This window comes from Saimiri boliviensis, chromosome X (assembly GCF_048565385.1).
Source record: "Saimiri boliviensis isolate mSaiBol1 chromosome X, mSaiBol1.pri, whole genome shotgun sequence".
Lineage (NCBI taxonomy): Eukaryota > Metazoa > Chordata > Mammalia > Primates > Cebidae > Saimiri > Saimiri boliviensis.
The window spans coordinates 107,385,375-107,529,553 of record NC_133470.1 but is presented as its reverse complement, the minus strand read 5'-3'; the positions used below and the strand labels follow the sequence as shown (position 1 = coordinate 107,529,553).

Sequence of the window (144,179 nt, the reverse complement as noted above, 5' to 3'; positions counted from 1 at the left end):
TTCAGGAATTGAACAAGACCAGTAAAAGCTAGAGATAGACAAGGCTTTCTGGGGAAAGTCAAGTCTGAGCTGGACTCTCAAAACAGTGTGAGTCTAGAATGACAAGAATAAGTGTGTAAGATTAGTTTATGACAACCTATTCCAAGTTGAAAATTCTCTGCAAGCCCTGAAAAACAATGACATTCTTTCAGTAGCTCTATGAATTACCACCACTAAACCATCCTAGTGAAGTTTCTTTGTGGATCATTATATATAAAATTGGCATTTGACATAGTGACTACAGCGTGGAGTGTGGGCACTCTGGCCCTAGGAAGTCATCCTCTAGTTCAACCTTCTTGTGAGCCAAGGTATCTTCCTTACTCATCATGGCACCATTCATCATGTTTAACTCCCTCCAATGCCAGAAAAATGTCTCCACCTCTCCAGATGAACTTTAGAAAGGACGCATGAACAACCTCCACTAGGGTTTGAATTTGCATCCTAGTAATATTTGCAGGACTTTCTTCTTTGTGAAATTGCTGGATAATTAACCAGCTTTGAGCTCTGTATTACACAGAGGATATCCAGAGCACTGAGAATTTTTCTTCTGAAAACAAAAGGGAAATCAATTTCAGCTAATTCAGTTGTTGCCATTTTATGAAGTTAAGGTGCTCAATGTAAATTAGTGCTTTGAATGTATGTCTTTGATCAATAGGTGTAATTATTGATTGGAATCACACAAAGCCAAAAGCAAACCAATCTTTCTTGACATACAGGCTTTATACCATGCAGATAAATCCCCAACACAACTGCAGTGAGCTCGAGGTTTACGTGACCCTCCAATGTTACAAGTCAACTCATGAAAAGGATGCAATCATGTTCACACTTTGCCTCCCTTACTTTCATATTTATATAAAACTACTCTGGATTTTTTCATTAAAAGGATCCATAGCCAGAGTAGGAATAGGTATTCCTAATTGGTTACTTGTTCAGAAGGTGACTAAAACAGTTCCTTATGCTTAGTAATCATAATGCTACTAGGAGGTATAGATTAAGCAGAATATACTGATGCAGAGCCTGCAGGCAAAGCTAGACTGATTTGATTATTGAATGGCCAGTGCAATTACAGCTCCCCCAACCCTCTGCCATTAGAACGATTTCCCCATGAGCTTGTCACAGTGTCCAAAATTGTTATTATTTGTCAAATTCAGGGTCCCCAAATGCCTTTCCTTTCTTAAGCCCCAGGATCCATTCTGAGTCCCAGGCCATTTTCCTGTGCTGTCATGAACACTAGCTAATGCTCATTGAGCACTTATTTATGTGCCAGGCACTCAGCTGAGCACTTCACATATGCTACCTCACTAAATATTTTTTTTGTCGATCTGGTAGGTTTTTAATTATTATTATTAATTTTTCAGATAGAATATTCTTCCCCCCCCCCTTTATTTCTTCTAAAAGAAAAAACTGGGATACATGTACAGAATGTGCAGGTTTGTTACATAGGTATATGTGTGCCATGGTGGTTTACTGAACCTATTGGCCCATCCTCTAAGTTCCCTCCCCTCAGCCCCCACCCCCAACAGGCCCTGGTGTGTGATGTTCTCCTCCCTGTGTCCATGTGTCCTCAATGTTCAACCCCCACTTATGAGTGAGAACATGCAGTGTTTGGTTTTCTGTTCCTATATTAGTTTGCTGAGGATGATGGCTTCCAGCTTCATCCATGTCCCTGCAAAGGACATAATTTCATTCCTTTTGATGGCTGCATAGTATTCCATTGTGTATATGTACCACATTTGCTTTATCTCTTCTATCATTGATGAGCATTTGGGTTGGTTTCATGCCTTTGCTATTGTAAGTAGTGCTGCAATAAATATACATGTGCATGTGTCTTTATAGTAAAATAATTTATGTTCCTTTGGGTACATACTCAGTAATGGGGTTGCTGGGTCAAATGGTATTTCTGGTTCCAGATCCTTGAGGAATCGCCATACTGTCTTTCACAATAGTTGAACTAATTTACATTCCCACCAACTTTGTAAAAGTGTTCCTATTTCTCCACAGCCTCCCCAGCATCTCCTGTTTCCTGACTTTTTAATAACCGCTATTCTGACTGGCGTGAGATGTTATCTCATTGTGATTTTGATTTGCATTTCTCTGATGATCAGTGAGGTTTTTTTTTTTTTTCATATGTTTGTTGGCTGCATAAATGTTAGAAAAAAACTATTTTAAATTTCATATGGAATCAAACAAGACCCCATGTAGCCAAGACAATCCTAAGCAAAAAGAATAAAGCTGGAGGCATCACACTACCTGACTTCAAAATAAACTAGAAGGCTACAGTAACCTAAACAGCATGGTTCTGCTACCAAAATAGACATATAGACCAACGGAGCAGAACAGAGGCCTCAGAAATAATGCCACACATCTGCAACCATCTGATCTTCAACAAACACAACAAAAACAAGCAATGGGGAAATGATCTCCTATTTGGTAAATGGTGCTGGGAAAACGAGCTAGCCATAAGAAGAAAACTGAAACTGGACCCCTTCCTTTCACTATATACATAAATTAACTGAAGATGGATTAAAGACTTAAATGTAAAACCCGAAACCATAAAATCTCTAGAAGAAAATCTAGGCAATTCTATTCAAGACATAGGACTGGGCAAAGGCTTCGTGACAAAAACACCAAAAGCAATTGAAACAAAAGCCAAAATTGACAAATGGGATTTAATTAAACTAAAGAGCTTCTGCATAGCGAAAGAAACTATCACCAAAGTGAACAGGCAACTATGGGAGAAAATTTTTGCAACCTACCCATATGACACAGGTCTAATATCCAGAATTTACAAGGAACTTAAAAACATATTTACAAGAAAAACGAAACAACTCCATCCAAAAGGGGCAGAGTATATGGACAGACACACCTCACAGAATCATTACAAAGCTCTGTGAAATAAGTAATAGTACCCTACTTCTGATTCCAAGATGCCATTGATTTTAATATTCACTATCAATTTAACAAATTGTATATGAATTGTACATGCTGATTATGATACGTATCAAATACAGAAGTGTTAAAAGATTCAAGTCGGAAAGTAGGTATTAGGCCCACTTTACAGATGAGAAAACTGAAGCCCCAAAGGAGTTAAATAACCAGTCACAAATAACCAAGGTCATAAAGCTAGTAAATGGTAGTGAAAATTCAAACCCAGACCTCTGATTCTAGTGCCCATACCAACATATAGACACATGATTGCTTTACTTCCTTTGTCACAGGGGTCTCAGCTGCCTTTTTTCCTCCCTTCCCTAGATGCCACTTTCCATTCCATTTCGTGGAGTTCTGCTTACCTCAAGAGGCTGCCTGCAAGCGTAATACAAACTACTCAGTTTTCTTTTTCCATGAGACTTCAAACAACCAGAAACTAACGATCATGCCAGGAAATAGAAATAGTAAAGCCTGGTAGATGATTGTGCAGGATCACTGATCTCAAGAAGAAAGACAGTATATGCTGCAGTCTTTCCATCCAGCACAAAATCCACTGAATATAGAGGAATTCTTGAAAGATATGAAGTAAGTGGAATAGTATTGAAGAGAGAATGATAGCCCAAGTCATAGGCAGTAAAACTGTAGCAGTAGATGAGAGCAGTATAAAACGTGCTTCGTATCCTCAGTTGGTAGAAATGGGAAGAGCTCAGGGATAAGTGTGGGACAGTTATGCAAGATCAGATAGGGTTATGCAGATGAGATACAGAGAACTGAGGAATACAGAGCAGTTCTGCAAGATCAGATAGGGTAATTGGCCTAAGATATGCCCTCCCACCTTCTCCAGCTGTAGGTCAGGTAGTAGCCACAATAGCAACAGCATTGCCCATGTCTGGATGGGAACAGTACGGCAATGCTTTAGGTGTAGGATTGTCAAACAAAATATAGAATACCCAGTTAATTTTGTATTTTAAATAAGCAATGAAAAGGCCGGGCACGGTGGCTCAAGCCTGTAATCCCAGCACTTTGGGAGGCCGAGGCGGGTGGATCACGAGGTCGGGAGATCAAGACCATCCTGGTCAACATGGTGAAACCCCGTCTCTACTAAAAATACAAAACATTAGCTGGGCACGGTGGTGCGTGCCTGTGATCCCAGCTACTCAGGAGGCTGAGGCAGGAGAATTGCTTGAGCCCAGGAGGCGGAGGTTGCGGTGAGCCGAGATCGCGCCATTGCACTCCAGCCTGGGTAACAAGAGCGAAACTCCGTCTCAAAAAAAAAAAGCAATGAATATTTTTCATATAAATATGTCCCAAATATTGCATACTTAAACTAAATAAAGTATGTCATTTGTCTGAAATTGAAATTTAATCAGAGCTCCTTTATTTATCAAATCTAGCAACCCCTGAGAGAAAGAGGGGGTATCAATATCCAGAAGAATGGCCACTTGGTATCCCACCCAGCAATATGCCCTATTCTCCCTGAATATAGTTATAACACACAGTAGCAACTTTCATATATTCCCTGAAGTAGACTGTGCAAAAAGAGACAAGACTGTCAAACATTTAAGAAAACTTCAAACTATCAAATAGATATTAACTAACTATTAAAAAAAAAAAAAAAAGGATAGTCCTTGGAAGGCCAAGGAGGGCAGATCACAAGGTCAGGAATTCGAGATCATCCTGGCCAACATGGTGAAACACTGTCTCTACTAAAATTAGCTGGGCATGGTGGTGGGAACCTGTAATCCCAGCTACTCGGGAGGTTGAGGCAGGAGAATCTCTTCAAACTGGGAAGCGGAGGTTGCAGTGAGCTGAGATTGTGCCGCTGCACTCCATCCTGGGCAACAAGAGTGAAACTCTGTCTCAAAAAAAAAAGATAGTCCACGTGTTCAATAAAAAAAATATAAATAGATTGTATTAAACTCCCCTCAAATTAAGAATTAGACTACCACATTTCAGAAAGACTAAATTTAACACATGCATGCACACACACACATGCACACACACATATACATTTTGGAGGGCATATCATGAAGCCACTAATATATGATGATTGTGAGAAAAGAGTATATGAAATAGTGCTAAATTATAAAAAATCAGAATAAGAATTTTACTTATGACAGTTATATTTTTTCTTCATTTTCTAATTGCTCTATAACATGGTAATATAACCTTATATCTTTTGGTGAAGTTTAAAATAAAAATGCTTTTAAACCTAAAAAAAAGGAAAATCTTAAACTATTGAAGAGAAACAACAAACTCAATAATGAAAGAATTTAACTGAAAGGAAACAAAATTAATAGGTAAATCGGAATAAGACCTTTACATAGTCTGATTCATTCCCTCAGAGAGATATGAAAGGTATCACATCCATAAAACAAGAATAAATGGTTTTGAATAAGAACTGAAAGTGATTTTTTTAAGCTAATTCGAGCTCTTGAGAGTTAAAATATAATTACTGAAGTAAATAGCTCAACAGATGGGCTAAAGAGCAGATTAGATTCAGGTGACAAGCAAATAAGTAAACTGCAATAGTGAACTGAGAAATTATCCAGTAGAATCCAAAGAGTTAATAAGATAGAAAGTGCTGTCAAAGTGCTGGGAGCAGGCATCAGCCACCGCACCCAGCTCTTTGATTCAAATTCTTACTTTGGGAGGAGACCAAGATGGCTGAAAGGGGGCTTCTCCAGAATGCAGCTCCCACCAAGTGAGACACAGAACCAGAGTGATATCCACGTTTCCAAGCGAGGTACCGGGTTTGTTCCCAAGGGACTGGTTGAACAGTGGCATTAACCCAAAGAAAAGGCGGCAAAAGCAGCCCAAAGGGGGTGAGCTAAGGCAAGGTGGGGCACTACCCCACCTGGAAAGTATATCTGGCAAGGAGGATTGGGGGGATGTCACCTCCTTGGTACTCCGAATCAGATACAGCGATTCACTCCGAGACTTCTGCAGCACACAGACCAGGAAAACGCTGCCTGGCTGAGAATTGCCCCAAGTTGCAGACCTGGGCAACAGCCCAGGCAGGCAGCCCCAGTCAGACCCATGCTTTGTCAGCACAGATCAGTGCAGAGACTTGGTCTAACATGGAGAAAGTTTGCGAGAAGGAGCCACCCATCCCACAGAAGGGAGAGTTGAAAGCAGGGAGGGGAATACGACCAGACAGGCCCCACCCCTACAAGATCAAGCAACCAGAATCCCTCTCCCAGGAGAGTTTTGCAGTTAACACATCAGACAGAGCTCCATATGGGAGCAGCATGCGTGACAGAGGGGAAAAAAGCCCGCCATTGGGAAGGCGGGTCTAGTGCCACCGGCATAAGCTGAAACCAGACAAAGAATAAACAGTAGAATGGCTGAGACTGAGGCAGCCTGGCAGCACCTACGCAGGCAGACAACAGATAGACTGCCCTAGGTAGCACACTGACACTTGCCTTTAAACAAAAAAAAAGCCTCATGCTGGAGAAATAACCCCAAATTGTCCACTCAGAGATCCCACCTGAAATCACCAACTTCAAAGATCAAAGACAGATAAAGAAGATGGGAAGAAACCAGCTCAAAAAGGACGAACACATCAAAGTCCAGAACACTTCTCCTCCCCAGAGAGATCACAGGGACTCACCAGCAAGGCAAAAAAACAGGTCAGAAAAGGATTTTGACAAGGTGACAGAAGCAGGTTTCAGAAGATGGGCAATAACAAACTTCTCTGAACTAACAGAACATGTTCTAACCCAATGCAAAGAAACTAAGAACCTTGAAAAAAGATTAGATGAAATGCTAACTAGAATAACCAGCCTAGAAAAGAATATAAACGACTTGATGGAGCTGAAAAACACAGCAGGAGAACTTCATGAAGCATACATCAGTTTCAATAGCCGAATGGATCAACCAGAAGAAAGGATATCAGAAATTGAAGATCAACTTAACGAAATAAAAAGAGAAGGCAAGAAAAGAGAAAAAACAGCAAAAAGAAATGAACAAAGCCTCTAAAAAACCTGGGATTATGTGAAAAGACCTAATCTATGCTTGATCAGTGTTCCTGAAGAGGATGGGGGAAATGAATCCAAGCTGGAAAACACTCTTCAGGATATTATCCAGGAGAACTTCCCCAACCAGGGGAACATTCAAATACAGGAAATACAAAGAACCCCACAGAGATACTCCTCAAGAAGAGCAACCCCAAGGCACATAATCGTCAGACTCACCAGGGTTGAAATGAAGAAAAAGATGCTAAGGGCAGCCAGAGATAAAGGTCAGGTCACCCACAAAGGAAAGCCCATCAGACTCACAGTGGATCTCTCAGCAGAAACCCTATAAGCCAGAAGAGAGTGGGGGGCCAATATTCAACATCCTTAAAGAAAAGAACTTTCAACCCAGAATTTCATATCCAGCCAAACTAAGCTTCATAAGTGATGGAGAAATAAAATACTTTATAGACAAGCAATTACTGAGAGATTTCATTGCCACCAGACCTGTCTTATAAGAGCTCCTGAAGGAAGCACTAAACACAGAAAAAAAAAGGCAGTCCCACCCACTGCAAAAACGAACCAATGACGCAAAGAGGAAACTGCGTTGAACAACAGGCAAAACCTACAACCAGTAACCAAATAGCAGGATCAAATTCACACATAACAATATTAGCGTTAAATGTAAATGGCCTAAATGCCCCAGTCAAAAGACACAGACTGGCAAACTGGGTAAAAAGTCAAGACCCATCAGTGTGCTATATTCAGGAGACCCGTCTCACACGCAAAGACACACATAGACTGAAAATAAAGGGATGGAAGAAGATCTACCAAGCAAATAGCAAAAAAAAGCAGGAGTTGCAATTCTAGTCTCTGATAAAATGGACTTTAAACCAACAAAGATCAAAAGATACAAAGAAGGGCATTACATAATGGTGAAAGGATCAATACAGCAAGAAGAGCTAACGATCCTAAATATATATGCACCCAATAAAGGAGCACCCAGATACATAAAGCAAGTTCTTAATGACCTACAAAGAGACTTAGACTCCTGCACAATGATAGTGGGAGACTTTAACATTCCACTGTCCATATTAGACAGATCAATGAGACAGGAAATCAACAAGGACATCCAGGACTTGAATGCAAAACTGGAACAAGCAGACCTAATAGACATCTACAGAACTCTCCACCCCAAAGCCACAGAATATATATTCTTCTCAGCACCACAGCACACTTACTCTAACATTGACCACATAATTGTAAGTAAATCACTCCTCAGCAAATGCAAAAGAAAGGAAATCATAACCGTCTCTCAGACTACAATGCAATCAAATTAGATCTCAGGATTAAGAAACTAACTCAAAACCGCACAACTTCATGGAAGCTGAACAAGTGGCTCCTGAATGTCAACTGGATAAACAATGAAATGAAGGCAGAAATAAAGATGCGCTTTGAAATCAATGAGAATGAGGACACAATGTACCAGAATGTCTGGGACACATTCAATGCAGTGTCTAGAAGGAAATGAATAGCAATAAATGCCATATGAGAAGTGAGGAAATATCTAAAATTGACACCCTATCATCAAAATTGAAAGAGCTAGAGGAGCAAGATCAAAAAGGCTCAAAAGCTAGCAGAAGACAAGAAATAACTAAGATCAGAGCAGAACTGAAGGAGACAGACACACACACACACACACACACACACACACACACACCTTCAAAAAAAAATCAATAAATCCAGGAGCTGGTTTTTTGAAAAGCTCAACAAAATAGACCACTAGCCAGATTAATAAAACAGAAAAGACAGAGAAAACAAATAGATGCAATAAAAAATGATAAAGGGGATATCATCACCAATCCCAAAGAATTATAAACTATCATCAGAGATTGCTGCAAACAACTCTATGCACATAAACCAGTAAACCTGGAAGAAATTGATAAATTCCTAAACACTTGCACCCTCCTAAGACTAAACCAGGAAGAAATTGAAACCCTGAATAGACCAACAACAAGGACTGAAGTTGAGGGAGCAATTAATAGCCTACCAACCAAAAAAACCCAGGTCCAGATGGGTTCACAGCTAAATGCTACCAGATGCCAGATGTACAAAGAGGAGCTGGTACCATTCCTTCTAAAACTATTCCAAACAACACAAAAAGAGGGAATTCCCCTGCAACTCATTTCATGAGAACAACATCGTCCTGATACCAAAACCCGGCAGAGACTCAACAAAAAAAGAAAACTTCAGGCCAATATCCATGATGAACATAGATGCAAAAATCTTCAATAAAATACTGGCAAACCGATTGCAACAGCACATGAAAAAGCTTATCCATCATGATCAAGTGGGCTTCATCCCAGGGATGCAAGGCTGGTTCAACATACGCAAGTCCATAAACATAATCCACCACATAAGCAGAACCAAAGACAAAAACCACATGATTATCTCAACAGATGCAGAGGAGGCCTTCGAAAAAAATTCAACAGCCCTTTATGCTAAAAACTATCAATAAACTAGGTATCAATGGAACATATCACAAAATAACAAAAGCTATTTATGACAAACCCACTGCCAATATCATATTGAATGGGCAAAAACTGGAAGCATTCCCTTTGAAATCTGGCACTAGACAAGGATGCCCTCTCTCACCACTCTTATTCAACATAGTATCAGCAGTCTTAGAGCAATCAGGCAAGAAAAAGAAATAAAGCATATTCATTTAGGACAGGAGGAAGTCAAATTGTCTCTATTTGCAGATAACATGATTCTATATTTAGAAGACCCCATCATCTCAGTCCAGACTCTCCATAGGCTGATAAGCAACTTCATCAAAGTCTCAGGATACAAAATCAATGTACAGAAATCACAAGCATTCCTATACACCAATAACAGACAAACAGAGCCAAATCAAGAGTGAACTCCTATTCACAATTGCTACAAGGAGAATAAAATACACAGGAATACAAATAACAAAGGAGGCAAAGGACCTCTTCAAGGAGAACTATGAACTACTGCTCAAGGAAATAAGAGAAGACAAAAATAGATGGAAAAACATTCCATGCTCATGGTTAGGAAGAATCAATATCATGAAAATGGCCATACTACCCAAAGTAATTTATAGATTTAATGCTACCCCCATCAAACTACCAATGACCTTCTTCACAGAACTGGAAAAAAACACCTTAAACTTCATATGGAACCAAAAAATAGCCTGAATAGCCAAGACAATCCTAAGCAAAAAGAACAAAGCTGGAGGCATCCTGCTGCTGGACTTCAAGCTATACTACAAGGCTACAGTAATCAAAACAACATGGTACTGGTACAAAAACAGACACATAGACCAATGGAACAGAATAAAGAATCCAGAAAAAAAGCCACATGACTACAACCAACCAAACGTCTTTAAAGTCGACAAAACAAGCAATGAGGAAAGGACCTATTCAATAAATGGTGTTGGGATAACTGTCTATACATATGCAGAAGAATGAAACTGGACCTATCACCATACACAAAAATTAACTTAAGATGGATTAAAGACTAAATGTAAGACCTCAAACTATAAAAATCCTAGAAGAAAACACATAGAAAATACCCTTCTCAATATCAGTCTGGGAAATAATTTATGGATAAGTTCTCAAAAGCAATTGTAACAAAAACTAAAATGAGAAGTAAGATCTACTAAATTAAAAAGCTTCTACACAGCAAGAACAATTGTAAAAGGAGTAAACAGATAACCTACAGAATGGGAGCATTCTCCCTGAAAACCAGCACGAGATAAGGATTCCCTCTCTCATCACTCCTATTCAACATAGTATTGGAAATTCTGACCAGGACAATTAGACAAGAGAAAGAAATAAAGGTATTTAAGTAGGAAGAGAACAAATCAGACTATCTTTGTTTGCAGATGACATGATCCTATATCTAGAAAACCCTATCAGCTCAGCCTAAAAGCTTCTTAAGCTAATAAGCAACCTCAGCAAAGTCTCAGGCTACAAAATCAATGTGCCAACATCACAACAATTCCTATACACCAACAACAGGCAAGCAGAAAGCCAAATCACGAATGAACTCCCATTCACAATTCCCACAATAAGAATGAACTACTTAGAAATATAGCTAACAAGGGAAGAGATGGATCTCTACAAAGAGAACTACAAACCATTATCCAAAGAAATCAGAGAGGTGACAAACAAATGGAAAAATATTCCATGCTCATGTATAGGAAGAATAAATATCATAAAAATGGCCATATTGCCCAAAGCAATTTATAGATGCAATGCTATTCTCATTAAACTACTATTGACATTCTTCACAGAACTAAAAAAATGATTCTGAAATTCAAATGGAACCAAAAAAGAGCCTGAATAGCCAAGGCAATCCTAAGCAAAAAGAACAAAGCTGGAGGTATCACACTACCCAACTTCAAACTATACTACAGGGCTACAGTAACAAAAACAGCATGGTACTGTTACAGCCACAGACACATAGACCTATGGAACAGAATAGAGAACCCAGAAATAAGGCCACATACCTACAACCATGTGATCTTCAACAAACCTGACCAAAACAAGCAATGGGGAAAGGATTCCCTATTTAATAAATGGTGCTAGGAGAACTGGCTAGCCATATGCAGAAAATTGAAACTGGATGCCTTCCTTACAGCATATAAAAAATCAACTCAAGATGGATTAAAGCCTTAAATGTAAAAACCAAAACTGGGCCAGGCACAGTGGCTCACACCTGTAATCCCAGAACTTTGGGAGGCCAAGGCAGATGGGTCACCTGAGGTCAGGAGTTCAAGACCAGCATGGCCAATGTGGTAAAACCCCAGCTCTACTGAAAATACAAAAATTAGTTAGGTGTGGTGGTAGGCACCTGTAATCCCAGCTACTGAGGAGGCTGAGGCAAGAGAATTGCTGGAACCCAGAAGGCAGAGGTTGCGGTGAGCTGAAATTTCACCATTGCACTCCAGTGTGGGCAACAGAGTGAGACTCTGTCTCAAATGAACAAACAAAAGAAAATATTTTTGTATAGCTGTACAATATATTTGTGTTTTAAGACAAGTGTTATTATAAAAGTCAAAAAGCTAAAAAAAATTTTAAAGTTTATAAAGTAAAAACAAACACACAATAACAACAACAACAAAAAATCAAAACTGTAAAAACCCTAGAATGAAATCTAGGCAATACCATTCGGGACATAGGCACAGACAAAGATTTCATGACAAAGACTCCAAAAACAATTGCAACAAAAGCAAAAATTGACAAATATGATCTATTTAAACTAAAGAGTTTCTGCATAGCATAAGAAACTATCAACGGAGTAAACAGACAACATGCAGAATCGGAGAAAATGTTTGCAAACTGTGCATCTGACAAAGGTCTAAAATCCAGCATCTATAACAGGGGTCCCCAAACTACGGCCCGCAGGCCGCAAGCGGGCCCCTGAGGCCATTTATCCGGCCCCCGCCGCACTTCAGGAAGGGGCACCTCTTTCATTGGTGGTCAGTGACAGGAGCACAGGATGCCTCCTGTGCTCCTGGAATACTGTATGTGGTGGCACCGCAAAGCACGGTGTCACTCACGTACAGTACTACTTCCAGTGATGCGGGACGCATGCGTCACGGCTCTGGAAGCGCATCATATGACACACATCCGGTCTGCGGCTGTGGTGCCCCACATCACCAGAGCAGTGTGAAATAACAGCAGAAGTAGGAAGAAAGGCAAAGCACTATAACCATTACTACACAGTACGATGGCCCCCATACTCCCGCAAATGTACAACAACATAATGGCCCCTATAACCTCCCTTTGCCCAAAAGTCTCCCCCCACATTACTACACACCGTGTTTCCCCTATTATAAGACCCTGTCTTATATTAGTTTTACCCCCAAAAGACAGGGGCTGTCTTATTTTTAGGAGGCGTCTTACAATAGGGGAAACATGCAGCAGTGGGCTTCCCACAGAAGAGGCGCACCGCTGCTGCAGATGTCCAGGACACTCTATACACAGTGTCACAGGCTGATCACCGCCATCCCTGTATACAGCAATGGAGGCGGTGCTGGGCCTGTGACACTGTATAATGCTGTCTGGGATAGTGGAGGCAGCAGCGCTGGCTGTGAAGAGTGCCACACCTTGCATAGTCCGGCCCTCCAACAGTCTGAGGGACAGTGAACTGGCCCCCTGTGTAAAAAGTTTGGGGACCCCTGGTCTATAAAAAAGAAACTTATAAGAAAAAAAAAACTACCCCATTAAGAAGCAGGCAAAGAATATGAAAAGACACTTCCCAAAAGAAGACATAAATACGGCCAACAGTCATATGAAAAAAGCTCAACATCACTAGTCATTAGAGAAATGCAAATCAAAACCACATTGAGATACCATCTCTCATCAGGCAGAATGTTGATGACTGAAACATCAAAAAGAAACAGACACTGGCAGGGTTATGGAGAAAAAGGAACACTACCACACCATTGGTGGGAGTGTAAATTAGTTCAATTAATGTGGAAGACAGTGTGGCAATTCCTCAAAGACCTGGAGATTAAATACCATTTAACTGAACAATCTCATTACTAGGTGCATACCCAAAGGAATAGAAATCATTCTATTATAAAGATACATGCACACATATATTTATTGCAGCACTATTCACAATAGCAAAGACATGGAATCAACCCAAACGCCCATTGATGACAGACTGGATAAAGAAAATGTGGTACAGATATACCACGGAATACAATGCAACCATAAAAATGAACAAGATCAAGTTCTTTGCAGGGACATGGATGGAGCTGGAGACCATCATCCTTAGCAACCTAACACAGGAACGGAATACCAAATACCTCATGTTCTCACTTGCAATCAGGACTTAAATGATGAGAACACATGGACACATGGAGGAGACCAACACACACTGGGGCCTCCCAGAGAGCAGAGGGTGGAAAGAGGGAGAGGATCAGGAAAAACAACTAATGGATACTTGGCTTAATACTTGGCTGATGAAGTAATCTGTACAACAAGCCCCCTTGACACATGTTTACCTATGTAACAAACCTGCACGTTATGCACATGTACTCCTGAACTTCAAAGTTAAAAAAGGGAAAACTAGCGTTGGGCGCGGTGGCTCAAGCCTGTAATCCCAGCACTTTGGGAGGCCAAGGCAGGTGGATCACGAGGTCGAGAGATCGAGACCATCCTGGTCAACATGGTGAAACCCCGTCTCTACTAAAAATACAAAAAATTAGCTGGGCGTGGTGGTGCGTGCCTGTAATCCCAGCTACTCAGGAGGCTGGGGCAGGAGAATTGCCTGAACCCAGGAGGCGGAGGTTGCGGTGAGCCGAGATCGCGCCATTGCACTCCAGCCTGGGTAACAAGAGCGAAACTCCGTCTCAAAAAAAAAAAAAAAAAAAAAAGGAAAACTAAATTCCATTTATAAGTGGGAACTAAACATTGAATGCACATGAATATAAAAATGGGAACAGTAGACACTAGGGACTGCTAGAGATGGGAGAGAGGGAGGAGAACAAAGGCTGAAAAACTACTTCTTGGGTACTATGCTCACTACCTGGGCAACAGGTTCAATCGTGCCCCAAACCTCAACATCACACAATATACATTTGTAACAAACCTGAACATGTACTCTTTATTCTAAAATAAAAGTTGAAAGAAAAAAATAACTCTTGGCTAAAGTATAAGTAAAATGGGAATTATAAACTAGCATAAAACTAGAACAAAAGCACTAATCCCAAAACTTTAGGAATGGGTGTTCAACTTCATTAGTCATCAGAGAAAAACAAATCTAACAGCAATGTAATACTATGACATATCCACTAGAATGGCTAAAATGAAACCAACTATTGGTTAGGAGGCAGGGCAAATGAAAACCTCACACACTGCTGGAGGAAGTACAAATGCATAAACTGGAAAGAGTTTCTATAGTTAAACACATACATACTCTATGATCCAGCAATTTCAATCGTACACATACACCCAAGAGAAGTGTATCTATATCTAAATAAAGATATGTGCAATACAGTAGCTTTGTTATAGCTAAAGACTGTAAACAACCCAAATGTCCATCAATAATAGAATGAATACATAAATGAATTGTAGTATATTTATACAATGAAATCTTATGTAGCAAGGACAATGAAAAATTCCCTACAATAATATAGATGATTCTTACAGATATAATGTTAAGTGAAAAACATTCAGACTCAAATGAGTATATACTGTATCATTCCATTCATATAAAGTTCAAGATCAGGCAATACTAACCTATATGGTGTTACAAATCAAGATAGTGGTTATTCTTAGCAGCAGGGTCTGTGATGGTTGGAAAGGGACACAATTGGGTACTTCTGTGATGTTAGCCACGTTGTTTCTTGATTAGGGTGCTGGTTACATAGTGTTCAGTTTGTGAGAATTCATTGAGACGTTCACTTTTGATTTGTACATATATATATATATATATATATATATATATATGTTATGCTTCCATTTTTTTTAAAACGTAGAGACATGGCAAAATAGTACTCAAAAAAATGTAGGTTTAAGTGCATATATTAGAAATAAAAATTGAAAATAAATTTTTTTTTTAATTTTATTTTTTTTTTTTTTTGAGACAGAGTGTCCCTCTTGTTACCCAGGCTGGAGTGCAATGGCACGATCTCGGCTCACCGCAACCTCCGCCTCCTGGGTTCAGGCAATTCTCCTGCCTCAGCCTCCTGAGTAGCTGGGACTACAGGCACGCGCCACCATGCCCAGCTAATTTTTTGTATTTTTAGTAGAGACGGGGTTTCACCACGTTGACCAGGATGGTCTCGATCTCTCGACCTCGTGATCCACCCTCCTCGGCCTCCCAAAGTGCTGGGATTACAGGCTTGAGCCACCGCGCCCGGCCAAAAATTGAAAATAAATTAACTAAGCTTTAACTCAAGAATGTAGAAAGAAAATAAAATTGGCCGGGCGCGGTGGCTCAAGCCTGTAATCCCAGCACTTTGGGAGGCCGAGGCGGGTGGATCACGAGGTCGAGAGATCGAGACCAACCTGGTCAACATGGTGAAACACCGTCTCTACGAAAAATACAAAAAATTAGCTGGGCATGGTGGTGCGTGCCTATAATCCCAGCTACTCAGGAGGCTGAGGTAGAATTGCCTGAACCCAGGAGGCCGAGGTTGCGGTGAGCCGAGATCGCGCCATTGCACTCCAGCCTGGGTAACAAGAGCGAAACTCCATCTCAAAAAAAAAAATAAATAAAAATAAATAAATAAATAAATAAATAAATAAATAAAATTAATTCAATGAAGATAACAAAAATGTATCAACAAAAGCCTACATTTATAAAATATTAAATAAAACTCAAAAAGTAGATAATACAAAGTGAGTAATCTGAAATAATATGGATAAAATTGCCGGGCGCGGTGGCTCAAGCCTGTAATCCCAGCACTTTGGGAGGCCGAGGCGGGTGGATCACGAGGTCGAGAGATCGAGACCATCCTGGTCAACATGGTGAAACCCCATCTCTACTAAAAGTGCAAAAAATTAGCTGGGCATGGTGGCACGTGCCTGTAATCCCAGCTACTCAGGAAGCTGAGGCAGGAGAATTGCCTGAACCCAGGAGGAGGAGGTTGCGGTGAGCCGAGATTGCGCCATTGCACTCCAGCCTGGGTAACAAGAGCGACACTCTGTCTCAAAAAAAAAAAAAAAAAAAAAAAAAAAAAATATGGATAAAATTTTGGCAAACATGATCATTTAAAAAAGAGAAAAGGCAAAACAAGCAATATTAGTAAGACAAATGGAACATAACAAGAGATAAAGTGGAGACTTAAAATTACAAGAGAACACTATGTACAACTTAATATCAATTTGAAAACTTAGAAAAAATGAACACATTTAAGGAAAATACAAATTACCAAAATTGGCCCAAAAATAAACGAAATACCTTGAATGGACCAAAAATCGTAGACGAAGTTTTAATAGTATTCAAAATGCTCTAATATTCTCCCTCTGAAAAAAGTCCCAGTGGTTTCACTGACACATTCTACCAAAGCTTCAATAAATCAGTACTTAAATGTAAATGAATAAAAAGAGTTCTGAAAGTGTGCAACCAAACTGATAATAGTAGTTCGTTCTGGAGAAAAAAAGGTGAAAATTATGGGTAACAAAGATAATATTTTCATTTTTATAAGAAGAATGTATTCATGTATTACTTGTATAATTTGTCATTTCCTAAGAAATTTTCCTACAAATTAAACACAAAAAGTCTTAATTCATATGTAAATTAAATACCTAAGTGAAATGGGTAATTTCCTACATAAATTAACAATGTCAACTCACAATCTACCACTTACCAGCTGTGTGACCTTCGACAAATTATTTAACCTCTCTGAGCCTCAATTTCTTCTGTAAATGATGGATAATAGTACATTCCTTATAGGATTATTATATAAATTAAAATTAAATTAGTTAGACAATGGAAAGTGCTTAGCACATAACATACGCTCAACAACTGTTCATTATCACCATTACTAGTTACTAATAAAATAAGAATATTTAGGAATTACAGATGCCATATGACCTTATAGGGAGTGCACAGTCACCATCTCTTGTCTGTAATTCCTGACTCCCTCCTGAGTCAGTGTTGACTGGAAGCCCCCTTGAGATTCTCTTCTTTGCTTTCATTCCTGATCATAGATCTCACTGTCTCTCCCAATCCACAATCATTATCCACTTCAGGGAAAGTCACATGGAGTCTCCTTTTTTTGTTGTTTGGTTGCTTGTTTGTTTCTCTGGGTTTTTTTTTTTTTTTTATCATGGAAAAAATATACATAACATAAAACTTACTATTTGAACCATTTTTAAAGTATACAGTTCGGTGGCATTAAGTGTATTTACATTGCTGTGCAACCATCATCACTATCTAGCTCCAGAACTTTTTATTGTCTCAAACTGAAACACTGTATCCATTAAGTCACAACTCTCCATTGTGGAACCTCTTTTTCGTGAAGGTCCCTCTTCCTTGCCTAAAGATATTAAGCCTTTGTCTTCTGAAGCTCTCAAGACTGGGTGGCCTTGAAGTCTCCAGGCCTCTAGAATGATGGTCTCTAGGCTTTTCCTCTCATTCAGTACCTTCAGTGAAAGTATGGAAGGTTACTTTAGAAACAAAAACATATTTACAGGGATACTGAGCCATTATAAGTCGTTATCCCTATCTTACTGGGCTAGATAGAACCTGTTATGGGTTGAATTGTATCCCTCCAAAATTTACATATTAAAGTCCTAACCCCTAGTACCTCAGAATGTGACCTTACTTGGAAATTACTTTATGGCATATGTAATTATTAATAGTTAAGATGAAGTTATGTTGGAGTAGGATGGGCCCTCTATTCCAATATGACTGCCATCTTTATAAAAAGAATACCATATTGAAGAGACAGACACAGACAGGATGAATGCCATGCAAAGATTAGAGTTATGCTGCCACGGGCCAAGGAACAACCAGAAGGTAGAAGAGAGGCCTGGAAGAGATCCTCCCTTCCTTAGCATCTTCAGAGGGAGCGTGACCCTGCCAACACCTTGATTTGGGGCTTGTGGCACCCAGAACTGAGAAAATAAATTTCTGCGATTTCAAGTATTTTAGTGGTACTTTGTTATAGCAGCCCTAAAAAACTAATACAGGCACCTACTCAACACAATAGGATTGAGAAGTTTTAAAGGGCAATGGAAGATTGGTAGAGTGTATTCATTTTCTATTGCTCTAGGTATAGGGAACTTCTGGGGAAGGTCAGCTTATGTAGAGGACGTAAGTTGGAGGCCATCAAAAGTTGGGGGCATGATAAGGGTCTCGGCTTCGTGGAGGACTCCGAATGTCCATAAATGCCAGGCCAGCTTACTGACATTTTCCTAGTGGATACATTTTCCAGATATATCCAGTAGTTCTCTTGTTTCCACAAGATGCACAATTTCTCACTTTTGGAAATAATTTTTGTTAATCCAAAGAGAGGACCTCTTGGAACAAGATAGGCACTTGAATGGAACCATTAGAAGGAGGCAGGTTTCTACACTGCTCAGGCTGGCATCATAAAAAAAAAATCACTGCTTAGGGCCGAACTCACATGCTGTTCAACTAGAGGTTGATTGTTGTCTTTTAAAAGGCAGGAGGCTTCCCTGGGCTATTGGGTGGGACCTTTGAAGATATGGCACCCGGCATGAGTTGAGGCATTCAATCCATTTTCCCAGAAGAGCTAAAGGCAGGGCCACTTCCCTGTTAGCGTTGGTGTGATTTCCTCACTATACACCACAGGTTCAGGAATCTAAGATCTTCTTTCAGCTACAAGTTGTTGTCTAAGAGTTGGGACTAAGGCCACAGAGGGCTGACCAGAAAGCTTCCTGCAACCCTGCTGATCTGCCTGACAGTTGGAAAGGCAAGATTCTTTCTCCAGGACTTGAAATTGCCTCCACCTTTTCATTAAAAATGAAATCTCATGACACTTAGAAGTTCATAAAATTGGAATATTTATTTGCTGGATTGGCCCTTAATGGTCTCTCACTTCTCATCTGTGCTTTCCTGTGTTCCAGCCTCATGTCAGTGTGCCCATCACACAAAGACAATATCCTCTTCTCAGCAAAATACTTTGAGGCTTATAAATGACAAATTGCGCCGGGCGCGGTGGCTCAAGCCTGTAATCCCAGCACTTTGGGAGGCCTGGACCGGTGGATCACAAGGTCAAGAGATTGAGACCATCCTGGTCAACATGGTGAAACCCCGTCTCTACTAAAAATACAAAAAATTAGCTGGGCATGGTGGTGCGTGCCTGTAATCCCAGCTACTCAGGAGGCTGAGGCAGGAGAATTGCCTGAACCCGGGAGGCGGAGGTTGCGGTGAGCCGAGATCGCGCCATTGCACTCCAGCCTGGGTAACAAGAGCGAAACTCCATCTCAAAAAAATAAAAATAAAAATAAATAAATAAATGACAAATTGTTGAGAAGGGAGAGAAGCCGTGCCTTGGACACATAAATTTATTTAAAGTGTGGCAATGCTTACTTTCAAAATTATCTTTTGTTTTTTAATTTCCCCAGTGAATCATTGCATAAGTTAGGTAACCCTAATTACAGATCAAAAGTAAGGCCCTCCCCCACAGAATAACTGACAAGATTTTCAGCAATAATCACCTTGACCAAATAATCATCATATGTAAGCATGCCCTTGGTATTTGCACATTTTCCAAGATCTAAAAGTGTATCACTTTATGAAGCCTTATTAAATGGGGGATGATGGCAAATTTAGCATTGTCACTATATCCTGTTAAGCTTTTTGGAAGGTAGTATAAGTTTCAATGCATGAGGCAACTCATTCATTTTTTTATTCATTCAGTAGATATCTTTAAGAACCTACTGGGGTGATACCAGCAAGAGGGCAGAATAGACTAGGAGATCCCAGGCTTCGCTCCCTGAAAGAGAAAGTCCAACTAGCAAGTATCCCCAGCAAAGAACACCTTTTTGAAAACCCCAAAACATGAAAATGAGACAGATACCCCTGTGTGAACCATAAAACCAAATAAAAACCACATTAGAAGGGTAAGAGAAATAGTCTTACTCTGCATTACCTCGCCTTTCCAAGTTGGCACCATGCCACATACAGGATTCCCCTTCCCACAGTTTCTACAGTGGGAAAAGAGAACAATGAATGGATAGTCAGTTTCCCTATAATTCCAAGGCACTTTCCAGGAAGTCCCTTCCTGGCCCAGTTTATGGAGAACCCTGAGGTAAGGATATGGCTAGACCGCCTGGTGTCAAGTAGAAACAAAGAAAGAAGACGGAGTTTACAGTGACTAGCACATGGATATTGGCAGTAATTCTGTGTTCCAACCAGCCAATGGCACAGCCCACCCACAAAGCCTAGCTGGTCACTCCTAGAAACATGGTAGAAAGTTCAATCTGACTTGAGTACCTAGATGGGTAGCCTTTATGCCCAGCCTCAGAGTCTACCCTAAGGCCCCACCAAGGCACAGAGATATTCACCTCCGCATATTTTGGCAGAGCACAAGACTAGATTTGCCAGACCCAGGAGTTCATACAGTGGCTCTGCTCAGCCTCAGAGCTGATACAAAGGGCCCACCCACAGAGAAATGCTCACCACTGAGCATTTCAGCAGAGCACAGAGACAAAGCCTAGACCTGCCCAATCCAGGAGTCCAAATAGTGATTCTGCCCAGCCTCAGAGTCCACCCCCAACTTCCTTTCCAGGCAGAGAGACACCTGCCACTGCACATTTCTAATTACTTTGTTTGTTTTTAAAAATGTTTATTTTATGTACAAAGAACTATCGTGGTTTTTCATGGTAGATATCTTGGATAATACTTTAAAGGAAGATCATTCAGTCCAACTTAATGAAACCGATATCCTTTGAGTACTGACGGAAACACTGGCAGCATATATTGAGGCCATATTTCTGGAACAGACCGTGCCAGTTTAAACAGACTCGACAAGAGCGAGAACCCTAGCCGATTTTTCGCAGGTGGCTCCAGTACAGCTCTTGGTGACTCATCTTGCTCTCAGGAGTGCAACAAGGTAAAAGCCATTTCTAATTATTATAGCGTCTGGACCCATCCATCTCAAGCAGTGACTCCATCTCGCACAGGCCAGCCTGTAGCCTTGCCCAATGGCAAAACCCTAATAAAGGAAACACTCCGCCAGGAAATATACAAAGCAACACTGCTCAATTAGAGGTGACGGCAGTGCCGCCAGCAGCTCCACCTAGTTACAAGAGCCCAGCCAGTGATCTTAGCAGACAATGAACCCCAGCCAGCAACTCAACCTGACTTCGGAGCTAAAACAACAGCCCAGCTAACTAGAGAATCCAACAGCAAGTTCTGCCCTCCCAGGATCATTAGTAACTGGCAAATCCAGAATCACAGACTATACTACATAATGAAAATTGATCTCTGTCATAGGACACTTGTAAAGGCTGAAAAAGGTGGCTGTCTCCTCAAATGTGTGGAAACAGCAATGTAAGGACAAAAGATTATGACGAATCAGGGAAATGTGACACCACAAAAATAAATAAACAAAGCCCCAACTATGGATCCTAAAGAAACAAAGATCTATCATAACTGGTGAAGAATTCAGAATAATTCCCGTAGGTAAATTCAGTGAACTACAAAAATATAGGATAGAAAATTAAATAAAATTTGGAAAATAATACATGAACAAAATGAGAAGTTTGACAAAGAAATAGAAATAATTTTAAAAAAATTTAAATCCCAGAGATGAAAAATAGGACTGAAATAAATTCCCCATAGAAAGCTTCTGTAGCAGATTCAATTAAAAAAAAAAAACAAAGAATCAGTGAGCTAGAATAGAGAACATTTGAAATTATTGAATCAGAACAATAAAAAATAAAAGGAATGAAAAAAGCCTACAGGAGTTATAAGCTACATCAAGAGAACAAACATTTTCATAATAAGAATTTCCGAAGGAGAAGAGAGAATGAAAGCCAGAAAACATATTTAAAGAAATAATGGCTGAAACTATTCCAAAAATGGGAAAAGATGCTAATATTTAGGTATAGGAAAGATAGGGATTTCCAATTAAATACAACCCCACAATAAAGGTCACCATGACACACAAACTATCAAACTATCAAAAATCAAAAACAAAGAAAAAATTCTGACAGCAGCAAGAAATAAAAAAAAAAAATCCCATATGAAAGACTTCTAATATAGCTATCAGTGGGCTTCTCAGCAGAAATCTTGCAAAGCAAGAAGGAGTGACATGAAATAGTCAAAGTGCTGAAGGACAAAACCTGCCAACCAAAAATACTGTACCTGGCAAAGCTGTCCTTCAGAAATAAGGGAGAAATAAAAGCTTTCCCAGACAAACAAAAGCTAACAGACTTCATCACCAATAGGCATGCTTTACAGAAATTACTAAGGGTTGGTTCCAAGTCTTTGCTACTGTGAACAGTGCCACAATAAACATATGTGTGCATGCATCTTTATAATAGAATGATTTATAATCCGTTGGGCATATATCCATACCCAGTAATGGAATTGCTGGGTCAAATGGTATTTCTATTTCTAGATCCTTGAGGAATCACCACACTGTCTTCCACAAGGGTTGAACTAATTTACACTCCTACCAACAGTGTAAAAGTGTTCGTATTTCTCCACATCCTCTCCAGCATCTATTGTCTCCTTATTTTTTAATGATCGCCATTCTAACTGCATGAGATGGTATCTCAATGTGGTTTTGATTTGCATTTCTCTAACAACCAGTAATGATGAACCTTTTTTCATATGTTTGTTGGCTGCATTTGTGTCTTCTTTTGAAAAGTGTCTGTTCATATCCTTTGCCCACTTTTTTTTTTTTTTTTTTGAGACAGAGTCTCGCTCTTGTTACCCAGGCTGGAGTGCAATGGCACGATCTCAGCTCACCGCAACCTCCGCCTCCTGGGTTCAGGCAATTCTCTTGCCTCAGCCTCCTGAGTAGCTGGGATTAAAGGCACACGCCACCACGCCCAGCTAGTTTTTTTGTATTTTTAGTAGAGACGGGGTTTCACCATGTTGACCAGGATGGTCTCGATCTCTCAACCTCGTGATCCACCCGCCTCGGCCTCCCAAAGTGCTGGGATTACAGGCTTGAGCCACCGCGCCCGGCCCCTTTGCCCACTTTTTAATGGGGTTTTTTTTTCCTTGTAAATTTGTTTAAGTTCTCCATAGATTCTGGATATTAGCTATTTGTCTGATGAGTAGATTGGAAAAATTTTTTCCCATTCTGTTGGTTGCTGGTTCACTCTACTGATAGTTTCTTTTGCTGTGAAGAAGCTCTTGAGTTTACTTAGATCCCATTTGTCTATTTTGGCTTTTGTTGCAACCCGAATGCCCATCAATGATAGACTGGATAAAGAAAACGTGACACATATATACCATAGAATACTATGCAGCCCTAAGAAAAGATGAGTTCATGTCCTTTGCAGGGACATGGATGAAACTGAAAACCATCATTCTCAGCAAACTGACACAAGAACAGAAAACCAACACATGTTCTCACTCATAAATGGGTGTTAACAATGAGAACACACAGACACAGGGAGGAGAACATCACACACCAGGACCTAGGGGGTCAGGGGCTAGGAGAAGAATAACAGGGCGTCGAGGGATTGGGGAGGGATAGCATTAGGAGAAATACCTAATGTAGATGAGGGGGCAATGGATGCAGCAAACCACTACCATGGCATGTGTATACCTACGTAACAAACCTGCACAATCTGCACATGTACCCCAGAATCTAAAGTATAATAAATAAATTTTTAAAAAAGAAATTGCTAAGGGAAGTTCATTAAGCTGAAATAAAGTCCACTAATTAACAACATAAAAAATATGAAAATGCAAAGCTCAATAATATAAGTATTATGGAGTCATATTCAGAATACTGTAGAACTGTAATGGTGGTACATAGGAAATTTCATCTCTAATATAAGATTTAAAAAGCAAAACTATTAAAAACAACTACAGCTAAAATAAATCATCAATGGATACGAGTTACAAAAGGATGTAAATTTTGACATCAAAAACATAAAATGAGGGGGGCTAAAGGTGTAGACTTGTTATATGAGATAAAGTTCTGATCAGCTTGAAATAGCCTATTGTAACTACAAGATAGTTTTTGTAAGCCTCAGGGTAACCACAAAGCAAAAATCTATAGTAGATCCACAAAGTGTATATAAAAACGATTCAAAGAATACCACTACAGCCTGGGTGAAGTGGCTCATGCCTGTCATCCCAGCATTTTGGGAGGCCAAGGTAGGTGGATCACTTGAGGTCAGGCATTCAAAACCAGCCTGGTCAACATGGTGAAACCCCATCTCTACTAAAATGCAAAAAATTAGACAGCCATGGTGTTGTGTACCTGTAGTCCCAGCTACTCAGGCAGCTGAGGCAGGAAATCACTTGAACCCAGGAGGTGGAGGTCAAAATTGTAGTGAGCTGAGATCATGCAACTGCACTCTAGTGTGGATGACAGAGCAAGACTATGTCTCAAAAATAAATAAATAAGCAAAGAATACCCACTATAGAAACCATCAAACAACAACAAAAAAACAACAGTAGAAAAGGAAAAAACAATCTACAAATCAATCAGAAAACAAATTACAAAATGGCAGTTATGTAAGTCTTTACTTATCAATAATTACTTTGAATGCAAATGGATTAAATTCTCCAATAAAAAGATATGGCTGAATCGATTTAAAAACAAATCTCAACTATATACTGTCTTCAGGAGACTCATCTCTCTTTTAAGGATAAACATAGACTGAAAGTGAAGGAATGGAAAAAGATATTCCATGCAAATAGATCCAAAAGAGAGCTGTAGTAGCTATACCTATGTTGGACAAAATATAGACTTTAACTCAAAAGATATAATAGGGCCGGGCGCGGTGGCTCAAGCCTGTAATCCCAGCACTTTGGGAGGCCGAGGCGGGTGGATCACGAGGTCGAGAGATCGAGACCATCCTGGTCAACATGGTGAAACCCCGTCTCTACTAAAAATACAAAAAATTAGCTGGGCATGGTGGCGTGTGCCTGTAATCCCAGCTACTCAGGAGGCTGAGGCAGGAGAATTGCCTGAACCCAGGAGGCGGAGGTTGCGGTGAGCCGAGATCGCGCCGTTGCACTCCAGCCTGGGCAACAAGAGCGAAACTTGGTCTTAAAAAAAAAAAAAAAAAGATATAATAAGAGACAAAGTACATTATATAATGATAAATATGTCAATTTATGAAGAGGATATAACATTTTAATAAATATGCATCCAACATTGAAGCAACTAAATATGTAAAGCAAATATTAAAAGATCTGCAGGATGAGATAAATCATAATACAATAATAGTATGGGACTTCCAATAATACTCTTTCAGCAAAAAACAGATCATCCAGGCAGAAAGTTAAAAAGGAAACATTGGACTTAAACTACACTTTAGACCAAATGGACTTAACAAACATATATAGAACATTCGATCCAAAAGCAACAGAAGACACATTCTTCTCAAATGCACATGAAACATCCTCCAGGACAGAACATAAGTTATGTCACAAAGCAAGTCTTAGCAAATTTGAGAAGACTGAAATTATATCAGTAACTTTCTCCAGCCATGATAGTGTGAAACTAGAAATAAATAATAGGAAAAATCCTGAAAAATCCACAAATATGTGAAAATTAAACAATATGCTTAAACAATTAATGGGCCATAGGATAAATCAAAGGGGAAATTTTAAAATGTATTTTTTAAAAGAACACTGTTCTTTGCAACAACATGGATGCAGCTGGAAGACATTATCCTAAGCAAATTAACACAGGAACAGGAAATGAAATACATGTCCTGACTTATAAGTGGTAGCTAAACATTGGGTACTCATCTATATAAAAATCGCAACAGGCTGGGCGCGGTGGCTCAAGCCTGTAATCCCAGCACTTTGGGAGGCCGAGGCGGGTGGATCACAAGGTCAAGAGATCAAGACCATCCTGGTCAACATGGTGAAACCCCGTCTCTACTAAAAATACAAAAAAAAAATTAGCTGGGCATGGTAGCACATGCCTGTAATCCCAGCTACTCAGGAAGCTGAGGCAGGAGAATTGCCTGAACCCAGGAGGCGGAGGTTGCGGTGAGCCGAGATCGCACCATTGCACTCCAGCCTGGGTAACAAGAGCGAAACTCCGCCTCAAAAAAAAAAAAAATCGCAACAATAGAATCTGAGAGGGTGGAGGAGAACAAGGGCTGAAAAACTACTTATTGGGTACTATGCTCATTACATGGGTGATAGGATTATTTGTACTCCAAATCTCAGCATCATGAAATACACTCAGGTAACAAACCTGCACATGTACCTCCTGAATCTAAAATAAAAGGTGAAAAAAAGAAAGAAAAATATTTCCAAGCCACAAATAGGATATTTCTCAAAAGTCCGGTAGGAGTGATGAATCAAAAACTAACTGGTAGATTTTTCTGTACATTTTTTTTTCAGTCAAATATAAAAACAATGACCCATGTGGCTGTTAGAATACCTTCATTTTACCAGTGTTTTAAAACTGACACCTTGACTTATCACTAACAAAATTATGATTTACAGAAAAACCCACTTTTCAGTAGTAAGAGTAAACAAATACTTTGAAATAAAATAGTCAAAGACTTCACCAAAAACTATTGTAACTAATGAAAGTAAAGCTGCAGAATATAAAATCGACACAAAATCAGTAGTATTTCTATACACTAATAATGAACTATCTAAAAAGAAATCAAGAAACATTCCCATTTGCAATAGCTACAAAAAATAAATAAAACACTTAGGAATAAATTTAACCAAGGAATTGAAAAATATGTACTCTGGGAGAGAGATCCAAGATGGCTGATCACTAGCAGCTCGGGATTGTAGCTCCCAGTGAAAGCGCAAAGAACGACAGGACGCCACACCTTCACATGAATTCTTGTTGCTCACTCACCAGGAGATTCCCAGCGGAGGAGCCCCACAGGTCACCAGCGCGACTCTTGTGACGAGCGAGGCGGTTTTGCCGGCGCCTCAGAGCGTCGGTTCTTGGTGCAGAGTCAGAAAAGCACCATCAATCTTAACGCCGCTGATTTAGTCCGTGCAGTGGGTGGCTCAGATTTCGGCGCTGAGAATTAATAAGTTGGACGTCCACTCAGAAACCCAGTTACAAAGACGGTAATTATAAAGACCACAGATGGATAAATCTACAAGGAAGGAAAGAAAACAGCCAAAAAAGGCTGAGAATACCCAAGATCAGAACGCCTCTCCCTCAGCGGGGGATCACAGTTCCTCATCAGCAACGAATCAAGGCTTGATGGAGAACGAGTGTGTTCCAATTACAGAAGCAGGCTTCAAAATGTGGATAATAAGAAACTTCTGTGAATTAAAAGAACTTGTTCTAACGCAATCCAAAGAAACTAAGAACTTTGAAAAAAGGTTTGATGAAACGTTAACAAGAATACACAATTTAGAGAGGAAAATAAGTGAATTGATGGAGCTGAAAAACACAATACGAGAACTACGTGAAGTATGCACAAGTTTTAACAGCCGAATTGATCAAGCAGAAGAAAGGATATCAGTGGTCGAAGACCAACTCAATGAAACAAAACAAGAAGACAAGTTTAGAGAAAAAAAGATAAAAAGGAACGAGCAAAGTCTCCAAGAAATATGGGACTATGTGAAAAGACCTAATCTACGCTTGATAGGTGTACCTGAATGTGACGAAGAGAATGAATCCAAGCTGGAAAATACGCTTCAGGATATTATTCAGGAAAATTTTCCCAACCTAGTAAGGCAGGATAATATTCAACTCCAGGTAATACAGAGAATACCACAAAGATATTCCTCAAGAAGAGCAACTCCAAGGCACGTAATTGTCAGATTCACCAGGGTTGAAATCAAGGAGAAAATACTAAGGGCAGCCAGAGAGAAAGGTCAGGTTACCCACACAGGGAAGCCTATCAGACTTACAGCAGATCTCTCAGCAGAAACCCTACAGGCCAGAAGAGATTGGGGACCAATATTCAACATCCTTAAAGAAAAGAACTTTCAACCAAGAATTTCACATCCAGCCAAACTAAACTTCGTAAGTGAAGGAAAAATATAGTTTTTTGTGAACAAGCAAGCACTCAGAGATTTCATCACCACCAGGCCTGCTTTACAAAAGCTTCTGAAAGAACCACTACACATAGAAAGGAACAAACAGTATCAGCCTTTCTAAAAAATACCAAAAAGTAAAGAACATCAATATAATGAAGAATTTACATCAACTAATGGGCAAAATAGCCAGCTAATATTAAATGGCAGTATTAAACTCACATATATCATTATTAATTCTAAATTTAAATTGACTAAATCCCCCAATCCAAAGACAGACAGGCAATTTGGTTAAAAAACTAAAACCCAGGCCGGGCACGGTGGCTCAAGCCTGTAATCCCAGCACTTTGGGAGGCCGAGGCGGGTGGATCACAAGGTCAAGAGATCGAGACCATCCTGGTCAACATGGTGAAACCCCGTCTCTACTAAAAATACAAAAAATTAGCTGGGCATGGTGGCGTGTGCCTGTAATCCCAGCTACTCAGGAGGCTGAGGCAGGAGAATTGCCTGAACCCAGGAGGCGGAGGTTGCGGTGAGCCGAGATCGCGCCATTGCACTCCAGCCTGGGTAGCAAGAGCGAAACTCCGTCTCAAAAAAAAAAAAAAAAAAAAAAAAAAAAAACTAAAACCCATCAGTATGCTGCATCCAGACCCATCTCACATTCAAGGATACACAAAGACTCAAAACAAGGGATGGAGAAAGATTTACCAACCAAACAGAGAGCTAAAATAAATAAATAAAAAGCAGAAGTTACAATTTTTGCCTTTGATAAAATAGTCGTTAAAGCAACAAAGATCAAAAGAAGCAAAGAAGGACATTATATAATGATAAAAGGATCAATGCAACAACAAGAAGAGCTAAAGATCCTAAATATATACGCACCCAATACAGGAATACCCAGACATACAAGACTAATAAAGAGACTTAGACTCCCACACAATAATAGTGGGAGACTTTAATATTCATATTAGACAGATCAATGAGACAGAAAATTAACAACGATATCCAGGACTTGAACTCAGATCTGGAACAAGTAAACATAATTAACATTTATAGAACTCTCCACTTTAAATACACAAAATATACACTCTTATCAGTACCACATCATATCAACTTAGAAGTTTAAACGAAATGTTGGTTGGCTCCTTGTTTGTTATTCTCTTCCCTCATTTTCTTTTATGTCTCCATTATTAAGGACAATTATAGGCATACCCGTATTTAGACTGCATTCTAGCCTGGGCAATAAAGCAATACCCCCATTCTCTCTCTCTCTTCCTCTTTCTCTTTCTTCCTCTTCTTTATTCTTTTCCTTATTATTCTTAAAAAAATGACAGAGGGTATTATAATATTTCTATTCAACTGTCCTAGATTTAAAATTAGGATAAAATAAAGGTAGACATTTTTGGAAAAAAATCTTTTGGATAACCTTAATATTCACTAAAAGGGTGCTTGTGTGTATATATATGTGCATGTTTGTATGATATATGTGTATGTGGGTGTATGTGTGTGCAGTTTATGTATGTGTATGTAAGTGTACGTGTGAGAAATATATACTTAATAATATCTGATTGTTTTGATCACTTAAATATGATGGCGAGCATTGAACTTCACTTTAGACAAAGAAAACAAAAGAATTATAGAATAATATTGTCTACTGCTTTAATAGCTCTCTTATTTAAGTAATGTAGCTTTATTTTTAATATAAAATGGACATTGTTGCTGGGCGCGGTGGCTCAAGCCTGTAATCCCAGCACTTTGGGAGGCCGAGGCAGGTGGATCATGAGGTCGAGAGATCGAGACCATCCTGGTCAACATGGTGAAACCCCGTCTCTACTAAAAATATAAAAAATTAGCTGGGCATGGTGGTGTGTGCCTGTAATCCCAGCTACTCAGGAGGCTGAGGCAGGAGAATTGCCTGAACACAGGAGGCAGAGGTTGCGGTGAGCCGAGATCACGCCATTGCACTCCAGCCTGGGTAACAAGAGTGAAACTCCGTCTCAAAAAAAAAAAAAAAAGGACATTGCCATTTATTTGTAGTTGTGTAGTTGTTGATATTATCCTCCAATAGATAGCCATTGCCACTATACAATTTCATTGCCAAAGAAATTAAGTTTATCTGGTGAAATAAAAATGTTTGACATTCTATATCTAGTAATGAGCAAAAGCAAATTTCACAAAATGCACTAGAATTTTCATATAGGCGAATAAAACTTTAGTACATCAGGTATTCTTTTAAAGGTCTTTATTTTACATCACAAATGTTTTGTCTTATTTAATTGAATGGCTTATTAAAATATAATACAGTTCTGTCATTCATAAAAAAAAGAAAAAGAAAAAAGAAAAATATGTACTCTGAAACCTATAAAACATTGATAAAAGAAATGGAAAAAGATACAAATAAATGAAAATATATTCCATGTTCATGGATTGGAAGAATCAATATTGTTAAAATATTCCTACTACCTAAAGTAGTCTACAGATTCAATGCAATCTGTATCAAAATACCAGTGTTATCTTCACAGAAATAGAATAAACAATCCCAAAATTCATATAGGCACACACACACATAGACACAAATCCCAAATAGCTAAGGCAGTCTTGACTAAGAAGAACTAACATGGAAGAATCACACTACCTGACATCAAACTACATTACAAAGCTCTGGTAATTAAAACAGCATGGGACTGGCATAAAGAAAATAGACACATTGACCAATGGAACAGAATAGAGAGCCTAAAAATGAACCCACATGTTTACAACCAATTGACTTTTGACATGGGTGCCAATAACTAACACAATGGGAAAAGAATAGTCTCTTCAAAAATGGTATTGAGAAAACTAAATATCCACATGCATAAGAATGAAATTGGACCCTTATCTCATGTCATATACAAATAAACTCAAAAGGTATTAAAGACTTAAATGTATGACCTAAGACTGTAAAACCATTGAAAGAAAACATGGGGGGAAAGCTCCATGACATTGGTCTGAACAATTTTTTTTTATCCCAAAACTCAGGAAACAAAAGCAAAAACAGACAAATTGGATTACATCAAACTGAAAAGCTTCTACACAAAAAAGAAACAAGAGTGAAGAGACAACCTATGGATTGGGAGAAAATATTTGCAAGTCACACACCTGACAAGGGGTTAATATCTAAAATATATATTAAAAACTCCTACAACTCAACAGCAAGAAAACAAATAACCTGATGTTAAAATGAATGAAAAACCCGAATAGACATTTCTCAAAAAGAAAACATACCAGTGACCAACAAATTTATGAAAAATGCTCAACCTCACTAATCATAGGGAAACGCAAATTTAAAACCACTCTGAGATATTCTCTCACACCTGTCAGAATGGCTATTACCAAAAAGATGAAAGGTAGTGTTGTTGAGGATGTGCCAAAAGAGAAACCACCGTACACTATTTCTGGGAATATAAATTAGTACAGCACAGCCATTATATATGGACGTTCCTCAAAAATCTAAAAATAGAACTACCATGTAATCCAGCAATCTCACTTCTGGATATATACCTAAAGAATTTGAAATCAGTATGTCGAAGAGACACTTGCACTCCCATGTTTATTGCAGTGTTATTCACAATAGTCAAGATATGGAAGCAACCAAAGTGTCCACTAATGGAGGAATGGATAAAGAAAATGGAGTATAGACACACAATGGAATACTATTCAATTTTTTTAATAATAAAATTCTGTCATTTGTGACAACATGGATGAACCTGGAATAAATTACACTAGGAGAAATGATCCAGGCACAGAAAGACAAAAACCACATGATCTCACTTGTATGTGGAGTCTAAATCAATCGAACTCATAGAAGAAGCAGAGAGTAGAAAGGTCATTATCAGAGGCTAGGAGGTGAGAGGAATGAGGAGATGTTAGTCAAAGGACACAAAGTTTCAGTTAAATAGGAGGAATAAGTTTTTTGAGATCTATTGCACAGCATGGTGACTATCGTTAATAAAGATGTATTGTATATTTCAAAACTGCTAGGAGAGTAAATTTCAAATGTTCTCACCACAAAAACTAATAAGTATTTAAGGTGACGGATATGTCGATTAACTTGACTTAAGCATTTTACATTGTAGTACATATATCATAACAACACTTTGTACCCCATAAATATATACAATTTTAAAAATTAACAAAACAAATGTTTTGGTTATAAAAGATACTTTTGTTATGTAAAAAATTTTAAAAATAAAAGAATCTATTACATTTTAGGCACATTGCTACACACTTAGGATACAATAATAGCTAAGATGAAGCCTTCCCTCACCAAGCTAAAGGGCTAAAATTTGGGAGACATACAATTAAAACAATTGCAATAATGTGTGATACATTTTGTAAGAGATTAGCCTTTCAAATGGCTGTGAGAGTATGGTGGAGAGACATTTATTCTGAATTTAGGAATGCGTGTGAAGTTGAGAAGAATTCCCAGAGGTGATAAAATTACAGCTGAGACCAGAAGGATGAGTTAGCCAGTATTGTGCAGGCTATGGGCATGGCACATATTGGGAACCAAATCCATTTCATTACAGTTAGAGTGTTAACTTAAAAGAGCGAGATCTGGTTTAAAAAAATAAGGGTGGGCCGGGCGCGGTGGCTCATGCCTGTAACCCCAGCACTTTGGGAGGCTGAGGCGGGTGGATCACGAGGTCAAGAGATCGAGACCATCCTGGTCAACATGGTGAAACCCCTGTCTCTACTAAAAATACAAAAAATTAGCTGGGCATGGTGGCACGCGCCTGTAATCCCAGCTGCTCAGGAGGCTGAGGCAAGAGAATTGCCTGAACCCAGGAGGTGGAGGTTGCGGTGAGCCGAGATCACGCCATTGCACTCCAGCCTGGGTAACAAGAGTGAAACTCCATCTCAAAAAAAATAAATAAATAAAAATAAATAAATAAATAAAATAAAATAATGAAAAAATAAGGGTGGATAAGTGGACAGACACCAGGTCATGAAAGGTTTTCTATGACGTGTTAAGAAATTGAGACATTTCTCTTAGTAGTGGGAAGCCACTAAAGGCTTTTGAGGAGGAAAGTTACATGATCAGATTCATAGTTTAAAAAGCACACTATAGGCCAGGCGCAGTGGTTCAAGCCTGTAATCCCAGCACTTTGGGAGGCTGAGGCGGGTGGATCACGAGGTCAAGAGATCGAGACCGTCCTGGTCAACATGGTGAAACCCCGTCTCTACTAAAAATACAAAAAATTAGCTGGGCATGGTGGCGCGTGCCTGTAATCCCAGCTACTCAGGAGGCTGAGGCAGGAGAATTGCCTGAACCCAGGAGGCGGAGGTTGTAGTGAGCTGGTGAGCTGAGATCGCGCCATTGCACTCCAGCCTGGGTAACAAGAGCGAAACTCCCTCTCAAAAAAAAAAAAAAAAAAAAGCACACTATAGCTGCAACAAAGAAAACTGGTTGGAGGAGAGGGCAAGAGTGGAAGCGGGAAGACCAATTTGGAGGTCATTGCAGTTCCCCAGCAGATAAACGATGGCAGCCTGGAGGAGAGTGTAGTCCACAGTGCAGCGATGGAAATGTAGAAGAGTAGAGAGATTCAAATGCTGTGTAGGATCTAAGATGGACAGCACCTGGCAATTGATTGAATGTGGAAGAGGAGAATAAAGAAGGTGTCAAGGATGAGTCCTTGATTTAGGGCATAAGCAACTGGGTGGTTGGGGATGACATTCACTGAGATAAAGAGCACTGGAGAAGGTGCAAACAAACAAGGGGAGCTGGAGGAAGGGGAATATGAGTTTAGTTTTGGAAATTTTTTTAAAAATTCATTTTACTTCAACTTCCAAGATACAAGTGCAGAATGTGCAGGTTTGTAACATATGTATAAGTGTGCCATGGTGGTTTGCTGCACCTATCAATCTGTCACCTAAGTTTTAAGCCCCGCATGCATTAGCTGTTTGTCCTGATGCTCTCCCTCTCCTCGCTGCCCCACCCACCGACAGTCCTCACTGTGTGATGTTCCCCTCCCTGTGTCCATGTGTTCTCAATGTTTGACTCTCACTTAGGAATGAGAACAGGCAGTGTTTAGTTTCCCATTCCTGTGTTAGCTTGCTGAGGATAATAGCTTCCAGCTTCATCCATGTCCCTGCAAAGGACATGATCTCATTCCTTTTTATGGCTGAATAGTATTCCATGATGTATACGTACCACATTTTCTTTATAGTTTTAGAAATTTTGAGTATGCAGCACATGTGATACATCCAGATGGAAACGTCTAGTCAATAATAGAGTAAGTAACAGGGCTGAAAATATAACTTGAAATTATCATGATATAGAAATTATACTGTACTTTAAGCCATCAGATGAGATTGCATAGGCAGAAAACATATGATAACAAGTAAAAAGGTCTGAGGCTCAAGTCCTGAGAAATCCAGCACTTAGAGTTTAGGTGTATGAGAATGAATAACCAAATGAGACTGAGAGGAAGAGGCCAGAGAAGTAAAATGAAAACCTGGAGAGCTGTATCACTAAAAAAAAAAAAAAAAAAAAAAAATGGAAAGGGAGTGTGCTGGGCAAGAGGAAGTAGTCAACCATGCAGTACGCTGCTGAGAGCCAAGCAAGATGGGGACTAACTGCTTCCTGGATTTAATGACATTGAGATAATTTTCCAACCTGGGTCTCAGTCTTCTCACTTATAAAATGCAGTGATTGGTCTCATCTTGATCTCGCTCAAATGCAATCAAACTACTTTCACAAGGCTGCGTGCGGTAATCATACCTGTAATCCCAGCATTCTGGGAGGCCGAGGCACACAGATCACTTGAGGTCAGGAGTTCAAGATCAGCCTTGGCCAACATGGTGAAACTCCCATCTCTATTAAAAATACAAAAATTAGCCAGGCATGGTGGTGCACACCTGTAATCCCAGCTACTTTGGAGGCTAAGAGAAGAGAATCACTTGAACCTAGGAGGCAAGGGTCACAGCGAGCTGAGACTGCACTACTGCAGTGCCTGGGTGATAGAGTGGGACTCCGTCTCAAAAAAATATACAAAATAATTTTTTTAAAAAAACTACTTTCACTTTCACTTTACATATTGAGCTGCTTTATCTATTATTCCACCTGAAGAATGAATTCCATAATTTTTTTTTTAATCTAAGGAAAACTACAGGAATTACATACTGGACGAGATATTCCAGTTCCAGCTGGAATATTAGCAATGCCCTTCCAGCTCTAATATTCTGGATTCTAACCATTCAAGATATAACCCAATCTAAACTTATCTTACTTTAATAATGTCTCCAAATGGCTCCTGGTATGGATCTTCAACCCTATCAGTCCAGCCTCCTTATAATTGCCAACCTCATGTCAATTTCCGTGCCTCTTTTTTACCTCTATGTCCATCAAAATTCTTTCAAGTAAGTCGTGAGACCTCTTCCTCTCTCAAAGGCCTTTCTTGATGCCAATTCACACTGACTGTATGTTCTCTGCCCTTCTTTTCGCAATTATTCTGCACTACCTCTAACTTAATAGTGCTCTGTTTGAGGTACATTAGTCTTATCACCCCAATGAGATTGTAAACTCCCCTAGAGCACTGATCATGTATTTGCTTGCCTATCCCTCATGCTTGACACAGGCTACGTGCTCAGCAAGTACCTAATAAATATCATTTGGCATGCAGCCTGTCCTTTTAGCTGTTCAGGCAGCAAGACCAAGCTCTCTACTCTGTCATTTGTGGTATGCTTATTGCAAAGAATTTTTATTCCATGGTATTTGGCATGGTTAGTGGGGTAAGACAAGGAAATATCAATATTTTAATTGCAGTAAAGCGAAAAAAAAAAAAAAAAAAAAAAAAAAAAAAAAAAAAACAAGAAAATGCCACAGGAAAGAAAGCAACATTAGGCGCTATGCTCAGGAATCTGAGACCTCTGCTACAAAGCATCAAACCCCAGCATGAGCCTGGCCTTGAAAATGAGCATGTCACAGAGAAAGGCACTCATTTTTAAAGAAGGTCAGGTTTGAGGTCATAGCTAGTGGACTGTATAGGGACTACATAAAAATCATACATTTTCTAAACAAGGGCTGTGGGAATGACTTTGCCTTGACTTGTGGTACATTTACCCTGGAAGGAAAGTAGGTAAACATGGTTGAGGTTTTCATTAAGCTATAAAAATTGATGGGGCCAATTATCTCCCTTCTGAAACTCAGCCAATATAAGGAAAAGAAAAGAAATGGTTTGGGAATGGAGATAAGGCATTGATAGAGGAATGAGTGGCATCCAGGCAATTTCTGACTTGCACAGCAGCTCACAAAGAGGAGGCCTTCCTGGGAGAACAAAATTCAACTGATGTCAGTCAGCTTTTATGAAGCATTTTCTGTTTAGATAAGCCTTTGTGCTGAGACTTGTGGGGGATAAAATTAAAACACAGGTTTCCTGGTTCTTGCTCTGGAGAAGCACAGTATAGTTGGTGAAACCAAGACAAAGATATATAAAAGAATAAAAGGACATTTACAAAGTGACGTGAACTGAAACAAAATATAAATTAGCTTCAAGTATTCAGGAAATGGGGAGTCAAAAAAAAACCACATGATATTGTATATGTGTGTTCACATGTGTAGTGTGACCATTTATGTCTGTTGGGGAGACAGTGGTGTAATCATCTGGGAAACAGTTTTATCCTGAGGAAGCATATGAGCTAGACTGTTTAAGGAAATGGGGCATTCTCTTTAATTACGAGCAATAGGTGCAGAGGAAAAAACTCAAGGTATGTGATGAAAAGGAAACAAATCAGACTATTAGGCTAGTGGGTCATTGTGAGCCAGGATATGGTTTGAGATTTGGGCAACAAGCATGCAAAGACTGTCCATGGGAAAGTAGTTGGATAGATCAGTTGAGACTAGTTGAGGGAGAGCTTCAGAGCCCCCAGCTAACATCATAGTTATGGTGAAAGAAAGAAAACTTTCTCTCCTAGGTCAGGAACAGACAAGCATGTCCACTTTCACGTTGTACTCTGAGTTCTAACTGAAGCAATTAGGCAAGAAAAAAGAAATAAAAGGCAACCAGACTGGAGAGAAAGAAGTAAAGCTGTTTCTATTTGCATAAGAAATAATTGTATATATAGAAAATAGTAAGGAATTCACTAAAAACCTATTAGCAATATTAAATCAAGGTTGTAGGATACAAGTTAAATTTACCAAAATCAATTGTATTTCTATATACTTGGAATGAACAATCCAAAATGAAATTAAGAAAAAAATTTCATTTATAATAGCATCAAAAAGAATACTTAGGAACACAGTTTAAAAGAAGTGCAAAACTTTACTCTAAAAACTACAAAGAAAGCATTGTTGAAAGAAATTAAAAATCCAAATAAATGCAAAAACATTCTGTGTTCATGCAGTGGAAGACTTAACTACTGTTAAGATGGCATACTGCCTAAATTGATCTAGAGTCAACATAATCTCTATCAAAATCCCAGATGAATTCTTTGTATAAATTGACAAGCTAATTCTAAAATTTACATGAAATTGCAAGGCTCCCAGAATAACCAAAACAATCTTGACAAAGAAGAGCAAAGTAGGAAGACTTATGTTTCTGATTTCAAAGCTTACTAAAAAGCAATGATAATCAGGACAATATCAGAACTGGCGTAGGACAGACACATATATCAATGGAATAAAATCATGATTCCAGAAGTAAAACCATACATCTAGGATTAGCTGATTTTCCACAAGAGTACCAAAACCATTTAATGGAGAAAAATGTTCTTTTCAATAAATGGTGCAGAAACAACTGGATAACCAAATGCAAAAGAATAAAGTTAGACCCAGGTCTCACTCCTGCACAAAACTTAACTCAAAATGGATCAAAAAACTAAATGTAAGAGCTGAACTATAAAACTCTTAGGAGGAAACATAGAGATAAATCTTCATGAACTTGGATTTAGCAAAGGATTCTTAGATATGACATGAAAAGCATGAGTTAAAAAAAGAAAAAAATAGATAAGTTGTACTTCATCAAATTTTAAAACTTATGCTTCAAAGGACATGATGAAAAAAAGGGAAAAGAGAGCCGGGCGCGGTGGCTCAAGCCTGTAATCCCAGCACTTTGGGAGGCCGAGGCGGGTGGATCACGAGGTCAAGAGATCGAGACCATCCTGGTCAACATGGTGAAACCCCGTCTCTACTAAAAATACAAAAAATTAGCTGGGCATCGTGGTGCATGCCTGTAATCCCAGCTACTCAGGAGGCTGAGGCAGGAGAATTGCCTGAACCCAGGAGGCAGAGGTTGCAGTGAGCCGAGATCGTGCCATTGCACTCCAGCCTGGGTAACAAGAGCGAAACTCTGTCTCAAAAAAAAAAAAAAAGGGAGAAGAGAACCAACAGAATGGAAGAAAATATTTGCAAATCATATATCTGATAATGGACTTGTATCTGGACTCTACAAAGAATTCTTACAACTCAACAATAAAAAGCAAATAACTCAATTAAAAATATGGTCAAAGATCTCAATAGACATTTCTCTGAAGGAGATAGACAAATAGCCAATAAGCACATAAAAAGGTGCTTGATATCATTTGTCATTAGGGGTATGCAAATCAAAACCACAATGAGATACTGCTTTACACCCAGTAGGATGGCTGTAACTTTTTTAAAAAGGTGAACAATAACAAAGTTTTGGGATGATGTGAGAAACTGGAACACTCATACGTTTCTGTGGGAATGTAAAATGGAACAGCCACTACAAAAAACTATCTGGCAGTTCTTCAGTGAAATACAAAGTTTCTATGTGACCTGGCAATTCAATTCCTGGCAATATACCCAGGAGAACTGAAAACATATGTCCATACAAAAGTTGCAGATGAATGTTCATAGTAGCATTATCCATAATTACCCCAAAGTGGAAACAACTCAAATGTCTGTCAACTGGATAGACAAAATACAGTAGATCTATACAATGGAATATTATTCAACCATAAAAATAGAATAAAAAGAAAGTGCTAAAACAAGTTAACATGGATCAAACCTGAAAACATTTTAATAAGTGAAAGAACAGTCAAAATGAACCACATATCACCTGATTCCATTTATATGTAATATCCAGAGTGGGTATATAGAGAGAGACATAAAGTAGATTAGTGGTTGCTTAGGGATAGAGCTGGGAGGAGGGAAATATAGAATAACTACTGATGGGTATGGGGTTTCTTTTAAGAGGAATGAAAATTTTAAAATTAGCTTGTGGTGATGGTTGTACAAATCTGTGCATATATTAAAACCATAAATGGTACACTTTAATGGGCAAACTGATACGGCATGTGGTACAGTATATTTCAATAAAGCCATTCTTACGAGTTGAATTGTGTCTCCCAAAAAGATATGTTAAAATCCTAATCCTCGGTACCTATGAATGTGACCTTATTTGGAAACAGGGTCTTTGCAGATGTAACTAAGTTAAGATGAAGTCATTAGGTTGATCCCTAGTCCAATGACTGGTGTTCTTATAGAAAGAGGGAGATTTGAACAAAGACACACGAGAAGAATGTCATGTGATAACAGAAGCAGAGACTGGAGTGATGCAGCTACAAGCCATGGAACACCAAGGACTGGTCACCACCAGAAGCTAAGGAGAGGCAGAGAAGCGTTCTACCTAGAGTCTCAGAGGTAGCATGGCCCTACTAACACCTTGACTTCAGAAATCTAGTCTCCAGAACCATGAGACAATTAATTTCCACTGTTTTAAGCTACGCACTTTGTGGTATTTTGCTATGGCAGCCCAAGGAAACTGATACCGCTTTTTAAAAAATATAACAACCCATTAAGTTTTAACTTGTATGAGATATTAGAAATAACACTAGACTAGATGTTAAAGGACCTACGTTTTTGTTCCAGCTCTTTTCTAACTCACTGATATTGACATTGGACAATTCACTAACTTCCTCTGTTTTTTCCCTTTTATAAAATGCAGGGATTGGATTGCACGTTCACTAAGGTCCCCTTGAGGACAACATTCCCCATTAATAGAACTCTTTATTTTACAATTCTGAAAATGTTAGCATAGGGCCCCAAATTCAAATGACACCAATAAAAAGTGAAATATTTTCCAAATAAATTAACTTCTGTTTTGAAACTCTTTTGCTCATCTTGACATCTCACTGGAACAAAATCACTCCAGTTCTTCTCAGCTCCTACAGGAATATGAAGTCACTCCCTAAGCCTCATGGGAACTAGCAACTGGAACATAACATAGATGCTGAGACAAAATAGCTGTAAAGTAAACTCCATTTGTCCTTTCTCGTATGCCTTATAAATGTAGAACTCCCTTTCAAGCACTGTGCTTTTATAAAACCTGTGTGATGCCAACAACAAAGCCTCATTTCACCAAAGAAAGAAAAGTAGCATTGTCCTAGTTTTTGCTTTGCCTTGTATTTAAAGATGACTTATATAATCTGTAAACCATTGGTTTTTATATAAATTAAAGAAATCTCATGTCAATCTCTCCTTTGTTATTAAAAGTGTGCAGCAAGCATATTGCTGCACAACACAGCAAGTGCTCAAAATGGCTTCCCCCTTCCACGTTTTTAAAATGTGAAACGTAATATTCTTTCCTTTATGTCTGCTTTCTTTTTTGACCTTCCTTTTACCTCTCCTGTGGTGCATTCTCTTTGCAACAAAATTCTCTTGACACACTTGACACTGTATTGAAGCTCAAGAAATGAGTATACATCAGTCGCTGAATTTTGTACATATCATAATGATGTCTTTTCTTTAATACCCAGCCCCACATAAAGTTTAAATTAACTTCCCAGATCACCACCAACCAGAAGAATTTTTTTTTTCACCAGCTGAATATTCAGGAAGCAGTTTGGTATTTAGCTTCAAAGTAATGAACTCTTCTGTCTTAAGTGCCAATCATTGGCTTTCTGGTAACTCATTATGTAGAATACCAAAGATAAAACAAAACAAAACAAAACAATTTACAAGGCAATGACTATTAGATTGACAATGGAGGCTCAAATAAAATGGAACGATAGCTTGAAATTGATGAGGAAAAATATCTTCTACCCTGAAGCCTATGCTTAGCTAAACTATTATTAGGAAGTGAGAGTGAACGAAAGGCATTTTCAGACAAACAAGACTAAATGCAGTTTCCTCTCAAAGACCCTTGCTGAAAGACAACAAAAATATCTACTTCAGAAAGGAAAAAATAATAATTTCAGAATTAAAGTATAAGACAAAACAAACAATGGTGAGCATAGAAACTGAAAAACACGTTTACAAATTTAAAAAGCACTGAGTATAAAAATAAACAATAGTGACAGTTGAGGATGATTTAACAATAAAGTTAATATACTAGACAACAAAATGGAAGAAGGGGTGATAATGAATATTTGTTTTCTTGTATTGTTTAGAAAAATACATAGAGATTGATGTTAGACTTCATTGTTACATTTATCTAGAAACATTTAAGGGGTCATATATTGATTCAAATTTTTTTTAACTTACTAAAAGATCAGAAATAAAATATATGACTTCCAAACGAGTAAAGGGTGAAAACAAAAATAAAGAAAACTTGATTCATAATAAGAAGCATCGTTGGCAGTTCCTAAAAAAGTAAAACACAGTTACAACATGACCCAGGAACTCCATTCCTATGTATACACCCAAGAGAACTGAAAATACAAAACCTTGTATTTGAATGTTCATAACAGTGTTATTCACAATAACCAAAGAGTAAAAACAACCCAAATATCTATCAACAGATAAATGGATTAACAGATGACACTATGTCTACAACAACAGAATATCATTAGCCATAAAAAGGAATGAAGTTGTCTATAAGTTGGCTGAGAGAAAAAATAGGAATGAAGTGCTGATCCATGCTACAACATGAATGAACCTTGAAAACATTATTCTAAGTGAAAGAATCCAGACACAAAAGCCCACATATTTTATGATTCTATTTCTGTGAAGGGTCCAGAATGGGCAAATTCATAGAGACAAAAAGCAGATAAGTGACTGCCTCAGGTTGGGATGGGAGGAGTTGGAAGTGACTGTTAATGTATGTGAAGTTTCTTTATGGAATGATGAAAGCATTTTAAAATTAGATTGTAGTGACGTTTGCACAACTCTTTGTATATAACAAAAGCTACTGAATTTTACATGTTAAAAGAAGAAATTGTATAGTATGCAAATGATGCCTCAATCCATTATTTAAAAATAAAATAATGTCCAACTATATATATCAGTAATCACAAAAGAAAATTGATTAAACATAGCTGTCAAAGACTCATATGGTTTTAGAAGCAAGTTTAAGCAAATGTTCAAAAATATATGATCTAAATTTTATATAAAATGCTCCAGAAGAAAAAGAAGTTAGTCTCTCCAAATTATTTTGTGAGTCTAGTATGCCTTGATACCAAAACTCAAAAAGAACAGTGTAGCCGGGCACAGTGGCTCAAGCCTGTAATCCCAGCACTTTGGGAGGCCGAGGTGGGTGGATCACGAGGTCAAGAGATCGAGACCATCCTGGTCAACATGGTGAAACCCCGTCTCTACTAAAAATACAAAACATTAGCTGGGCATGGTGGCGTGTGCCTGTAATCCCAGCTACTCGGGAGACTGAGGCAGGAGAATTGCCTGAACCCGGGAGGCGGAGGTTGCGGTGAGCGGAGATCGCGCCATTGCACTCCAGCCTGGGTAACAAGAGTGAAACTCCATCTCAAAAAAAAAAAAAAAAAAAAAGAACAGCGTAAAAAGAGGACAAAAACCAGAGAATCCAACATATGATCATTAATGTAAAATTCTAAATCAAATATTAGCAAACAAAACCTAGCAATGTATTATAATTTTTAAAAACATTATGACCAGGTAGTATTTATCCCAGAAACATAAGGTTTTAGTTTGACATTAGAAAATCCATGTAATTCACAAAATTAACTGTCCAAGGGAGAAAATATACCAAATTTCACTAGATGTAGACAAAGTATTTGATAAAATTCAGCACTCGTTCATATGATTTTTTAAATTATACTTTTAAGTTCTGGGGCACATGTGTAAAACATGCAGGATTATGACATAGGTATACAGGTGCCTTGATGGTTTGCTGCACCCACCAACCCGTCATCTACATTAGATATTTCTCCTAATACTATCTCTCCCCTAGTCCCTCACCCCCTGACAGGCCTGGTTGTGTGATGTTCCCCTACCTGTGTCCATGTGTTCTCATTGTTCAACTCCCACTTATGAGTGAGAACATGCGGTGTTTGGTTTTCTGTTCCTGTGTCAGTTTGCTGAGAATGATGGTTTCCAGCTTCATGCATGTCCCTGCAAAGGACATGAACTCATCCTTTTTGTGGCTGCATAGTATTCCACGGTGTATATACGCCACATTTTCTTTATCCAGTCTATTATTGATGAGTATTTGGGTTGGTTCCAAGTCTTTGGTATTGTGAACAGTGCCACAATAAACATATATGTGTGTGTGTCTTTTTAGTAGAATGATTTATAATCCTTTGGGCATATACTCAGTAACGGGATTGCTGGTTCAAATGGTATTTCTAGTTCTAGTTCTAGATCCCTGAGGGATCGCCACAATTGTCTTCCACAAGTGTTAAACTAATTTACACTACCACCAACAGCGTTAGTTTTCCTATTTCTCCACATCCTTTCCAGCATCTATTGTTTCCTGACTTTTTAATGATTGACATTCTAAATGGTGTGAGATGACATCTCAATGTGGTTTTGATTTGCATTTCTCTAATGACCAATGATGATGAGCTTTTTTTCATATATTTGTCACTTGCATAAATGTCTTCTTTTGAGAAGTGTCTGTTCATATCCTTTGCCCACTTTTTGATGGTTTTTTTTTTCTTGTAAATTTGTTTAAGTTCTTTGTAGATTCTGGTTATTAGCCCTTTATTGGATAGAGAGGTTGCAAAAAACTTCTACCATTCTGTAGGTTGCCTTTTCACTCTAATGATAGTTTATTTTGCTGTGCAGAAGCTCTTTAGTTTAATTAGATTCCATTTGTCTATTTTGGCTTTTGTTGCCATTGCTTTTGGTGTTTTAGTCATGAAGTCCTTGCCTATACCTATGTCCTGAATGGTATTCCTTAGGTTTTCTTCCAGGGTTTTTATGGTTTTAGGTCTTATGTTTAAGTCTTTAATCCATCTTGAGTTAATTTCTGTATAAGACGTAAGGAAGGGATCCAGTTTCAGCTTTCGGCATATGGCAGGCCAGTTTCCCCAACACCATTTATTAAATAGGAAATCCTTTCCCCATTGCTTGTTTTTGTCAGTTTTGTCAAAGATCAGATGGCTGGAGATGTGTGCTGTTATTTCTGAGGCCTCTATTCTGTTCCACCGGTCTATATATCTGTTTTGGTACCAGCAACTGTTTTGATTACTGCAGCCTTGTAATATTGTTTGAAGTCAGGTGGTGTGATGCCTCCAGCTTTGTTCTTTTTTCTTAGGATTGTCTTGGCTATCTGGGCTCTTTTTTGGTTCCATATGAAATTTAAAGGTTTTTATTATTCTGTGAAGAAAGACAATGGAAGCTTGATGAGGATAGCATTGAATCTATAAACTACTTTGGACAGTATGGCCATTTTCACCATGTTGATTCTTCCTATCCATGAGCATGGAATATTTTATCCATTTGTTTGTGTTCTCTCTTATTTTCTTGAGCAGTGGTTTGTGGATCTCCTTGAAAAGGTCCTTCACATCCCCTGTAGGTTGTATTCCTAGGTGTTTTATTGTCTTTATGGCAATTGTGAATGGGAGTTCACTCATGATTTGGTTCTCCGTTTGTCTATTATTGGTGTATAGGAATGCTTGTGATTTTTGCACATTGATTTTGTATCCTGAGACTTTGCTGAAGTTGCTTATCAGCTTAAGGAGCATTTAGGCTGAGATGATGGGGTTTTCTAAATATACAATCATGTCATCTGCAAATAGAGACAATCTGACTTTCCCTTTACCTATTTGAATATGCTTTATTTCTTTCTCTTGCCTGATTGCCCTGGCCAGAACTTCCAATGCTATGTTGAATAGGAGTGGTGTGAGAGGGCATCCTTGTCTTGTGCCAGTTTTCAAAGGGAATGCTTCGAGCTTTTGCCCATTCAGTATGATACTGGCTGTGGGTTTTAAATAGCTCTTATTATTTTGAGATAGGTTCCATCAGTTAGGTAGTTTATTGACAGTTTTTAGTATGAAGGGGTGTTGAATCAACTTAGGTTGATTCCTTATCTTGTGAATGGTGCTGCAATAAACATGGCAGTACAAGTATATTTTTAATATATGGATTTCTTTTCCTTTGAATAAATACCCAGTAGTGGGATTGCTGGAACATAAGGCAGTTCTGTTACTAGCTTTCTGAGAACTCTCCATACTATTTTCCATAGTGGCTGTACTAATTTGCATTCCCACCAACAGTATCTACAACTTCCCTTTTTTCTACATCCTCGCCAGCATCTGCTATTTACTGTATTTTTAGTAATAGTCATTCTAACTGAGGATGATATCCCACTGTGGCTTTGATTTCCATTTTCCTGATAATTTGTGATGTTGAGCATTGTTAATATGCCCATCGACCATTTAAATGTCTTCTTTTGAGAAATTTCTATTCATGTCAAATGCCCACTGCTTAATGAGACTATTAGGTTTTCTTACTGTTGAGTTCCTTGTATATTCTAAATCTTAGTTCCTTGTCACGTGAAATAGTTTTTCTTTCAGTCAACAGGTGGTCTCTTCACTCTGTTGATTGTTTCCTTTTCTGTTCAAAACCATTTTTGTTTATTACAGTCTAGTTTGTCTACTTTTGTTTTTGTTGCTGCCTGTGCTTTTGAACTCTTGGCCATAAAATCTTTCCCTAGACCAATGTCCTAAGATGTTTTCCCTATTTTTTCTTCTAGTAGTTTTATACTTTGGAGTCTTAGGTTTAAATTTTTAATCCATCTTGAGTTGATATTTGTATATGGTGAAAGATAAAGGTCAGGTTAATTCTTCTGCATGTGAATATCCAATTTTCTCAGCACCATTTATTGAAAAGTATTCTTTTCCCAATATATGTTCTTGGTACCTTTGTAAAAATCAGTTGGCTACAAATAAGTCAATTTATTTCTGAGTTCTCCATTCTGTTCCATTGGTCTATGTGTCTATTTTTATACCAATACTATACTGTCTTGGTAACCATAGTTTTGTAATATATTTTGAAATCAGTTAGTGTGATGCCTCCAGGTTTGTTATTTTTGTTCAGAATTGCTATGACTATTTGGGTTCTATTTGGGTTGTTTTGTTTTTTGTTTTTTTGTTTTTTGCTTCCATATGAATTTTAGGACTGTTTTTTCTATTTCTGTGAAAACTGAAATTGGTATTTTGATAGGGATTGCATTAAATCTGTAGATTTCTTTGGGTACTATGTCATTTTAATAATGGTAATTCTTCTAATCCATGAGTATGTGATGCTTTTGTATTTGTCTGTGTCTTCTTTAATTTCTTTCATCAGAGTTTTATAGATTTCCTTGCAGAGGTCTTTCATCTCCTTTATTAAACCTATTCCTAGGTATTTTATTTTTTGTACCTATTATAAATAGGATTGCCTTCTTGATTTTTTCCTAAGCTAGTTCATTACTGATGTAAAGAAACACTACTGATTTCTGTGTGTTGATTTTGTATCCTATAACTTTACTGAATTTATTTATCTGATCTCAAAAAATTTTTTGGTGGAGTTTTAAGTTTTCTATCTATAAGATCATGTCATCTGCAAAGAGAGACAACTTTTCCTCCTCTTTTTCAGTTTGGATGCCTTTCTTTTTTCTCTTGCCTGATTGCTCGGGCTAGAATTTCCAGTACTATGTTAAATAGGAGTGGCGAAAGTGGACATCCTTGTCTTATTCCAGTCCTCAGAGGAAAGACTTTCAGTTTTTTCCCATTCAGTATAATGTTAGCTGTGGATTTAAGATATATGGCCTTTATTATGTTGAGGTATGTTTCTTCTATGCTTAGAATGTTGGGAGTTTTTATCATGAAGGAATGTTGAATTTTGTGAAGTGCTTTTTCTGCAATATATTGATCACATGGTTTTTGTTCTTTCTGTTGATCTGATGTATCACACATATTGATTTGCATAGGTTGAACCATCCTTGCATCTCTTGCATAAATCCCACTTGATCATGGTGTGCTATATTTTTGTTGTTCTATTAGATCAGTTTACTAGTATTTTATTTAGGATGTTTACATCTATGTTCACCAAGAATATTAGCCTGTAGTTTTCTTTTTTGTTGTTGTTGTGTCCTTATTTGGTTTTGGTATCAGGGTAATGTTGACCTCATATAATGAACTAGAGAGAATTCCCTCCTCTTTAAGTTTTTTGAAATATTTTGAGAAAAACTGGTGTTAGTTCTTCTTTGCGAGTTTTGTAGAATTAAGCAGTGAAGCCATTCAGTCCTGGGTTTTTATTTGTTAGGAGACATTTTATTACTGCTTCAATTTCACTACTCATTAATGGTCTATTCAGGTTTTCTACTTCTTCTTGGTTCAATCTTGGTAAGTTGTATGTGTCTAGGAATTTATCCATTTCCTCTAAGTTTTCCAGTTTTAGGATATATAGTTGTTCATAATAGTGTCTGATGTTCTTCTATGTTTCTGTGTTATTAGTTATAATGTCTCCTTTTTCATTTCCTTTTTTTTTTTTTTGAGACGGAGTTTCATTCTTATCACCCAGACTGGAGTGCAATTGCACAATCTTGGCTCACTGCAACATTTGCCTCCCGGGTTCAAGTGATTCTCCCATCTCAGCGCCCTGAGTAGCTGGGATTACAGACGTCCACCACCATGTCCAGCTAATTTTTGTATTTTTGGTAAAGATGGGGTTTCACCATGTTGGTCAGATTGGTCTCAAACTCGTGACCTCAGGTGATCCATCCACCTCCGCCTCTCAAAGTGCTGGGATTACAGGTGTGAGCCACCGCGCCCAGCCCCCCTTCCTAATTTCTGATTTTGTTTATTTGCGCTGTCTCTGTTTTTTTCTCAGTTAGTCTAGCTAGTAGTTTATCAATTTTGTTTCTCTTTTCAAAAAACCAATTTTTTATTTGTTGATCCTTTTAATTTTTTTAGCCTATTTTATTTAGTTCTGCTCAGATCTTTATTTCCTTCCACTAATTTTAGGTTTGAGTTCTTGTTGCTTTTTTAATTCCTTAAGATGCATTGTTACTTTGTTCATTTGAAATGTTTCTACTTTTTTGATATAGGTATTCATTGCTATAAATGTCCCTGTTAGCACTGCTTTTGCTGTATCTCATACATTTTGGTATGTTGTGTTCCAATTCCTGTTTCAAGATTTTTTTTTTTTTTTTTTTTTTTTTTTTTTGAGACGGAGTTTCGCTCTTGTTACCCAGGCTGGAGTGCAATGGCGCGATCTCGGCTCACTGCAACCTCCGCCTCCTGGGTTCAGGCAATTCTCCTGCCTCCGCCTCCTGAGTAGCTGGGATTACAGGCACACGCCACCATGCCCAGCTAATTTTTTGTATTTTTAGTAGAGACGGGGTTTCACCATGTTGACCAGGATGGTCTCCATCTCTTGACCTCGTGATCCACCCACCTCGGCCTCCCAAAGTGCTGGGATTACAGGCTTGAGCCACCGCGCCCGGCCAATCAAGATATTTTTTTATTTCCTCCTTAATTTCTTCCTTGACCCAATGGTCATTCAGGCTCATATTGTTTAATATCTATGCGTTTTTAAAGTTCCTAAAGTTATTATTAATTTCTAGTTTTATTCCATTGGGTTCTGAGAAGATACTTGATATAATTTCGATTTTTAAAGCTGTGTTGACACTTGTTTTCTGTCCTAGCATATAGTCTATCCAGTAGAATGTTTCATGTGCTGATGATAAGAATGTATATTTTATAGCAGTTGGATAAAATGTTCTGTAAATATCTGTTAGGTCCATTTGGTTTAAAGTACAGTTCATATCCAATATTTATTTGTTGATTTTCTTTGCAGATAATCAGTCTAATGCTGAGAGTGGGGTTGTCACTTCTTCCAATTTTTCAAATTTGCTTTTATAGGGGAGGACTTATTCCTAAAGATGTATTTGTGGTGTTGGTTGGTAGGGCACTTTGACTTTGATTCTGGGCATGTGCAGTAGTGTAGTCTCTGCATAGTATCTTCAGATGTAAAGAGTGTCAGTAGTGTCTGTGGTTTCCTCAGTGGCTTAGGGTGTGATTTTTTTTTTTTTTTTTTTGAGACGGAGTTTCGCTCTTGTTACCCAGGCTGGAGTGCAATGGCACGATCTCGGCTCACCGCAACCTCCGCTTCCTGGGTTCAGGCAATTCTCCTGCCTCAGCCTCCTGAGTAGCTAGGATTATAGGCACGCGCCACCATGCCCAGCTAATTTTTTTTTGTATTTTTTGTATTTTTAGTAGAGACGGGGTTTCACCATGTTGACCAGGTTGGTCTCGATCTCTCGACCTTGTGATCCACCCGCCTCGGCCTCCCAAAGTGCTGGGATTACAGGCTTGAGCCACCACGCCCGGCCAGGGTGTGATTTTTAGTGGTGGCTTTGGTGAAGTTTCATTGGGAACAGACTTGTCAGGTGGGCCAGTCTTTGGACCCCTGTGGTGGCAGTGGTAGACTTTGCATGCCTGTCCATGGGCCCCAGTGTGGCATATGCTGCCACTAGTATTAGGAGGTTGATGCAGGCCGATTATTTGGCCTCTAGGCAGCTCGCTTGAGTGTCAGCAGTGGCAGTGATACATCACGTAGGAGGGTGGGTCCTTGGGCCCTTGGGCAGTGGATGTGTTGTGACCGACAGCAGTAGCAATGGTATGACAATCGACTGGCTCCCAAGTGTCTGCACTGGTGTTGGTGGTGGCTACAACAGGTTGAGTGGGCTAGTTCCCAGGCCCACAGGTGATGCATGCTGATGGGTTCCAGCTGTGGTGGTAGCATCATGTTGGGTGGGCCTGTCCTCAGGCCCAAGGGAGGACTGCTCAGATGCCAATGATGGTGGATGGGGTAGGGCGATCCTCAGGCCTATGGAAGGCATGCTTGTGCACCAGGAGAAGTGAAGCCAGGCTGAGTGGGAATGTCCTCAGGCCCCGGACTTGTGCATAGAGGTGCTGGCTGTGATAGGCAGGAGCAGGGTGATTCCCAGGCTCCCAGTAGAATGCTCAGGTTGGGGTGGCAGCTGCTGGAGAGGGTGGTGTTGCTTTCAGTGGCAGCAGCCATGAAAAAGTGGCTGAGGAGTACACACTTCAGCCCCAGGTGGTGGCTGCAAGCAGGATAGCCTTTCCTCAGGGCACATGTAAATACACAGTGGCCCTGCTACTGGGGGCAGCAGAAGGGTTGCTGCCAATGGCTTGCACTTTAGCCCTAAAAGTGGCATCTGGCTGTGGGTGGGGATGTCGTCAGTGCATCTCTAGGGATGTGAAGAAGCAGGGGCTGTTGGGCCTGAGGGTAGGATGCACTTTGGTGGGAGCTGGGCTCTCAAAATGACACTATGCTGCAACTTCTTGGGACTGGAGGTGGGTGGGGCACAGCAAGGTTGAACTCAGTGTGAGCTTCCTCTCTGGAACAATGTTACTGCACAATTTCCAGGCAGTTCCCTGGGTTAGTCTCAGGGCCCACATGGATCCAGGGCTCTCCTGTAGCCAGGACTGTGGGAATCTGCAGTAGAAATGTGAACCATTGGAATCACTCACTTACCCTTTCCCCATATCGGGGAGCCTCTCTAGGCTCCCTGCCAATCCTGATGAGCTGAGCGGGCTGCCTCTTTCCCTCTTTTCCCTTGCCTTAGGTGTTTCCTGCCACTTCTTTGTTGAATTCCATCATTCTCTCTTAGATGATCTATTTGAAGTATGATTATCTACTCACTATATTGGTTCTTCTTTGTGGAGGAGGCAAGTACCCAATCCCTAGTCAGCCATCTTGAAGTTCCCCTCCAGATTGCCTTTTCAGTAAGGTTCCAAATTTATCAAATCATAGATAATCCCCTTGGTGCTTCAGCTCCATAAATGACCTGGGAGCGTTGGCTGACTCAATGACCAGGTAGCAGGAAATAGATGATTGAGGCTCTGGCAGCAATGGATTTATTTTTTTTTAAGGTATAAGCTCCCAAATGAGGACAACAGTAAAGAGACCATCAGTATACCAGAGAAACAGGTGAATTTCTGAACATAGAAAGCAGATGCAGGCATGATAACTGATGAAGCAATAACCTAAAGATTGCATAGAGAAATACAGCCAAGAAAAGAATCAGTGTGCCCTTTAGGATTCCAGAAAAGCTCAGAGTTCAGAAGCACCAGCTACAGCAAAAAGTAGAAGTGAAGTGTGGAACCGACAACACTGAGATTAATTAAAAGTCTGTATACGGAACAGTTGTCTTTCCTCAACCTCCAATTCCTCACGTAAAAATATATATATATATATAATCATCAGGCTTCTATCCCAGGTGATAGAAAGGATTCTTCTCTGGAGGAATTAAGTAGTCCTAGAGCAAAGGCCTGTGCCTTATGTTCCTTGAGGGATCCCTACCAGATCACCCTAAAGTGAAACCCACTAGTTGACAAGTTTTAACCAAGCACAGAGCTCTCAAACAGTTTATATTTTATTGCATTATTGTTATCTATGAAAACACCCAGGGATCACCAGACATTTGAAAAAATTTTGTAATGAAAAAGAGATCAAGAATAAACAGAAAAATGTCCCCAAGAGCAACTGCAATGGTTCCGGGAATAAACAGAACTTAAACAGCAAGAAAAACAAAACAATTTTAAATCGTTTTCTCAGAGAGATTCAAGATATTGCATCCCCAAAACATGGACAAAATGCTATGATAAAGAATCAATCAGAAAACAAGAAAGAGGTTGTGTAAATTTAAAATGTGATTTTCAAAATAAAACTTAGTGATAAGCATAAGGGTAGAGAAATTTCCCATAAAAATAGAAGGAAAAGACAAAGAGATGGGAAACCTGAGCAAAAAGATAAAAGACACAGAGGGTCAATCCAAAAATTGCAAATATGATTAACAGCAGTTTCAGAAAAGAGACAGAGAAAGCAGAGAGGGGAGAAATTATTGGAACAAATTATACAAGATAATTTTACAGAGTTGCATGAAGAATAGTTTCTATATCATAGGGATTTCCCTCAGTGCTCAATGCCACAAATCAAAAACACCCAACAAGCCACATCACTATGATTTCCAGGACACCAAAAATAAAGCAGTGTTAAAAGCTTCAAAAAGAAAAAAAAAAATGGTGATCTGTAAAAGTACAAGAATTGGGCTAGCATCATATTTCTCATCTGCAACATTGGATGCTTGACGACAGTTGAGCCACACCTTCAAGTTCTGACAGAAAAGTATTTTCAAATAAGAATTCTGTACCCACAAACTTATCAATCAAATGTGAGAATAGAATCAAAACATTTTCAGAAACTTAAAACTCAAAGTTTATCTCACACATTTTTTTATGATGAAATTACTCGAGGATCTATTCCAGCAAGAAAAAGTAGTAAAGCAAAAAAGAAGACAATGAGATCCAAGAAACAGTGGTTCCATCCAAGGACTGCAGTAAAGAGAAGTCCTAGGATGACTGGTATCCATTAGGGCTGGAGTGCACATCAGGTCGGTTTGCAGTGAGATGATGGAGGGTTCCGGGAGTAAGGTACACATAGGATACAAAAGGAATCAAGAGTGTTTATGCTATCTTTTAAAAAGTAGAACAACCTAAGGAGATGATGAAGGCAGACAATGTCTGTGAGTTAGGAAAGCAACCAAACAAGCAATAATTTAGGTAATATAGTTCCCATGGAATCCTCTGGAAAGAACTGCTTAAGAATGAAATCCATCCAGGCAGGAGACAAGTAAAATAAACATTTATAAATAAAGATTCTTTGCTAAAACAGACTGTTGTTCTAGGCATTAAATCTACGCAAATATAAAATGAAAACTAAGCAACTATGGAATTTGAGGTCACAGGAGCTGCCCACCTCGGCCAATGTGCTCAGTGAAAAAAAACTCTATTATTCAATCTCCCCTACAGATGAGAGATGTAATGAAATACAAATAGCAGTTGGGGCTGCTGGAAGTCTTTCTGACCTTCTTCCCGTTCCTTCTGTTTCTTGCCTAGAATGTAGACATAATGAGTAGAACTCTAGCAGCTACCTTATAACGTTTAAATTGAAAGTCACGCGCTTAGCACAGCAAATAAGGAAACCAGAGGAAACTGGCTCCTTAATGAGTTTATGGAAACTTCAGCATGACTGACTCCCACCTCTAGTCTTCCTTCAGGTGAGATACTAGATCCTTGTGTTTAAGTCACTATCGTCAGGTCTCTATTAACTGGCAATTAAACACAATTTCTGATTCCTGGAACAGAAAGTATGTGTTATTGACCTTGACAATATAAGATACGGAAAACATGTATTATTTCCTCATCTTTCATAGCAAAGTCAATCAATATTACTTCAAATTTTAAAAAGAAGAACAAATACAACAACACCACCTCAATGTTTTTTCATCATTTTTTCCCCCTCAACCTTAGACGGAGCTGTTAGAAACTGATATTTTTATTAGGAATCAATATTTTTCCAAAGTTTACCATTCCTTCCACTTTACCTCATTTTCTCTCTGGTAAAGTCTAGTAAACATAAATGGAATAATTTTGATTAAAAACATATATACTATTACCGAGAGTGGTGGCTCCTGCCTTAATCCCAGCACTTTGGGAGGCTGAGGTGGGTGGATCACTTTAGGTCAGGAGTTCGAGACCAGCCTGGCCAATATGGTAAACCTCATCTCCACGAAAAATACAAAAATTAGGCAGGTGTGGTGGCAGGTGCCTGTAATCCCAGCTACTCAGGAGAATCACTTGAACCTGGGAAGCAGAGGTTGCAGTGAGCTGAGATCATGCCATTGCAGTCCAGCCTGGGTGTCATAGCAAGACTCCATCTCAAAATAAATATATATAGAGAGAATATAATATATATATATATATAAAATAAGGTCCAAGTTTTATCAAAAGTTGGTTCTATTCATCACATATATATGTGTGCAATGAGATACCTGGAACACTACAAATCTCATGGTAATGAACATTTATCAAGGTGGTAAGATTTGGGATGGTTTTAGCTCGCGACTTTTTACTTTGAATTACTAGAATTTTTTGTAATAAGCTTGCATCATTTTTAGAAGAACAATGAAGTCCTTTTAAAATAAGATGATTAGAGTCCAAGGTCTCCAAAGATCTTCAAGCTCTAATACTTTATGATTTAATATTCTATGAAGCAAATGCATATCCATAATTCAGTAACAAAAGGCTCCACATTCTTTTGTAAAAAACAATATCTCAATAAGTCATCTTAGTCTCCTTTGATCACTGATCTTTATTGCAGCTCAAAGCCTATTGGAAAAGCACTAGATGACTTCAAATAACCTTAGAGGACAATGTGTTCTCATTAAACAAAAGCAGTATTTTTAATGCAAATGAAAACTTGAAAATGGGAAGCATGCTATCCAATCTAAGAAAAATGAAAAAAATTAACTTACACATAAAGTAAATATTTAGGTGTAATTATGGTAACTGTATACTTAAAGAACCTGTAAATATAACTTAAATTGTCATCACTTTCTTCAATACCAAGAGTCCAAATACATTGTCTGGTAGGAGAATCCACTATTCCTCTAATCTCTCCCAGTTCTTTCATACCTCTCTGTCTTTGCACACATGCTAAGGCTTTCTCCTTCATCTCTATTTGACCAAATGCCATTTATCCTTCAAAACTCAGTACCTCCTACCACTATAGGCCTATAGCACCTGGGGTATACATCAGTTATAACGATCTCAGGGCCTCGTGTAACGTGTAGGTTGTGCACTGCACAGGGCACACAGATGAGGGAGGAAGGGGGAGTTAAAATCCAGCCTGAGCTCAGCTGCTAAGTGAGCTGTACCTGCCTAGAGAAGGACTCGACTAAACTTGCATGAACGTTGACCTTACAGGTTCATGTTGACTCTTCGGGTTGTTTGGATTGAAATCAGAAGTTTACTGCTCTTCCTAGACTGTGAATGCATAAGAGGTAAGGACAGCGCCATGTTCACCCTTTTACCCCCAGCATCCTCAATGCCTGACATAAAGTAGGAACTTCGTATTTGTTTAATAGGTACTGAAAAAAAATAAGATATAAACGGTTCCTTAATTTCTTAACATCACCGTGATAACAAGTGTCAGAAAGTTTTCTCTAACCTTATTTAGGTTGAAAAATATTTTTTAAAGTAATACAGGAAAATAAATAAAATTAATATTATTAAGTCAGTAGCATTTATATGCCAGGAACTTCACATATATTACTTTATTTTATGCTTCTAGTAACCCTACCCATTAAGTCCTATTATGAGTGATAATCAACAGACTTAACAACCTGTACAAAATGGGCACCCACCAATCAGAGTAGACACTGATAGAGCTCAGCTATAAACTGTTCCACCCATGCTAGTAAGTATCAACTGAATGTCATCCCTGAGTGGGTCATCCTTACATTACAGATAGGCAAATGCATGCTCAGAAAAGTTAGATCATGTGTCAAACTCACATAGCTAGGTAAGTGGAGAAGGCAGGCCTACACCCTGGGTGAATCTGATTTCCAAAACCTATGCTCTTTTCCCCCATACCACGATACCACTACATGGCCTGTATATAGCATAGCAGGGGTGTGGAAACTTCGCCTGTTTCCTGACATCTTGTGCAATGTCTGTTCACTAGACTACTTCACTTCCCCCAAGAGGAATCATCATAGTTTATAACTCACTAATTACCTTGATTCCACAAGTCACACACAACTCCTCATGTGGCTTTATAGTCATGCTTCATATCTTAATAAATCTGAGTGGTACATTTTTATTACTTCATACATTGAAGGGGTTAGGAACAGGAGACAGTTCTTGATTACGGCTCCTGGCTTCCTTTGAATTTTCTAAAGTTAATTTTCTTTAAACTTGGACTACATAGTGTAGTTCTTTCCACAATTATACCTCAACTGCTGGAGAGTATACCTAACGTAAATTTGTTCTGTGAAAGTTTGGGGCAATACTTTGCATCCTTCACATTTCACTATTGGTTAATGTATTCTAGCTCATTTCAAGACATCATATGTTCTACCAACATATGTTCATTTGGGGACCCTGTTATTTACTCAATCCTTGGATCACCTACTATATAGCCCTATGGCCAGACACTATACATAATGCCAAATCCCTGCTGGGAATGAAAACATTGAACAGTGCTTGGTTTGGTTTTGAGCTTGTTTTCCATTACAACCCTGCAAGGGATTCTAATAAATTAGTTTATACTATTGAATCAGTTATTCTTTGTAAAGTAAAGGGGTTGTTTTTTCCTTACATAAGTTTTACTGGAATATAGTACTAACCTATAGGCAATCTAATCATTCTGATTTGTGACCAAAATTTATTTGTCATGCAAGAAGACAGTGAACCTAAGGAAACATCATCAGTTTTAAAATGCTTTTTAAAGGATATGTTTTCCCTTTTGTAACATAAATAAATTGTGGGTGTTTTAAAAATGCAAAATTTATAGGAAAACATGTCAGAATTGATTTAGAACATATCAACCAAACCATGAAATGCTTTATTTACAACTAAATCGATGCAAGTACACATAGAAAATCTTGTACACACGCTTTCTGGAATGTAAGTTTTGGTTCTTCTTTCCATCCAAGTCATGGGGTGGCGTTCAAAACCGTTAGCAACCAGAATGGCACAGACAACAGCCAATCAGACTGGAGGAGGCTAACCCTAGACCTGAAGCAGAAGCCTGGAATCCTCTGCTATGCCACAAAATAACCTTTTAGTTGTTGGGTAGTAAGAAGGTGTTGGGGGTCCCAGGAAGGGCTCAAATCAGTTGGGGTAAGAGAACGCATTTGAGAGATTCAGGGAAGGAACTATTTACCAATTACTAAGAAGTACTCAGTATTTTAATAACTAGTTTAGCTGGTTATTAAATCATTGCCAGTGTTACTATAGTTTATATTATATTTTGATATTATAGTAATATCACCACTATAATTTAAAACAAACAGTATAGTGAGTACCATCTAAATATCAATCTGCCAGTCAGTACACTGTACTCGAAATGTCCATCAATGCTTGCCAGACCCAAGGCCCTTTGTCCACCTACTCTACTCTTAGCCCTTACTGTCTAGCAGCTATGTTATATATTATATTAGTCTGCTCTTCATTGGACACTTCAATTCATCCTGGGTCTCAGCCAGTGAGACTCAGGATGAATTCACAACTCGAGGGCCGAAAATCCACAAGCCAGCCAGCAACCTTTGACATGGCTGGCACCAAAAAATAAACTGACCAGCCAATCAGACTCCCAGTCTTGGGAATTTGAGTTGGCAAGCATGGAAAGGTTGACATATGGGGCACTAGTTCTTCCTGGCAGGAAATGAGAAGGCAAAAGGTGATCATAGAAATATCACTATATAAAAAGAAGATGGGAGGAGCTAGGGTTGGACGCAAGTGGCAACAGTTAATCCCAGGTGAGTACAGACATCACAATCAGCATATGAGGCAGAGTGGCAATCCAGGTGCCAGAAGAGACAGAACGCTGGGAGACTTCTGTTTAGAGTTTACAAATCAAGGGCCTCCAAGGATCACAACTGGCAGATGACCTAATGAAATTCTCCTGGATTTAAACTACCATACAGCGATATAACAAAGCCCACTTCAGCTCAAGCACCAAAGGTCTGGATTCAAATTGGCACCCTAGAACAGTAGTTTTAAAAGTGTGATTACTGGACCAAGGGCATCAACATCACCTGGGAACTTGACAGAAATGCAAGTAAGTGGGTGTTGAACAATGAGAACACATGGACACAGGGAGGGGAACATCACACACCGGGGCCTGTTGGGGGGTGGGGGGATTAGGGGAGGGATAGCATGGGGTGGGGGAATTGGGGAGGGATAATGTAGGTGATCAGGAGACGGATGCAGCAAACCACCATGGCATATGTATACCTATGTAACAATCCTACACGATCTGCCCATATACCCCAGAACTTAAAGTATAACATTTTTTTTAAAAAAAAGACATGCAAGTGCCTACTGACTCAGAAACTCTGGAGATGAATCTCAGCATTCTGGATTTTTTAAAAATTAAATTTATATAAAGCTTACAACACCCATATTCACAGGGGTCTCCCATCCACATACTAACTAGGCCCAACCCTGCTTAGCTTCCAAGATCAGGTGAGATTGCGCACATTCAGGGTGGTATGGCCATAGACCAGTTTGAGTTTTAACAAGTCTTCCATGTGATTCCAATCCAAGTTCAAATTTGAGGACCAACCCCTCAAGTTGGCTTTGCCCACAGTGCCACCATTACCTAGAAGTGGACTGTTGCTGCCCTTAGATCATCTCAGGGATAATCCTCCCAGAGGTATATTTTCCAGTTGGTCAGATTTGCTGATAAAAGAACTCCTCTGCAATAGTTTATACCTATTGGTTTCAGTATACAATTCATCATTCCCAAGCAGCTGCAAGGATGCAATATAGATACTGAACCAAGGACCACAAGCAAACCCAGGAACTGAAGATTTAAAGATGCCCCCCAAAAGGTTGCAGGCAGAGACTGACAGGCAGCTTTTAATGTGATCCTTTCGTATGGCTTCTAGATGAAACTGAGTTGGCTCTCTCCTGGAAGCACGTGTTTGTGGTTGAGGTATAATAAGTAGGTGGTTTTAAGCAGATGCGTCTTTGGTATTGTATATAGGAGAAAGGTTAGTGTACTAATGGGCAAGAAACCGATCATACGAAGATGTCAATTACTGCCTGTTAGTCCACTGCCTGCTTGCAACCTCTGCTGCTCTTGCTGCCTAGTTTTATATTACATGACCTCACCCTCTAGCCCAGGCGCCCCCAAACTTTTTACACAGGGGGCCAGTTCACTGTCCCTCAGACCATTGGAGGGCCGCCACATACTGTGCTCCTCTCACTGACTACCAATGAAAGAAGTGCCCCTTCCTGAAGTGTGGCGGGCGGCCGGATAAATGGCCTCAGGGGGCCGCATGCAGGCCACGGGCCGTAGTTTGGGGACGCCTGCTCTAGCCACAGGATGTACCCCTGACCCAGGTGTAGCCAAGTCAGTCGAGTCACTTACCTAGACTGTAACCTGATGCAGATGATGATCTATGCCCATATGATTCTCCCATTCAAAAATATGAAGACAGCAGCAGTTAGAAATGAGAGAGTTTACCAAAAATGTCCTGAGGAAGAGAGGGATCTATGAAGGGTCATGGCAAGAAAAAGTAACAATAAAAGCAGAACTCATGCACAAAATCAGTAGGCCACTGATTAGGGCTATGGACACATACACAGAGAAGCAGGGATGCTGAAAGAGAGAATGACAGTAACAGAGACATTGAGAGAGACATCATGTAGCACCAGAGAGAGATGAAGAGCATACCTGCCTCGATTCCTGCTCGCTGATTTCCTTATAATCCCCACCTTTTCTTATTTAGCTAATCAGTGAGTTACTAGAGTGCCTGAGGAGAGAGCTACTTAACATTTGTTTGAGTGTAAGAGCAAGTGAGAGCAAGTAACAAGATGATAGAGACACGGAGCCAAGGAGAGAGGCAAGGGCAATAAAAGAAAAACAGAGACAGACTGTCCCTATGGATACAAAGCTTGAAAGGCATTCTGTCGGAGAAGGGATCACGGCCACAACCCCTTCTCCCTGGGGTTTAACCTGAGGTGCAATTAAAAATGAAGAATGAACAAATGAATGCATGAATATACAAATGAATAAATAATAAATACACGAGTACATTTTAATATGTAAAGTTAATGACATCTGTCAGGAGGGACAGAGATGACTATGGCCAAGGTCCAGTGGCAGAAAGAGCAACAAAGCTTCTGAGATCAAACGACTACGACAGCAGAAAGATGACTCAAGCGTTTGAATTCCAAACCACTTTTGCTGGAACATCTTTACCCAACAGTGGACTGAGTGGGGATCTCACTTAGGGGCCAGTGAGACGGGAGTTGAGACATTTTGCCCCAAATACATTAATTTACTCATAATGAATGACAGTACACAGTCTAGCATCATCCATGGCAATTATGGGATCACAGATCTTGACAACTTTGATGTCAGCAAAAGTGACAGGAAAGCCTGTTCTGAAGCAAACAGCTTAGGTAGTAAAGGTAGAGGTCTCCTGCCTCAAAAAAGCTTGTCTGAGTTTGGGCCCAGTGACAGCATAGGGAGACCATCCCTGGACCTCAATAAATATGTTGAACCTCAGGGTATTCTCAAACAACAGAGGGCATTTTGATCTCACTGCCTAGTTTTGGCCATACTATTTTGACCTCAAGTGCATTTTTTTTTTCCTGTATTTTGCTTTCTTCCCAGACTATGAACCATTCTGGTTATAAGAAGTCAACTTTACTAGGAGTTTAATTTAATACCCCTAATTCAACTTATAAGGATTTCTTTCAATGTATAAATAGGAATTTGACACCTATTTCTAGGTGAGCTATAAATAGCTGAGCCCATGAGATGCTGAGCCCAACCCAAATTGCTAACCCACAGAATAAGGAGTTGCAAACGGTTGTTTTAAGCCACTGAGTTTTAGGGTAGATTTTTATGCAGCAAAAGGTAACTGACATGAAGCCTAACTAAAATAAAGCCAAACCAAGTATAGTTGTCTTCAAAGCCTAAAGATGAAAATTCTGAATATGCCTCTGAATGTTTTCCTTCAGCATGGTAAATCCATATCCCTGCATTCTGAGAGATACAATCACTAGTTCCAGTTCCATGAGACTTAAGCAGTGCAACTTGGCATGCCACAGCACCTTCCTAGCATTGCAGAAGGTCTCCACATGTGGAAAATTATGGCATGTGAACTATTCACATGTAGTTTACGTTGCTTCTTTAAGAGCTACAAAAATACCCAACAAATCATTTAAAAACATAGTCCATCCATATTCAAATTTAAGCATATGTGCATTTATAACAGCATGTGAAAGTATCACTTTTTCTCCCAGTATCATAAGCAGCAGTAGTTGCCATTTCCCAGAAGACTCAAAATACTGTGACACCATGGTATAGTAAATCATTGTCTCAAAGATTCAAATTCCCTGATAGAGAATCTCGCCAATAATCAAAAAATGTGATAGAGGGCCGGGCGCGGTGGCTCAAGCCTGTAATCCCAGCATTTGGGAGGCTGAGACGGGTGGATCACGAGGTCGAGAGATCGAGACCATCCTGGTCAACATGGTGAAACCCGTCTCTACTAAAAATACAAAAAACTAGCTGGGCGTGGTGGTGCGTGCCTGTAATCCCAGCTACTTAGGAGGCTGAGGCAGGCGAATTGCCTGAGCCCAGGAGGCAGAGGTTGTGGTGAGCCGAGATCGCGCCATTGCACTCCAGCCTGGGTAACAAGAGTGAAACTCCATCTCAAAAAAATAAAAGTGATAGAAAATAAGAAATCCCACATAGGTGATGTGATTCTCACCGAAAGTTATCGGGTTTGCATTCTATAATGGTACCTCTTCTGTTACCTTTTGCATTAGTCAATAATCCAGCCACATATCAACACATAATCAAGCATATACTGTAAGAATGTACCTGGCAGATACTTTACAAAAGAAGACATACACGAGGCCAACAAACATATGAAAAAATGCTCATCATCACTGGTCATCAGAGAAATGCAAATCAAAACTACATTGAGATACCATCTCACACCAGTTAGAATGGCGATCATTAAACATCTGGAGACAACAGATGCTGGAAAGGATGTGGAGAAATAGGAACACTTTTACACTGTTGGCGGGAGTGTAAATTAGTTCAACCACTGTGGAAGACAGTGTGGTGATTCCTCAAGGACCTAGAAATAGAAATTCCATTTGACCCAGCAATCCCATTACTGGGTATATACCCAAAGGATTATAATCATTCTACTATAAGGACACGTGCACACGAATGTTCATTGCAGCACTGTTTACAATAGCAAAGACCTGGAACCAACCCAAATGCCCATCGATGACAGACTGGACAGGGAAAATGTGGCACATATACACCATGGAATATTATGCAGCCATCAAAAACGACGAGTTCGTGTCCTTTGTAGGGACATGGATGAACCTGGAAACCATCATTCTCAGCAAACTGACACAAGAGCAGAAAATCAAACACCGCATGTTCTCACTCATAGGCGGGTGTTGAACAATGAGAACACATGGACACAGGGAGGGGAGCACTACACACTGAGGTCTGTTGGGGGGAAATAGGGGAGGGACAGCAGTGGGTGGGGAGGTGGGGAGAGATAGCATGGGCAGAAATGCCAGATATAGGTGAGGGGAAGGAAGGCAGCAAATCACACTGCCACGTGTGTACCTATGCAACAATCTTGCATATTCTTCACATGTACCCCAAAACCTAAAATGCAATAAAATAAATAAATAAATAAAAAGAATGTACCTGATAGTCATAGCTAAGCATCTAAGCAAGCTAAGCATAGTGTCCATATTGACTTCTAGGCAAAGGAGTTAAAAGTTCCTCTGCAGTCTGCTCCCAGCCTCCTACCCAAGTAGTGGAGGAGTGCTGAATTGATGGGTAAGATTCCTTGACACTGTGGAACCACAGCTTCTAGTGGGTGGAGCCCTGAGACTATAAACAACCCCATACGGGTAGAAAGTCTCTTTCTGGGTTCATTCTCTCTGGAGCTGGTGGCTGTAATATCTGTAATATTATTTCTCATTGGAACAGCAAGTTCAGAAATCTGATTTTGACTTAAGGGAAAGGCTAAGCTATTTATCCTGTTTGGGTTCTGAGTTCCACACTTTCTTTCTCTAAGAAAGTTCCACACTTTCTCTACTTTCTCTACTCTACTCTAAGTCTACTGACCACTTCCTTGTGGTCAGCTCAGTAGAGTGCTGAAATAGTCTGGGAGCCAGTGCCCCCAATGTTACTTTCCTTCCTTTGCCACTCTTTAGGCACATTCATCTCTTGCAGAAGACACCAGGGTGATAGGGCCAAGGCAGAATTTAAATATTCCCAAGTTACCTGGCCAATCACTGCCATAATTCATCCCTTTATGGAGCCCGGATCTCACCTCTTTCCCTAACACTGACATGATCTCAGAAGACAGGGCAGCTGTATTCTCCAGGCACTGACATTTGGGGAGTAAAGTCCCACAAAAGAGATTGAGGTTTAGTACTCAAACTTGAAGCACTGCTGCTGTAGGGCCAGTATATAATCTCCCATGTGTAACAGCCAGGTGCTGGTATTGGTGTAAATATTCATTTTAGGAGCTAGGATAACCTTGTCCATGACTTCAAACTGCAGGAGCTGCAAGGTTCTGCTGCTAGGTCTGCCTAGAATAAATAGATTTCCAGTGTGTGACATTTTTGGCTTATTGGATCATTAGATCCAAATACTCATACAACCAACTTAGATGGAAGGCCTAGATTCTGTTCCTCTGGACTTTGTTTTAACTTGTATCCAGAGATAAAGGGAGAATGATGGTCACATAAAATTCTGAGATGTGATGGTCTTCTCTGAAGTTTTCTGAGTCTCTTCCCCACCATATGTTCTCATATTGACTCTGATTTAGACACTGCATAAACCCTAATAAAAGAATTTGTGGAGAAAAGATAAGAGTTTAAAAAAAATAACCCTTAGTGATTTGCAACGCCTGATCAAAAGACAAGACACTCCTTGCAGTTGCTTTCCTGATCAGGAATATCCAATAAACATTGACCAAGAATCTAATCACCGTTGTGGACTTTCGAGACCTCAGAGTGTGGGTACAATTACTGAAGGAAGGCAGAGTTCATTCATAAAAAGAGATTCAGACATTCACTGCGTGGTGACAGTAGCTTATTCTTGGACTGAGGTGAAGAAGAAAAGTTAATGAACGAAACAAATAAGATCAAAGGTCAAAAAGGCATTAAATAGTAACTATATCCACAATGCTGTGGCTTTGAGAATTGGGTTGGCCTGGAAATAGAGGCCCTTGGTTAGGTTAGGTTAGGATAGGTTAGATTACAGGATAGGATAGGTTAGATTGCAGGATACTTTAAATGAACTAAAAACTCTTGCCCAGAGATAGTTATTGATTTGGAAGTGGTGAGAAGCAAACTACGAAAGAATTACGAAAGGAGGCCAGGTGTGGTGCCTCACATCTGTAATCCCATCACTTAGGCGGGGACTAAGGCAGGAGGATCGTTTGAACCCAGGAGTTCAAGACCCACCTGGGCAACATGGTGAAACCCGGCCTCTACAAAAATACAAAAAGTAGCTGGGCATGGCAGTGCATACTTGTAGTCCCAGCTACTCGGGAGGCTGAGGAGGGAGACTCCCCTGAGCCAGCCAAGTAAAGACTGCAGTGAGCCATAATTGCGCAACTGCACTCCAGCCTCGGTGACAGAATGAAACTGTGTCTCAGAAAACAAAACTAGGAAAGGAAGAAAGCTTGAGATCTTAGAAACCAGAACAGACATATATGAAAGGAGAAAAGGATATACCTACACAGATACACCACCCAGATCTCAGACCCAATTGCAATCATTTCTCATGAAGGCAAGAGAAACCATCTACCTAACTATAAACAGTGTAGCTACCATACATTAGGAAACAGTAGATGAAATGCCATGGCAATCTTAGTAGAAAGGGGTAAGTTATCATATTTCAGCAGTGATCTTATTGCCAGTACAAAAGTAAATGCCAGGACAAAAACAAATGGCATTTGGAAATTTACAGTTGATTTTAGGAGAGGGCTGAATAAGGTATCGATCTTAAATGATGTTGGTCATTTGCTTATTCGTTGTGTATTTCACACTAGATTCAGATCCATTTTCCCTGCTTTCTTATAACCTGACCCCGACTGATTAATTCCATACTAAAAGTTTCATGTAACAGACCCAGGTTCATTCCTGAACTGACAGTCTCTGTGAGAGAGGCAGTAATGTTTAAGACATTCCATTTATTTCCCTACATTTGCCAGCTCTCTTTCAGGTATATAGGACCTCATGACTACTCTGGTGGCAATGAAATATAAGTGGATGTGATATGTGTCACTTCTGAGCAGAGGCAGTAAAGAGCCTAAGTGCCACATGTCCCAGATGTTGCAGCCACAAAATAGCAGAGCCTTAGTCATCCTGGAACCTTCAGTTAATGTGTGGAGCAGATCCCTTCCCATTCCCACATCCCTCTGACCTGCGTAAGATATGCAGTGTGAGCAAGAAAAAAATTCTTGGTGTGTAAAACTTCTGACACTTTGAAATTGTTACCTGAGCATAACTGTAATCCTGACAAATACAGCCCCGCTTCTGCATGCATGGTGCTTATTTCATACTCTAAACTTAGTTGTTAATAATTCTACATGTTACACCCAGGCCCTGCTGAACTGGCTCTATGGGGCAGAAGATCACACACAAGTCAGCAAGCAAAGCTTTAACTCTGAACCAAATACACAGTGGTAAGCAACACAATTCAGTAAACACAACTACTTTCTACTGCACAAAAAAACAGGAAATAATTAAATTTCTTATAGACATTTCTTTATTATATTTTCCCACTTGAATATTTAGAGAATAATTTAAATGTAATGCATACTGACAGCAAGCACAGTATCAAATATTAGGTTTTTTTAATATTTCTCTTTCCTCACCCTTTATTCCTTTAGGAAAAAAAATATTTAGATGACCTCAAAGAAACAATTATTATGCTAATCACAGTATGCAGTAACACATACAAGCCCAGACTCAATAGAAAAGAAAGCAACAAAGAAGTGAAAAAGTCTTTCTCCTCAAATCATTTTAATTCATTTTTCCACAGCCATATAAATTTAAAGTATGAAACAACAATAATACAACTATAGAATCTAGGTTCTCTTTCAAAGCAGCGGCATATAAAACATAGAAAAGCTAAAACCTCAGCACAAGCTTCAAAAGAACAAGGACTGAGAGGATTTGATGAAGACATGAAATGCACAAAATACAGTACACAAAAATACTAGAATGCCGTAAAATATAAAGCTACACATTTCAGGTAGAAAGCATTGTAAAATATATAAAATATGCAAGAAATCAAAACCAAAGAGATTTTTCTTAGAGTACCATGAATACACTGGAACTGGCAATTAGCATTTGAAGATGGGAACAAGAAAATAGCAGTTTCCCATTTAAAACTTTATTTCTAGGCTTTAGGATTTCACCTTCTTGACATCCTTCTTTCCAGAGCTCTCAGTAGCTGACTCTGCTTTTCTTTTCTGTGACTAAAATGGAAACAGATTTAATGTTCTGCTCCAATATGCACATTTTAAATGGCCCAACAATGTTAAATCTAGGATGTAAATGCATTAAAAAAAAATTTTAACATGAATATTCACTTAAATGTTATATTCACAGTTAATGTTCTATATAGCCCAACAAACTATATAACCCAATGTAAAATAACCTTCAGATATTTCTTTTTATGAAAAGACATAAAACACCCATCAAAAATAGTCGTCAAATATCTACTTACACATGGTATTATAAATGTACTCTCATCTCTTAAAGAACTACTTAATGCCTTCTGGGCAAAATTTTATTTATGAGTATATATATTTTTTACCTTTTGATAGGTTTTAACATACCATATTTCATATCTTCTATGATACACATTTATTTCACATTTTAGCATCTCTGAAATCAGGATGCATCTTACAACTGATGACGATTTACACCTGGCAGCATTTTTCTCAGTGGTACATAAAATAATGCTGTGTCTTACAATGGAAGGCATCTTAGATTCGATGAAATATGGCAGTTTACTTAACCACACTCAAATAATACGATCTATTAAAGAATATCTTAAAGTACAGCTATACCAAGCAACCTGACTGGATTAAAATCAAGTTATCCTATCATTCAACAGTTCATTTATTACCAAGCTAAGCTGTTGTCTGCTGAGAGTTCCCATTTGTACTCATGGTTCCACAAACATCAGAAAACTTACTTGATCAAATCAGTACTCCTAGTTTCAACTTCAGCCCCATCCCATCCCACCCCATCCCTCTGCTACCCCCATGATAGCTCTAGTCTCAATCCAAAAGATTTCACTTGCATTATACTTCTGCTTAGATTCATGAGGAATTTTTTAAAACACAGAACCTGGTTACTAGGAAGTTCCTAACCATATGTTCTACAAACAAATAAGAAATGTGGTTGTGATGTAATTCTGTTTCTGTCCAAAGCAAATTAGTATTTCATAAAACCAGCTATTATTAACAGGTATCACTATGGCATTAAACATAATATAGGCATCTTAATTATGTAAAAAAAATGGGATCTACCTAAAAGTTAGGAAAATGCTGAAAATTTTACCATTGGAGTTTTAGTTGCCCGTTTCTTCTTTTCTGCTCTCTCTCTTTCCTCAATTTCCATATTTTCCTTCTCAATCAATGAAATCAGAGTGTTACAGCGTCTCTGGAATTCCTAAATGAAATAATAAAAAGATTTTTAATTTCTGCAACTCAATAATAATATTTAAAAGGCTGACAATTATTTAACTGCATGATTTCTGTGATACAGAATTTCCAAAACTGCTATTCTTCAGAACAATATTCACACAGGGTATTAATAGATTCCACCAAATACAAGGAGTGGGGGTAAATGTCATTTATGGGTGACTGGTTAAACAAATCATGATAGTAGCATATCATATTACTCAGCAATAAAAAAGAAAAGAACTATTAATACAGTTAACAATCTGAATGAACCTCAAGGGAATTATGCTAAGTGAAAATTAAAAAAGCTTATTTCAAAAGGTTACATACCATATTATTCCATTTATATAACATCCTTAAATGACAAAATTATAGAAAGAGAGAAGATCAGTGGTTGCCAGGAGCTAGGGAGAGGAGAGAGGGTGGGTGTGACTGTAAAGAGATAGCACAATGGAGTCTTGTGGTGGTGAAGGTTACACAACTCTACACATGACAAAACTGCATTGAACTGTGTGCGCGCGCACACGCACACACGCACACGCACGCACACACACACACACACACACACACAAATGAGTGCATATATAACTGATGAAATCTGAACAAGCTCTATAGATTATATGAATGTCAATTTCCTGGCTCTGATATTTTACTATAGTTTTGCAAAATGTTACTATTGGGGAAAACTGGTGAAGGCTGCATGGGACCTCCCTGTTCATTTTCTTTACAACTTTTTGTGACTGTATAAACATTTCAAAATAAAAAGTTAACATATATCACATAAACAAAAAATATAAGGGGATGTTATATGGTCAAAGTAAGTTTTGGAAGTACTCAGTTTACAAAAGTTAAACAGAGGTATTTACTACATGGCTTCTCAGAGCCTTTCAGTTCCCAATGTGTACTTTAAACCACTAGGCAGGGCGTCAGGATGCAGCAGTGGTCAAAAATATTTAACCAACAGGCTCTTTTCTCACCAGACATCTTGTGGGATCAGAGTTCTGGGGACTACATCACAGGAAACACTGCTTTATTTGTTAATTCAGGGCAAGTAGTAGCTGAAAAGATTTTTACATTAACCTTGCCACTACCTATATTTCACTGCCAGCAAATCAATGCACGCAAACTATAAATACTCTTTATGAATATATGGTGAGCATTAAACATGATTCATTAATATGGAATCTCATATATTATTAACCCTGTATACTTTACTATATTTTAAAGGTAAATAATAATTTAATATCAAAGAATAAATAATATTTTAAAATATGATTCTTTTTCTGTATAAGCAAAAATGTCTGCCAGAATAGCTAAACACTCAAGAGAGAATATAGGTTTACTGGAAATTAAGAACAACCCCAACACACACACACACACACACAGAAATGGTCAAAGTACAGGAATAGAAAACTCACCAAAAAAAAAAAAAGCCCAAACATTAAAATCAAGTTTGACAGCAATTAATGACCAAAGAAATGCAAAATAAAACAATGCAATCTTCATCCAATTAGCAATGATATGTACATGCTTGTGTGCATGTGCACATATATGGTACATATATCTAGAATTGACAATAAGATGTTGAAATGGAAACTTTCATTCACTGACGAAATGTCAATGTTACTATATGCTATGGACTGAAGTATGTCTTTGCAAAATTCATTTGAAGCCCTAACCTTCAACGTGACTGTATTTGGTGATGAGGCCTTTAAGGAGGTAATTAGGTTAAGTGAGGTCATATGGGTGGGGCCCTAATCCAATAGGATTGGTGTCCTTCTAAGAAGTCAAACAGACATCCAAGATCTCTTTTTCTCTACATGCACTCCAAGAATGGGCCATATGAGAACATCATGTGTAGAAGGTGGCCATCTGCAAGCCAGGAAGAGAAGGCACACCAAAAACCAGCCCTGCTGGCACCCTGATCTTGAACTTTCAGTCTCGGAAAGGGTGAGAAAATACATTCCTGTACCTTAAGCCACCCAGGCTGGGGCATTCTGTTATGGCAGCCCAAGTTGACTAATACACTACCTTTCTGGAACGCAAATTGGAAATTTCAACGACGGATCTTAAAATTTTCATACCCTTTGACCTAACAATTTCATTCCTAGAAACTTATCGTAAGGAAATGAGATGTATACAAAGATTTACAAAAGAACGTTTAGAGCAGTGTTAAACTGGGAACTCACTACAATTTTGGTAATCTGGAAATAGAATACACAGACACGTATTATTATATACACATATACACAGAAATAGCTAAAAGAAGATTAACAACAATGTTACTAGTGGTTAACAGCAGCTATCTCTGAGAGTAGAACCATTGATTGATAACTTTTATTTTTCCCTTGATACTAGCCTGAATTTTCCAAATTTTCTGCAATGAACATTTAAGTCTTGGGCAATGTGTAACATTTTTAAGAACAGAAAATTGTTTAAAATTCAGTTTTATCTTCCCAAATAAAATCCCCCAAAAATGGCATACAACATAGGAAATATAAGATACAAAATAATATCAACTATCCAGGCAAATGAATTTGGGGCTCTAAATGAAGCCCAAGAGGAGGCAGAAAACCAGAGAGTCTAGCCAGAAAAAAGTTGTTCATTAATGAATTATTGTTTACCTATTAAAAACAATCTTACATAACACTGACACGTTCAAGTTTCTTGTGTATCTTCAATTACTCAGGGTTAAATAATTTAGAAGCAGTAACTCTGAAATTTTCCTTACTTACCAAAACAATAGTGATATCTTTAGTATGCAGACCAAATATTCTTCATAGCTTCATTCAATAATACACATACAAATTAAACAGCATGTTATTCAATTTATCTATTATAGAAAGGGCTACGTTGACCCTGATGAGATTTGATCCGTTGGTTTCTAGGGAGACTAGATGGAGCCTTTATGTAAAGCTGATTCGTGAATCGTTAAGCTATAGCCTCTGGCTATTCTTATTCTCAATAAGTAATAGTTGCTTGTGACTGGAGATATCTTTAGATACATATTCATGGGTCATATGGGTGATTCAGGAAAAAAAAAAAAAACAAATAGTTTTGAGACAGCCTCCTATGCAGGGAAGTGGAATACCTCAAAATGATTATAAATGAACTGTGTAATTAGTTCTTACCTTCATTCTTTTTAACCTGTCAAGAACTACTCTAGACAGAAAACTAATCTAAGACTCTAGAGAAAGACATCGAGGAATGGACAAGTATGGGTGTTACCTTCCTAGCATAGGTCATGTCATGTTCTCTAGTGATACCAACTCCATTTTTTATTCACATGCTTCATGACTGCCTAAGGCAATATATGTTATCATAAATAGAACACTAGCTAAAACTACAAGTTAGAAGAAGAAAGGCTACATTACCAATAAAAAATGACTCATTTTTTGAATAATGAAGTGACTATGAAATGACTGAGAAATTTCATAATGTCAAAAGCACGTTCTTTTTCTATAATTTCTCCTTTCATATATTCTCCTAGATTATTGTACCACTTAATCTTCCTATTTTGCGGGGAATTATAGGGAATTGTTCACAGGACCTCAAACTCTTTCCAAAACTCTATAGCCTAATTATCTCTTTCTCTCACCATTTCCCCATGCTGGATTTAAAAATGAAGTTCGAGAAAAATAGCACACAGGAAGAAAAGAGGAGATGCAAAAACAATAAAGACAACAGAAGAGAAGAGGAAAATAACAAATGGAAAACTGCTCTGTAGTGTTAATAGTTGGAGTGAAAAAATTTCTGGGTTCAAACGTGTATGGGAAATGTTGGATTTGTTAAAGGTTAATCAAATTTCTTTATGATAGGACTTCTCAGAGCTTTTAGCATTCTAATGCAGAGTGGAAGTGTAAATGGCAGGATTCAGTATCATCAGCATGTCCCAATTCTATCTGAACACAGAACTCTTGTTCTGCATATCATCTATTTTCACATCCTGACAACGTTTGGTAGAAATCAACTTGGGAAATGTTGCACAGCATGAGTGATGAATACAGCTAAGTTAGGATCAAAGTACAGACGTATCTTGTTTTATTGCACTTCACTTTGCTGAGCTTCATAGATACTGTGCTTTTACAAACTGAAACTCTGGGGCAACCCTGCATTGAACAAGTCTATTGGTGCCATTTTTCCAAGAGGATATGTTAGCTTCATGTCTCTGTGTCACATTTTGGTAATTCTCACAATATTTCAAAAATCATTATTATTATATCTGTTACAGTGACCTGTAATCAGTTATCTTTTATGTTACTATCATAATCATTTTGGGGTACCACAAATGACACCCATATTAGATAGCCAACTTTGTTTATAAATGTTGGGTGTATTCTGACTACTCCACCAAACAGCCATTCACCCATCTCTCTTCCCCCGTCAGGCTTCCCTCTATTCCCTGAGACATAATGATACAGAAATTAGGCTAATTAGAACTCTAAAATGGCCCCTAACTGCTCACGTGAAAGGAGAAGTCTTACTTTAAAACAAAAGCTAGAAATGATTAAGCTAGAAGTGAGGAAGCTGAGACAGGCCAAAAGCTAGGCCTCTTGGGGTAAACAACTAGCCAAGTTGGTAATGCGAAGGAAACACTCTTGAAGGAAATTAGAAGTGCTACTCCACTGGAAGCACTCCCTTCAAAACTTGGCACAAGACAAGGGTGCCCTCTCTCACCAATCCTATTCAACGTATTATTGGAAGTTCTGGCCAGAGCAATCAGGCAAGAGAAAGAAATAAAAGGTATTCAAATAGGATGAGAGGAAGTCAAATTGTCTCTGTTTGCAGATGACAAGATTGTATATTTAGAAAACCCCATCGTCTCAGCCCAAAATCTCCTTAAGCTGATAAACAACTTCAGCAAAGTCTCAGGATACAAAATCAATGTGCAAAAATCATAACCATGCCTATACACCAATAACAGGCAAACACAGGGCCAAATCATGAGTGAACTCCCATTCATAATTGTTACAAAGACAATAAAATGCCTAGGAATACAAAAAGTATCCCAAAGTGCTGGGATTACAGGCGTGAGCCACCGCGCCCAGCTAACCCTTTTCTTAAAGAACTGGATAAGACTTATATCAACCCGGGCCGGGCGCGGTGGCTCAAGCCTGTAATCCCAGCACTTTGGGAGGCCGAGGCGGGCGGATCACGAGGTCAAGAGATCGAGACAATCCTGGTCAAGAAGGTGAAACCCCGTCTCTACTAAAAATACAAAAAATTAGCTGGGCATAGTGGCGCATGCCTGTAATCCCAGCTACTCAGGAGGCTGAAGCAGGAGAATTGCCTGAACCCAGGAGGTGGAGGTTGCGGTGAGCCGAGATCGCGCCGTTGCACTCCAGCCTGGGTAACAAGAGCGAAACTCCGTCTCAAAAAAAAAAAAAAAAAAAAAAGACTTATATCAACCCTTGATTATTCCTTTCTCACACATACTTTTAAGCCAGGTGTGAGCACACTGTTTCTATAAAGAGCCTCATAACAAATATTTTTGACTTTGTAGACCACACAGTCTCTGTCACAACTATTTAGCTCTGGCATTGTAGCATGAAAATAGCCAAAGACAATAGATAAACAAATGTGTGGCCATTTTCCAAGAAAATCTTACTTATGAACCTGAGAGTGTGAATTTCATATAATTCTCACATATTGCCAAATATCCTTCTTCTTTAGATTTTTTTCAACCAATAAAAATATATATAAATCATTCTTTGTGTTTAGGCCACGCAAAAACAGGTGGTGGGCCACAGTTTGCAAGTCCTGTTTTAAACTACAGACTTAACTTCACTCTAAACAACATTGTGCTGCCCTGGTTCTCCATACCTTTTTAATGGTTTATGATTCTATTCAATGCAAAGTCACCCAGGTTTCAATTTTTGAATACTAGGATGTGTATCTCTACCTTTAGTAAATGATGTAACATTTGCAGGGAGCGGCACTGCCCCTTAGTGTGTGGTGAATATCAATCATCCCAGGCACTAAGTTCAAATATCCTTTGCTCCAATACTCAGCTTCAAAGCATCAATTCAAAAGGCAGAGAAAGCATCAGTAGACTTGAAGTGACTTATTGAAAGAGATTAAAGAGGCTCCACATTACATTTCCTATGTACTAAAATCCTAGACACTAAGCCTACCTAAGTCTGAATGACAGAAGGTCTGTGCCTGCTATGGTTGAAAGTCAAAAGCAGCTGAATGAGCAAGGACACACAAAAAACTACACTCCGCATTTGTGCCTCTGAATTTCTAGGTAAAGTTCTAAAAGGTCAGAATTTTCTTCTATAGCTCTTAGTAAAACAAAATGGACATTGTTTCACCTTTGCTCTTTTTTAATCAATGTCTTCACCTATATATTCTGCAGCATGTTTCCCAGGATTCCTAGTCACTTTTGAATCTCTACTATACTACCAAAAAGCAATGGCAGTCTATACTAAAATGCAGATGGGCAGTTATATGAGAGTTAACATTCAAAGAAACGTATCCTACATTTCACAAACAAGTATTAAATGTTATGATGATTTTACATAATTGATGCTTAAGCACCGCTATTTTAAAAATATTATATCATTTCCTCACAAGGTAACATGTAAGTATAAACACCTTAAATGGACTCCTGTTAGTGTATTAAATGTATTTAATTTCAGATTGTTACAACAGTTCAAGGTCCCAAATCAAACACTATTGTTGCTTAATAAAACACATGACATTTATTACTGGCTATTCAAGCTTATGAATAAATAAAAGCTGCAGGGATGATAGCCAAATAAAGTATATCCTTTAGAAAAAGGTAGATTAAAGGAAAAGTAAAATGAACTCCAACCCACTGGCATATTTGCTTGCATTCTATCCAAATCTGGTCCAACTGTAGGAGTCTATGGGATAGAAGCAAATTGAAAAACAACAGTTCTATGCCCATTTATTCACTGAACACCTACTCTGGGTCACGTGCTATGCTGACCTCTTTAAATATAACTATTAATAATTGTGAGGCCTGGTGTGGTGGTTCACGCCTGTAATCCCAGAACTTTGGGAAGCCAAGGCAGGTAGATCATGAGGTCAAGAGATCGAGATCATCTAGGTCAATACGGTGAAACCCCGTCTCTACTAAAAAAGACAAAAAATTAGCTGGGCATGGTGGCATGCGTCTGTAGTTCCAGCTACTAGGGAGGCTGAGGAAGGAGAATTGCTTGAACCCGGGAGGCAGAGGTTGCAGTGAGCCGAGATCGCAGCACTGCATGCCAGCCTGATGCCTGGTGACAGAGTGAGACTCTGTCTCAAAGAAATAATAATAATAATAATAATTGTGGCCAGGCATGGTGGGTCATGCCTGTAATCCTGATACTTTGGAAGGCCAAGGCAGGAGGACTGCTTGAGCCCAGGAGTTCAAGACCAGTCTGGGCTACAGAGTGATACCCTATCTTCACAAAAACTAAAAAAGTTAGCTCCATGCAGTGGCACGTGCCTGTAGTCCTAGCTACTCAGGAGGCTGAGGTGGGAGGTTCACTGAGTCCAGGAGTTTGAGGTTGCAGTGACCCACGATCATGCCACTGCACTCCAGCTGAGCAACAGAGAGAGGGACCCTGTTTCTTAAAAAAAAATTTTTTTTAATAAGAAAAGAACATTTTAGTCTTTTAAGTGCATGAGGAAGTAATAAATTCCTAAGTGCATAAATATTTGTGGTTTTAAATATTTTGATTCTATAGTCAAGAAGAACATATCAGTACATTTTATAGTTTATTAATTTTATGAATGATGTATTCATATTTTTCATATTCTACTAAGAATGTAATTCTCTAAAATATCAGTATTAGGCTTGGTGCAGTGGCTCATGCCTGTATTCTCAGCACTTTGGGAGGCTGAGGCAGGTGGATCACTTGAGGTCAGGAGTTCAAGACCAGCCTGGCCAATATGGTGAGACCCTGTCTCTACCAAAAATATAAAAAATTAGCCAGGCATGGTGACGTGCACCTGTAATCCCAGCTACTCAGGAGGCTGAGGCACGAGAATCACTTGAATCCAGGAAGTGGAGGTTGCACTGAGCTGAGATCGCGCCACTGCACTGCAGCCTGGGAGACAAAGTAAGATTCCCTCTTAAAAAAAAAAAATCAGTGCCGGGCGCGGTGGCTCAAGCCTGTAATCCCAGCACTTTGGGAGGCCGAGGCGGCTGGATCACGAGGTCGAGAGATCGAGACCATCCTGGTCAACAAGGTGAAACCTCGTCTCTACTAAAAATACAAAAAATTAGCTGGGCATGGTGGTGTGTGCCTGTAATCCCAGCTACTCAGGAGGCTGAGGCAGGAGAATTGCCTGAACCCAGGAGGCAGAGGTTGCGGTGAGCCGAGATCGCGCCATTGCACTCCAGCCTGGGTAACAAGAGCGAAAACTCCGTCTCCAAAAAAAAAAAAAAAAAAAAAAAAAAAAAAAATCAGTATTAGCTGTTATCACACAATTAAGTACTAACAGAAGTTAAAATCATGAGTAGCTGTCTTTCCTTGTGAAATTTCCTAGACTACACTCCATAAGCAGCAAATAGAAGTTACTGTGACTATAGAACAAGTTGGCAATTTTTTAATTTGACTGTCATTTTTTCTAAAGTGTCTATAAAGAAAATCCATTTCTGACTGGACTGATAAATTTATGAAATATCCTGTGCTGAACCAATAACCTAATTAACATTTAAAACCTCATGATAAGCCAAAAAATAGGGACGTTAATAGAGAGCTAAAGTACTATTTTCTAAAAAGTATTTTTTCTCCTACAATTCTAATGGAGAATGTCATTTTCTTACCTTTTAAATAGAAAACACTTTCATTTATAATCAAGCTGTGATTTGAAAACAAACAGCAACGAAATTTTATTACATTGTATACAACAGTGTGTGATTCTCTTTCTGAGATATTATCAGAAAAATGCATTTAAACTACTACAAACGACAGGGTAATTGTAATGACTAATTACTAATACTCGATTCAACTCCAACATATACATGGCCACAGGCAATGCACACACAGGCTCTTGAGCTGGCTGGAAAAGGAAAAAGCTCCCCAGAGGTAAAAAGGTGAGAATTTTTTTAAACTATAATTAAGAGTCAAAGCAACCCTGCAAATAATGCAATAAATGATTCTGTCAAGAAATGTTCCCTGTCTCAGAGAATTAAATTCTGCTTTTTCTACTTTAACTACTACTTAGAAGGACCTAAGAAGGCGCAAGGAATTACTGATTGAATTTTGGGTACTCTTTCTACATGTCCTTTGCAGTAAACTGACTAATGTGCTAGATATTTCGGACCTCTCAGATTCTTCTCGAATCTCCCAGTCATGTTTAGTCTGTCACTAAATGAACAGAGATACTATACTGACATTCATTTCCTAAAAGGAGTGGCAAGAAAATTAAGCTAAGGTTGGTAAAGGGATTGGTAGGCATTATATAAAAGGTACTATATAAATACAGAGTATTACTTCCTCTTACGGTTACTTGGTAAAAGTCCTTTTAACTCCAATAGTTTTTGACTATCCTAAGACTATGACCTCATTCTAAAATGGTTTTCTTAGAAAGAAAATGGTAGGGCAATTCATATGCTCTGAGCTTAAAAAGCTAAGTTGATCATATCCTTCCTACTTGTTTATGTAGTTCAATAGAGACTGATTACTTACTTAAAGACCACACAAGTTCTCAGAGAAAGAAATCACAATCCTTTTAGCACAGAGAAATTGAACTGAAAGTCATTTTCTCTTTTGTATAGCTAGCATTTTTAAATGAAAAAGAGCCTCAAAGAAATCTGCAACCTTTAGCTGAAGGCTTTCAAAGTGAGGCATATTTAGAAGTGGAAGTTCATGCTTTTAAGCACTTTATGACTGTTAGGTAAGTCAGGAACCATGAATTCCGTACTTTGAGATCTCTGAATAAAATGTAACTATTAAGGTTTCTACTTTTTGTAAGATGCATTTCACACCATTCAGGTCTCTGAGAAAGTAGTCATCTTTAAGCAAGACTTTTTAAAGGTAGCTTTAGTAAGCTCAGTTCAATCATTAGTAAGATTTTCATTTGAACACAGTGACACACTCACATAATGAATCAAACTGCATTCTCTGTAGTTCTAAGATGGGGTTTTTCAATGAAACAAATTCTTTTTATTTCAGAAATCACAAGTGCCTCTTTCAAAGTGTGCAGTTTCTCTTTCTAGATTGTGAATGTGATTCACCACACAGAACAGTCATTAAAAATGAAAGGAGGAAAGAAGATCATCAAGAACTATCAATCCATTTCTATAATTCCCTAATCACTGATACTATCATGAAATATTCTAAAAAGAAGGTCCAAATGTATATGTATTTTAAAATATATTATTTTGACTCTAAATCCAGAAACATAAGCTAAAATTATCCATTAACTAGAAAAGAAATAAAAATTTAACATGATAGAAAAAATGCTAAATACAACTTTTCAATTAAAATATTTAAATATAAAATAAACTATGGCATGTTTTGAAGATTATTTAGAAATAAAAAATTCCACTTTCTAGAAGGTAATAAGACAGAAATGTCTTCATTTTTAACAGACAAGATTTCATTTTATGATTCTTTAAATAATTAATATGTGCTTTTTGGAAAATATACTTGAGATTTAAATTTCTTGGTAAAGAAAGAGTACAGAGGTAAATGTTTTGTAAAAAGAAGATAGAGGAAAAACAGATTTTTTACAAGGGAGTTCAGAGACATCTAGTGGTTGGTAATATTATACTGGATTTTTTTCTTAGAAAATAAAATAAGGTTATATAGTTCCACAGTCATGTTCATATTATAAATAGCATAAGATTTTCCTTGCATTCTGAATGCATTTCAGACTACTGGTTTAATGATTCCAGAAACTGAAAACAGTATTAAGTTCTCAACCTTTTAAAAAATTAGCACAATATCACTGAAATAAAAACTCAAAATTCAGTAACTGTTCTATCACAGAAAAGGGTATGTATATTCTAAAACATGATTAACCAACAAATGCAGGTAGGCATTTGTCTTTTACAAGCTGTTAGTGGTACTCTAAATTAAATCATTACATGTATAAGATCCCAAATGGCTAAAAGATTTATCCTGCATGGCTTTTAAAAGGAGTTCTCTTCTAAACATAGTCATAGATTCACTGTGCTAAAGGGGACCTTAAAAGGCCAAGTAACTCACTGCCAACATCTTCAGACAGTCAAAATATAATTCCACTTTCAAAGGCCAATGAAAAGCTATTCTACATTGTTCTTCAATAATTTATTTCAATGACCCAAAGAACCCTATCAAACAATTCTTCCCTATATCTAACCTCAGTCCTTCATGCTACAGATTACCTCATCATTTTTATTCTCAATTCTTCTACTGTATCTTGCTAACATATATATCTTTTCATTTTTTTTTCAAGTACAGCATTCTATATTTATCCCTATTAAATGTCATGATGGCCAGGCGCGGTGGCTCATGCCTGTAATTCTGGCACTTTGGGAGGCCAAGGCGGTTGGCTCACCCGAGGTCAGGAGTTCGAGACCAGCCTGGCCAACATGGTGAAACCCCATCTCTACTAAAAATACAAAAATTAGCTGGGTGTGGTGGCAGACATCTGTAATCTCAGCTACTCGGGAGGCTGAGACAGGAGAATTGCTTGAACTCGGGAGGTGGAGGTTGCAGTGAGTCAAGATGGCACCACTGCACAGTGGCAAGAGTCAAACTCTATCTCTAAACAAGTAAATAAATACTGTGTTGTTAGATTCAACTGATCCATCATTCCAACTGCTCTAGTTCCTATGGATCATGGCTTGGTCTAAAATATTTGCTAGCTCTCCAAGCATATGCCATCCATAAATTTGATGAGCACAGTCCACACACTCTAAATATGTGTTAAAGTTTTAACAAATACGTGATCTTCTAAAGCATCTGCCAAAATTAATGTCTTCACTATAGTAACCCAGATTTTTCCTTTCTTTTTATTCAACTTGAACTGAAAATATAAAGTGACTCAAGCAAAATACTAAGCATTGTTTCACACTCGGTCAACTTTTGGACAAAAAGATATTTATGATAAGTAGCAGCTACGAAAAATGTATCCGATTTTATGACTAGTCACAAAAACATTGTTTGGATTGTTAGTTTCTGGTTGCTTTTAATTTTTAGGCTGTATAAATCTACTTTTGTACTAATTGCCTTGGCTGACAAAAGATTAACAATGCCAACATTAAAAATGTGTTGCATGTATTTAAATATCATCGTGAACACCACTGCTAAATAGGACTAGAACAGAACAGGAACACAATTCACATTAGGAAGTAATGGAGGAAAACACCTAAGCTAAAATAAAATCTCTTGCACTTAAATATTGTTTCCTAATAAAAAATTCAACTTAGGCAACAAGTCCTTTTCATTAAAAGTCAATCTTTAAGTCATTCACATAGACTCAAGTATAACCTGCTTAATTACAAAGGGGAAAACATACCTCTAAAGTGGAAAGTACTGAAGATCACCATATTAACAAATGAGCAAACTTAGCATCACCAATAGTGTGACAACCTGACATAATGTACCTTCTGATGGGATGCAATCAAAAATACATAACATCACTTTCATAGCATGCTTGCCAAATATGCTGAATCTAAATCTTACAATGAGTAATGAGGCAAATCCACACTGTGGGACATTCTACAAGACAACTAACTTGAACACCTTTAACAAGTCATGATTACAAAAAGTAAAAAGTGGATTAAAAGAGTTTAAAGAGACCTAACAATCAAATGCATTGTGTGAAATTTGTGGGATCATCAATGCTAAAAAAAAAAAAAAAAAAAAAAGGCTACAAAGGGCATTTGGAGCACAACTGGAAAAGCTTATACATGGACTGTACACTAAACGACATTACTGAATCAATGTTTTCAGGTGGGACTGTGGTTATGTAAGAACATGTCATTATTCTTAGGAGATACATGCTTAAGTATTTAGAGGTGAAGACTCACACTGTAATTCATTTTCAAATGGTTCAGAAATATAGTTAAGTATACTTATGAACATAAAATACAGATATGCATTTCAGAATATAAAATATAGATGTCCCCATATTTTTGAATACAAAATATAGATTCTACATGTATATATAGGCTCTATGTATGTATGTATACATATATATATATACACACACACAGAGAGAAAGTGAGAGAGAGCCGCCAATATGCCAAAATGTCCATTGGAGAATCTAGGTGAAGGATATATGGTGTTTTAAATTTTTCAAAATAAAAAGTTGGAGGAAGTCAGTAAGAAAGGAATACATACCATGGCAGTCCTAGACTTGATAAACCAGTCAAATCTAAACTGTGGAGCATTTCGTACACACTGTCTTAATTCTTCATATACATTTTCTCTATCAAAGCCCATTTTGTGTAACATGCAAATCAAGAATCTATCTTCTTCCTCAGTGTAGTTCTTGCCTTTGCTTGTTCCATACTGAATGCGCAACTGATGAAATGGAGCCTTGTATCTTGCAATCTGTGTATTTAAACAAAATCGTGCTTTTAGTTGTATGGAGGGAAAAACTCCACAAAAGCCAAAGCAAGGGTCTAAGGCCTCAGTCTGTTCTCACATAAATATTATATTTAAAAATTAAAATATAGCTACATAGTTATTCTCATACATAATCATAATCACAGTTATCCACATGTAATCATAAATATATACATATATACAATCATATCATCTTTAATTTTACTAATAAATCTCAGGTTATAAAGTAGAAAACTAAAATGGCATTAAAAAAAAAAAACCCTAAAGCAAAATGCTCTAAGCCCTCTGTCACGCCCTCATAAGGGCTGCTACAAGGCTCCTCGGCTGTGTAACAGCACTAGCGCTATAAAAGCACCCGCAGTTTAGCCAGCTAGGGAAGAAAATGTCCAAAACAGTCAAAACATCTCCTTCCTCAGGGAAGTTAAAAACAAAAAAACAAAACTCCGCTCTTCCAAGCTCTTGTAGTAGGCTTGGCGGCTGTCAAAAAGGCCCCCAAACATCCAGGGGCTTAACTGTTTCTATGTAATGCTGTGCTGCAGCAGTCACATTCCATTATCTACTTTCATGTTCCGCTTCTGTACCTGGTTCCTTTCTTCTAAAATAAAAATGAGTAATAGTAACATAAATGTTAACGTCCTTAACATTCTTAACAAATATTTAAAAAGTGCTAACACATTAGGTTTTCTCCTTGCCTCAGCTTCTTAAACATCTTAAGCCCCTGTCTCCAAAACACGTGATTTACCTAGCCCTATCACTAACCACCATTACCGCACCCTACCTACCCTGCCCAGGCCACTGCCAACTCTACGCTCCAGTTGGCAGTGGACCCCTGGGCCCAAACTCTTTTTTCTCTATCTCTGTGTCTTATGTTTTTATTTTCACAGTTTCTTGTCTCCACACCTGTAAAAAAAACTCACAAAACCCGGTAGGGCTAAATCCTATATAGTTGAATGTGCAGTAAGAAGTCAAAGCTGACCACAATTACACAATTAAAACAACCTAATAATAATTTGACATAAAATGCAATACCTTGGCATCCAGGGCTTTCTTGATACTGATCCTTCGTTGAATTCTTGCTTCTCCACGTTCAATTTGAGCCATAATTTTCTCAATGTCCTGTAATTCATTGCAACGTTCCCAAAATACAGCTGAAAAACAGAGTTATTTCTTTAAAATCCTATCATTTAAGCAAATAAATCCAAGGAATTGTAGAATAAGGAATTAACAGGAAAGAATACAGTGAGCTTGTACTTCTTTCTGTGTGTGTGTGAGATGGGGTCTTGCTCTGTTGCCAGGCTGGAGGGCAGTGGCACGATCTCTGCTCACTGTAATCTCTGCCTCCCGGGTTCAAGCGATTCTGCTGCCTCAGCCTCCTGAGTAGCTGGGACTACAGGCAAGTGCCACCACGCTCAGCTAATTTGTGAATTTTTTAGAGATGGATTTCACCATGTTGGCCAGGATGATCTTGATCTCTTGACCTCATGATGCGTCCGCCTTGGCCTCCCAAAGTGCTGAGATTACAGGCATGAGCTACCACGCCCAGCCACTTGTACTTCTTAAAATTAAGATTCAGATTCATCTTGTATATATAATATGTTCAATTATTAAATACTACTAACCTTTCACTTAAAAATTAGACCTCAACAAGGTTTTAGGTTAGCAATTTTCCTTTCATGAAATAGTATGGAATCTTATGATCCATCCCAAATGACTAGGATTTCAAAAGAGGATACAGATACTGATTTAAGCTAGGCTTTTTACTCAAACGTGATAGAAAAAGGGCCAAACACATAAAATGATACAGGAGAGAGCAATATATAAACAGTGAATATAGCTTCCTAGCATGCAGAAACAAAACAAACTACTATGGGCCGGGTGCGATGACTCAAACCTGTAATCCCGCACTTTGGGAGGCCAAGGTGGGCAGATCGCCTGAGGTAGAGAGTTTGAGACCAGCTTGGCCAACATGGTGAAACCTCATCTCTACTAAAAGTACAAATGTTAGCTGGGCATGGTGGCGCGCTTCTGTAATCCCAGCTACTCAGAAAGCTGAGGCGGGAGAATCACTTGAACCCAGGAAGTGGAGATTCAAGTGACATGGCCCCCAACCTGACAGGCAGTAATTAAATAGTTCTAAGCTAGTCATGCCACCTAGCCTGGTGTCAAATTTGACAGAAAGTCTGACAGGATAATCTTTTTGAACCACATTTTTTCACACACACTGATGCTATCTCCCTGCCTATCTTCTGAAGAAAATTCTTCTTAAAAATCTCTCTGCACGTACCCTTTTACATTCTTTTCATTCTACTCTTCATGCTAAAATTTCTCTCTTCAATCTATTTTTTCCCCTAAGCCTCCAAATGCTGAGATCTCGACGTTGAGCCAAGATCATGCCACTGCACTCCAGCCTGGACGACAGAGTGAGACTCCATCTCAAAACCAAACAAACAAACAAAAAAAACCACAAGCTACTATGAACAGGTTGTTCAAATTTTTTCTATGTAGCAGCCATTTTTACTGAAATTGTTATTTGCTTTGGAATCGCTCACTAATCATCTTACAGTATTTCCAATGACCAATAGCGTGTTTTTAAACTTACCTGGAATAGGCTTTTCTCAAAAAAACAAAAACAAAAACAAACACAAAACCCTCATTAGGATGTTAATTGCACACATATTGAAAAATATTCAAATTACCAAGTCACCCAACCAAATTTTATAGATGAGCCAAATAATCTGACTATTAATATGTCACATCTTATGACTTCAATGAAAGGCTTTTTAATGACATACTCCACATCCTCAAGCTTTTCATTTTTAGAGCCTATCAAGAAAGATATGTGAGCGCTCTGATTTTTATAAGCACCTGTGTTCATTTATTCATTCACTCACTTATTCATTCAACAAATATTTAAACACCTGCTGTATAAAAAGATCCTATATACTAATGGATGGGCACTGCACACATTTCTTATCTTACTGTAACCAACTACAACAAACTCGTTGCAATCTCCCCACCCTCTGACATGAGCCTCCAACCTGGCAGGTAGCAATTAAACAGTCCTAAGCTAGTCATGCCACCTATCCTGGTGTCAAATTTGACGGAGAGTCTGACAGGATAATCTTTTTGAGTCACATTTTTTCTTGCAACTTCACATACACTGATGCTATCTCCCTGCCTATCTTCTGAAGAAAATTCTTCTTAGAAATCTCTCTGCACGTACCCTTTTACATTCTTTTCATTCTACTCTTGATGCTAAAATTTCTCTCTTCAATCTGTTTTTCCCTTAAGCCTCCAAATGCCCTAAATTTATGTGCTAAATGTTATGAGTAGTACTAATGTCATGCTGGTATCAAGGAAAAGAAAGCTCATAAACTTAATGTTACATTACATGTAATAAAAATTCAATACAACTAACCTCTAAAGTCCCCCAGAAGACCGTTTTAGATTTCCAGAAGAAAAAAATCTCCCTAATTAAATCTGGATTTCTTCAAGCACTAGCACTCTAGATAAATTAAAAGCTGCTCCTAGGCAGTATGAATCTTTCGTATATTTATTAGTACTGTCACGTTTCTTTCCCAGTATTGCAAAAGCAGCATTTCAGTGGTTAGGTTAAGTAAATTTGGGGCAGGGGCTATCATAGAAACTTAAACCTATGTAAAATTGTTTCAATGGCAAAAAAATGCTCTAGATTCTAAACATCTTGGTTCAAATTATAAATTTAAGAGCTGAACCTATTTGGAAGTTAGACAAGTCCTATGTACTACATATAGAAAACTTGCTAGAAATATTTACCTATTTTTAATAAGATTTCTGGATAAACACATGGAGTTTCTGGAGGGTGGTATGCTCAGGGAGGGCACCAAATCTCTGCACCCCCTTGGCCCATACTTTGCTCTACACACTTCATCTGTATCCTTTGTAATATCCTTTATAATCAACCAGTAAATGTAAAAAAAAAAAAAAATTGGGCTGGGCACAGTGGTGCACGCCTGCAATCCCAGGACTCTGGGAGGCCGAGGCGGGTGGACCGTGAGGTCAAGAGTTCAAGAGCAGCCTAGCCGACATGGTGAAATTCCGTCTCTAATAACAATACAAAAATTAGTTGGGCATGGTGGTGAGTGCCTGTAGTCCCAGCTACTCGGGAGACTGAGGTAGGAGAACTGCTTGAACCCAGGAGGCAGAGGGTGCAGTGAGCCAAGATCGTGCCACCGCACTCCAGCTTGGGTGACAGAGCAAGACACTGTCTTGGAAAAAAATTAAAATATAAATAATAAACAAAATCCATATGCTTCAGCAGCTAAACTGATTCTGGTCGAGCTCAACAAACACAGGTGGGTAAGAGAGGGAGAGGATTCGAATACCAGTAAACAGATTAATTAAAGCAATCTTTTCAGATCTGTGCCCACTAGCCTCAAGTTAATGGGACCCACAGGAACCGTCTGGAATAGGTTGAAACTCTAAGGGTGGTTGAGCATCTAAATGGGCCTGACAGGAACTCTCTACTTCAAGGACGACCTAGAAAGAAAGGCACTAATTCAATCCACTGAATATGAATCTCCGAATTGAACCAGAGGAGAATGAAATTCCAGAAACGGGAAGGTGGGAAACTAGTTTCATCACTGCTCATCCAATAGCCACCCTTGTTTTATCAGAGCTTTATTTGGTTCTTTTAGCTAATTGATAGAGTCAACAGCGGTCAGTTTGTTAGGATAAATCTTATAATCTTTTCATAGAAATACAATTATAGTTTATACTCTCACCTATGTCTTATTCATAAAAGTTTAAAGCATCCCTGAACAAAGGTACAATTAAATTGATGCTTAATAAATGAATAATGTTTAAATACAACACCATGTTTCAAATTATATACAAACCTGAATACTCCATGACCTCCTCAGGGGATTTGCCCTCTACCTCTCGAGCTATGTTATCAATGTCATCTCTTCCGTATTTCTCATTAGCTTTAATAAACTGGTTAAAATCTCGTTTAGTCCAGTTTGTGAAACCCTGTGAATAAAAAGTTAAGCATTATCAATAGAGATTAAATTAATAAATCCATGTATTGTCCTATTTACTTCTGTACAATGATACATTAAAAAACAGTTTAAAATGCTTAAGATGTTTCTCCTTATAAAATTGCACGTATTTTATGTTGTAATCAAAAGTTGAGTGAGAGTTATTAAAGAAATAACTGCTTTTCTATTACAAAGAGAATGTAATCTTCTCTAAGTACTTAAAGTTGATTTATAGTTCTAAGATCTGTAGTTTTTAATTTCATATTTTATAGATGCCTACTACATTAAAATACAAATGCATGAAAATAAAAATGCTAATATAAATGCCAAAGTCTTGATATTCTAGTACTTCAATGATTTTTTTTTCAGATCTGTTCCCATGTAAATTAAGAGAGGAATGTGGATGCATTAAATCAAAAGAACACAGAGGAATAACCAAAAGAGAATGTAAAAAAAGAAAAAAAAAATTTGTAGCTCTTTACATCATTCTGAACTAGTGTGAATAAATAATTTCTGTTTTAAATTATGTTCACAAATAGAACTTCTACAAGTAGAACATTATTAGACCCACTCATTTTTTTTTACTAAAACTTAAAACACTTTAGACAGTGTTCTAAATTCCCTTGGCATTATTAGAACGTCTGTGAAATCACAAGACCAAGAATTTGTTTTCCACTCCTCAAACCTCAACTCACCATAAATGTGATACTCTAGACATTGAAAAACTCTATCCGTGGCTTTTAGTTGATTAAGATTTCAGATGACCCCACATTTTGTTCCTATGTTCTGCCATGGCTTTTGAAAAAGATTATTTAAGGCAGCAGAGGAGGACGAAAACGAATTCATCTACTAGGAGGGGCAAAAAATTTCTAATTACAATCTAAAAGATTATCTCAGTTGAGACTGTATATTCTTGTTATACCATCCATTTACAATATACTCCAAGCCACGTAGCATTCTAAAGCCATAACTTTACTTTTGCATTCAGGAAATACATACAGAACATGAATATTTAAATGTTTTCTTTTATTCTGTTGTAAGTCCCAATATTCAGCCATCTGCAATTGTAATTTCAAACTAAACTTTATTACTTCCAGGCATTTGGCTCAAAAACTTATGAATGTAATTTGTGAAAATTCATACAATTACATGTTATAACAATGAAAAGACCTATATAATAAATAATATATAAATATAAAAACTCTCTTTCAATAATTAATGTGGAGAATTACCTACTACTATGCATTGCATATTGTTCAAAATTTGCTGAATAAATAAATCTTCCTGGCAACCCTCTTATTAATGTCTTACAGCACACATTTTTGTTTATTATTTTGCAAGTCTTCTGTGCTGAAATTATTCTATCTTCTACAGTTTATTTTAGAAGTAGAACAATCGTAAAACTCATCATAGCAATAATGACTTGAAAGCATTAATATTTTGTTCAAATGGAAACCTTCCTAATTTAATAACTGTTATCCAATGATCACCTTAAAAAGCTTCAGAAATCTCTCATCATTGTATGAAAGTTCTAAGAAAGGATAAAAAGAATTTTGAAATTTATGAAATAATTCCATTAATAAAAATTAGTGGAATATAACCTCAGGAGACAATTCACATCTATAAACAGATGAAATTTAAATTTTCAAGAATATGTTTTAACAGGCTTGGCGCAGTGGCTCACACCTGTAACACCAACACTTTGGGAGAACGAGGCGGGCAGATCACTTGAGGTCAGAAGTTTGAGATGAGCCTGGCCAACATGGTGAAACCCCATCTCCATTAAAAACACAACAATTAGTGAAGCATGGTGTCAGGTGCCTGTAATTTCAGCTACTCAGGAGGCTCAGGCAGGAGAATCGCCTAAACCCGGGAGGTGGAGGATGCAGTGAGTTGAGATCACACCACCGCATTCGAGCCTGGGCGACAGAGGGAGACTGTCTCAAAAAACAAAAAAGTTTGTTAATAACTACTATCAGAATTCAAATGTGGATTCACTGACCTTATTATAAATTGGCAAAATGTATTTCATATTGCTAATACTTGACACTTATATTTTACATATACATATTATCTAGTATTTCTAAAATGGCATATTCTATAAGAACCATTTTTTTAAATAGGGATATTTGGTCTAAACATGTTTACAAAATAGCCCTGAATTCTGTTGGTGTGTCACATTAAGATACTAGGCCCATACAATAAAAATTAAGTGTGATCTATATTTTCTTTTTTTCTATTGATTGATTTTAAGTATTTCAACCATTGAAAATAGTTTACTTGTGTGAGAAGTTTTTCCTTTTCTTCAGTCTCTTCTGGTGTAAGAGGTTCAGCTCCATCAATCTTTTTTTGCTCTTCTCTTTGAGCCAGAGCTGGATTTGGGATATCAGGATTTCTTGGGACCTATAAAATCAGGAAACAAACTTAAGAGTAAACTGATGACAAAAATTAATTACTAAAGCTGTATATACACATATCAATCTTCAGAGTTATTTCAAGAATAAACAATATAAAATCATAGCCAGAATGACACATGGTCCTTTCTACATTTCTGCTACCATGATCCTATTGAAATAAAAAAATATTCTTGTGCCACATGAGATTTCATACTTAAAATCCACCAGTAAATGAATGCCACATTAGATTTCAGATTTGATTATACTCTAGAACAGTCTATCCTTATACTATTGTAATACACAGAACAAACAAAAAGTTTGGCAGTAAAAAAAGGGGCTGGGGGGCATATTCCCCTGGCAACATAAAGCAGGGTGGAGAAATGGTAATGCACCTAAACATTACATCCAATAGTCTGATCAGTTCAACATGCCAAAAGAAAGGAGTGCTTTTATTGCCTGCCAAGGTATGTAAGCGCAGAGAGCATTTTTACAGAAAATGGAAAGTTTGGAAAATGTAACAAGATAATGAAGGAAAAAGAGGAAACAGAGAAGAGGGAAGGGTAGAGTAGAGCACACAGACAGCTATGATAGGACCAGCAGTCAAGGGGGAAAAGGCTACAACAGCAGTGACCAACAGAAATCATTAATGGTGTTTTGGTTACAGAACTGCAAATACAGTGACAACTGAGAAGAGAACTCGAGTTCTAAAGACGAGGACAGAAGTTCAGTTCTCCAAGAAAGCAAGCTGTCACCTGTATCTCAAAACCGTAGCCTGCAGAGCCTCAGTGTATCACAGTGAACACATATAACCAGTGTGGTTCAGCAGTATGGGGCTGAACTATATACACTGTTTCTTTCTTTTTTTTTTTTTTTTTTTTTTTTTTTTGAGACGGAGTTTCGCTCTTGTTACCCAGGCTGGAGTGCAATGGCGCGATCTCGGCTCACCGCAACCTCCGCCTCCTGGGTTCAGGCAATTCTCCTGCCTCAGCCTCCTGAGTAGCTGGGACTACAGGCATGCGCCACCATGCCCAGCTATTTTTTGTATTTTTGGTAGAGACGGGGTTTCACCATGTTGACCAGGATGGTCTCGATCTCTTGACCTCATGATCCACCGCCTCGGCCTCCCAAAGTGCTGGGATTACAGGCTTGAGCCACTGCGCCCGGCCTATATATACTGTTTGTATGGAGGAACAAACAAAGTCTCTTAGCTCAAAGCCTGATACCATCGCTATGCACATCTTTAGCTATAAGGAAGCACACTGATTTACGAGGGCAAGTACATAACATGTGTACTACACTGCATAGCATTCCATTAAACATGAAAATAAAAGGGCTGGCAGTAAGCCTTCTACTGCTTGAAATGCACACATACCATAAATGACTCATTCCCTAGGGGCAGCAGGTAGTCATGGTTTTACTAGAGTGGAATTAGATTACATATTAGAGTGCATTTTTATCATTGTTATAGGTATTGCATAGAGTTTGGATCTATAACATTGTAACTTAAAAATAACTTTAAAAAATTATTAAGTCCAATAGTTCTTCAAGTATAAAACCTAACTGAGCATTAAAAAGAAATACCAAGAAAGTATATTCACTTGTAATCATCAGTATCAGGCAACCAAATTGGCAGGTATTGACTAAATGTCTATTATGTTTGTAGAACTATGGTAAGTACTGATTGGAATATACAAGAAATACAGGTTTTATCCCTTATCCCAAATGTTTCAGACAAGAAGTCTTTTAGATTTCAGATTTTTTTGGGGTGGGGCAGGGGGTTGGAATATTTGCATTATACTTATCTGTTGAGCATTTCTAATTTGAGAATCTGAAATCCAAAAAATGCTCCAATGAGCATTTCCTTTGGGTGTTGTGTCAGAGCTCAAAAAGTTTTGGATTTCAGAAGATGTCAGATTTCAGGTTTTCAGATTAGGGAAGAAAGAATATTCTAAGCTAGAGCAGTATGAGCAAAAGCATGAAGGTAGAAACATGCCAGAAGGCACATATGGGGTTTATGTTGAAAAGAGATAAGAAACAAGGCCGTGTAGAGACAGATTTACAGGGTCTTGAATACACAGAAGGTGCTGGAGACTTTTAACAAGACAGTGAAGTGTCAAACTGTAGTGTTTTCACCTGTAAGCCTTTTGCTGGATGGACTGAAAAGTAGGGAAGCGACTAAGAGGTAAGAGAACCTACTGAACTATCATAATCTACAAATGAGGTATGATCATCTGGACTAGGATGGTGGCAAATGGAAATGGAAAAGAAGGTATATGTTTAAAATGAAATGTAGCCCAGTCATAGCATGATTAAAAACAACTTTTCTTCAGTGGCTAAACCTAATGTTAAAATTACAGGCATACCAGCAATTCCATTCCTAAGTATTTACCCAAAGAAAGGAAAACGTATCTATACAAAGAATGACAAGATTGTTCAAAGCAGCTTTACTCATCACAGCCAAAAGCCAGAAAACAGCCCAGATGACCATCAAGAGAATGGATTAAGCAAAGTGTGACCTATCCATACAATGGAATAGGTATTACACAATAAAAAGAAAAGAACACCACAGATACATGGGACAACACGGCTTACTCTCTAAAACATTATGCTAAATGAAAGAAGCCTTGTACATACTGTATGATTCTATTTATGTGAAATTGTAGAACAAAAATTACAAAGATAATCTGTGGAAGGAAATATCAGAACAGTGATTGCCTCTGAGGAGTGCATATATATGCACTTTCTGGGGTGACAGTAATGTTCCATATCTTTATAGGAGGAGTTCGAGTTACATAAGTGTATGCATTTGTGAAAATACACTGAATGGTACACTTAAGGTTTATATATTTCACTCTATGTAAATACTTTTAAAAAATCATAAACATTTTATGATTTCATATTTGATTATGATTTCATATTTTATGACTGGCTAATGACATGCATGTTGAAGTGTTTCTGGGTAAAATGTACTTATGTCTGCAACTTTGAAATGCCTAATAATAAGATAAATATCCATATGATAGAGGGCCAGAGAAAAGGAAAAATAGGTGAAAAAACAAATATAAGATGTAAATTGTAGAATATATGTGGTGTATATATGGGTGTTCACTATACAATTATTTCAATATTTTTGTATTTTTTTAAATTCTTCAAATATGTTTTTGTAAAAGTACAGATACAGCTTTAAAAGTTAACAGATCCCTTAAATTGCTGGTATGTGAAATTACTTTGTTTTCAAATTTTAATTTTAATTGAAAGAAACCTCTTTGATCTTAAGACATTCTTCTGTTAAATATTTTCAAAATTTCCATGTCTAAGAAACCATATTTTTAATAAAATGAAAATATTCTATAAACATCTAAGTTATGACAGAAAATAGATAATACACCCACATAAAATTAAATAAAATAACAATGTTTATTCCCATGCAGATATCCCCATACTAAAAATTTTCCGTTTCAATTTCTAAAAAAAGCAAAATCATAATGTTGTATAAAACCATTAGATTTTAGGATCCGCTAAAATTTATTCTGTATCTAGTGGTCATATTAATTGACACAGCAAAACAAGAATGATTTCATGAAAGCTATGTTTGCTAATTCTAGAAATTACTCAAATACATAGCTGCTAAAATGTTCAGAATTTGAAAAGGCTCAAAAATTGTAAATTCCTATATCTTTTCCTAATATATTTTGGCTGTGTCCCCACCCATGTCTCATCTTGAACTGTAGCTCTGAACTAAACTGTATTATTGGTGCAGTTAATTAGAAATCAAGTGGCAACAGGAGGCCTAAGGTAAAGACCATCTGAGAGTGCAGTAACACCGGGGAACGCCTCGGGGTCGTTTCAGAGCAGGGAATACTGCTCTGGTCACATGAATGCCTTCTCCACATGGAGACTGCAGGAGGGCCTCGTAAAGAGGGCCGGTGCAAAGACCTCTGAGAAGGGAGGCGACCTCTGCTCACAAGATCTGGGAGGGTCTTTTCAGATGGGAGCAGGCAAGGAGGAGAAAAGCCTTGCAGGGCAGCGATCAGGCTCTGCCTAGGTTCTCGGAATACGGAGTAATTTTAGTTGCTCTATGTCTCCAATGCTCGGCAGATAAAAGCCCCTTGATGCATTGGGTGTGGTCAGACCAGGTGGCTCCTCATCTGCTATACTTCTGAAGCAGCTGCACCCTGGTAACAATCAGTGATAAACTCAGAGTACTAGTTTAGCATGTCTTAGAAGGATCTCAAGTGCCGTTAAATGCTCAGAGCACTGGTTTAACAGGCCTTAGAAGGAGCTCAAGTGCCCCTCTCCCCATCTTACCTACCCCTTCACCCTCCCCTTCCATGCCCATAAGATAATGAGATTATGCACATAATAAAAAGTGTATGGAGCCCAGAACTCAGGGCCAATGGAGTTCCCACACTTGCACTGGTCCCCCGGACCCATGCTGTAAATTCTACTCTTGTGTCTCTGTCTTAATTTCCTTTTCTCAATCCCTCATCACTGCCGGGACTATAGGCACCCATGTATGGGGTTGGGGCTGGTACCCAACACATGGCGGCAGCTCTTTCCCATGCTGTTCTCATGATAGTGAATAATTCTCACAAGATCTGATGGTGTTATAAAGAGGAATTCCCCTACACAAGTTCTCTCTTCCCTGCTGCCATGTAGGATGTGACTTGCTCTTCCTTGCCTTCTGCCATGATTGTGAGGCCCCCCAAGTCCATGTGGAACTGTGAGTCAATTAAACCTCTTTTCTTTATAAATTACCCAGTCTTGGGTATGTCCTTATCAGCAGCGTGAAAACAAACTAATACAACTCCTATAAAAAAAAAAAAAAAAAAAAAAACTTATCCTTCATAGTCATCATTTTAATAAGACATACAATTTTTTACCTCATGAGGTTCGTATCAGCATTAAGCTTCCTGGAATGACTTCAAAGTGCTACATAAGAATTAAGCAGACAAATTACAGACCAATAGTACTGAACAGATATCTAGGAGGTATTTAAAGTCCTCATACTCTGTCTCATTATCATCTCCAGCAACACAATATATAAAAAGTTATCTTTCTAAAGGAAAGATCTCAATTATTATTTGGATTTCTAGTCAGACACGAAGGAATTTGTGATTAAGAACTGTATTCCATGAAGTAGTGAAAAACATTTTTTTGGCCTTGTTTCTTAGGAGTTTAGCAAGCATTGCGTAGAAAATACGGAATACTGAATTAAATGTGACAGCATACAAAATAAAAGCAGTAACCTGAAATCAGTTCACCATATTTTAGTTATACCACTGCAAAAATAGGTGGCCCACAATGACAGATTACCAAAACTCACAAAGATGATGGAACTTCCTCCATGTGTCGAATGTGTCTATTAGTCCCTAAAGAATTTTTTATTGGGGATAAATGTCAGAATGTTCTACAGCTTTCTTCAGCTTCAAATGTGGCAAAACTCTTGCATTCCAGGTGTTAGACTCAATGGAATGTCCAGATATTCTGGATTTTTTATGCTGCAATTGAAATTTCAATTAAGTCATCCTCTTCCAATATAAAGGTTTTAGTGACCAAGCGATTGCATGCATTAAATAACAACTCCTTTAAGTCGAAAGAGCAATGAAGCCTTTGAATATGCCTAACTTGCAACAAGATCAAAGCTTAGACAGCAGCAGGAATGAGCAAATCATGTACTGCTATCCACCAAGTGGTTAGGGCAAAACAAGTACTTCTCTCACCTTCAAATAAAACAAAACTCTTTAACTCCAGATCTTATTATCAGTAATACTGCTGTCACCTTGTGCTGAATATAGGAGTGGGAAGGGGGGAAGCAAAACAGAAAATGAAAATGCAAATAAGCGAAAGTACAAGGAAACCGCTCTTTACCAATTGCTTCAAAACCTGTGAGCCCTTCACTAGCCCCACTCCAAATCACAACAGATTAAGCCCTTGAGGACTCAACATAGATAAAATGTAACCATGAACCACAGTGTCTCCAGCTATGGGCATCACCTATCTCCCCTTGGCTAACAATCCTTTAAGCAGAAAAGGGGGAAAGAGTCCCTTTTTGAGAATCTGTGTATACAGAATACCAGGTAACTTCACAAAAGCAGTTTTGTTTTGTTAATTTGAGGATAAACTAGTGTTCCATTCACTTTGTGGCCCTGATGAGTTTTCTGAAGGTATGAGCGGAAATAAAGCAATGCTAGCCATGCCTTGAGAAGATGTCCAATGGTTACACAACGCATGATCCTTGAAAGGCCTTTTAAGATGATTAACATGCCATGCTGATCTGTCTATTCTCTGATCTCAAACAAGGAACACCCAATTAAAGAACCCACCTTAGCTCGGGTCCATAGTTCCTAGCAAAGAATGGAAGAGACAAGGTCCAGAAAGAACCAATAACCAATATTTGCCTCGTAAATCCTCAGCTAAGTATGCATAGGGAGAATCAAGGCAAGTCTTAAGACAATACAGAGGGAATCTCGGATGGGGCTTAAGGGAGCACAAGGCTAGGAGTAGAGTAGCAGGGGACTGGTTCTCCTTCCACTACCACCACCGCAGTCCAGGTCACCACCATCTTCTCTCATTTTGACACTTCAACAGCCTCCTGGCTGGTTTCCCTGGATAAACTTGCCATTCTCTGCATCATAGCCGGAGTGATCTTTTAAAAATGTAAATCTGATCATCCTTTACCATTTATAAGTTGTATGACCTTGAGCAAATGACTCAGGGCAAATGACTCAACCGCTCTATACCTCAAGTTTCCTCATCTGTAAAATAAGGATGTAGTTCCAGGGCTGTTAGGAGGATAATGAGCTACCATTTATAAATAACCTGGAGCAATAAGTAACACAAGTAAGGACGAAGTGTCTGCTATTAGTATTATTCTACCACCTACCTACCCACCCACTTCCCTGCCTTAAAAACATCTCAGTGGGTTTCCACTACTCTAAAGCTGAAGTTCAACCTCATTAATATGACCTACAAAGCCCTCCATATGATTTGACTCTACCCACTCACCAGCCTCTTCTCAAGTCACCCTCCTCCTCACCAGTCCCTAACAACACTGGCCTTCTCACAGCTCCCCAAAGGGGCCATTCTCCTTCCCACCGCAAGACCTTTGCATATGAGGTGCCACCTGCCTCAGCTTTTCTCTCCTACACTTTAGACTTAGCTCATTCACATCTCTGGAAACTCAGCTTAAATGACACTTCCTTAGGGAACACCTCCCTGATCTCCCAGTCCACATGAGATACCCATGTTATACTCCCTCATTAGCATCCCTTGTAAGCACAGAACCACACAAATACCACCACCATTACACTGTAGTAGCTAATATCTATCTCCTCTATTAGAACGTTAAGTTCCATGAAGTGAAAGATTTTGTCTTATTCACTGCTTTATCCCAAAGTGCTTGGCCAAGTACCTGGCACAGAGGAGTGCTCAATACAAAGGTATTAAACTGTAAAAAAAAAAAAAAAAAAAAAAAAAAAAAAAAAAAACACCACTTCTCCATTTACTCTCTGTCTCCTCTTGCTTCTCTAGGGGGGAAGTGAGGAAAAGCAAACAATAAGGTACAATAGTACCAATTCCATGCATCTCCCCTCTCCCTATTCATCCCTTTCCTCTATTCTTAACACCTCTCCTCCTCCTCCTTCCTTTCTACCATGCTTCACAGCTGTCCCTTCATTCCTCCATCTTCTGAGGTTTTCTCTCTTCTCCATCTCCTTCCAGCTGGCCACCATCCAAAAAGTCTGTAAGACTTCACCCCTAACCACAAACTGCCTGTAATGAAAGGCACTGTTTATATTGAAACCAGACCCGTGGTCAGAATGTGGTGGGCACTGTAAATTATCATGGGGAATAAAATTTCAGTATCTCCAAAGAAGGAGCATGAAGTTATATCAGAGATGATTTTTTTATTGGCCCACCTCCCAAATGTCATGCCACACCATTGTAAACACAGTCCTTATTTAGGACTGCCGAAAGAAGCAGGGTTACATCACATGCAGAAAGAGCCCAGAAGGTCTGAGTGGAACGAACAGAGCATCTAAATACTAAGAAGTTGCTTGTGAGACCAGGACCCATGGAAACCCTGTTAGCGCCATGATCTTGAACAAGGTCATTTAACCTCTCTGAACTTCAGTTTCCTCACCTATTAAATGGAGATGATAATAACACCTACTTCATGAGGTTGTTAGGAATCAAATGAAATATGTGCTAAAGCACTTTGTAAATTATAAAATGTTCTATGCAAACATTTGATTTATTACTGAGGTCTAACATTTCAATTAATTCTCCTTTCAAGTCTCAGTAATAACAATTAAAGTAACAGAAAAAATATTCTAAACCTAAAATTACTATAAATCTTAATGAGATATGTATTTACCTCATAATATAACTACATTATTAATTTAAATACTTAAAAATTATTGTTAATAATTATTATTAATTTTCCTACTTTTGTTTCGCACTTTAACCTATAACTTACCTGTTTCTTCTGGTGTATCACTGTTTTCACTTTCTTTGAAACTAGTTTTATGTCTGATGTGAATGTTCACCCTAGAGATCTACTCTAGTTCCAATATATAAATGAGTTAACTATCTTATATACATGGAGCTTTTCTAGGCACATTCCAACTACTAATTTAAAATAATGGGTGAGTTCTAATTGTGATAAAGGTTTATAAAATAAAATTTAAAACACAGCTATCAATTCATAAAACAGAACATTTCATAAAATTAAAATAGTGTTAATTTTTTTTTTTTTTTTTTTTTTGAGATAGAGTCCCCCTCCGCCGCCCAGGCTGGAGTGCAGTGGTGGGATCTCAACTCACTGCAATCTTCCCCTCCTAGTTTCAAGTGATTCTCTTGCCTCAGCGTCCCAAGTAGCTGGGATTACAGGCACCCACTGCCACACTCAGCTAATTTTTGTAATTTTAGTAGAGACGGGGTTTCGTCATGTTGGCCAGGCTGGTCTCAAACTCCTGACTTCAAGTGATCTGCCCCCCTTGGCCTCCCAAAGTGCTGGGATTACAGGCATGAGCCACTGTGCCTGGTCAATATTTTATAATTTTTTAATATTAGTGATTATTATACCTTTGGTCATCCCTCTCCATTCACTAGGAAGTCAATTTCAACATACAGAAATTACCTGGTATGCTTACTCTCTCAATATGACAGATTTAGTGTGACAAATACTAGATTTCACTGATGAAAAATAGTATTCTATCTACCTATATAAATAAGAATTCCTAATACCCAAAGATCATTTTAAAATTGTATAATTCATCATCATGTTTATCATTATCTTTAACACCTAAGTGACTACAATCTACTAACCACCAGCATGGCTTTCATCAACCTATAAGCAATAAAGACAGAAATACTATTTCTTGGACCTATTAAGGAAATGATCAAAAATTTCCTATCATATATTAACATTCACTTCTAACCACATACCTATTGTACTTTCTATATATTATTTAACCATTCAAACACTGGCATTATAAAAATAATATGTTGTTATTACTATTTTGAAATATTGCACAATTCTTCGTTAATCTCATTTAGTGATGACTGTACTGGTAATTCAGTAGCTTAATGTTTTACATCAGTTAAAACTTCCTCTTTGGTCTTAAAAACATCATTGTTGTGATTTACTGTTATATTCTCTGAAATTAAAATGCAACACCTTCTAGTCTAGATTAACAGATTAAATTATTTTAAAATCTATTCATCTAAAAAAATTGAAAAAATACCTTATAGCCTATTGTCTTCCGATAATAAAGAATTTCCTTTTCCAGGAGCTCAAATAAGCGTGGTGGGAAAAATTGAAAATCCTGAACATTTGGCTGTTTTGGAGGCCGTGGAGCCTATGAGAGGAAAATGGATTATATATACTTTTTTCAGTACATGAAGTAAACTTACTTATCTTTCACTATTTCTGTTATATATGGAACAATAAATACAATAAAATCCATTTATATGGCTGGGCCAAATCAAATACATTTTTGTATTGCTATATTTTAGAGACTATGATTTGGCAATGATATAAGTAAATCTGAACCATAGATCATGTTGCAAGAGAAATCTACTTTAGGACATAAAAACTGGCCTTGTACAGTTTTACCTTTGGAATCTTTGGCTCGCTGACACGCAAAGCCTCTCTAAAGTAGGCATCCACTGCGTAGTTTGCTTTGCGTTCTCGTTTAGGAGGTTCGATCCATTCCACCATGCCAAGCTATACACGACAAACAACAACAAGGGGTTTAATGACTCCAAACAGTTTTATCAAAATCAAGTACATCAAGGCTGCAGAAACATAAGAAAGCAAAAGCCATCAGGAAGAATCAAAACTTGCCTTATAAATCACAACTTACCTCCAAAGTTCCAAAATGAAGTGTACACCGTTTAGATGCAAAGACAGTTTTCTTTATTTTTATTTGAAAGTAGGTTTAAAAACTAGTTCTTCCTTGGTGATTGAGAAGAATCTGTATAATCTGCTTAGTATTTTTTGTCAAATTAAATAAATAAAAGGTAGCTAATATAGCAGGAAGAGTAACATTGACTGTGGTAACTGTAGTAAGTGTATGAATTAGAAACAGATGAAAGGGGTAAATAATAAATATCACCATGATGAGCATGTTCAAATGAGACCTTCTAGAAATGTAGGTATGGCAGAGTTGGAAAAGTTGGTGGAAACAGAAAGACCTAGACTCTGTCACTTCACTAGCTGTATAACTTTGGGAAAATTATTTTTTTCCATCTTCAAAATGAGAATAATAATACCTACCTTGAGGATTACATATGATCATATATGTGAAATCATTAAGTAAACTGCCAAGAGTTAAATGCAAGATACTATTAAATATCCTAAGTAGCATGAGCAATGATTTGGGAGCATTACTAATTTTACCCTATCATCGGCTAGAAAATATAATTTAACAGTCAACAGATAAAATTGGCACTACAATGTTCTGGAGTCTGAGAAATAGCTTCCTAATTCATATTTTTCTTGATTTCAGTGCTTAACCTAGTGCCTTTATATAAAAGAGAGCATTAATCTACCATTAGTTGTCTCACTCTACTTGATCTAATCTAAGGGCTGAATTCCAACCTTGGCATCATATTTTAAGAGGGGATAATAAACCAAGCTGACCAGGATGGTTACAGATCTACAAATTCTCACAGTGTCTAGAGAAGTAAAAGCTAAAGGCAGACACAATGGTGGTATCCACATCTGTGAAACTCTATCAAATAGAAAAGAACACAGTTCTTTGTTGATCCGTAAGATTAAAATCGATGTGAAAAGTTAGGAGAAAGTCAATGGCTACTCAATATAATTTAACTATTAATTAAGTACCTACTGTATTATGTGTAACTCAGTGTCAGAGATATACAGATGAATAAAATAATCTCTTTGATCAAGAAACCTATAACTCATAAAATTTTCTGAGAACCAGAGAATATAAGACATCGAAACAGACTACCCTGAGAGGGATAAGATTCCCAACACTACAGTGTTCAGAGGCTGCATATCTCTTTTAGATGCTAAAGGTAAGATTTCTTAATTACAAGAAAGTTAGCATAAATGACCTTCTAATTCTAAGAGTCTATGAGATATCGACATTATAACGAGATTATTAAGTAAAATGAGAAATTCCCACAGCAGTGAAACAAATTTTGCTTGTCTTTCAGATGGATGAATGTGAGGTGACAGTAACAAAAGAGCTATTTTATAAATAACCAATAATTTATCTTTCTCAATTGGAATAAAAATAAATTAATAATCGTTTAACATTCTAAAACTGATGTATTTAGCTATTTAACCTATGCTTGTTTGATAGTCTAGGCATTCAAATTTGAAATAAGCATTAAAGGACAATTTATCAACTTTCAAAAACAGAATAGATCATACTGAATTAGTTTATTTTAGATAAGAGTACATTGATGCTAACTTATCTGAGTTTATTTATTCAGGATCACAGGCATCTTGACTTAATTTACCAGGTATGGTGGTAAAATAAATACAACTGATTCAACAAACCATATATGGAGATCTACCTCAATGTATAATTTCCATGATTTATAAGTAATATTCTTTAAAGTTTTCACTTCTCAAAAGATAATTTGAACCTATTTTAAGAACCTATCTAGAAATACAGAGACAGAAATAAAACATTCAGAAAAAAATTCTGATTCTGGACATCACTGTTACTGTCAGACATTTAATTATAAAAATACAAGTCATCACAGTTATTAAAATTCCCTCTATCTGTGCATCATTACTTTGCTAAAATTAGAAGCACAAGAAAACCAGTTAGAGATAGACAAGTATTTTACTAATTTCTCTCTAAAAATGTGGATAAGAAGCTCCACTGGTATTTAGATTTCATTGTTTAAAATGTTTCCACTTTGTAACACTCCTAATACCCATAAGCCTGTAGGAATAATTGTAAAATTAATAAAATTTATATCACATAATGAGATCTCAAAAGCATATTAGAAAGGCAATTTCCACCCTGTGCAGATAGGCCATCAACTCCATCTCAGCAGGATAAAATATGAGCAGTCTAACTGAAGATTAGAGATAAGACAACCTGACAAATACAAGAAACTAAAAGCTATCAGAAGCAATAAAAGAAACAAAGCATTATCAGCATACTAGCTATAGTGCAAACCAAAATGGCTCACCTCTCATTTTTCAGTAAAATAAGTACCTAAGAATGAGCTTTTCTATTTTAAGAAAATTCATTTCTGTCAGTTCAAAAATATAACAGCTTTGGCCGGGCGCGGTGGCTCAAGCCTGTAATCCCAGCACTTTGGGAGGCCGAGGCGGGTGGATCACGAAGTCGAGAGATCGAGACCATCCTGGTCAACAAGGTGAAACCCCGTCTCTACTAAAAATACAAAAATTAGTTGGGCATGGTGGCGCGTGCCTGTAATCCCAGCTACTCAGGAGGCTGAGGCAGGAGAATTGCCTGAACCCAGGAGGCGGAGGTTGCGGTGAGCCAAGATCGCGCCATCGCACTCCAGCCTGGGTAACAAGAGCAAAACTCCGTCTCAAAAAAAAATAAAAATAAAAATAATAAATAATAAATAAATAAAAAGTTTTAAAATTCCAGCCTTAATTTCAGTTTAAGAAACAAAATTAATAAACCCCTATAAACCCCTATTTCTTCAACAGACCATGTAACCAAGTCCTTCTGCATTTAAGTTAACTAAATGTTACTAATATTATTACTCATATAGTTAACATTAAGTGCCAGGCATTATTCTAATAACTTTATGAGTATTAACTCATTTATTTCATCATCAGAATCCCTTATGATGTAACTATCATAACCTCCATTTGGTAAGTGAGAAAACTGAGAATACCCTGTCACTTAATTAGTGACAAGAGTTGAGATTTCAACTCCAGAATTCATGAAGTCAATCCTACATTGCTTCTCAATAACAAATGTAGTACTAGCAGTAGTAGTAGTAGTAGCAGCAGCAGCAGCAAAAATGATGATGATGATGATGACGACGATAAACCAGTAAAATAAATGAAAGGTATACCCTGCATGAGATCTTTAGGCCTCTATCAAATTTCACTCTATAGCAAGGTTATTATAATAGATAAGTGCCAGTGTAATCTTATAATTGTTATGGGGAGAAATGCTCATTTGAGGGTCTAATGGTTGAGGGTAAAAAGTTACCTTCTGTTTTTCTCTATAATCTTCTCCTTCAAACTTGTATAAACTTTGTTCCATGTCCATTCTAAAATTTCTTAGAGAAGACTCTCCCATTTTTTGCAGGCGCTCATTCATCTCTGCAGTCTAAAAATGAATACATTGAAATGAGAAAATTATCACTGAATTACTTGTAAGAGTCTATGGATTCTCCACCTTTTTAATAGTCAGGTTTTGACATGAAATACCCAGCCCCCTAATTTACAAGGTATGAATGCAATGCTAACATCAAAGTTGAAGTGTAAATTTTACTTGCCCAAGTATTTCAAATATTTAAATGGTGCTTCCCAAGTACTCTCACTTAGGCTTTCTTTAAAATCTTTCATTAGTGAAGTTGTAAACACAATATAATTTCTCTTGCATAATTTAAATGGGACAAATAGTTAATGCTAAGAGAAAGGCAATGTTGGACTAAAACAACACATTGGCATACTTATGTGAAACATACTAACACAAGATTATTCAAAATGCAGGTTATTACCTGAAGTACAAACATCTTCTGAAAAGCAAATTCAACCAGTTTACAAGATATGTAATTAACATGGTAAAATACACTATGGAGATGAAATCAGCAAAATCCACACTGTGATTAACTCAAAAGGCAAACAACCTAGTTTCTTCACCAAATAAATTACATGGAATACAATGCATGTCGGGAGCGGGATTCCTATAGAGTTTAAAAGACAGAGATGCAATCTCAATCAATAGCAATTTGTATTCTGACTTGCATTCTGATTTAAAAACAAAAACAAAACTTTTTAAGTATAAACATTTACGAAACAATTGGAAATTTGAAGACTAACTGGATATTTGGTATTATTAAAGAATTATTGGGGTTTTCAGGTGAGACAATGTTATGATTACCTTTAAAAGAGTCCTTCTATTTAACAAATACAAAGTCCTATTTACAGCTGAAACATGTCTGAGATTTGCTTCAAAATAATCCAGGAAGGGGGAAAAAAGAGCTGGGGATATAAACAGGGCAGGACTAGTTGATGGTTGTTAGAAACAGGTGATAAGTACTTGGGGGCTCATTATACTATTCTGTCTCCTTTTACTTATGTTTAAAATTATCCACAATTTGTGGAGGGTGGAAGGTGAACTAAACACAAAATTACAATATTCTGAAACAATTTATTATGCTTTAACAAATAGTGATTTAGTATTTCATGAAATGTTTTATAAAAGATTTTCAATTAACCAATGTATCAGTAGATGACTTCTAATCCAGTACAAAAAAAAAATACTATAAAAATATAGTCTGGGTCAAGCATGGTAGCTCATGCCTATAATCTCAGTGCTTTGGGAGGCAGATTTGGGAGGTTCACTTGAGGCCAGAGGTTCAAGATCATGCTCAGCAACACAGCAAGTCTCTGTCTCTACAAAAAAAAAAAGTTAATTAGATGTGTATGTTGGTTACACGCCTGTGGTCCCAGCTAATTGGGAGGCTGAGGTGGGAGATCACTTGAGCCCAAGAGGTGGATGCTACATTGAGTTATGATTGCACCACTGCACTCCGGCCTGGGTGACAGAGCAAACTCCTGTCTCTAAAAAAAAAATGCAGTCCTTATACATGTTATTAAACACAAAATTTACATAGCTTTTAGATATGGTATTTTCAATAAAGCATTAGGTATAAGATCACTCCGTTTTAAACTCTGGTTCTTAGTCTTTCTCACCAAAAACAAAATTTTTAAGCCCTAATCTACTGCTGAAAATAGATCTACAAGTTGTTGGAAAGAATATGAGTTATCTGAAACATATGGATACACACGTACAATGCAAATACAAGTTTGCTGAAGTATGTTGATTTTAAAGCAATCCATCATGAAGATAAAATGTTATTTTAACTAACCTTCTTTTCCCCTCTTTCCAGAATAGTTGTAATGTCTTCATCTGTCAACTCACTCTCTTTAGAAGCAAAAACGTGGGTGGCTCCATGCCGTATCATTTGCAACATTTCCTCTTTGGCCAGCTTGTTAGACTGTTGGTCAATGAGTCTTCCTAATGATAAAAATTAAAATTGCATATACTCAATCAATTATATTCCAAAGAAAGCATAATCATTTTAATCAGACATTACCACATTTAGCCATACATAAAGCTTTAAAAGAATAAAAAGTTAGTGAACATTAAGGTTATTCGCTTAATGAACAACCCTACAAGTTTTTCTTCTACCATACTTTCTATTTCAATGTGAATTTCCTTCTGTAAAACTCAGTTAAATCCAGAAGGAAATTGTTTTTCATGTTCGAACTTTGTTTTCAGATCAAACTTCTTTATATGACAAGGCACCCTCTAACATATGTTTTCAAAAAATTTAAAGTAGCCATTTTATCTGCTACATAACCTCAGGTACTTCAAAAAGTATGCTACTGACATTCAAGCATAAGCTATTGATGTTCAAGTACTCCGTATATTGAATGCCAGGGTTTCAATTCAGAATATTTCAGTTAGCATTTTTTTATGAGGCGGAGTCTCGCTCTGTCACCCAGGCTGGAATGCAGTGGCTCGATCTCAGCTCACTATAACCTCAGCCTCCTAGGTTCAAGCAATTGTCCTGCCTCAGGCTCCCAAGTATCTGGCACTACTGGCCCGTGCCAACATGCCCATCTAATTTTTTGTATTTTTAGTACCGAAGGAGTTTTACCATGTTGGCCAGGCATCTCAAACTCCTGACCTCAGGTGATCCACCCATCTCGGCCTCCCAAAGTGCTGGGATTACAGGCGTGAGCCACCGCTCCTGGCCTCAATTAGCATTTTTAAATTTTTTCCTTTTACTTTTAGGTGATACATAACAGCTGTACAGACTCATGGGATACAGTGATGTTTCCATTTTTCCTCTAAGTTTTCAAATTTTGGACAACTTTTATTAAAAGTAATCTCCTTTGAATGTGTTGAATGCATGTGTTTTACAAAAACCACCTAATTAGATTTCTATGTATAAATACCTTGTTGTATAACAATTGAATCAAGTCTCAGTTTTATCTCAGCTCTTTCTACAATCCTCTCTTCAACAGTGTTGTCAGTGATGAGACGGAATACACGTACTGGCTTCTTCTGACCAATACGATGTGCTCGATCCTAGTAGAAAGAGTCCTAATATAAGATATTCGATATTCTGTATAAAATTTATAGAGTATAGCCATCATATTCCATAAAATTCTAAAACTAAAATTAGTTCTTTATCTCTAGATTGACACTCTGGAAAAGAGCATGATGAATATTGAGAATGTCTAAAGACCACTGGGAACAAAGAAATCTGTAACTATTATATTGTACCATTAATGGGAAACTTCCAGGACAAAGGGCAAAGCACCTGTAAGATGAAGAAAAGAGGGAGCTGAAAGTTTCTGGATTGAGTTACTAAGTAACTTTAAGTCACTAAATATAAACATCTTCCAAACTAGCAAGGAATTTTATTAAGTAGTTAGTAAGGGTTGCTATGGTGGCAAAAGTCTGCTTTATCTCATTATCAGGCACTTCTTTCTGCTTACGGAGGGATATGTAGTAAAGAGTTATAAAAATTGATGGGATATTAATATCCTTACTATACAGTAGTCTAGAACTGGTCCTATGGTTTATAGTTGGTACAGGTGACAGGAAGCAAACTTCTAGTGGTATAAAACCATCTAGGGAGAGTATTTTTAAAACACAGAAGCTGCCAGAGCAAATAAGTAAAGAGAGGAAGGTAGTAGAGAAAAAAAATGTTTTAAGTTCTAAACAGGCCTGTACTAAATATAAAAACACTAGAACCTAGTAACAAAGTTTCAACAGAGCACATTAAAAGACAATGTAATACTCTACATATATTTACATTAAACCTGAACCAACAAATCCTGAAAGACTGGATGTGCACTAAGACTTCTAAGGAAATGAAGTGCTACCACTATTAGATTTTCCAGTTCAGTAACACTGTAACTTACTGCGGCTTACTCCTAATTAGTCATATCAAACAGGTAGTTCAATACCATGGTAATGTAATAATAATTACACCAAACCATATTGATTTTAGAATGTTCCAGTGGTCAATCCTTTTCAATTCTCTATTACAAAAGGAAAGCCTTCTAAGTTATATCTCATTGGCATATGACTTTTCATTGCTCCCAAAAAGACAATTATCCCATACCTATGTATTCAAAACCCTAAGAAGTTATTTTGTACCCTTTTACTTCTAAATTATATTTCTTTATCTGAAAATGTAAGTCACATTGAGAGAAGCTATAGCTTTAGTTCAATCAATGACACCAAAATATCAAAGGAATTACCTGTAGTGTTTTGATGAAAGGTCAGAAAAGAGCTCCCTAAAAAAAATTTTTTTTTAGTGTAGAATAGCTTTTGGATAGTGTCCTTATTAAGTATCAAGTGTTTTCCTGGAATATATTCCTTTCTTACCTTTTTGTCTTCTCTCCCAAATTGTTCTATTATGAAAGTTAAAACCTCTCCCAATTTCAGTACTAAGGATTTTAATATATTTAGTTGTTACACAGAATAATAACAACAGACTGTTTTTTAATCCCTTTCATTAAAACAAATTTATATGCCCTCTTCAATCTTTGGAATGGAAAAAAATTTCTACTTCATGATAAAAACCAAAATCAACACATAAATGCTATAGTTGGATCTGGGGTGTGTTTGTTGTAGGCTGCCATTTCTTGTGTTTTTGCAATTCAATTAGCACAGCAACTGTGTGCTCTAGGATAATTGACTGTAACTTCTACAAAATTTCTCAAAAATTTTAACTGTTTTATCATGAACGACCTTGATGCTGTATGAACAGCAATAGTATTCAGAGCTATGATAAATTTCTGACACCATTAAAGATTACTAACCATAGCCTGTAGATCAACCTGTGGGTTCCAGTCTGAATCATAGAGTATAACCACATCAGCACTTGCCAGGTTAATTCCGAGACCTCCAGCCCTGGTACTTAGCATAAAGATGAATTTGCTACTATTAGGAGCATTAAAAGCCTCTATTGCTTCCTTAATTTTTAATTGATAAAAGGATAGAAGAAAAAGAGAAAAATAAAATTAGACTATCAGGGTCCTTAAGAAACAAATAAAAACATTTAAAATACATACAGAAAATCTTCACACACTTTCTAATATTCTTTATAAATATACTTTATAATATTCTTCCATCTTCAAAAATATTTAAGTATCTATACATATACGGTACTATGTGAATTTATGTAGAAAGTATATTATGTAAATGAAGTTCCTAATCTTTAAAAGCTTACATCAATAGAGACAAACTTAGAATAATTACATAGTCAAATTCAACTAAGCAAGTAGTAATTTATTTATTCTTTAAAAACAGTAACAGTGAAAACATTTTAACTGAGGGAGAGCTGAAATATACCCGGGGGGGGAGGGGGAGTGAATTATCAGAAATCTCAACTTCATTCCCATTAGCTTATGAATGATTCGTTTAGAAGATCAACCAACAGAGAAAATGATTTAGAAATGGGAATGAGAGCAACAGATAAAGGGGAAGGTAAGAAGATTTTTATCAGTATGGTAACAAGGAACAAGTCAGTAAGTTATAAAGAAAATCAGGAAGACAATCCAGGGATATTTAGTAAAGAATCTTAAAATTAATATTAATATTCTTACTATATAAAGATTTCATACAAATTAATTAGAAAACAAAGTCCAGTAGAAAAATGAGCAGGAAAAAAAAAAAAAAACAGACAATTCAAAGAACAAATACAAATGGTTAGAAAACAATAATAACGTTCACTCTCACTAGTAATCAAATAAACACAAACTAAAACAACAACATAACATTTTTGAAGATTAAAAAATGATAATACTCAATGTTGACGAGGGGGCGGTGAGACGGGCACTCTCATACATTGCTGCTGGGAGTATAAATGGGTACAACCTTTCTGGAAAGCAATTTGGCAATATGCATCAAGAGCCTTAAAAATGTTCATACCCTTTGACCCCGAAATTCCACTTCTAGGAATTTATCCTATGGAAATAATCAGAGATGTGCACAAAGATTTATGTATAAAAACTTTCACTATAGCATTATCTATAATAGTGAAAAACTGGAAACAACCTAATTGATCAACAATAGGGGGATGAATTATTTCTAGTACATCCATAAAATAAAATATTAGCCTAAAATTATTTTTACAATGATTTTTTATGGACATTAAAAAGTACTATATAATACTGAGCAAACTGTATCAGGATACCAGACTTTATATTTAGTATATGAAGTATGATACCAATTACTTGTACATATTACATATACCTAAAAAGATTGGCCGGAAACACTTGTATTTATTTTCAAAACTTCCTTCAGCAGTCACATATCACTTGCATATTCACGAAGTATGGGCAATCTTTTTTAAACTAAATGGGTGGCATGGTCAAAGTTTTAGGCAGAGAAGGTGACTCGCACCATCACAGTCAGCAGAGCAGGTAAAGGGGGCAGTACAGAAAGCAGCATGGTGTAGTGAGAGGCACCTTGGTGTAGAGGAAATAGCAAAAACTTGGGCATGAATCACAACTTCACCATTGATTACATCTGTGATTCTGGGCAAGTATTTAATCTCTCTGAGACACAGTTTCAAACGGAGAAAATTATACCAATACTTTACCGGGCTGCTGGGAGAATTCAATTGGAACTTTAAGTTGCCTAGCTTATAGTAGTTGCTTGACAAATGTTAGTTCCTTTCCCTACAAAAGTGAGGAGGCCAATTAAGCAGAGGTTACAGGAACTGAGTCAGACGATGACCAGTGGCTTTGTTAGCTGAATTTAGCTGTAGTAATGGAGAAAGGGAAAATCTGAGAGCTGTTGAGAAAGAATTACTTATTCACAGCTGGCACGCAATCAAAGTAAGGACTCAAACGTGGTCTTCTCCTTCTCATTGGGAAAACAGATGAAATGACGGTGTGGACAACATAGTGGGAAAGCAGGGCATCTCCAAGAAAAAATGAACAGCTCTGACTTTGCTATATTTAAAGTCAATACATGAAATTCAGAGTCTCTTAGGAGATAACATTGTTTAGAATTTTTTAAAACCAGAACAATTTTGGTCATAAATAGATGAACAGTAGAGAGCTCAGTCAGAAATGCAAATTCGCTATCTGAGGTCAGAAAGCACGTACTGTTCTGCCATGATATTCTCTTCAGTCTAGGAAGGATAATCCTGAATGGTACCATAGGGCCTATGTTTAGTGTGGATTCGGGAAAACCAAGCCTCAGAAATAAGTCAGCAAAAGCTCAGTTAACGCTTTAAGTTGCCATATCAGAGAGTAAAAAAAACTATAGGGCAGGGAATAGTGTAAGCTTTGAAATGTTCTCATATGTATATATGTTATTGCAACTGTTTCCCTATAGAGGTAGCAGTAAAACCTTTAATATGAAAAGGGTCTGTGTGCTTGCTGTGAACACTATGCTATGCTAGAGCCAGGCTTCAACAAGGAAGCACACAAGGAATGGAGTGTCCACTGCAGCTATGGAAGAAATAGGATGTGGGCTAAGAGAGAGTCCCTGTAGCCTGAGATGGGGCCCTAAAGGTGTAAGGGAGAAAGCCCTGTGTGTAATTTCATGACATGTGGTACATACTGCAATATGCCATTTACAACTGTGCTCATACCTATTATATCCACTTATCCTCACAACACTGTCAGAGAAAGAAGCCTAGGTATTATCCTTATAACAGAATTAAAGATACTGAGGCTCAGAGAATTAAATGGCTTGCACACACTGCAAAGTGGTGGAGTTGGTGCCAAAACTCAGGTCTTCTGAAACCAAGTTCAGTGCATTTTCCACTATACCATAAAATCATGATCTTTACCCAAAGCATGAGTACAGCAGGTCCTCGAGTAACATCGTTTCATTATAAAACTGATGAGAAAAAAAAAAAATCAATTCCTGGCCAGGGCCACAGTCCATATGGGCTTTGCATGCGCTCCTCATGTCAGTATGAGTTTCCCCCCCGTGTCTTCCCACAGCCCAAAGCTGTGCATAAAACGTGAACTGGAACGTCTACACAGTTCCAGTATGAGTGTGGTATGTGTGAGCATGCCCTGTGATGGAATGGCATTCTGTCCAGGGCTAGTTCCTGCCTCGGGTCCTGAGCTGCCAGGAAAGGCTCCAACCACTGTAATCCCAAACTGGAATAAGAAGGTAAATAATTTTCTTACTTGCATTTATTAATCTTTCTTAAATGTATGTATGGCTCACCTTTATTTCCATGTTTAATATTATAAGTGTTTTGGTCTTTATTTATAAGATTGGTGATGTCTTTGTGACCAGAAATATGTCATAGGAACTGGGGTCTTGTCACACAGTTTGAAGTGCAGTGGCACAATCATAGCTCACTGCAGCCTCAAACTCCTGGGCTCAAGCAATCCTCCTGTCTCAGCCTCCCGAGTAGCAGGGACTATAGATGCATGCCACCACGCCTGGCTAATACTTTTTTTTAAATTTTTCTTTCTTTTTTTTTTTTTTTTTTTGGAGAGACCAAGTCTTGCTGTGTTGCCCAGGCTAGTCTTGAATTACTGGGCTCAAGCAATTCTCCTGCCTCAGCCTCCCAATCCCAAATGTTGGGATTATAGGCATAAACCAACACACCTGGCCAGAACTTAAATCTTGTTTATATCAATTAGCCTAAGATCATACATTGTTTTGCTTGAAGTTGCAGTTTCTAAGAACCTATCAACGACATTAAGTGAGGACTTACTGTACAGACTTAAAACAGAAGCCAAAGACAGAGCTCTGAAGGATCACAGAAAACAGAAGATAAATTAGCAAAGCCTTCCAAGAAAAAGTGCTTTAAAAAGGGTATTAAATGCATTCGACCCTTGACATTTGTGAAGGATAAAGACCTATAAGAATTTCCATGTTTGAGAAAGATACTGCATACTAAATAAGCTTACTCACTAAGTGACCCATTCCTATATGCCAACCTTTTAGTGTCCCAAGGTCTAAATTCATGATAAATACCTATACCTATGTTGTCACATTTAGTTTTTATAAGAGCTCTATAAGAATCAAGATTATTCCCTTTACAAACTACTATGCTTCACGAGTCGTTAGGGTTGCTTATAAACGGGCAAAATTTCAACCATTAAACTCCACAAATGGCCAAGGTCTGCTATAGCTGGCAAATCAGGAAAAGAAAATGACATAAAATTGGAGATCACAGAGTAAGGTAAGAAACTGTTAGTAATTTAAAAAGTCAGAGATAGGCATGGTTAGAGAAGATAAGAATGGAGGATGGGATGGTGTAGTGTCCTTTAGATAAGAGATGATGTCTTTGAAGACCTTGAAAAAGATGATTTGTAAAGAGTCAGTGGAATGGAAGCCAAATTGAAGACTGAAGCAAGAACGAGATGTTAATGAGAAAGTCAATGTACCCACCTAAAGAAAAGGCAAAAGTTCAAAACTACCTAATGTTGATAAACATTGCTTAATTGAACTCTGATTTCTGAAGTCTTATTTTATTTTCTCTTCCTCACCTCTCTTTCTTCATGGGGGGTTTGTCCATCCAGTCGACAATACTCATAACCACGCCACATGCAATAATCTTCCAAAATGTCCAGCAAGCGAGTCATCTGGCTGAAAATGAGAACCCTTGAACCTAAAACATTTCACCAAGAAAAAGTGAGTTATACAACTTGTGTGAAACTAACTTAAAAGCTGCAAAAATGAACATTATATGCAACATAAACATAGAGCACATGAATACTTCACTAAACTCTCTCTCTCTCACTCTCACACACACACACACACACACACACACACATCCCTTCAAGAGACGCTATGTATAGAATTACGTATTTGTTGAGTTAGCCATTTTTTAAGGTCCTCAAACTCCTCCATACATATTGCAATGACTTGAAAGAAATTACCTTTACTTTTTCTTAAGGACAAATGATGGGTCCACAGACTATCTCACTGGACTACAGCAATAGGCTCCCAACTAGCCTCCTGTTCCTAGTCTCTCATCCTTAACAGACCCCATACTGCTTCCCAGGTTCTCTTCCGAACATGTAGGAGTGACATACTCTGATTGTCACTCCTCACAGCCAGTTATTCTCTGACCCTCCCTCTGCCTTCAAAATAAAAGTCCTAACTTCTTAAAGCATGCTTTAAAATACCTTTCATAATTTGGCTCCATCCATCTCTCCAGATTCATCAACTGCCATTCTACCCCAAGTACCATATGCTCTATTATTTGTTTCACACTTGTTTCATTACCCTGGAAAACCCTTCCCCTTCTTCCCCATGGTTCACTCCTATGCATTCTCCATTGCTCACCTCAAAGGTCATCTCCGTGAAGACTTTCTCAACTCCCAGATTCTCAACATGTCATAGCACTTACCACAATGAATTACAACTATTCCTTCTCACTATACTGTGAGCTTATCCAAGGCAAAGACTGTTGTCTTATTCATCTTTGTACACCCAGCCCATAGGACAATTCCTGGCAAATAGTAAGTACTCAACAATGTCTGCTGAATAAATGAATGAATGAATATGGAAAATTTTATTTATATACAAGTCATTAATATAAATTTATTCCACGCTAATTTAAAAATGTATTGCTCACCCTGTTCTTTGAGTTTGGCCAATAGTTTATCCAGAACTACCATTTTACCACTGTTGCTGACAATATGCTCATCAGTGGTGTAAGGTGGACCAGGTTCAGCACCATCAAACAGATATGGATGATTACAACACTTTCGAAGCTGCATCAGAATGTTTAAGAGTCGCATCTTGTCCATCTTGCCAGAAGAGTTTAAAACATCGATATCTTTCATCAGGATTTTTGTATACCTAAAAGTTTAAACTATAATTAATCATCAATTACTAGAAAGTTAATGTCATAAAAAAAATATTCCTTTGGCCATCAGATTAGATTCCTGTTTAAAGTTCAACAAGATTTGATTTGAGACTAAATCTGATGGGCAAAACCAACAAAGAAATGAAAATTTGAACATTTGAACTTGCATGTAGCTAATAAACCTGTTTCCTCCTGCTTTATCCATGACCAGAAATTGCCATCAGTTGACAATTATTTAGAGAATTATACCTGCTAATTACTCAATAACTATAACACCTCAATGAAAGCTGACATCCAACATTTACTTGTTTGAACAAATAACAATTTCAGTTTTTTATAGCTGTCTCACAGGTCATTAGTTTCTGATCCTATAAACATTTTTCATTCTCTTTTCTAGAACTCCACCCCCACAAACAGAGACTTATGTATATATATATATGCCAGATCAATAATATGTAATTATTATAGTGATCATCTTTTACTGAGTGCAATTGCCAAGAATCATGTCAAGGGCTTTATATGAATTATGCCACTAAATCTTCATAACAACTCTGAGTATTTACTAGTATTATCCCCATTTTACAGGTGAAAATTAAGGCAGCTAAGAGAAGTTAAACAACTTACTCAGGGTCACAAAAGGGAAAAAACCAAGCTGTGATTTTATGTGTGAGTCCAAAGAATATACTCTTAATTTCTACCCTATACTGGCTTGTGTAGTAAAGAAATCATGTATTTTACGCATGATCTAATTTTATTTATATACATAACATTTTGCTCCTATTAGCAGCACTATCACATTATTAATACTTCTGATTTATGATTCCTTGCAACTTCCCTTGTCAATTTCCCACTTTAATTGCATTTATCTAACCAATCCAGATGCTATTTTTGTAATATCCACATTGACATACATTTTCATCATCACTATTATTTTGGTTATAACTATTTTCACTAAAGGAAAAAGCAATAATGCTTTTTTTTTTTTTGAAACAAGGTATCAGTCTGTCACCTACCCTGGAGTGCAGTGGCACAAACATGGCTCACTGCAGCCTTGACCTCCTGGGCTACAGTAAACCTCCTGCTTCAGCCTCCCATGTAGCTAGAAACACAGGTGTGTGCCACAATGCTCAGCTAATTTTTTTTTATTTTTTTGTAGAGATGGGGGTCTCACTTTGTTGTCCAGACTACTCTTGAACTCCTGGGCTCAAGTGATCCTCCTGTCTCGGCCTCCCAAAGTACTGGGATTACAGATGTGAGCCACTGCATCTGGCCAAAGAATGCTTTTAAAGAATGCTTTTCAACTAACAAGTATCCTACTGACATTATCCCCTTTAATCCTAACATCATCCTCATAAATTAAATATTATTATCCCCATTTTACAGAATGGAAATTTAGGTTATGTAACTTGCCCAAGATAACTAGCTATTAAGTGATAATGCATGAAATTCAAACACAGATCTATAGACTCCAAAACCTATACTCTTTTTGAAAGGCTAAAGAAAATGCCTATACATTTTCTCTGAGAATACTTGAACTCCTTAACTTACTATTTAAATATAAAATGTAATTTTTGAACTAACGGCATAACTGAACAACTATAAAGCTAATTTTTAGTAAATTCTTACACACAAATAAGTTTTAATGGAAATAAAATAGCTCACCATTCTCGTTGCATCTTACTCAGTCCCAAGTAAATCTTTATTTCCTTTTTAGGTGGCAGACTCTTCTCTACATCAGTTTTTATACGACGCAACAAAAATGGTTTTAAAACCTAAAAGGTGATTATTTTTATAAAAGCTTATGAAACATTTGAAACATTTAATATGATTAATGGTTTTCATTAACAACATTAATGTGAAATTTACTTCCCACTGCATAGTCTGACAAACACTACCAACACCAGTTGCCAACTTTCTTGGTTGAGAACCACCAAGTAAGAGTCCATTAGAAAATCAAAATAAGGGACCTGAAGTAGGCATTCATGACTTCATGGTACAAAATGCATGAAAAATTAAGACAACAAGACTACTGGTTACTGAAAAAGCACTAAAGATCCCTTTTTTAAGAAGTTGCTGTAATACAATAAGATTTATTTATTTATTTATTTATTTATTTATTTATCTATCTATCTATGTTTTGAGATGGAGTCTCGCCCTGTCGCCCAGGCTGGAGTGCAATGGCGCAATCTTGGCTCACTGCAACCTCCACCTCCTGGGATCTAGCAATTTTCCTTCCTCAGCCTCCTGAGTAGCTGAGATTACAGGTACACGCCACCACACCCGGCTAATTTTGTATTTTTAGTAGAGACAGGGTTTCACCATGTTGGCCAGGCTGGTCTCGAACTCCTGACCTCGTGATCCACGAACCTTGGCCTCCCAAAGTGCTGGGATTACAGGCATGAGCCACTGCGCCTGGCCCACAACAAGATTTTAAAACCTGAGAGGAAATCTGAAGTCAGAGTATGGATCAGGGAGGCTTCAAAATGAAATACAAATGCAGGTCATTTCAAAGTACCATCATGTGCCACTTAACGATGGGGATATGTACTAAGAAATGTATTGTTAAAGTGATTTCATCATTGTGCTAAGATCATAGAGTGTTCTTACACATACCTATATGGTATATGTATTTATTTGTTTTATCATATAGAAAACCAAGTGTCCCAGCAGCATTACTCACTATCAATCATTTCCCCTACTTCATCTGCAATGCCAGTATCAAATGCCATATAGCAGGTCCCTATGTATGCTCCATTATAATCTGATGGGACCACCATCATCTATGTGGTCCACTGTTGACCATAACGTTGTTATGCCAGTGCATGACTGTAGTTAAATATATGAGGAGAAAATATTCAATGTGAAGGAAAATATAGATGATCGGGAAAAAAAGATGAAACAATCAGTGTATACCTGTAAGACAGATTCTATCACAAGAAAATAATAGTATACAATGTATAGAGTACCTACCTACAATGTGCCAGACACTATACTATGAACTTTACATGTATTATTTAATCCTTACAATAAATCTGAACAAAATGTTTTCATTTCTATTTTAGTAAGGTCATCAAAGGAACTTTACTAGCAAGTGTTAGATGTGGAATTCAAACCCAGATCAGGATAATTCTAAAATCAGCTCAGTCCTGACTAGCTGTTGTGAGCCTGGCAAAAAATTTTTCCAAGCCTATTTTCTCATTGGTTCATCCAAAAAAATATGTATGTGTATATGCCAAACTTTTTTTTTTGGAGATGGAGTCTCACTCTGTCACCCAGGCTGGAATGCAGTGGCACGATCTCAGCTCACTGCAACCTCCGCCTCCTGGGTTCAAGTTATTCTCCTGCCTCAGCCTCCCAAGTAGCTGGGACTGCAGGCACACGCCACCACACCCAGCTAATTTTTCGTATTTTAGTAGAGACGGGGTTTCACCGTGTTGCCCAGGCTGGTCTCAAACTCCTGAGCTCAGGCAATCCACCCACATCAGCCTCCCAAAGTGTTAGGATTACAGGTATGAGTCACCATGCCCAGCCCACCAGACATTTTTTTTTTTTTTTTTTTTTTTTTGAGACGGAGTTTCATTCTTGTTTCCCAGGCTGGGGTGCAATGGTGTGATCTCGGCTCACCGCAACCTCCGCCTCCTGGGTTCAGGCAATTCTCCTGCCTCAGCCTCCTGAGTAGTTGGGATTACAGGCATGCACCACCATGCCCAGCTAATTTTTGTATTTTTAATACAGACAGGGTTTCACTATGTTGACCAGGATGGTCTCGATCTCTTGACCTCGTGATCCACCCACCTGGGCCTCCCAAAGTGCTGGGATTACAGACTTGAGCCACCGCGCCTGGCCACCCACCAGACATTTTTTAATGGGGATAATGATACCTATTTCCAAGTCTGCTGTGGAAATTTGTGGTAGTACATATGTAGAACTTAAGTATACAGCAGACACTCAATAAACTGTAGCTATTATTATTAGAGATCTATAGGAAGTAAGGAAAGGGGAAGGGTAAAAGACTTCTGGTTTCTGGTGTAAGCCTCAAAGTTTTCTAAAAGATATTCTTAAGAGGTTAAACTGCCTGTGAGATACTTAAGCAGAAAGACTCTGAAGGCAATGTGATATGAAAGGATAGTGCTTAGGAGAGGGATACAGAGAGGTCATTTCTGGCGGTATCAGTATTTAGGTGGTAGGCAAAACCATGGGAGTGGATCCCCATAGACAGCATGTATGAAAGTAAAAGACAATGCCCTATAAAATGCTAAATTTTATAAGAGACAGACAAAGAAGGAAAAGCCCACAAAAGGGACTGATGGGGTGGACAAAGGGTAAGAGAAAATCCAAAAGAGAACAGTATCCTAGAAACCAAGCAGGAAAGTCTTTCCAGCAGGAGGAGATGGTTGGCAGCTTCCAGCAATAGCCAAAATACTGACCAAAAAGCATACCCTGAATTCAGCAACTGGAAAGCCATTGAAGACACTGTGAGATAAGTTGCAGTTGTACGGAATAGATAGAAGCCAGTGGTCAATGGATCCAAGAGTAAACAGGAGACTAGGTAGTAGAGACGGAGAGGATAAACTACTCTTTCAAGAAGCCTAGCTATCGAGAAAAGAAAACAGAATCACAGCCAGAAGGACAGAGTGTTGAGGAAGCACTGTTTTGCATATGCATGAGGTTAGATGGGTACGTGTTTGGGTTTGGAGTTAATAAGGGAGGTATCTGAGCATGTTTCCACTTAGAGAAAAGAGCCAACATGGAGGGAGAGGGAGAAAATACAGCCAGTTAAAGAAACAGAAAATATAGTCAATTAAAAAGAGGTAGAAAATATAGTCAACTAAAAAGATACATTGGGGGAAAGTCCAAATAGAAAAAGGAAGCAATGAGATCAAGGACTCTCATGGAAGAATTAGCCACTGACCAGAGAAAAGACACCTCTTCCACTCAGACAGAAGGTCACACAAATGCAGATCTTCTTGGAAGGTAGACATCCTTGAAGAACTTCCTACCTAATATCTTCTTTTCCCTCTTTGAGAAAGGAATGATGTTACCTGCTGAGGGAGAAGGAGGGCAGGAGATACCTGGGACAGAATTCTTGGGGAAACGGGTGAAGGTCTGGAATAGTTGTTATAGGAAATAGGAAAGAAGACTGTAGAAGGCCATGTTGAAGGATCACCAGTAACACGACATCTCAGCTTATGTTAGAGAACATGGAATCATAGTGGTTCCAACCTGGACCGCTGTGAAATCTTTTTTAACCAGTGTTGGGTAGCCCCAATACAGAGACGTTCACTCTGCTAGTAAGTGGCAGAAGCAAAATTGAAACTCAGAAGGCAGAGGGACAGTTCCATTACGTTATTCCAGGTTATGGCTTTTAAGCAGGTATGGCAGATGGAGAAGGGAGCAAAGGAGTTTAGGAGTTGTAGCCAAAAATGGTTCAAGTGACAGAAAATGAGTTCACTGCAGTGGGTGCAGTGGCTCAGGCCTGTAATCGCAGCACTTTGGGAAGAGGCCGAGGCGGGTGGATCACAAGTTTGAGACCAGCCTGGCCAATATGGTGAAACCTCATCTCTGTTAAAAATACAAAACTTAGACAGGCGTGGTGGCGGGTACCTATAGTCCCAGCTACTTGGGAGGCTAAGGCAGGAGAATTGCATGAACCCAGAAGGCAGGGGTTGCAGTGAGCAAGATCACGCCACTGCACTCTAGCGTGGCGACAGAGTGAGACTCCATCTCAAAAAAAAAACAAACAAAAAAGAAAGAGAGAAAGAGAAAGAAAGAAAGAAAGAAAGAAAGAAAGAAAGAAAGAAAGAAAGAAAAGAAAAGAAAAGAAAAGAAAGGAAAGAAAGAAAGAAAGGAAAGAAAGAAAGAAAGAAAAGAAAGAAAGGAAAGAAAGAAAGGAAAGAAAGAAAGAAAGAAGGAAAGGGCCGGGCGCGGTGGCTCAAGCCTGTAACCCCAGCACTTTGGGAGGCCGAGGCGGGTGGATCACGAGGTCGAGAGATCGAGACCATCCTGGTCAACATGGTGAAACCCCGTCTCTACTAAAAATACAAAAAAACTAGCTGGGCGTGGTGGTGCGTGCCTGTAATCCCAGCTACTTAGGAGGCTGAGGCAGGAGAATTGCCTGAACCCAGGAGGCGGAGGTTGCGGTGAGCCGAGATCGCGCCATTGCACTCCAGCCTGGGTAACTCCGTCTCAAAAAAAAAAAAAAAAAAAAAAAGAAAGAAGGAAAATGAGTTCATTGCTGGATAGAAAAAAAGGTCACAACAGAAATAAGCTGACAGGTGGGGAGAAAATGCAGAGGTCTGAGGACTAGAGGTCTCTGTGAGGTAACAGGACAAGTACAGAAGGATTAACATGAACGAAAGCACTAGAAAAATATAAGAAGTTGTGATCAAAGAATAGAAAGGAAAGTTGGGGCCGGGCACAGTGGTTCATGCCAGTAATCCCAGTACTTTGGGAGGCCAAGGTGGGTAGATTATGAGGTCAGGAATTTGAGACCAGCCTGACCAATATGGTAAAAATCTGTCTCTACTAAAAATACAAAACTTAGCCGGACGTGGTGATGCATGCCTTTAGTCCCAGCTACTTGGGAGGCTGAGGCAACAGAAGAACTTGAATTGGGAGGCAGAAGTTGCAGTGAGCTGAGATAGCACCACTGCACTTCAGCAGCCTGGATGACAGAGCGAGACTCTCTCAAGAAAAAAAAAAAAAAAAAAAAAAAGAATAGAAAATTGGCATACAATGAATGTGACGGAGCCACCCAATGATGAACAGATTAACAGGGAATGGGTGGAGGGTAAAACTGCAAGACAGCTTAGGCCTCAACGGAAGAGCTTTATACATGACATTGGAGATACAGTGGCTTAGAAGTGGCAGCGGGGGGAGCTAGGAGAATACTGATGCCAGCCTGAGGAACTGCTGGGTTTGGGAGCAGGAACAGCCTCTCTATTGGAGAGGACATTTTCACAGGGGAGATCCAAGGCAAAAAAAAAAAAAAAAAAAAAAAAAAAAAGCTGTTCTAGAAAGAAGCTGAGAACATAGAGGTATTTTTTTTTTTTAACCAAAGAGACTGTCAGAAAGGTTGGGAGGGAGAAACGGTGATACTGAGTCAAGAGGAAAACACAAGTTCAAACAGATTCTATAGCATTTTGTTTTCTGGGTCAGTCTGTGTATACTACTTAATTACTGAATGTTCTTGTCTACTATTACTTACTGCATGAAGTCTTTCCACGAGTTTTTGATCACCAAGACAATTTTTAGTGTCAAACCAAGAATCAAAGTCCTGTGGAGGGGTGGAAATTCTGCAATAAGTGCACAGCTTTTTAAAATATACCCGATATTCTACAGATTCTTAAACAACCGATACAGAAATAATGCATTTAAAAAGTACTTTCAAAAATATAAGCTGTGATGGCTTTTACTTCTGAAAATAGGTAAAATACTAGAGCACAAAATTTGAACCCCATTACGTAAGAATTCATCAACTTTTTCCTTAAAAGACATTTATTAGGCTTCCCCATACTGTAGTAATATTATATCTAGTTTAAAAAGTAGACGCATATAAAATCAGACAGAATGCTAATAAAAATGTTAATTTCCTCAAACAATAAAACAAATAAAAGATCAAGTATGCAAACCAACTGATGGCTGAACTTGATACTTTTTATTATCAATTAATAATCATAATGGGGGTGGGCATGGTGGCTCACACCTGTAATCTCAGCACTTTGGGAGGCCGAGGTAGGCGGATCACTTGAGGTCAGGAGTTCAAGAACAGCCTGGCCAACACGGCAAAACCCTGTCTCTACTAAAAATACAAAAAAATTAGGAGTGGTGACAGGTGCCTGTAATCCCAGCTACTGGGGAGGCTGAGGCAGGAAAATCACTTTAACCCAGGAGGGGAAGGTTGCAGTGAGCTGAGATTGCACCACTGTACTCTAGCCTGAGCAACAGCAAGACTCCCTCTCCAAAAAAAAAAAAAATCATCATCATCATCATCATCATAATGGGAAAAATCAAGCACCAAAGTTCTTAAAGTATTCAGTTCAGTTTGCTGTCCTAGCATAACTTGTGTTAATGATAAAAAAAATATATAAATCACACATTTACACCATATACTGTCTTTCAAAGCATACACTCTGAGCTCTTTAGCACTAACAAAATGTCAATGCCTACAATAATCAAAGATCATTTTAAAGCTTCCACCTGCCAAACTAGTATAGAGAAATATGTTTCAAACCCCTTCAACTTAATAAAAAGAAAATCTTGAATGTGCTACTCTGGACTCAGCCTCACATCTTAAGTTTTAGGGGCCATGTGATAAAGGCAAAGTTGAACAGGCAGGTTAATCTCAAAGACAAGAAGCATGCTATTTCTCCAAAGATCCCCATTTGAAAACTTTGTACCAAAGAACTCTTTCCTAAGAAAATCAAACCATGCAGATAAAAAATTACAAATTGAAAAGTACCATAAATTTCAAACTATAGTGTTTTAAAACAGATGTCAGTGAACCTAAGAAAGTTACACTTAAAACATATGGCTTAAACTTACATCTGCAGAATTAAAGACATCGGGCAATAAAAAGTTGAGTAAGGCCCACAGTTCATGCAGGTTATTCTGCAAAGGTGTTCCAGTTAAGAGCAAGCGGTTAGTTGACTTGAACTCACGAACAATCTCTGAAAGCTAGAAAAACAATACTCATATGAGGATTATTTTACTTATTAGAAAGTTCAACATTCAGTTATTCTGTAATTTATCCAACCAGTACATTTTTTACTACAAATGCTAAAAATTTTCTATGGAAAAATACCCTAGATCAGGTGACAATGCTGCAGTGAGGCAAAACTGAACAAAATATTCTAAGTATTTCTATACTTAAAAGAATGCAGCCGGGCGCGGTGGCTCAAGCCTGTAATCCCAGCACTTTGGGAGGCTGAGGTGGGTGGATCACGAGGTCGAGAGTTCGAGACCATCCTGGTCAACAGGGTGAAACCCCGTCTCTACTAAAAATACAAAAAATTAGCTGGGCATGGTGGCGCGTGCCTGTAATTCCAGCTACTCAGGAGGCTGAGGCAGGAGAATTGCCTGAGCCCAGGAGGCGGAGGTTGCGGTGAGCCGAGATCGCGTCATTGCACTCCAGCCTGGGTAACAAGAGCGAAACTCCGTCTCACAAAAAAAGAATGCAGGCCCAGCACAGCGGCTCACGCCTGTGATCCCAGCACTTTGAGAGACCGAGGCGGGTTGATCAACTGCGGCCAGGAGTTCGAGACCGCCAGGCCAATATGGCGAAATCCCGTCTCTACTAAAAATACAAACAAATTAGCTGGGCATGTTGCTGCACGTCTGTAATTCTAGCTACTCAGAAGGCTGAGGCAGAAGAATTGCTTGAACCCGGGAGGTAGAGGTTGCAGTGAGTCGAGATAGCACCAATGCACTCCAGCCTGGGCGACAGAGTACGACTCCATCTCAAAAAAAAAAAAAAAAAAAAAAAAAGAATGCACATCATATTTGTACCTGAGACCCTCCCCACAACCTCAAAATTTTAGTTTCTCCATTTTGGGCTCACAGAAAAAACGTCAGAACTTCTACATGGAATCCGGGTTAGCCATTTTACACAATCAAATCTCCATCTCCCCACCAACCACATTCATCTACATGCCTAACCATGTTCTAACTTGTCCTGGTCACAATTTTTAAGCCCCAGAATTGAGCCGATTTTCCCAGTAACTTATATTAACTTTCTAAACATAAGACCACAAAAATTAAGACACAAAAAGCACAAAAGAATGGTAATCATACAAACAAAAATGCACATTTTTATAATGCTCTTAAATAAAATATTATTCTCTGACATGCGTCCTCTTATCAGATATTAGTTCCAATTTGAAATTAATATAATCCACCTGGTGGTTTTGCTCCAGTTCTGTCCCTGTTTCTCCCAAATTAGCCCAGTGATCCAAAGAGAGGTTCATCATAATTGAAGCTTTTCCTACTGTTGATGGAGTTGAATGGCAAGAAATATTGATATTTTTCAAAGTTAACACCACACTCTAATTCACACAAGTCAGATAATCCCAGGAAATTATTTTCTCTCATCCGTATAAATACATAAAAGGTAGCCCCTCAATACAAAATAAGTCAATACAAATGATATTTGTACACTAAATATTCTCAACAATATTAAAATACTACAGCATAACAGAGTTAGGCACAGGAAACATAGCAAAGGAATACTTAATTTTCTTTATATTAAAAACTATGCTTAATTTTAATGTGTCATGTAGTCAATAATTCAGATTGGCATTCACATTCCATGAATAAAATCACAATGTTCCATCATTTTTTATTCTACATATAGAAAAGTGAACAAACAGACCTGGTAATTAAATGAAAACTTTAATAAAGATACTGAGAACTTACCTTAGATTTTTCATTCTTTATTCTGTGAGCTTCATCAATGACGAGGTATCGCCAATGAAACTTTTTGAATACAGATTTTTCTTTAATTACCATCTCATAAGAAGTAACGCAAACATCCCACTCTCCTGGCATCATTTCATCACGAATAAAAGCAGCCTAATGCAAAATAAAATACTTCATATTAGAATATATTTATATTAGAATATGTTATGAGATGATCACAGAATTAAAGTATTACGAAAATATTAAGAGTTATAAGAGACCCTGAGGATCATTTCTTTTTATCCATTTTAGAGAGGGAAAACTGAGGCCCAAAGATAGCTATGTGGTCACTTATCTGGATGACCTGCTAATATATTCATTAACAGAAGAGAAACAAAGGCTTCCCTTACAAAAATACAGCATATTCAATGACCTAGAAAAGTTCACATGACTAGAAATCACAAAATTGCTAGGCTTATCTTCACATCATGGGGCATCCAAAGGAACCTAGACAAAGTAACTCTTTCTGAACAACACGTTCTTGCCAAGATCCAAGGTTACCAACATAATACAGTTTCAACAACTAGAAAGAACTCAATGTGCACGAATGATTCTAACCTTTCAAGAACTCTTATATGTCCCTTCATTTTCTTTTTTTTTTTTTTTTGAGACGGAGTTTCGCTCTTGTTACCCAGGCTGGAGTGCAATGGCGCGATCTCGGCTCACCGCAACCTCCGCCTCCTGGGTTCAGGCAATTCTCCTGCCTCAGCCTCCTGAGTAGCTGGGATTACAGGCACACGCCACCATGCCCAGCTAATTTTTTGTATTTTTAGTAGAGACGGGGTTTCACCATGTTGACCAGGATGGTCTCGATCTCTCGACCTCATGATCCACCCGCCTCGGCCTCCCAAAGTGCTGGGATTACAGGCTTGAGCCACCGCGCCCGGCCTGTCCCTTCATTTTCTAGCTGGGCTGAGTCATACACTTTGTTAAAAGGTCATGGAACCTCATTAATGTTTTTGGTGAATTTCCAGATGTTACCATGAGGTTGCAAATGTGATATCATAAAGGAGACTTGCTCTGTCTAGTACAGGAGGCTAAGGAAAACAGTGAGACTATTTCAAACTACTTTTAAGTCTTCACAGGCAGTGGCCAACATGGTAGGTAAGTTGACTGAGAGCATTTTTAACTTGTATGAGCTGAATTCCAGATGTTATCAGTCAAAATAAAACCACAAAAGTTAATGGGAAGCAGCAAAATCTGTATCAAGAAGAGGCTGATTAGTATTATAAATCTGGCTGGGCATGGCGGCTCACGCCTGTAATCCCAGCACTTTGGGAGGCCCAGGCAGACGGATCACTTGAGGTCAGGAGTTTGAGACCAGCCTGGCCAACATGGTGAAACCCCGTCTCTACTAAAAAATACAAAAATTAGGCCGGGCGCGGTGGCTCAAGCCTGTAATCCCAGCACTTTGGGAGGCCGAGGCGGGTGGATCACGAGGTCAAGAGATCGAGACCATCCTGGTCAACATGGTGAAACCCCGTCTCTACTAAAAATACTAAAAATTAGCTGGGCATGGTGGTGCGTGCCTGTAATCCCAGCTACTCAGGAGGCTGAGGCAGGAGAATTGCTTAAGCCCAGGAGGCAGGGAGGTTGCAGTGAACTGAGATTGTACTACTGAACTCAAGCCTGCACGACAGACAGAGAGACTCTGTCCAAAAAAAAAAAAAAAAAAAAAAAAAAAAAAAAAAAACAGCATTATAAATGGGAAGTTACAGTGCATAAACAAAATTAACTGTTCCCTGCAAAGTCTTTATTTCATAATTCACAACTATGCACTAAACATACTGCAGACTCATTCAACAGATATTTACTCAGTGTCTACTATGTATAAGAGGATCGCCTGGACTGAAGAGGACAGACAAAAAAGGCCTTTTTAGAGATCACAGTTGCACCCTGGGAAGTGATCACATTTATAAAGTTAATTAAGACATTAGGGAATTGGAGACAAAATAAAGAGAAGTAGGGGCCGGGCGCGGTGGCTCAAGCCTGTAATCCCAGCACTTTGGGAGGCCGAGGCGGGTGGATCACAAGGTCAAGAGATCGAGACCATCCTGGTCAACATGGTGAAACCCCGTCTCTACTAAAAATACAAAAAAAATAGCTGGGCATGGTGGCACGTGCCTGTAATCCCAGCTACTCGGGAGGCTGAGGCAGGAGAATTGCCTGAACCCAGGAGGCGGAGGTTGCGGTGAGCCGAGATCGCGCCATTGCACTCCAGCCTGGGTAACAAGAGCGAAACTCCGTCTCAAAAAAAAAAAAAAAAGAGAGAAGTAGGGTGCCAGACCCCATTCAGTCGTGCTAACACCTTATCCTTATTTGATTTTGTGAAGCTTTCGGTTTAATGGTTTCACCTACAAATTTCATAGAACAAATGCGTATTTTGAATTTAAATCAGCTCTGCTTTGAATTTTTTGTAACTATTGGATAAATTTAGAGTTAAACATCTTGATAAAACATTAAAGGTGTCACACAATCCAAAAGCTCTCATTTTACAGGTGAAAAAATTAAGGCCCTTGAAAACTCACTCAACCCAACAGGATCAGTAGCAAAGCCACAACTAAAACCAAACCTATTTCTATGTCTACTATTTTTGATAACTCTGAGGTGGAAAAGGGGTCACAAAACTGTTTGGGACTCATACCTCTATATACTTTAGAAGCACCCTGCTATCAGTCAGACAGGATCAAGAGTATCTCTAATCATGTCCCAACTCAATTAGATGCCTATTATAACCTACGTCAAATTTTTATTACTAAAAGACTACCTTCATAAAATGTTTACAGAAGGCCAGGAAAATACAAAGTCCCTACATATCTATCCTATGTTATACCAAGATTCAAATCTGTCTATATACATACCCACATCAATACATATCCTCTGTACATATCCACATCAATCTCTAAGTGCTGAACATGGTACATTTATTACTTATGTAATTGGTAACTACCAGTTTTCAAATTCTTTTGACCATAGCCCACAGTTAAATTACCTTTTGAATTGCAATCCAGTATATACATATATGTTTGAGTGTGTGTACACAGAAAGAGACAACTTAAAAGTTTCTCAAAGCAGTATTTATCCTTATTATAGCATGAAACACTATGCAATTTGCTATTCCATCTTCTCTCAATGTTGCGGAAAATTGCTGCCACCAACTACTAAGCTAAATTCACAACCCACTAATGGGTAGCAACTCATAATTTGAAAAACACTGACTTTGAAGACTGGTTTTCAAGATTAAGAAATGTTTCAAAGCCAGGCACAGTGGTGCACACTTGTAGTCCCTGCAACTCAGAAAGCAGAGGCGGGAGGATCACTTGAGCCCAGGAGTTCAAGGCTGCAGTGAGCTATAATCGCATCACTGCACGCCAGCCTGGGCGACAGAGCGAGACCCTGTCTCTGGTAAAAGAAACAAAGAAATTTTTCAAGTCACCAGAATCTCAACCTCCTCATGAAGCAGAGCTACAGCAGTCATAAATTAAATAGATCCACTCATTCTTTAAAACTCCCAAAGATATTTCATAAAACCCTTAGATTTCATATAAAATACTTGAAAGCCATAGATTTACATTCTTACTGAGATGTTATGAAAACACAAACCTAGATATTTATCTTTTGCTTTTAATCTTTAAGAAATAATTTTAGCAAAAGTTCAATACTTTAGACATGCAAAGTTTATAGGGAATGATATTACATTAGATAACAGCAATGACCAGAAAGAGTTCTAAGTGACTAATTTGCTTTGGGGATATATTAGACCTAGGGAAGAGCCTGGCCTGTAATTGTAAATTTATGAGCTCGGTATTTCAATATTAAAATGATTTATAAATTAAATTTAAGTAATTTTTCTTCAAGCAAAATGATGAGGATAAAACAACGTAATTCATTATGCTACCATTCTTTTGAGGATATCTTTTCATAACCTAACTAAATATGGAAAACAGAATAAATCTCTAAACTATGTTCTCTGGAGGCAAAATAAAAACAAAGTTTAATAATATGCTTTCTAAGCTGGTTATTTGTTTTAGTATTTTTACATAATTTATTATTTTTAGATTAATTCTACATTCCTAAAATGATTGTAGCCTACTAAAATGACAAATGGTTGATTTAAAACCCCACCCCCAAAAACGCCCAGGGTTTCTAATATTACCTGAGAATATATACAGACATGTATTTTTCTATTCAAAGACCAAAACTGAAAGCTGTCTATGCATAAACACAAAACCCGAGGTACTCTGTACATATAGATGGGGTTCCGGTTGCGTATATATATATATATGTATATGTGTGTGTGTGTGTGTGTGTGTGTGTGTGTGTGTGTTTATACCAAGTCAAAAGTCAAAAACTTATATAAAATTTTAAGTCATGCAAATTTATATATTGTTGCTTCAAAATAGCACAATTGAGAGTCACTGGTAAGATATACCGTCAATTAAATAAGATTTTTTTTTTTTTTTTTTTTGAGACGGAGTTTCGCTCTTGTTACCCAGGCTGGAGTGCAATGGCGCGATCTCGGCTCACCGCAACCTCCGCCTCCTGGGTTCAGGCAATTCTCCTGCCTCCGCCTCCTGAGTAGCTCGGATTACAGGCACGCGCCACCATGCCCAGCTACTTTTTTGTATTTTTAGTAGAGACGGGTTTTCACCATGTTGACCAGGATGGTCTCAATCTCTTGACCTCGTGATCCACCCGCCTCGGCCTCCCAAAGTGCTGGGATTACAGGCTTGAGCCACCGCACCCGGCTTAAATAAGATTTTTTAATAAAAAGTCACTCAAAGTACAATTCAAAACTGCTTAGGTTAATGAACTAGTTAAAGCAAATGTAGATGAAGCATAATAAATGACTGTCTATTATTAATAGGTAATATACCTACCTCATGGGAGTGTTGTGAGAATTAAATTAATAGATGCAAAGCACCTACAACAGAGCCTAGCTTAGAGTATGCACAACTTTAGTGTTATTTAGTAGTAGTCAACTCAGATCTCCTTAACAGCAATAATACGTTGTTAAGGAGAACTCCAAAAACTCCAGAAATGATGTTATTCTTGACTGCCTTTTTACGCTTGTTTCTCACTTACTCTGGCATCCTTGTCTCCGACAAAACAAATGACCCGGAGAGATGGGACCCATCGTTTAAATTCATTCATCCAGTTGTGTAAAGTAGACTTTGGAACTAATACCATGTGAGGTCCAGGAATATTTCGGTAGTGTTTCAGGTAACCAAGCAAAGCAATTGTTTGTAAAGTTTTCCCAAGACCCTGCATTATCATCACAAGGAAAAAAAAATCCATGAGCATTTTTTCTGTAAGGAAACATTTTGTTAGCAACAACATGACAAAAGATCTTTGTCCACTATCTCGCAAAGGCAATTAGGTTTGTATTAATTAAAAGTAAAAATACCCTTTTTTAAGAAGATAATCAAATCATTCTAATTCCGTATTGTACTTACGGGAGCACAAAAAGAAACCAAGACCTCGCAGCTGGAATGTTGCTCAACAAAGCAACTTTCTAATTAGAACATTTTTACTCCTAAAGGAGCAAGCAATCTACTATATAATTTTTCTACTTGTTCCAAAGTCAGGAATTTTCTGTGCGTTTGTTTTACAAAGACATGCTTCCTTTGCCAGCCTGCTTAGACACGGGTCTTTCTTTCCTATTGTTCTTAACATTATTACAACCCAGACATTAAATATTCAGACTATGTGTCTCACAGGGCTTGTGGTTCTGTACTTGCATCTCACACTCTTAAAAAACCTTAGAAACCACAAAAGAACAGAACTTTGCAGCCAGAAAGAACCTTAGAGAGCTCACCAACTCCAGAGGACTTTTTAAAAAATAATATATTTTGGAAGCAGGCTTGATGAGAAACAAAGATATTTTTAAAATAAAAAATAATAATAATAATATATTCAACACCCACGAACCCATACTAACCCATCAGAAAGGGAACTAAGTCCTTTTTTGGTCTCTTAAAACTGCTTTTGGTTTTATCTCTGAGGAAGATATATACTTCTTTTTATAAATATATGATTATATCTATTTTTTACATTGTATCTTATCTGATATGTCACATTATTAATAAGACAACTTTTATGAATGCTATACATCAAAACCTTAAACTGCTTATACTCCTTAACCAAGTAATTCTACTTCTAGGAATTCCTTGGAAATAATCTGAGAGGTACAGAAAAGCTAAATTACAAGATTCTTATAGTGGCATTATTTACACTATACATCAGGCAATCCAAATGAATAACAATGAGAGAAGGTGAATAAAATTATGGTACCTCCCAAAGATTATTATGCAATAATTAATTATGTTCACAAAATGTCTTAATTACATGGAAAATATGTATGAATGTAAATTAATCAGAATGCCAAATTATATATACAATGTGATTTCAACTATACAAAATAAGTATATCCAGAAGAAAAAGATTAAAAAGAAATGTGCCGAAATGTTAGCTGTGGTTACTTCTAAGTAGCAGAATTATTTTATTTTATTTTTTAATTTTTTTCAAATTTTCTATACTCCTTAAAGTGTCTTTCTATTTTTTAGTAATTAAAACGTATCTGGAGCCGGGCGCGGTGGCTCACGCCTGTAATCCCAGCACTTTGGGAGGCCGAGGCGGGTGGATCACGAGGTCGAGAGATCGAGACCATCCTGGTCAACAAGGTGAAACCCCGTCTCTACTAAAAATACAAAAAATTAGCTGGGCATGGTGGCGCGTGCCTGTAATCCCAGCTACTCAGGAGGCGGAGGCAGGAGAATTGCCTGAACCCAGGAGGCGGAGGTTGCGGTGAGCCGAGATCGCGCCATTGCACTCCAGCCTGGGTAACAAGAGCGAAACTCCGTCTCAAAAAAAAAAAACAAAAAAACGTATCTGGTATCTGCTGGGTGCAGTGGCTCACTCTTGTAATCCCAGCACTTTGTGACACTGAAGTCAGGAATTTGATCAATATGGTGAAACACCATCTCTACTAAAAATACAAAATCAGCCAGGCGTGCTGGTGGGGGCCTGCAATCCCAGCTACAGCTACTTGAGAGGCCGAGAAAGGAGAATCGCTTTAACCCAAGAGGCAGAGGTTGCAGTGAGCTGAGACCAGGCCATTGCACTCCAGCCTGAGTAACAAGAGTAAAACTGCCTCTCACAAAAAGCAAACATAGCTAGTATGAGCATAAATTCATAACTAAAAGTCTTTAGGTCTTTCATGTTTAGACAGGCTGCAGCAAGAGCTGCTTGGGGCAAATAATCCTGGTCCTTCTGTTGTCCAATTAACCAAGCTCCTCTCCCTCTGAGCTGACCGGTCTTCAAAACATAACACCTAAACATAAGGAGCTACATACAGACCCTTGCTTTAAGGGATCCTCTGCCACACACTTAACAGTTGCTCAACCAGGGATGAGTACTTACACGACTGACTACCAACTATACTAGACGCCGTAGGGCACATATCATGTGGCTCTTCTGGATAACAGTGATTACAAGTATGGTTTCAGAGTCATATAAAGATGAGTATCATTGAGTTATACGGATTTAGAACTTTCCCTGGCCTCTCTTAAATCCCATTTTATTAATTTGGTCTTAAAACACAGATATAGGCCTTCATATACTCCCTTTTTAGCTGCTGAATTAGCATCTTATGTGGCCTTACTTTTTCCTGTTATTTTATTTACACATGTATAATTCCTTCCGTGATTTTTTTTTTTTTTTTTTTTTGAGACGGAGTTTTGCTCTTGTTACCCAGGCTGGAGTGCAATGGCACAATCTCGGCTCACCACAACCTCTGTCTCCCGGGTTCAGGCAATTCTCCTGCCTCAGCCTCCTGAGTAGCTGGGATTACAGGCACGCACCACCATGCCCACCTGATTTTTTTGTATTTTTAGTAGAGACGGGGTTTCACCATGTTGACCAGGATGGTCTTGATCTCTTGACCTTGTGATCCACCCGCCTCGGCCTCCCAAAGTGCTGGGATTACAGGCTTGAGCCACCGCGCCCGGCCATCCTTCCCTGATTTCTAAAGCCCCACCATGCACTGTACTGTATCAAGATTCACCATTACTCTTTATTCATTCCTTATTCCACCTATGCACTTTTAGATTGTTTACAAGTCAAAATATTTATATTCATTCATGCATGCATATATTCAGTCATTTATATATTGTTCAGTTTGTATACCCCACCTCATTCTCAAAAGGATCAGGTAGCCTACAATGAAAACATGGAACATAAATTAACGGCAAAATAGAAATAAAGAGAAAATAAGGAAAGGAAAGTAAGAAAGACGAGCAGATAAAGAACAGGAAACACAGAAGTACACACGGGGAGACCATTAAAGGTTACATAAAGGCTCCATTTGGGTATTCATCTTGACTCTGTGATTCCTGGAAGCCAAACTGCAAACAAAAACAAAAGTACAGGGAAGGTTTTTGGACCATTTGAGGAAAGGTCAGTTAAGAATTTTACGGCCTGTGAAAGTCTACGTTCTAACAGTTACTTAATGAAACAATTCTAGCCAGGTGCTGTGGCTCACATCTGTAATCCAAATACTTTGGGAGGCCGAGGTGGGAGGACCGCTTGAGTCCAGGAGTTCAAAATCGGTCTGGGCAACATCGCGAGACTTGCCTCTACTACAACTAAAAATAAAAATTAGCCCAGTGCGGTAGGCATGTGCCTGGAGCCCTAGCTACTCAGGAGGCTGAGGCAGGAGGATCACTTGAACCCAGGAAGTCAAGGGTGCCGTGAGCCAAGATTGCACAACTGCACTCCAGCCTGGGTGGCACAGACAGACCCTCTCTCAAAAAAATAATAATAATTCTAAGACTACAAAATACCTTTTACATAATAACAACTTTTAAAAAGCCTCCAGGCATTGGGGGGCAGGCAAGCTCAGGTTTTTCAAATTTACATAAAAATCACTGATAACTGAGAATGTATTTTTAGCTACCAATTCCTTACCATTTCATCAGCCAAAATGCCATTGACTCCATTTTCATATAAAGAGATCAACCAGTTCAGTCCTCGAATCTGATAATCTCTCAGTGGCCCCCCTTTCACATCTGGGGAAAAAAAATGCAAGGATATTTTACACTTTCATTAATACACTCACGTAAAACTTTTCTAAAAGTAAACTGAAAAAGAACTCACCGATGTGATGAAGTACTTACATGAAGGTGACACCTCAAACCTAATACACACATTAGATGTTTTCCGACTCTCCGACAGTAGCTCTTCATCTTCTTCTTGCTCTGTGCGCCTGTGGCGGTAGCTGAAATAAAATGAAGAAATCCCTTCACATTCTACCCAAACACTGAGGTATCAATTAAATCAGTGTACATGGCTATTATCTTTTATAGAAAAAGAATGAGCGGTGGCTCACGTCTGTAATCCCAGCACTTTGGGAGGCCAAGGCGGGCAGATCACAAGGTCAAGAAATCGAGACCATCCTGGCCAGCATGGTGAAACCCCATCTCTACTAAAAATACAAAAAATTAGCTGGGTGTGGTAGTGCATGCCTGTAGTCCCAGCTACTCAGGAGGCTGAAGGCAGGGGAATCACTTGAATCCAGGAGGTGGAGGTTGCAATGAACTGAAATTGTGCCACTCCACTCCAGCCTGGTGACAGACGGAGACTCCATCTCAAAAAAAAAAGAATAAGTTGTCCAAAGTCTTGCCTAGAAATCGGTTGAACCAGCCTACATTTTTACGATCAGCTTCTAATGAGAAAAAAACATAGTTGCCTTCAAAACATAATTATAATGGCAATAACCTTATCTTTCATCACATGAAGGTACACTGAACAATGAAGAGGGAAGGAGTGCATGAATGGATCAAGGGAGGACAGGAGGAAGAAAAGGTAGAACGGGAAGAACGCAGAGAGAGAGGTGCCAACATACTCTCCAGCAGAAATTAAGCTCTGCTTTTCATCTTTCTTTATTCGAGGACGTCCTAATTTCATGTTCAGTGGAGATGTTGGAGATTTCTGTGCTGAAGGCTGAATGAAATGTGCAAAAAGTTCTGTTTGCTTCAGTAAAAATTCAAATCTCTTTGCTCGGTTGGCTTTCTAATTTGCAAAACAAAAGAAAAAGTAAGGACTTTCCTTTGTATTCCTTCAAAGTTACTTAACAAATACTTGCATCGCATTTACTTTGAACAGCATTCTTAGCCCTTGAAACATCCATTAAATTCTCTTTAAAAACCTATAGCAGAGTTACAAGTATCATCTCCACAGTAACTACACGACACTGAAGCACAGAGAGGGTAAGTAATTTACCCAAGGTTGCACAGCTAATAAGCAGCGGAATTTGAAAATGTATTTTCAAATAATTTGAACAGAAGCCAAATGATCTGACGGGCTGTAAATTCCCCAATAAGAAATGCCCTTTTTCTTTTTCTTTTTCTTTTTTTATTTTTCTCACCAGCGCCCAAGAAAAAGGAGAAATACCCTTCTTAAAGAGTCATAATCATAAAGCACATCTTCTTTCCAAAACATTTTTTAATTTTATTAAATACTAACAAATTTAAGCATCAAATATATAACATATCCCAAATACTGAAATAAAAATTAACTATGATATATATACCATAAACAGAACTCTTAAGAATTTTCAAGTTATATCCAGAAATAACTTAAATTTTTTTTTTTTTTTTTTTTTTTTTTTTTTGAGACAGAGTGTCTGCTCTTGTTACCCAGGCTGGAGTGCAATGGCACAATCTCGGCTCACCGCAACCTCCGCCTCCTGGGTTCAAGCAATTCTCCTGCCTCAGCCTCCTGAGTAGCTGGGACTACAGGCACGCGCCACCATGCCCAGCTGATTTTTTGTATTTTTAGTAGAGACGGGGTTTCACCACGTTGACCAGGATGGTCTCGATCTCTCGACCTCATGATCCACCCCCAAAGTGCTGGGATTACAGGCTTGAGCCACCGCGCCCAGCACTTAAATTTTTAAATACAGCATCATCTCGTCTTAAAATATTTTCAATGTCATGGTATAATAATGTAATAAACATTCCGCTCTTCAACCACAGGGATCTAGAAAACTATTATGCTAGTAGCATATGAAGTTTCTCCCCAAAGTAAGCAGAATTTGGGAAAAATATATAAATATACACACATATACACAAAATAGTTAATATATATTAACTATTAAAAGTTGCTGGGCGCGGTGGCTCAAGCCTGTAATCCCAGCACTTTGGGAGGCTGAGGCGGGTGGATCACGAGGTCAAGAGATCGAGACCATCCTGGTCAACATGGTGAAACTCCGTCTCTACTAAAAATACAAAAAAAAAATTAGCTGGGCATGGTGGCACGTGCCTGTAATCCCAGCTACCCAGGAGGCTGAGGCAGGAGAATTGCCTGAACCCAGGAGGCGGAGGTTGCGGTGAGCCGAGATTGTGCCATTGCACTCCAGCCTGGGTAACAAGAGCGAAACTCTCAAAAAAACAAAACAAAAAAAACAAAAACAAACAAACAAACAAAAAGTTGATATGTATTCTAATTTCTCAATAAACTGTAAAAGGTCATGGAACGTGTACCATATACAGGCAATAAACTTTGTTTCACTAAAAAATCTTAAAAGATCAAAAGATATATACATCATTCTAGATAAAGGAAAAATAAAGACTATGTATTTATTCAAAGTCACTTTTCAATCACAGGGTAGAGAATACTTGATTGCTAATGAAGGATGCATAATTAATAACCCAAAAAATATACAGAAGAGTTCATTAACATAAATGTAAGTTAGATAAATTCAGACCACAAGCTGGAAGGTGGCCAAAAACTTTCCATTATATGTTATCCTTACTGGAATGTTATTTTTAGAGTTGTTAAAACATCGCTTATATACATTAGATGTGGCCTTAAACATTAAGGTATGGAGTCTTATAAAATAGCTATCCACAACCAAAAAATGTATTTCATCTCTACTTATTTTTATAATATTACTGCAAAAACAACCCCTCAGAAAAAAAAAAATTCAACCACCTGTTAAATTCTTGAAAGATCCAAAGCTGTAAGAGTTTAGTTAAAATTAAAGCTAAAATATGGATTTTAGTGACTAAAAATTAAATAATTTAATGTATTATAGTATTATAGCAAGCAATATGTGAATATAACTAAGATTATGCTGCTTAATTATGTGATATTTTCATTCACTGGACAAATATTCTTCCCTCAAGAAAGTGTACTGATACACTACATGTTTCATTAGCGTATAGCATTTATTCATATGTCCAAAGGAGAAAGAAAGATATGTCAGTCTGGCTTTGTGACTGGATTTCTCTTATGTCACAAAGCCATAACGGTATTACCACTGATATTTTCACCTAGTAAATAAAATATTTCTATCTTAAAGCACTTTATTATGGAACAGAGAGCACTGAACAAAAATCAGATGTGATTTCTAGTCCCAACTATTACATATAGCTTCCCAGATCCTTTATTTCCTCATCTGAAAATGAGCAGGTTAATTTATTCAACAAAAATATTATGATATGGGCTGGGCGCGGTGGCTCAAGCCTGTAATCCCAGCACTTTGGGAGGCCAAGGCGGGTGGATCACAAGGTCAAGAGATCGAGACCATCTTGGTCAACAAGGTGAAACCCCGTCTCTACTAAAAATACAAAAAATTAGCTGGGCATGGTGGCTCGTGCCTGTAAACCCAGCTACTCAGGAGCCTGAGGCAGGAGAATTGCCTGAACCCAGGAGGCGGAGGTTGCGGTGAGCCGAGATCACGCCATTGCACTCCAGCCTGGGCACCAAGAGCGAAACTCCGTCTCAAAAAAAAAAAAAAAAAAAAATATTATGATAGATTGTATATTAAATTACTTTCCAATTCTAAAATCGATGATTCTCCATGCATTGTATATACACATGTATTTTTCACCTTTCACATCTCAACTATCAAAATTAACTACAGAATTCACTGTCCTATCCAAGAGTACATTTACCATTTTCTCTTCATATTCTGGGTCCATTTCCTTTTCAGATTTAGGCGCTTTAGCAGCAAGTTTGAGTTGAAATGAAGAAACGTTTTTCTAGAATTTCAAAGAAAATAAATGTCATCAAATTGCAAAGCAAGGTTCTTAAATTGGTCAATGCTCTCATTAGAAGACGAAAAGTAATTACATGACTAAATATATAAATCAATGTGGGACATGCATGGACCAATGATGAGAGAGCATGTCACGAAGCAAGGCTTATGATTAATCCAGTTCTGTACACCTGAGGTCCAATTAAAAAAAAAAAATCTGAAAAATCATGACCGCCAGAGAAATATTAGTTGGAATAAAACCCAAAAGGTGAAACACTGAGCTTTCTCATCCACTCTTTAATTTATATAGTGTAAGTAAATGTGCAAAATTAAATAAGATATTTTAAAATCTAGAATAGGCTAATATCAACCACAAACAAAAGAATTCAAAGAAAATAAATATTAATTCTCAGAAACACTCCTTTATGTCATGGAAATAGGCCACACTTTCAGAAGAAAAACTGTGGTTTCTGTTCCTAAAACAATACTTTTCAAATTGTTTTCATAGTATAATAAGAATATTTAATTTTTTATGTAATGCAATATGATCACATATACTTAAAATAATTTAATAATACAGTTTTAAACTTTTAGCTTATGTTAAGTTTCTCTAACTGGAAAGAAAATTACTTTATATTGCACAAATATTCCGTAGAAGCAACTCGTCAAGGCTATTAACTATTAATGTTTGATATTTTCAAACCGTGATTTAGCAAAAATTAACATCAATCAGTAACTTTATACAGAAATTATCTGGGGAAAGGGTTTATCTCATGCACCCTATCCTTTGTAAAGACAAGCTTGTACTGGCAAATATAAATACATATATAGAATAAGCCTCTTTCCCTATAAGAAACCAAGAAATAAAATAATAAAAACACAAATCTACCCATCAGAACCGAAGATAAGACTATCTCATTTTTAACACAGACGACTTAGCATAAGTGAAAACACAAATTTGTTCGTGAAAACTATCATGGCTTTTGTCAACCTGTTTCTGAAAACCTGGGTCAAAAATCAACAGAATGTGACCTTAAACATAAGAAAAATACGGCCCCTTTATGTCTTCCGACATCTACTAAAATTTGTATTTTGAGGAAATCCAAACTGAGATTATTGAATTTGACCTTGTCCAGACTCTTACTTTGTAGCACTGACCAGATATCTTGATTTACAGCATCTGATATGTACACATCTATGTGGAATGCTTTGAATGTAATCCCGGATGGATGAGATAGAAAACTGCTAAATATCTCTTCAAACTCACACTTTGAAGCTGCCGTGTATAATATAAATCATATTTACTTTCAAAGCAACAAGAAATATTGAGTATCAAAATCCGTATCTTTATCTTTCATTCCTTGAAAGGCTATATGAAATCCAGTTTTGCATTTTCAAAACACTGAAAATTACGTTGCCTTATATTCACAAGTATATATAATAATGTGGGAAGTACACTTACAGAAAATTAAAGCTTTAATCCTAGAATAACATTTCACTCATTACTTTTTTGCTTACCTTGTGGTAGACTACCATCAAAATCTAATTATATGCTAATTAAAATTCCTAATCTTGAGCAGTGCTATTAAAAGCTGTGGGTAATTACTTAATTGGCACTATCTTCCACAACAAAATTTACAATACCTACCTTCTAAACCTCATTTGTTTATGTGTGTGTGTATGTGTATTCTCAAAACTATATTTTTCCATACAAGTAAAGATCAAAGGTGACTAAGACACTCTAATGAATTCCTTTGGATTTTGTTATCTGAGTCTGGGTGTCATGAGAATGCAGCACAAGGTCAACAAAATGGCTTAAAGACCATGACATTTTTCTTGACGTTTTTATTACCAAAGATACCATCTCCAATTTCTAGTGTTGGGTAATCCAACCGTCACTTAAACCAAGTAAGTTCAACAGCCAGAAGGTAGGCAAAAATACCTTTGAGTAGGTAAATGTCATAGGTCAATTCACTAAGTCTCATCTACTGTATTCAACATGAAAGCACTCTCGTTCGAAAACCTATTTTTTTTAATTTGGTAGATAATTCTACCAAGTTTAATAAACTGGCTTCCCATGTCACCAAGAATACAAGCAACAGTAAATGACATGGGAAAGAAAGATCACTAGAGGAAGGCACTCTACAAGAAGCCACAGCAGAAAGCCAGAACAAAAATGTGTCTTCCACTGCAGTAGCTTCCCTGATCCTTGGTGCACATGTTGTTATTTCTTTCTTTCTTTCTTTTTTTTTTGAGACGCAGTTTCGCTCTTGTTACCCAGGCTGGAGTGCAATGGCACGATCTCGGCTCACCGCAACCTCCGCCTCCTGGGTTCAGGCGATTCTTCTGCCTCAGCCTCCTGAGTAGCTGGGATTATAGGCACGCGCCACCATGCCCAGCTAGTTTTTTGTATTTTTAGTAGAGACGGGGTTTCACCATGTTGACCGGGATGGTCTCGATCTCTTGACCTCGTGATCCACCCGCCTCGGCCTCCCAAAGTGCTGGGATTACAGGCTTGAGCCACCGCGCCCGGCCACATGTTGTTATTTCTCTCTCCCTTCTTTTTTTTTTTTTTTTTTTTTGAGACGGAGTGTCGCTCTTGTTACCCAGGCTGGAGTGCAATGGCGCGTCTCGGCTCACCGCAACCTCCGCCTCCTGGGCTCAGGCAATTCTCCTGCCTCAGCCTCCTGAGTAGCTGGGATTACAGGCACGCGCCACCACGCCCAGCTAGTTTTTTGTATTTTTAGTAGAGACGGGGTTTCACCATGTCGACCAGGATGGTCTCGAACTCTCGACCTTGTGATCCACCCGCCTCGGCCTCCCAAAGTGCTGGGATTACAGGCTTGAGCCACCGCGCCCGGCTCTCTCTCCCTTCTTTATGGCTTTATCACTGACACTTTCGTATTTTACGGTTATTTTTTTTTTTTTTTTTTTTTTTTTTGAGACGGAGTTTCGCTCTTGTTACCCAGGCTGGAGTGCAATGGCGCGATCTCGGCTCACCGCAACCTCCACCTCCTGGGCTCAGGCAATTCTCCTGCCTCAGCCTCCTAAGTAGCTGGGATTACAGGCATGCACCACCACGCCCAGCTAGTTTTTTGTATTTTTAGTAGAGACAGGGTTTCACCATGTTGACCAGGATGGTCTCTATCTTTCGACCTCATGATCCACCCGCCTCGGCCTCCCAAAGTGCTGGGATTACAGGCTTGAGCCACCGCGCCCGGCCATTTTACGGTTATTTTTAAATGAGTTTATGGTTTTGTTACACTTACATTCTTTATCATAAACTAACATATTCTTTCTGGTGAAACCAGATGAGTTGTTTAAAGAGTGATAGCTGGCCAGGCTCGGTGGCTCACGCCTGTAATCTCAGCACATTGGGAGGCCGAGGTAGGCAGATCATGAGGTCAGGAGTTTGTGAGCAGCCTGGCCAATATGGTGAAACCCTGTCTCTACTAAAAATACAAAACTTAGCTGGGCATGGTGGCAGGCTCCTGTAATCCCAACTACTCAGGAGGCTGAGAAAAGAGAATCACTTGCACTCAAGAGGCAGAAGTTGCAGTGAGCTGAGATCGCACCACTGCACTCCAGCCAGCCTGAGCAACAGAGCAAGACTCCATCTCAAAAAAAATAAATAAGCCGGGCGCGGTGGCTCAAGCCTGTAATCCCAGCACTTTGGGAGGCTGAGGCGGGTGGATCACGAGGTCAAGAGATCAAGACCATCCCGGTCAACATGGTGAAACCCCGTCTCTACTAAAAATACAAAAAATTAGCTGGGCATGGTGGCGCATGCCTGTAATCCCAGCTACTCAGGAGGCTGAGGCAGGAGAGTTGCCTGAACCCAGGAGGCGGAGGTTGCGGTGAGCCAAGATCGCGCCATTGCACTCCAGCCTGGGTAACAAGAGCGAAACTCCGTCTCAAAATAAATAAATAAATAAATAAATAATTTTTTCTACCTTCTGGGTTCAAGCAATTCTCCTGCCTCAGCCTCCCAAGTAGCTGGGATTATAGAATCCCACTATCATGCCCAGCTTTTTTTTTTTTTTTTTTTTTTTTTGTATTTTTAGTAGAGACGGTGTTTCGGTGTTTCACCATGTTGGCCAGGCTGGTTTCGAACTCCTGACCTCAAGTGATCCACCCACCTTGGCCTCCCAAAGTGCTGGCATTACAGGTGTGAGCCACTTGGCCTCCCAAAGTGCTGGCATTACAGGTGTGAGCCACTGTTTATTTTAAAACATAAACACAATACTGGAAGAGTCTGGGAGGTGGTTACTTAACTGAGAAGGAACAACCTGTGGGATTTCAAGTGCCTTTGTGTCACTGTCCAGAGGGCACTAACTGATGACCATGAAGAAGTGGTTAATCTGCGCTTTTAGTACACAATTTAAAGTGCCAAGGTAGTATATGATCCAATTCTTAAGGAAAAATTAAAAATAAAAATGATGCAGTGGCTAAAACAAACTTCAGATATCCAGGAAGTTCCTGACATACAGCACCATATTTCCCTATCCTGGGTGGACAAATGAAGACCTGGTAGGGCAATTTCTGATGAGGCAACTGAGCCGACAAATACATAGCTATCAACTCAGTGTTTATTATATGGGGTTTTTTTTAATTGGTCCCTCGTTTTTTCACCATTCAAAATTTTATACAAAATTCAGAAATTCATACAATCTGGAAACTCGACAACCTTTCGTGCCATACAAAAGGCAGTTTGGCACTCACAGTTGCCTAGTCTAGGGAATAAAAGGCACATAGACGTTTCCGAATTTCCCAACATTTGATTCATATTGATGCTTGGTATTATGCCCAGTTTTAATCAACAATATTGTCTTACTAATCCAAGTACCGCGTAGATCTTACAATGTGTATGTTTTCTACGGTTTTCATTTAGCACTACAATTGTCCTTCTGTTTAGTCAACCTTGTAGCAATAAAATATGTCACATAAGCAACTGCTAAATTTAAAATTGCTCTTCTCATTTAGGCGAAAGGTGTTAATTTTCCTCAAAAGCTTTTCATTTGGTCGTATAGTATCATATAATGATTCAGACAAAGCCACTTGAGATCTCTAAAGCGTAATTGCCCACCTTTTTAAAATTACGATGATTACTCGCAAATGAGAAAAAAAAATCCACCCATAAACAATTAGTTATGCAATTTTATAATACATCCTATTTTTATGCCAATTTTTCAGTGGTTTCTAGTTTTATTTGCATGTCTCAGTCCACACGAAATGTGTCTTATGGAGATCATACACATTTTCTGGATTGGCTTTAATAGGCGTCAGAGCAGTTCCCTTACGTTAGAAGCAGCTCATCTTGGCGACGCTGAGTTTTTTAAAAATTAAAGGAAAAAAAAAAAAAAAAAAACTGTGTGTGTCCAGGAGCCAGCAGCGCCCACTAGGAGAGGGAGGCGGAAGCCTGGAAAGCTTGGGGCCGGATTGAGGGACCATTCGGGTGGCCCTGGAGTGAAACCTTATACCGTCGGGGGCGGGGCAGGAGAGGGTGAGGGTGCAGATGTTGGAAATTTTCCTAAGCCAGCGTCCACGGTTCCTCAGTTTGGGGGGGGCGGGGGGAACGACGCGGAGAGCTCCTTTCCTCGGGGTGACACCCCCACCTCGGCAGGCGGGGTTCAAACGAACAAGGGATGGTTTTTTTTCCTGCCATCCAAAAGACCGACATCTTCTTTCAAAAGAAATGTCTTCCCTGTCACCCTCCACCCCGAAATTCAAATTGCAAAAAGAAGCACCTTGAAATTCAAATTACAAAAAGAAGCCCCAGCAAAACCCCTTTAGCGCGAGTGTGGGATTGAAGGGCCCAGATTTCCCAGGCAGAGGCCGACGGGAAGGGGGGGAGAGGGAGCGAGAGAGAGGAGAGGGAGAGGCGGAGGCTTTTTCCTGCACGGCCCCATCCCCCACCCCGTTACCCGAGTTCCGGGAAGGTGGAGGGGGTCGGGGGGCTGTCGAGGGGCTCCCGAGCCCCCAGGCCCCCGGAGAGCGGGCACCCCTCCACCCCGCGCCGCTCCCACCCGCGCCCAGCCCCGCCCCCGTTCTCCAGGCGGCGAGAAGGAAAGGGGGAGGGGAGCGAACGCCAGGCGGTTCCGCCGCCGACCCCCGCACCCGCCGCCCCCAAGCCCCGCTGAGCTTCGCGGGTACCTGTCCGCGCCGAAAGGTCAGGATTTGGGCCCCTCAGAGGGGCCAGGAACCGGATTTCTCCACCAGACACACACACCCCCTTCCTATTTACCTCCTTCTTCTTCTCGCCCTTCTCCGTGGCCGCGGTGGCTTCGGTGGCCGCAGCGGCCGCTCCCTCCTCCTGAGAGGTGGACGGCCCCGGCTGCTCGTCCTCTATGACCACGATAGTGGCGGTCGCATCTGCGGCTGCCACGGTGGCTGCCACTGCGGCGGTGTCCTGCTCCATGCCGTGGGAGCGGGAACGAGGAGGGCGACGAGGTAGGGGACGAGGGCTCCTGGGCGGCGGCAGTGGCTGCACTGGAAAGAGCTAGATGGAGCAGGGGTGGGGAATCACTCCGCTTCCAACCCTTCGCTCAGGCCCCCCCTTCTTTAAATAACCCTCAACCCTGCCCCACTTCCGTCCACCCACCCTACGTCATGGCCTCCCCCCGTCACTCTCCCCCCTTCCTCCACCCCCCCTCAACGATCGCGAGACTCCCCTTCCCCACCCAGAGCCCGGGCCGGCCCCGCACGACCAACTGTTGCCGGAGTGTGGGGCGCGGACAGGGGTGGAGGCGGGAACCCATAACTCGCGGCCCCCTAAAAAATCTCCTTTCCCAGACGCCCCCAACAGTGAGCCTGAGCTCCCCTCGCAGATGCTTGCAAAACGAATCCTCTTTCCCTTAAATCTGCTCTTTGTACCTCGGGGCGCTTTCCCCTTTTGCACAAAGAACTTTTCCTCTGCTCATAACTATACTGTAGAAGGTCTTTCTCACCATTTGCAAAGAGCAGAACCCCTCGGGGGACTGCCCTTTACCAGTTTCCTAAAGAGGTCGGATTAGCGGTGCTGTTTCAACCTTCCTAAATTCTGCAGAAGGAGAAGCACTTCTTGAATCTCTGGATTGTAGCTGCAAACACTTACAAGGCAAACTCTGACTCTTAAGTTTTAGGCATATTTCTTCTGCTTTCACCTCTGGTACC

At 38.4% G+C, this 144,179-nt stretch overlaps 1 protein-coding gene, 1 non-coding gene and 2 pseudogenes across 9 annotated transcripts; 1 reads left to right on the top strand and 3 right to left on the bottom strand.

Moving 5' to 3' along the window:
- Positions 1-21,221: 21,221 nt before the first annotated feature.
- LOC120361865 (small ribosomal subunit protein uS14-like) lies at positions 21,222-21,475 on the bottom strand (annotated as a pseudogene).
- Positions 21,476-58,729: 37,254 nt separating this feature from the next.
- On the bottom strand, positions 58,730-58,846 carry LOC120362000 (5S ribosomal RNA; annotated as a pseudogene).
- Positions 58,847-66,366: 7,520 nt separating this feature from the next.
- On the bottom strand, positions 66,367-143,597 carry SMARCA1 (SNF2 related chromatin remodeling ATPase 1). 8 transcript variants are annotated; one of them, XM_039464088.2, is made up of 25 exons: positions 143,272-143,597; positions 136,945-137,031; positions 133,890-134,056; positions 133,162-133,262; positions 132,953-133,053; positions 129,071-129,250; positions 123,944-124,099; positions 122,075-122,206; positions 120,738-120,806; positions 115,193-115,302; positions 113,297-113,523; positions 112,203-112,324; positions 108,661-108,696; positions 107,550-107,702; positions 105,669-105,801; positions 104,573-104,721; positions 102,685-102,804; positions 99,114-99,224; positions 98,743-98,856; positions 88,878-89,000; positions 86,457-86,589; positions 82,609-82,727; positions 81,352-81,564; positions 67,904-68,045; positions 66,367-66,909 (listed from the first exon to the last, which is right to left on the bottom strand). In XM_039464088.2, exons 1-24 carry the CDS (start codon positions 143,443-143,445, stop codon positions 67,911-67,913), a joined length of 3,165 nt encoding a protein of 1,054 aa, XP_039320022.1. In that variant the 5' UTR covers positions 143,446-143,597; the 3' UTR covers positions 66,367-66,909; positions 67,904-67,910. The 8 variants fall into 8 exon arrangements, with proteins under 8 accessions (XP_039320022.1, XP_039320024.1, XP_039320020.1 ...); XM_039464090.2 differs by having other exon boundaries at positions 67,935-68,045; XM_039464086.2 differs by having other exon boundaries at positions 66,367-66,841; positions 67,935-68,045.
- LOC120361962 (small nucleolar RNA SNORD112) lies at positions 137,157-137,230 on the top strand. The gene has a single exon (XR_005577985.1). It is a non-coding gene; the product is annotated as a small nucleolar RNA SNORD112 (small nucleolar RNA).
- Positions 143,598-144,179: the final 582 nt, after the last annotated feature.

Excerpts from the sequence above, each read along its gene's own strand:
- SMARCA1 (XM_039464086.2), bottom strand. The coding sequence starts at position 143,445 with ATGGAGCAGGACACCGCCGCAGTGGCAGCCACCGTGGCAGCCGCAGAT. Across the intron at positions 137,032-143,271 it reads AGGGCGAGAAGAAGAAGGAG|AAAAACGTTTCTTCATTTCA; the intron begins GTAAATAGGAAG and ends TTGAAATTCTAG. Across the intron at positions 122,207-123,943 it reads TAAAGAATGAAAAATCTAAG|CTTTCAGAGATTGTTCGTGA; the intron begins GTAAGTTCTCAG and ends TTGTTTTTCTAG.